Raw genomic sequence first — 144,179 nt, 5'->3', positions numbered from 1 at the left:
AGGGCTAGCTGTCTGGGAGTAAAGTACCTTAAGCGGAGCAGTGCTGGGCAAGGGCAAGGGCAGCCCCAGCCTGGTAAACACCCAAGCTGCAGGCCTTGCTAAAGGCCAGGAAAGGTACTGGGGCTACAGAGGTGTAGCCTGGGAATAGGCAGAGGCAGCAGGTCCTAACCGCTTGTCAATGATGAGTGGCCATTACAGACTGCAGTCTGCCCCAGTGAGCGGGGGCTAGATGATGACTGGCAGTAGCCACTGTGGCAAGGTAGGGTTAGGGGTTCCCCTGGGATGGGAGACCCAGAGTGTGGGGTACTTCTGGGGCAGAACCTTGAAGTTAAAGGGCACCTGAGTCAGGGAGGGACACGGCTGCCAGCAGCAGGTGAGACACCGGCCAGTAGGAGGTGCTCCGTATGCTGGAAAAGAGCTAATTCCCAGATGACCAGCAGGAGGTGCCGCACCAGTGAGTCATCGCGTCACTACAGGTTGGACATTAGGAAAAACGTCCTAACTGTCAGGGTGGTGAAGCACTGGAATAAATTGCCTAGCAAGGTTGTGGAATCTCCATCACTGGAGATTTTTAAGAGCAGGTTAGACAAACACCTGTCAGGAATAGTCTAAATAATACTATGTCCTGCCAGGAGTGCAGAGGACTGGACTAGATGACCTCTCGAGGTCCCTTCCAGTCCTATGAGTCTATCTCACCACAAGGTGTCACTCTTACCCCACACTATGAGTAGCCGGGCCATCTTCCAGGAGTCAGAATCCCACAGTAGCTCTTAGCAGTTCAGGAGCTGCAGACAGATGAGTGACAAGCTGAGCAAGTGGGTCTGGGAGTCCTAGGTGGCAGAAGTCTGCGTTAGACTGTTAAAGCCCCATCCACAAGGGCTGTACATGTGTTGGGGTTAGGGACACAGGAGAAGGCAGCATGCAGGGATTAGGGGCGCAGAAGGGATTTTAGGGGTTGGGGTGCAGGAGAGGGTGCAATGCAATGTTGGATGCAGGAGGGGGTGCAGAGGTTAGGGGCACAGGAGGGGGCAGCGTGCAGGAGTTAGGGGTGCAGGGAGGCTGGGGAGCCCATGGGGGCCAGGGGCACCAAAATGAAAGTTTGCTCAGGGCAGCATTTTCCCTAAGGCCGGCCCTGGGCCTGGGAGAGAGGCTCAGGACCAGGTGGGACGTGGGAGAGAGGCTTGGGCCAGGTTCACATGTGGGGGGTGGAGGGGTTGCCGATTTTGGTTGGATGTATTCCTGGAGATTTCATCACATGAGTCTTTAATTAAAGATTCATATTTAATTCCTGGAGACTCCAGGCCAATCCTGGAGGGTTGGCAACCCAAGTGGAGGACTGAGGCGAGGTGTTTGGGTAAGTGGCTCAGTCAGCTCGAGGCGGGGTGAATATACTCACCCTATTACAGTTGGCCTCCGGCTTCTGGCTTGGCCAGGAGGCAGGGCCTCAGAGGGAAGAGGAGGAGCAGGGCAGGAGTTCTGGGATCCTGTGGGGGGGGGCCCAAATTGGCCAGGGCTCCTGAGCACTGGCCCTGTTGGCCCATGTGGTAACCACCAGGCCTGACTACTGCAAGCCAGCGCCTGACAGAGGGACTGCCACTACTCCCAGTATCTTCCTGCAGTGTCCAGCCCCTCTGTCAGGCGCTGGCTTGCAGTAGTCAGGCCTGGTGGTTGGAGCAGAGGTTGATGGGGAGCATGGATGTTGGTCACTGACTCTCATTAGCACTCTATCTTCCCAGTCTAAGAGGTACGGGAGCTTCCCTCAGAGGATCCTGGAATCAAAGATTTGATTCACAAGGTATTCTTCCCGACCTTGTACCATGACCGGAGGAGGAGGAACTTGCCTTCGTCCCGGCAGGGAGTTGGGAGGTGTGTTTTCAGTATGGAGACAAGGCACACAAGATGTACTCACATCAAGAAGGGTAGCTGGTGTAGGCCTTGCAGGAGCCCTTGGCATAACTAACACTGAACAAAAGGCTGAGAAATAGAGTAAGCTTGGCCTTGGCAAAATAACAACACACTAGGTCTTGGCTAACCAAGTAAGCACGTTCCTGACTGGAGAGGGTGGTAAAAGAACACCCAGAATTCTCAAGTAACTACATAAACGCATTCTTAAGAAATGGTACAGGAACACCCCAACCCCTCATAAGACAAGAGGGCCCAGCACCTGGTAACTCATGTCATCCATGTCCATAGGCTCCCGGAGCGAGTCACAACTGTTTGGGGTCTGCAGTTTGTGTCACTGTTTTGATACAAAACTTTAAGATGGCTTGGGGTCTGCACTTACACATCCACTACTTATCACCTACAAACGAATGGTCAGTCCGAATGAGCAAATCAAGTGTTAGAAAAAATACTTGCACTGCTTCATGAATTTCCACCAGGGCAACTGGGTAAGCCTCCTACCCCACGCAGAGTTTTCTTACAACGCCGACCGTGTCTTCACTGGGCAGAGTCCAATCTATGCCAGCTGTGGCTTCTACCCCCATCTCCACCTGGCCATGCCCATCAACTGCACCAGTCCTGCGGCCATTGACTGGGTGAAGCAGATCCATGAGGTCCAAGAAGAACTCAAGGCTCATCTAGACAAGACCAAGGAAGACTGCAAGTGGTATGCTGACCAACGACACCAGGAAGGCCCAGCATTCACCCTTGGGCAAAAAGCATGGCTTTCAGTCCAAAACCTCTGCACCAACTGGACAGGTCACAAACTGGACCACCAATACCGTGGATCATATTCCATCAGCCAGATAATCAACACGGTGACCATGAAGCTTCAGGTACCCATATCCCCCAGATTACCCCAGTGTTTCATGTATGCTTGTTAAAACCTTACATTGACAACCCTTTCTCCCACCAGGCTCAACCACCCCCCCCCCCCCCAGTACAGGTCTAAGGACATGAGGAGTACAAGGTCAATGAGATACTTGACTCAAAAATCAGATGTGGTCTCTGGTACCTTATTGATTGGGCAGGTTATGGCCCAGGAGAGCAATCCTGGGAGGCTGCATCCCAAATCCATGCCCCTGACATCATGGATGCCTTCCATGCAGCCCATCCTGACAAATCCAAGCTGTCAGGGTGATAATGTAAGGCTCTGCTCATCAAGAGTCCAGACTTGTAGAGCTGCCAGGAAGCTGACATCTCCAGGCTGCCACCTGGAAGTTACTCTAACAAGCTTGCAGTCCACTTCCCACAACCCTCTGCAGACACAGACCATGAAAAGTCCCACCTCCAGGGTTTGACAGACAGCAACCTAATGATGCCTGATTGATGAATGAGTATCTTCTTTCAGAGTAGCAGCCGTGTTAGTCTGTATTCGCAAAAAGAAAAGGAGGACTTGTGGCACCTTAGAGACTAACAAATTTATTTGAGCATAAGCTTTCGTGAGCGACAGCTCACTTCATCGGATGCATTCAGTGGAAAATACAGTGGGGAGATTTATATACATAGAGAACATGAAACAATGGGTGTTACCATACACACTGTAATGAGAGTGATCACTTAAGGTGAGCTATTACCAGCAGGAGAGCGGGGGGGGGGGGACCTTTTGTAGTGATGATTAAGGTGGGGGGGGGGGGACCTTTTGTAGTGATAATCAAGGTGGGCCATTTCCAGCAGTTGACAAGAACGTCTGAGGAACGGTTGTGGGGGAGAATAAACATGGGAAAATAGTTTTACTTTGTGTAATGACCCATGTTGTACCAAGTAGCACAGGTTCCATCTTCTCTCTGTTCGGTCTTCCTAGGCCTGCACCTGGACTCCGGCTAAGCTATTGACTTGGCATACCTCCTGCACCACCCACAAAATGTTTGGGGTTTGGAGGGCGAGCCAGGAGGGGGCACTATGACTCAAAAGTGCAGCAAAAGGATCAGGTCAAATTGCATAGTTTCCTGGGGGTCCTCAATCCTGACCTGTCTCATAGAAAACTGGCCCAGAGGTCAGCATACTGCCATCTGTAGTTTCTACCTGCTCTAGAACAAGCTTCCCCTGGACGGGCAAGTGATTGGCTCAGGTGGGGGCCAGGTCCATAAAGTTGCTGGATTCCCCAGAGTTGGTCAATGCAAGTGAAGTACAGCTTACTTTGTGAATGGCAGGAGCCTTGAGCTGGAGAAGGACATGCGGATGTAGTTGGCGAGGTTCCACCAATGTTGGGGCACCTTTAGGCAGCAGAGGGGATACTTTTGGAGATCTTGCTCTGAGTCATGTCCAGCTGTGACCCCTCTACTGGGGCTGGATAGGGTGGTTTTCTGGCACCGTAGAAGGTCTGAGTTTGTGGGGGCACCTTGAGGCAAAGTGGCCACCCTCTTCACGATACTGGTAAAGGCCATTGTGGTACCGATGTTCCTTCTCTTGGACTGTAAGGCACCTCCTGGTACTGTCAATCTGCATGGGCTCAGGCCCTGAACTAGACAAAGGGCGTATGTGGGGGCCCTTGACACTAGGCTGGGAATGGATAGAAGCCTGTTACCTTTCCAGGTGCTGCTCATGCAGCCAGTTATTGATTCTCAGGGAGAGCTCAGTGTAGGGTAGAAGCTCCACAGGGGGATCAACCCGAGCCAGCTCACCCTTTATGGTGTCATTCACTCCCTGAGAAAAATGGTAGATTTGAGCCGCCTCATTCCAGGTCATGTAGGTTGCCAGGCACCAAATGTGGGCTTCATAGGTGGAGATGGGTTGTGAACCTTGAGTGAGGAATTGTAGGCCTGCTTCAGGGGCATAAGCTTGGTTGGGGTTGTTGAATATCAATGAAAAGGAATGAATGAAGTTCTCAAAGTGGCCAGGCATTGGGTCAGCCCATTCCAGGAGGGGTGAGGCTCACTCTAGGACTTCTCTGGACAGTAGTCCTGTCATAAAAATAAAGGGAAGGGTAACCACCTGTCTGTATACAGTGCTATAAAATCCCTCCTGGCCAGAGGCAAAACCCTTTCACCTATAAAGGGTTAAGAAGCTAGGATAACCTCGCTGGCACCTGACCAAAATGACCAAAGAGGAGACAAGATACTTTCAAATCTGGAGGGTGGGGAACAAAGGGTCTGTCTGTCTGTGTGATGCTTTTGCCGGGAACAGATCAGGAATGCAGTCTCAGAACTTCTGTTAGTTAGTAAGGTTTCAGAAAAAAGAAAAAGAGTACTTGTGGCACCTTAGAGACTAACCAATTTATTTGAGCATGAGCTTTCGTGAGCTACAGCTCACTTGGCCGCTACCACCACCAAACGAATACTGGTTACTGGGGAAGAGCTGTTTGGACACGTCTTTCCCTCCAAAATACTTCCCAAAACCTTGCACCCCACTTTCTGGACAAGGTTTGGTAAAAAGCCTCACCAATTTGCCTAGGTGACTACAGACCCAGATCCTTGGATCTGAGAACAATGAAAAAAAGCATTCAGTTTTCTTACAAGAAGACTTTTAATAGAAGTAAATAGAAATAAAGAAATCCCCCCTGTAAAATCAGGATGGTAGATACCTTACAGGGTAATTAGATTCAAAACATAAGAGAACCCCTCTAGGCAATACCTTAAGTTACAAAAAAGATACACAGACAGAAATAGTTATTCTATTCAGCACAATTCTTTTCTCAGCCATTTAAAGAAATCATAATCTAACACGTACCTAGCTAGATTATTTACTAAAAGTTCTAAGACTCCATTCCTGTAATCTAGTTAGAAATGCGTTAGATTTCCTTTTGTTTAATGGCTGGTAAATAAGCTGTGCTGAATGGAATGTATATTCCTGTTTTTGTGTCTTTTTGTAACTTAAGGTTTTGCCTAGAGGGATTCTCTATGTTTTGAATCTGATTACCCTGTAAGGTATTTACCATCCTGATTTTCCAGAGGTGATTCTTTTACCTTTTCTTTAATTAAAATTCTTCTTTTAAGAACCTGATTGCTTTTTCATTGTTCTTAAGATCCAAGGGTTTGGGTCTGTGTTCATCTGTACAAATTGGTGAGGATTTTTATCAAGCCTTCTCCAGGAAAGGGGATGTAGGGCTTGGGGGGATATCTGGGGGGGAAAGACGTCTCCAAGTGGTCTCTTTCCCTGTTCTTTGTTTAAAAGCTTGGTGGGAGCAGCATGCTGTTCAAGGACAAGGCAAAGTTTGTACCTTGGGGAAGTTTGTAACCTAAACTGGTAAGAATAAGCTTAGGGGGTCTTTCATGCAGGTCCCCAGATCTGTACCCTAGAGTTCAGAGTGGGGAAGGAACCTTGACAAGTCCGATAACCAGTCCCACCTTTGTCTGGTCATCTGGGTACAAGGATGCTTGATACACCCTCAACTTCTGGCACCAATCTCAAACTGTTCCAGTAAGGGGATTTTCAGACCATGCTCCAGGGCTGTTACTATGGGTGAGCCTGAGGGTCTTGGAGGGGTCTGGACCTGTGCTGGGAAGGAGGCATTCTCCAACTTCAGCTGGGCATTTTGATTTTGGAGGCTCTGGAATAGGGATGCATCTCTGGAGCCATAGCACCCAGATGCTCCATCAAGGTCCTGGTGTCCGATACAGTGGAGTCTGTGCAAACTGTCATGTTCTCGCTCCCGGTAGCCATGCCTAGTAGTTGGAGTGGATGTCAAAGCTGGACGTAGGTTCAGGACTGGGCCAGGCTGGAACCAGGGACAGACCAGGATCAGAACCGAGATCAGAGTCCATGGGTAAGCCAAGTCAATACCAGAGCCAGAGTCCAGGTGCAGACCAAAGGTTGAAACTAGGTGGGTCAGGGCCCAGGGGGAGTCAGGAAGTGGAGATAGGGCTGGAGTGGATCAGTGACAGGGCTGGTGCAAACTCAGAGCAGGGCAAGGACAAGGCTAGAACAGGACTTGGGCAAAGGTGGGGCAGGAAAAGGAACCAGATCAAGAGCAGACTGTGAGCATGGACATTGGAATAGGAGGAGCCGGGGAGCTACGGCCCCTCCCACTTTTTACCAGCTGTAAGGGTGAACGACAGGGATGGGGCAGAGAGGAGCGAGTGGGGGGCAGGGCCTTGGGGAGAAGGGGCAGCAATAGCCCCCTCATCTTGAGGGACCTTCTGCGGCTCCTGGCTATGAGTCTAGAGAATCTGTTACACTGCGAGGCAGCAGGAGGGTTCCTGAACAGATCGTGTTGTTGCAGAGACTGGCTCTGGCGAGGCTGGGGGGGAACCCTGAGCCTGGGCGTCATCTGACCCAGGCTTTGCTCAGGATAGGCAGGCTGAATCACTGCAGGCTCTGTTGGAAGGGTAGGTCCCTGCAACCCTTGTTGCTGCATGCCTGTGTAATGACTCACCGCTCCTCCAACAGAGTCGCACCAATTGAGCTCCGCCCACATCTAAAGGCCCCTCCCCCAGCCTAGGGGGAGATGCTACTGAACCCAGACATCAAGAAATTCCAGGGGACAATAAATGATAAAACAGGGATGGGAGTGAGGGTCACAGGGTAAAAGCAGATATCCAGAGGGGGACACCAAGCAGAGAACCCCATACAGCGCCCATTCTGTTAGCAGGACAGCTGAGCGAGCAGCCCTGGTTTGGCTGTGGGTTTGCCTCACACCCTGGTCCACTGGACATTTGCAGTATTCACAGATATGTTGCTACTAAAAAAGCAGTATACCCAAATTTACTAGTTCCACCTCAGACCACTGCTCCACTTAACACACAGCACTTAAATATATTTGTAGTGAAATTAAGCAAAAGTTTATTAAACAAAGAGGAGAGATTCAAATGATTGCAAGTAGAAATATTGGAACAAATGATTACATATAAAATTATAATATGCATTCTAGAACCGAGTCTTATTTAACGATGTCAAAAATTGGAGGGCAAATGAGCACAAACTCTGGCAAGTCTAAGGTAAAAGTATAATTAGGCAGTGTTATCCAGGGTTTTCAGAACCCACAGCAATGGTAACTTAACTGTTTCTCTCCAGGCAGTGCCAGGAATAAATCAATGGGGACACAGTTCCTCTGTCTGACATATGATTCATACAAACCAGAGTGCTTTTACTTAAAATTACTTTTTATTACATCTTAAGGACACGTGCGCATGCACACACATGCTGTCTCACAATGCACAGTCATCCTGTGGAACTTGTTGCCAGGCAGTTTTGTGAAGGCCAAAAGTATATCGGGGTTCAAAAAGGAATTAGCTCTGTTCATGGAGGATAGATCCATCAAAGGCTATTAGAAAAGATGGCCAGGAATGCAGCCCCATGCTCTGGGTGCCCCTAAGCCTCTGACTGCCAGAAGCTGGGACTGGATGACAAAGGGTGGATCACTCAGTAATTGCCCTGTTCTGGTCATTCCCTCTGAAGCATCTTACACCAGCCACTGTCAGAAGACAAGATACTGGGCTAGATGGAACAATGGTCTGACCCAGTATGACCGTTCTGATGTTAAGTAGATACTTTCATGTGTCAGAGCAAAGCTCACCCCTCGTTCTTCCAGTGTTTTTCAGCCACGCCTATAATCTTTTTTTTTTTTTCTCATGAGATGAAACAAACTGCCAGCTTGTGTGACACTCTATGGAATATGTCGAACACTTTGTGATATTATTGATACCAACATTATAAAATTGCGGTGAATCTGACCAAGTATGTGATTTGCCAAGTATGACTATCTTGTTTATAAGTTTGTATCACCTTTGTATTGTAAGTTATAGATATGTATGGAAAATCTGTATATCCAAATTTGTGCTGTGTTTCTGGGTGATACCCCCCAGACAGCTTGGCATCAGCACACTCTAGCCTGTTCAGTTACCCATCAAGGGTCATCAGTGAGACAACTGACCCTCTGAGAGAAGGCAAGGGATATAGTCAGCAAGGCATGTAGGGGCAGGCTGGTGGCAGGGGTGAAAGTAAGTTAGAGGACTTACCGGTACCCCGGAGTCCTGAGCAGGGGGCGTGGCCTCAACTGGAGGAGGCGTGGCCTTAACCGGAAGAGGCAGGGCCTTAAATCCCCAGGCCCTTTAAATCTTGATTTAAAGGGCCAGGGCTCCAGCTGCGGTAGTGGCAGCTGGGAGTCTGGGGCCCTTTAAATCACCCCCGAGCTACCAGCTGCAGAGGCGGCTGGGAACCCCGGAGCTTGGGAGCGATTTAAAGGGCCCAGGGCTCCAGCTGCTGCTACCACAGCGGAGACCCGGGCCCTTTAAATCACTGAGGAGCCCTGGGGGCTCCCGGCTGCCATGGCTACCCCAGGGCTCTGGGCTCTGGCAGAGCTTTAAAGGGCCTGGGGCTCCGCTGTGGTAGCGGCTGCCGGAGCCCCGAGCCTTTTAAATCCCCGGCTGAGCCCTGCTGCCCGAGCCCTGGGGTAGCGGCAGCCGGGCTCCATCGGGGATTTAAAGGGCCCTGGGGCTCTATCCGCTGCTACCGCCCTGGCCCTTTAAATCCCCTCTGGAGCCCAGCCACTGCTACCCCAGGGCTTTGGCAGCAGGGCTCCGGCGGGGATTTAAAGGCCTGGGCGGTAGTGGCGGCTGGAGCTCCGGGGCCCTTTAAATCCCCGCCAGAGCCCCCCGCCCCTACCTCAGGGCTCAGGCAGCAGGGCTCAGGGGGAGATTTAAAGGGCTTGGGGCTCCAGCAGCTGCTACCACCCCGGCCCTTTAAATCCCCTCCAGAGCCCTGCTGCTGCTACCCTAGGGCTTCGGCAGCAGGGCTCAGGCGGGGACTTAAAGGGCCCCGGGGCGGTAGCGGGGGCTGGAGCTCCGGGGCCCTTTAAATCCCCGCTTGACCGAGCCCTGGGGTAGTGGCGGCGGGGATTTAAAGGGCCGGATGGTAGAGGGGGCTGGAGTTCCGGGGCCCTTTAAATCCCCGCCGCAGCCCCGCTGCCGCTACCCCAGGGCTTTAAATTGCCCTCTGGGAAAGCTGGTCCCGGTACGGCGCACCGGCTCTTACGGGTACGCCGTACCGGGGCGTACCGGCTTACTTTCACCTCTGGCTGGTGGACAGAGAACTCTAAGGCTTTTCCATGCCCTGCGTTGTGAAGCCTGTGTTTGGGACTCAGGAAGTACAAACCACATGGCAAAAGGTGTATCTTCTCCATTTTTGTCTTCATTCCTGCTTCTTACCTCTGGAGTAAGTTTTCTATGAACTGAAGCTCTGAATAAAGGACTGAATGACCCATCCAAGCTGTGGATCTGTTCCAGAGGGACTTTCAAGCCAGCAAAGTCACCAATACTGCTCAGAACCTGATATATGGACTTTGAAGTCTCTGTTTGTATGTGATTGCTTTATCATTTAACAACTCTTTTCTTATTCTTTCCTTTTTTTCTTTATAATAAACCTTTAGTTTTAGACACTAAAGGATTGGCTGGCAGTGTGGTATTTTGGGTAAGATCCACACTAATATTGACCTGGTGACATGGCTGACCCTTTGGGTTCAGAAGAACATTTTGTATAGTGAGCAAAGTTTTTCAATAACTTCTCACTGTACTGGACCTAGGTGCTGATTGGGAGCCAGAGAACTGGAATGCAATAAAGGGGGCTGTGTGATTTCTTTTTTAGCTTCTCGATAACCATTGTGGGGGATCAGAAGCACAGTTTGTGACTGGTTGGTGAGTTTAACACCAGTTTGGGGAGTGTCTGCTCTTCCTTTTGGAGCCTACTCTGACCTTGGCATTAATAATCTGGAGGATGGCGTGGATTGCACCCTCAGCAAGTTTGCAGATGACACTAAACTGGGAGGAGAGGTAGATACGCTGGAGGGTAGGGATAGGATACAGAGGGACCTAGACAAATTAGAAGATTGGGCCAAAAGAAATCTGATGAGGTTCAACAAGAACAAGTGCAGAGTCCTGCGCTTAGGACGGAAGAATCCAATGCACCGCTACAGACTAGGGACCAAATGGCTCGGCAGCAGTTCTGCAGAAAAGGACCTAGGGGTTACAGTGGATGAGAAGCTGGATATGAGTCAACAGTGTGCCGTTGTTGCCAAGAAGGCCAGTGGCATTTTGGGCTGTATAAGTAGGGGCATTGCCAGCAGAACAAGGGACGTGATTGTTCCCCTCTATTCGACATTGGTGAGGCCTCATCTGGAGTACTGTGTCCAGTTTTGGGCCCCACACTACAAGAAGGATGTGGAAAAATTGGAGAGAGTCCAGCGGAGGGCAACAAAAATGATTAGGGGACTGGAACACATGACTTATGAGGAGAGGCTGAGGGAACTGGGATTGTTTAGTCTGCAGAAGAGAAGAATGAGGGGGGATTTGATAGCTGCTTTCAAGTACCTGAAAGGGGGTTCCAAAGAGGATGGCTCTAGACTGTTCTCAGTGGTAGCAGATGACAGAACAAGGAGTAATGGTCTTAAGTTGCAGTGGGGGAGATTTAGGTTGGATATTAGGAAAAACTTTTTCACTAGGAGGATGGTGAAACACTGGAATGTGTTACCTAGGGAGGTGGTGGAATCTCCTTCCTTAGAAGTTTTTAAGGTCAGGCTTGACAAAGCCCTGGCTGGGATGATTTAATTGGGGATTGGTCCTGCTTTGAGCAGGGGGTTGGGCTAAATGACCTCCTGAGGTCCCTTTCAACCCTGATATTCTATGATTAAGCTGCCCCAAGGGGTATCAGTGAGGGGAATATTTCCAGCAATTGTGCACAGGGCAAGAGTGGAATAGACATGCAACACATCTCGAAGAACAACAGTTACGTAAGGTTAGTAACCATTTTTTGTGAGGTAAGTACAGTAAAGATTGTGAGGTTCTTACTTGCCCTTATTATAGGGGCTGGATAAGCACAATAAGTAGATAAGCTTCTAGTCACAGCACTTCCAAATTTATCATAATGTAATTTTGGCTTCTGCTGCAGTCTGTGTCATAATGTCATGAAAAGTAATTTTTTCTACACAGTTTTTGGGCAGCAAACCTAGCTAAAGCCCCACCGTGATGCCCTGGAGCCAAGCGAAAATACACTAAAATGCAAGCCTAGAGATTATGAGGTCTAGCCCCAACTCTTCTGCTAAGTACTGTTAATAGTTCTACGCCCTTTACAAGCCAAGGTTTCACACCTTGGGGTAGAAGTAATTATCATCCACCAGTTTTAAAGCTTAGACAATAGAAAGCTTGCAGGCAGAAAAGAGAAGCGAACCCACATTTCCAACATAATTGGGCCCCCTCTCTTCCATTTGGCCACTTAGGATATGGCTACACTGCCATAAACCAGCAACAGTGAATCTCAGACACTATGGCGACAGGACAGCTTCTCCTATCAATATGGGTACCGCCTATCAGGGAGGAGTACCTACGGCAACAGAAGAAGCTCTCCCATCGGCATAGGTAGCATTTTCATAAGTGCTAAAGAGAACAGCTGCAGCACGGCAGCACTGTACGTGTAGACAAGCCCTCAGGCCCAGAATGAAGCTCAGGCTCTGAAGCTCATCCCTCTCCCCAGCTGTTTTTAGCGCCTTCGTGTGAGCCCCTCAAGCCAGAGTCTGTAGACCCAGGCTCTGATACTCACTGCTGCAGGTTTTAAAACCCAGTGTAGACATACCCAAAGAGCACCTTAAATTAGGTACCCACACCATGATGCTGTCTCTCCCTCTGGCATAAGAACATAGGACTGGAAGGGAATTCTTGGCTTATCAAGTCCAGTCCCCTGTAATTGCAGGCAGCCCTGTCATACGATTGTACTCATAAGTTTATCAAGCTCCATCTTAAAACTAGTCAGATTGCTCACCCCCCACTCTGCCTATTGGCAAGCTGTTCAGGAACTTTAGTTATCTGATGGTTAGAAACCTTCTAATTTCCAGCCTGAATTATTTCTTGTATCAACATTGTCCTTTAGCTTTAACAGCTCTTCGTCCTCCCCTATGTTTCAGAGGTGCTGGAACTAGGGGTGCTGAGGATGCTGCTGCAGCCCCTGGTTTGAAATGGTTTCCATCATATACAGGATTTACAGTTTGGTTCAATGGCTCTCAGCGCCCCACTATACACATTGTTCCAGCACCCCTGATGTGTTTATCTCCTGATGTATTTATAGAGAGCAATCAGATCCCCTTGCAGCCTTTGTTTTTTCAAGGCCAAACAAGCCAAGCCATTCCAGTCTCCTCTGGGAAGGTCAGCTCTCCATTCCCCGATCATCTGAGGAGTCCTTCTCTGCACCTGTTCCAGTTTGAATTCATCTTTCTGGAACATGGGTGTGCAGAATTGTACACAGTGTCCCAGATGAAATCTCACCAGTGCCTTGTACAAAGGCATTAATACTTCTCTATCTGTACTGGAAATATCTCGCCTGATGCATCCTAGGATCGCATTTGCCTTTTTCACAGTTCATCCCATTGGTGGCTCCTAATCCTCCTGTGATAGAATAATACACCCAGGTTTCTCTCCTCCTCTGTTTTTTCCAGCTGATGAGCCCCCAGCTTATACCAGAAATTATTTCTATAAATCCATAAATCCTTACATTTTGTAATGTTAAATTTAATCTAATTTCTATTACTCTAGTCCTCAGCGTCATCCAATTCTTTGTGTACTATTCCAATTCTTGACAATGCTTCCCAGCTTTATATCATCAACAAATTTCAATTATCACTCCTACTTTTCGTGTCAAGGTCACTAATAAAAATATTAAATAAAGTCAGTCCCAAGACTGATCCTTGAGCAACTCCACAAGTAACCTCCCTCCAACTCAAGAGTTCCCCTTTCAGAGCAACCTGTTGTCACCTCCCTTTAGCCAGTTCCTTACCCACCTTACAGTTCTTGTATTAACTCTCAGATTTTTCAATGGAAGTAATTATTTCCCATGTGGTACCATATCAAACGCCATACTGAAGTCTAGATAGATTAGATCTACTGCATTTCCCTTGCCTAGACAATTAGTTATCTTAACACCGAAAAATATCAGATTAGTCTGGCATGATCTGCTTTTGGTAAATCCATGTTACATTTTATCCCACTTTCCATTTACTTCCATGTCTTTATTCTTTCCATCAGAATTTCTTCTAAAACCTTGCATACTATTGAGATCAGACTAATAGAGCTGTAGTAGCCTGGATCACTTTTTTGCCCTTTCTTAAATATAGGTACGGCATCTGCTATTCTCTAGTCATACAGTGGAAATGTGCCTTACAGTAAGAGACTTAAACACAATCTGGTTACTTTATCATAAAGAAAATGAGAGGTAATATGAGGAGTGGGTGGGTAAAGTTCTGTGCAGGAGGTCAGACTAGAAGATCATGATGGTCCTTCTGACCTTAAAGCCTATGAGTACCCCCCACCCCCGATTTGATATAAAAGATTCCTTGCTACTGGACTTGCAGTCTCATGTGCCAGTTTTCTGTGATGATTATCCAGTTCTCCTGCATTAGGCTCTATGAGTTTTGCTTCCTCCTCAGATGTGGTGACTTCCATTTCGATACACTCATTCCCATTAGCCTTTGTTCCCATGTTTTACATCATCATCCTTATGGAAAACGGAGCAGCTAATCCACATATTGTTTTTGTCTGTGCTACTGCTTGCCTGTAACAAGGCCTGGTTCTTCAGCTCAAGGCTTATTCTTTTACACACAGAAGTCCCATGTTCAGTCCTCCCAGATGACCCAAACAGGGACAGTGTTACATTTGGCTGGGCTTTCTGTAACCACTAGACCAAAATCTACCTCCCAGAGCCAGGAATAGAAACCAAGTATCTTCATGCTCTACATCCCACTGCTGCCTCACAAATACAGCCTACTGGCCAGGGGTCTGCTGTTTCTTCCAGTATGGGGTGGTCCCAGTGTTGCCAACGTCAAAGCTCAGGTTTTCACCAGTCACTTGTGAAAAGTAGCCCACAGCTGACCAAACAACAGTTTATTTCTAAAAGTCTGAATCCTCACCATTTCAAAAGAAATCACCAACGTTGGCAACATGGTGCAGCAGCCGACATTCGTTTGGATGTGGGCTGCTCCTGGGTTTATACTCCTCCCCGGCCTGCCCACCCAGTTGGATACATGCTGCAGCCAACACCTGCATTGCTGCGGCCAGCTGGCAACAGTGCATCCCCCATGTGGCTTCTGCTGGCTGTGGGAGGCAGATTTGGCCAAGCTATGCGTGCACCCCTGTGCCTGCTCATTCAAAAAGCCACCAGGTGGCAGCAAAGAGACAGGGCTTGAGGAGTCTCAGGACTTCTTAAAATTGCCCACGTTTCACCAAAAGAAAGGAATTTTTAGCCCCAAAAGTCGCATGTTGCTGAGTCAAGATTTTTGTTGCCTCAGCCTTTCAAAAGTAGGCCAGCTGGTGCAAAATTGCCAAGGAGAACAGTCTGCTTTCATTCTGCCACTTGCTCCACTGACAGGAAAGACAAAATCTGTGCCGTTGATTTCAAGGCCTGTGTGTTCAAACCTGGCTGATGATCCATGTGATGGTGAAACAATCTCCATCTGGGTATAAAAGTTAGTGCCGTTGTAACGCCGACAGACCCCAGTTGTCAGCAGGCAGAAGCGAACCTGGGATCTCTGGAGCTTAGTGCATGAGCCTCCACTGCATGAGTGAAAAGCCAACTGCCTGTTAGCTAAGGCTGAGAGCAGACTCATTCATTGCTTTCTAAGTGGTCTTGGTGCCACTAGATGGGACAGAACACCACACCCAGGAGGTGTGTGGATTACACAGTGACCCTGGAGTGACTTGGAATTATCCCGTATTGCAAAGTAAGGTGTTTAGAAGTGAGCTGGGTGGTGGAGCTAGTGTCTGTTGGGTTTTCATGATCTGTATCTGGTTAATGGAAGCTGTTCCTTTAAGAACAGGGCATAAGAACAGAAGATGGACCTTGGGGTGAGTTTGTTGTCAGTTTGTTTGTTGTTGTGAGCTTGCTTGCCTCCCGTGTGCCTGCTTGACTGAAGTTTATAGTGTGATCTGTTTGGGGGGCTGTGCGCTGAGCCTAGCAGCCTGTTAGACAAGGCTGAGTGCTTCCCAAGGTGGCTCTAGCCTGCCATCCTTTGATCCTAGTTCCTTTAGGGACGGGGCGGGGGGCTGGTAAGGGGGGTAGAGAGCAACAGAATGGTGTAACCCTGCACCACCATACTGAGGAACCATCGGTCCGATGTTGTAGACGCCCATGCAGGGAGGAAGGAAGAAAGGCGGTTGGCAAACAGAGGGTTGGAAGGATCCAAGGAACAGTCTGGTAGGTCGCCCTCGGGTGTACCCTCAAAACGGGTGCTTGCTCATCTGCTTACTGCGGGTTGAGACCGACTGGGATGTAGATGGGGGTTGGTGGCCAGGGTGTCTCTTTTAGCCCCTGGATTTTTTGTGGGGAGGCTCCTGGCGAGGGTGGCTCCCCTGGTTCTGAGGCTGCTGTGGCTTAAACCGCTTGCAGGAAGGGCCGGGGATGTACAGGCCCAGTGTTGTCAGGGTCGTGCCAGAATCTTTCAGGCCATGGAGTTTATTGTCTGTCTGTTCTGCGAACCCGTGCCTGTCAAAAGGGAGGTCTTGCATTGACTGCTGAGCCTCTGAGGAAAGATCAGAGAGGAGCAGCCAAGAAGCCCTGAACAGCAAGATGGCTGATGTTATGGTACGGGCGGTGGTGGCCGCCGTGTCTGACGCCACCTGGAGAGTTGCTGTAGCTGCTGTTGAGCCCTCATCCGGGATCTCCCAGAACTCATTCCTCAGGAGGGGCGCTCTCAAACTTGGTCATGGCCTGCCACATATCAAAATCATAGCGGCCTAGTAGGGCCAGATGGTTGGCCACCTGCAACTGTAGACTGGAGGACAAATAAACTTTATGCCCAAACAAGTCTCGTCTCCTTGAGTCTTTATTCTTGGGGATAGCCCCTAGTTGACCCTGTCTCTCCCTGTGGTTGACCGCCTCTACCACTAGGGAATTGGGAGCTGGGTGGGTGTAAAGGTACTCATGACCCTTGGCTGGCACAAAGTACTTGAGCTCCGCCCTCTTGGAGATTGGAGGCAAGGAGGATGGGGGTTCCCAGAACGCATTTGTAATTTCCGCAACGCCTTCATGTAGGGGCATGGGGCTGGCTGGGGCTACAGGGCAGAGAACATCAAAGAGGGAGGCTGCAGGCTCCTCTAACTCCTCCACCTGGAGGCCCAGGTTGGTGGCAACCCTCTTTAACAGCTCCTGATGCACCTTAGCATCATCCTGGGGAACCGGTGGAGGGGGCCCCACTATAGTCTCATCTGGTGATGAGGAGGAGGATGCCAGTACCAAGGGGTCCTCCGCAACCGGAGGTGGTCTGGCGGCTTGCTCGCCCACTTCCTCCTGTGCCTGGGGGGGGCCTGCAGCTGAGGTCTCTTGAACAGGTGGGAGGCGGGAGAGGGCGGTAGCCAGCCTCTCTGAAGCTCCGGATACCGAGCAGGTGGCCTGGGAGGGCTGAGTGAATCCCCATGGGTTCCATGGGTACCATTGTAGCGGCCACGAAGTCTGAGGCCAGGGGGCCAGCTGCGGTGCTGTCGACCTAGTCTGCACTGTAGGTCGTGGAGCTTGTCCCGCAGCTAGGGAACCTCACTCCGAACCTGAGCCACAGCCTGAGCAGTCACTCCCCTGCGACCAAGACAGGGCTGAGTGGCGGCTCTGTCCCAGTCGGTACCGGTCGCTCCTCCTGGAGTTGGAACTGGCTGACCTCAAGGAGCACCTGGATCGGGGCCTCGGCACCTGGCAGCACTCGGCAGATCCGTGACAGCCCCGGGCTGGCAACTGCTATGCCTCACGCTCAGGGCTGGATTACCCAATAGGCAGACTAAGCACATGCTTAGGGCACCAGCAAAGCAGGGGGCACCAAAAAAAGATTTTTTTTGGAAAAAAATTGATATTTGATATTTCAAAAAAAGCAGCGAAGTAGTCATCATGGGAAAAATCAGAACTTTGTTAGACTTCCTTACACTCCACTACACACTCAGAGACTGACCCTTCTTCTATTGGTGAAACAAACACCATTCCATGTGGATGTGTCAGAGACTGTAACTGATCATCCTACTCCTGGTGGTAAAACAGACATTGTTCTAGAAGGTGTGGATGTGTCAGAGACTGAACCTGCTCATGCTGTAAATAATAGGAGAAAAGATCCTGGTATGTGGGTTGATTTCAGTACTGATGATGTAGCTTACTGGATAGATCGTGGACCAAATGACTGTCAACACCACACTGGGCCATTTGAGAAATCACATCGGACTTTTACCAATGGCAAACAAACAAGATATAGTCCACAAAATATTTTTTGGCGTGAAAGCGAATGGTGAGAAATACACTCGAGAATGGCTACTGTATTCACCATCAACAGGGTCTGTGTACTGTTTTGTTTGCAAACTTTTGCATATAAACCTTCAACATCCCGGTTTGCTGCAGATGGATTTAGTGACTGGCAGAATACTGTTTTAATTGAACAACATGAAAATAGCACTACTCACAGAGATTCAATGTTGACATGTTTAAATCGAAGACGGGGCTTTGGATTGACACAAAAATTGGAAGAACAAATTAAAGGGGAGCGTGAATACTGGCAACATGTCTTGCAGCGTGTTATAGCTGTTATTCAAACATTAGCTGAACGTGGTCTGCCTTTCCGGGAATCAAATGACACATTCGGATCATTGCAGAATGGAAATTTCTTGGGATTGTTGGAGCTTGTGGCTCAGTTTGACCTATTTTTAGCAGGCCGTATCTCAAAATATGGGAATGCTGGCAAAGGTAACCCATCATATTTATCCAAGACAATATGTGATGAACTCCTTGGTCTAATGAGTCACAAAGTTCGTTCAGCTATTGTGGATGAAATAAGTACTGCTGGGTACTTCAGTTTATCTGTCGACCCTACACCTGATCTTCCACATATTGATCAATTGAGTATTGTACTAAGATGTGTCTCCCACAGATGGAAAACCAGTTGAATGATTTATAACATTCCTCAATTTGAAAAGCCACACTGGTGAAGAAATGGCAAATCAAGTACTGCGTTATCTGTGCCATGTTTGCAAAATAGATTTCTCAAAGTGCAGAGGTCAGTCTTATGACAATGCTGCCAACATGTCAGGGCGTTAGCAAGGAATGCTGAAGAAGCTTTTAGAACAGAACAAATATGCCATATTCATTCCATGTGCTGCACACTCTCTCAATCTTGTTGGCCGCGGTGCTGTCGATTGTTGTCCGGTGGCAGTAAGTTTTTTCTCAACAGTCCAGTTGCTTTATACATTTTTCTCTGCCTCAACACACCGATGGGCAGTTCTTAAAACATATTTAGGCAATGATCGTGTGTTGAAATCTCTTTCAAGTACTCGCTGGGAGGCACATGCAGTGGCAACAAGTGCAATTCTGGAGTCCTACTCAAAGATTGTGGATGCATTAGAAAGTATAGCTGAAGACCAATCACAAAAAGGAGAAACTAGACGAGAGGCAGAAAACATTGCAAACAAGATGCAAGAACTAGAGTTTGTATTCATGTTGACTATGTGGAATGAAATTCTACAACACTTTTACCACACAAGTCAAGCTCTCCAAGAAAAATCAATCATTAGCAGACCACTTACACACTTTGAGGAATGATTTTGAAAGATTTGAAGACATATCAAAAGGTATCTTGCCTGATACTAACTACAAAGAAGCCCAGTCCTGCAAGCAAATCAGGAAAAAACAAGCAAATGACAGCAGTGCAACAGAAACAGCATTGAATCCTAGAGACAAATTTCGCATATCTACTTACTACGCTATAATTGATACACTTGAAGCTCATATGAAGAGGAGAGGTGACGTGTACAAAGTAGTATCAAGTAGATTTTCTTTTCTAATTGATATGGACTTATCTGATGAACAATATTCACAAGATTCCCAAAAGCTAGTTGACTCATACACTGTTGACTTGAACATGAATCTCTGTGGAGAAGTACGGCAGTTCCACTGTTATATGCACACAAAGTTTAATGAAACAGGAAAAATGAAATTCAGTCACATTGATCTTCATGGCACAATACTGAAAGATGGAATACAATGTGTATTTCCAAATGTAGAGATCACACGACGTATTTTTCTAAGATCGATGATTACTAACTGCTCCTCGGAACGCTCTTTTTCTCAGCTGAAAAGAATAAAAAACCCTCAGAAAACAACGTGTCAGGACAGACTTGATTTACTTTCCCTAGCGTGTATGGAAGCGGACATGCTTCGTCGAGTCCGCTTCGATGAACTTATCCAGAATTTTGCAATCAGAAAATCTAGAAAGAAGCTATTTTAATTTCAGCATACATGTAAGTTTTGTGTCATTTCAAAAAATAAAATTTTATTTTACGGTATAGTATTGTTTTTATTTTTAATTACATATGGAGGGGGCACCATAATCTTTTCAGTGCCTAGGGCCTCTAAAGGTCTTAATCTGGCCCTGCTCACGCTTAATGAACAGTACCAGGATATGGAGTGGAACTGGGAACCAGAGCGGGCTTGGCGTCGTGAAGATGCAGCCGCACACGGTGATGCCACCCTGGGGGATCAGCGATGGTCTGGGGAACAGTACCGTCAGTCCCTCGACCTGTCCCTGGAGTGGTTCCGGTGCTGCGGAGATTCCGGGTGCCAACTCCGAAACTCCAGCCAGGAGGCACGTGCCTCCAGAGGTCTGTGCCTGGTCACCGACAAGCCATGCCTTGAGACCTCTCTGCCCTTGTCCGAGGTCTGGAGACTGGATGGGGCTGCAAAGCTTCTGCCTATCATGGTCAGAAGCATGTTGGCTGCGAGAGGGTGACTGTTGGTGGGACATCCCCCACAATGGGGAGCATTGCCGTAGAGGTGGAGACTGTGGTGGTCCAAACACAGTTTTACACTGGGACCCCACAGGGGCAGGAGGGGGCAGCACCGGTAGGGGCATAATCTCTTGCGTCGCTTTTAGGGCCTCCGGCGTGGACGGCACCTGGAGCTGACAAGGACCTCTGTCGCTATTCGGGGTAGCCAGCAGGGAGCAGGCTGGGCTACACCACTTGACCTGAGCTGGGGCCCAAGATCCTGAAGGGGGTGAAGAGGTGCCCGAGACAGGGCCTTGATCCACCCCAGACTTGTCCTTTCCCTTGCGGGAAGCTGGAGACCTTCCTCACCCCATCTTCCTGGGCTTCTTGGCTGGAGCCACGGAAGCGGACCGGTGCTGCACAGACGGTACCAGCGGAACGCTGCGCAACGAAGTGATGGTGCTCAGCACCAAATCGGAATGCTGCTCTGGTATCGGGGTAAGGGCAGACTCCATAAGGAGCACTTTCAAGTGAATGTCACGCTTCTTCTTCATCCTGGGCCCAAGCACTGTAAACAACTGTTATGTGGATGCCCCGTCCCGAGGCAAAGTCCCATTCGGGACCTACTAAGTCTCTGACTAACAAATAGGGAAACTAAAACTAGAGGGAAACTATATACAATAATATACAAGAGGTAAATGGGTTCGTACGAACGAGAAGCAACAGCGCTAGCTGAAGCAGCAACAGTTCCATGCACTGTCCTGGCAGCAAAAAGGAACTGAGGGTGAAGGGGGCTGGCGGCGCCCTATATGCCACGGCATATGCGTGCCACTCCAGGGGGCACCAGAGCTGGTACCCTACGGATACTACTGAGGGAAAAATTTCTGGCGCCGGTGAATGTGGCGAGCACACACACCTATGTTGAATGGACATGAGCAATCACTCGAAGAAGAAGTGGAAGTTAAATAAATAGAAAGGAGCATAAACTCTGGCAAATGAAGTGTAAAAATATAATTAGGAAGGCAAAAAAGAATTTGAAGAACAGCTAGCCAAAGACTCAAACAAATAGCAAAAAAATTCATCAGAACAGGAAGCCTGCTAAACAATCAGTGGGGCCACTGGAGGATCGAGGTGCTAAAGGAGCACTCAAGGACAATAAGGCCATTGTGGCATAACTAAATGAATTCTTTGCATCGGTCTTCACGGCTGAGGATGTGAGGGAGATTCCCAAACCTGAGCCATTCTTTTTAGGTGACAAATCTGAGGAACTGTCCCAGATTGAGGTGTCATTAGAGGAGGTTTTGGAACAAATTGATAGACTAAACAGTAATAAGTCACCAGGACCAGAGGGTATTCACCCAAGACATCTGAAGGAACTCAAATGTGAAATTGCAGAACTACTAACTGTAGTTTGTAACCTATCATTTAAATCAGCTTCTGTACCCAATGACTGGAGGATAGCTAATGTGACACCAATTTTTAAAAGGGACTCCAGAGACGATCCCAGCAATTACAGGCCAGTAAGCTTGACTTCAGTACTGGCAAACTGGTTGAAACGATAGTAAAGAACACAATTGTCAGACACACAGATGAATATAATTTGTTGGGAAGAGTCAACATGGTTTTTGTAAAGGGAAATCATGCCTCACCAATCTACTAGAATTCTTTGAGGGGTTCAGGAAGCATGTGGACAAGGGGGATCCAGTGGATATAGTGTACTTATATTTTCAGAAAGCCTTTCTTAAGGTCCCTCACCAAAGGTTCTTAAGCAAAGTAAGCTGTCATGGGATAAGAGGGAAGGTCCTCTCATGGATTGGTAACTGGTTAAAAGATAGGAAACAGGATAGGAATAAATGGTCAGTTTTCAGAATCACCTTTGTCACCTTTATCAGGCTTGTCCTCGTCCATCCCTTCACAAACACAAGTCGATGCCATACCATTCTATTTGTTGTGAGCACATTCAGTAAATGATCACGGAGCAATATCTTACATATTCGCCTTTCCATTGCTCTCTGGGTGACAGCTCATTTTTCTTCCTCCGCTTTCGTCTTTGGCCAGCTTTCTGCTCCGTATATCATTGCTGGCAGAACAGTGGAGTTAAACAGTGCTTTCCTTTTCTTCATGGGCAGTTCATCATCCATTAGAGACGTCTTTATTTTGTTGAAACTTGCCCACCTCGCCTTTCGCCTCCTACTGCATTCCCCTTCGCATGAGTTGTCTCTGCTCAGCTGCTGATCCAGGTAAATATATTTGTCGACCTCTCGATTTCTTTCCTGTTTACAGTAATGATTCCTTCTGCACAATGCTCATTCTGCATCCACTTCGTCTTCGACGTGTTCACTTCCAACCCGATATCATGTGAAAGTGTTTGCAGTTGCTGCAATTTGTTCTCATAGACTCATAGATATTAAGGTCAGAAGGGACCATTATGATCATCTAGTCTGACCTCCTGCACAATGCAGGCCACAGAATCTCACCCACCCACTCCTCCAATAAACCTCTCACCTATGTCTGAGCTATTGAAGTCCTCAACTCATGGTTTAAAGACTCCAGCTCTGCTGCGTCCTTTGACAGTATTACACAGTCATCAATGAAGAGAAGATGTGTTAACTGTTCTCCGTCAATTCTGATTCCTTCTTCCTAGTTCAATTTCTTGAACAGCAACTCCTGTACTGCTGCAAACAGCTTTGGTGAGATTGTGTCGCCTTGTCTGACGCCTCTGCATTTAGTAATAATGCAGGGGACACTGAATAATATTATCTCTGTCGAGCAATTTGCAGTTAATTTCTTCCAGCAGGTTGATGTATCTCAGGTCGATTCTGATTTCATTGCGCGCGTTGAGTACAACGTTAATCTCTACCAAGTCAAATGCCTTTTTATAGTTGACAAATGCAATACACAATGGTACTTTGTATTCCTTGCATTTTTCGATGAACTGCCGAACTAAGTGAATGTGATCAATTGTTGAATACCCTGAGTGGAAACCAGCTTGTTCTCTGCTTTCGTGCATTTCAAGATCCTTCTTAATCAGATTGAGTATGACATGGTTGAAGACTTTATACACTTGTGAGAGGAGTGTGATCAAATGGCAGTTGCTCAGTTCTTCTGGATCGCCTTTCTTCATTAATAGTATTGTTTTTGATTTCTTCCATGCATCTTGAACACACTTGCTATTGATATAGATGGTGAACCGTTGCACCAATGCTTTGAAGAGAGTATCTTCCTCTGCTTTGAGATATTCCGGTCAAACATCATCCACTCCCGGACTCTTCCCTGTCTTTATGTTACGAACTGCTTATTCAATATCTTCCCACATAACGTCAGAACTTCTTCTATAACCTGCTGCCTTGATGGTGTATGATGGACATTGACATGTGAGGAGTAGAGGTCATTGTGGAATTTTGTACATATTTTTTTCATCTTGTTCCTTTCTGATGTCCTTTCACCATTTTCATCTTTCAGCACTGCTGGGATAATCTGTTCTTTTCAACCGCCTCTCTGAATTTCATCTTTCTAAAGTCTTTGTAGTCTTTTTTGATCTTCACATGAATTTCTTTGCACAGTGGTCTTATTCTTCACCCATTTTTCCTTCTAATTTCATGTGCGCCCGCCTCACCATCAGATTCACAGTTTCCTCGCTGATCGTCTGCTTGTGTCCCAGCATTTTCAATGCCATTGCCTTCTTAGCTGCTGAGATTATCTGTGAGATGAAACTCTTCGTAGTCCTCATCGATGTCCCTGTTGACCTTATACTCGAGGTCCATTTCACTCACTTCCTGTGCAAATGCCTCTTCGTTGAACAGCCATTTTTGCTTCGGTTTCTGGCTTCTCTTAACTCGGTCTTCGTAGACATTGTCAACGCATAGTTTTGAGCACAACATACGATGGTCTGAGCCTGTGAAAATATCCTATTGTTGCTACATCGTTGAAGATTCTTCTGGTATCTGTCATTACATAATCAATCTGATTCAGTGTGACTCCATGAAGGCTTTTCCATGTCCACTGCCAATGCTGGTCTTTTTGAAATATCATGCTCATTATGTGGAGATGGTTTGCCTCTGTGAATGCAACCAGATGTGCTCCATTAGTAGGTGGAAAGGAGAGTGAAAAAGAAAAGTACATGAGAAAATTTGGTAAAGGTGTATGTTTTCAGAATGCAAAGAGGTAAATAGTGGTGTCCCTGAGGGGTCTGTACGGGGACCAGTCCTATTCAACATATTCATAAATGATCTGGAAAAAGGGATAAAAAGTGAGGTGGCAAAATTTGCAGATGATACAAAACTACTCAAGATAGTTAAGTCCCAGGCAGACTGCAAAGAGCTACAAAAGGATCTCTTAAAACTGGGTGACTGGGCACAAAATGGCAGATGAAATTCACTGTTGATAAATTCAAAGTAATGCACATTGGAAAACATAATCCCAGTTGTACATATAAAATGATGGGGTCTAAATTAGCTGTTACCACTCAAGAAAGAGATCTTGGAGTTATTGTGGATAGTTCTCTGAAAACATCCACTCAATGTGCAACGGCAGTCAAAAGAGCAAACAGAATGTCAGGAATCATTAAGAAAGGGATAGATAATAAGACAGAAAATATCATATTGCCTCTGTATAAATCCATGGTACACCTACGTATTGAATACTGTGTGCAGATGTGGTTGCCCCATCTCAAAAAAGATATATTGGAATTGGAAAAGGTTCAGAAAAGGGCAACAACAACGATTAGGGGTATGGAATGGCTTCCATATTAGGAGAGATTAATAAGACTTGGACTTTTCAGCTTGGAAAAGAGATGACTACGGAGGAATATGATAGAGGTCTATGAAATCATGACTGGTGTGGAGAAAGGAAATAAAGAATTGTTATTTATGGGCATCTGTGACACCCCCTCTACTGTCTCATCGTCACTGCTTGAACCCAGAGCCTTCAGTCCCCTCTACTAGTTGTTGAGCCACAGGACTAGCTGTATTAGCTAGCACTAAGAGAAGTCTGTTATCCCAGATGGGGAATGGGTGCTGAGTTTGTGGAGTGGCTGGGGGCAGGGAGCCCGGCCTGACCCTCTCTTTCTCTCCCACCCCCAGAGTTGAGGGAGCTTCTGCCCCATGAGATGGAAATGGACTCTTGGGGCAACGTGCTGGATTGGAGGTGCCAGGCTAGCTCTCTTTCTTACCCCCCGCCCCCGGCTACACCTGCTCTTCCAGGGCAGAATCTGCTGCTCTTGCTCTAGGTGGTGATGTGAGCTCAGCCTCCGGAGAGTCGTGATTTTGGCAGGCTGCCAACATTCCCCTGACAATACAAGCCGCAGACATGGAATGGCAATTTTTTAATACTTTACACCTTGGCCAAATCTGACTGGAATTTCACGGGACTTCTGTAGCCCGAGGGGATTCCCCCTGCGAATATCAGGGGCCTGTTGCAAACACTGGAGGAGTGAGATCCTCTCAAAGAAAAGTCACAAGAATCCCTTGCAGCAGACAGTGGTTAGTGCCTCTTGTAACAACATGGAGGCAAATCTACAACATATGCTTGATAGCGGTAGTACAAGAAGGGGTAGGTTCCGTTCCCTGCACTGGCCTTACCTTCGGTGTGAATCACTTCCCCTCTAACCCTTTGCCTGGTTAGATCATGGGCTTTCTGAGGCAGGGACTGTCTGTTAGGATGTGTTTATACATCACCTTGCACAATAGGGACCAATCCAGACTGGGGCTTCTAGGTGCTCCCATAATACAAATTCTAAATGATATTAGCCAGGGATACAACACAGCAGCTGTTTGGCTAAACACAGCCCTTGGGGCTTGAGTTCTGCAGACCTTTAATGGAGCAAAGCTCCCCCTGAAATCCAAGAAGTGAGCACGTCACCATGCCAGGAATAATTTGGCCCTTTAGAGTTTATTTCTGGCTGCTGGCCAGACAGATCCACACCTCAGCAAGAAGAGATTGTCTCTGGAAGACCTTAGAGACACTGCAAGCAGGAGTTTATCTCGATCCCCCAAAGAAGCCCCCACCTCTGAGAGGGATGGTTCTGAGCTGGTTTGTGCGGGGGCTGCTGAGGTGACGGGTGTCGCTAGCTGTTTATCAGCTCTGAACGTGTAAAAATTTCATAACTATAGAGGAAGCGTGGGGGGGCGGGGGCCTTCGGCTAGGGGAACAATCGGCTGAAAGAGATAGCTGTCTGGGCTCCAGGGTGGGTCCCCAGGGGAAGGGATGCGGAGGTTTGTCCTAGATTTGTGGGGGGTTTTGCCTGAGATCTGAATGTATAATTGTGGGAGGAGACGAGAGAAAATGAGCTGAAGCCTCCTAACGCAGAGGCTGGTCCTTATGAGTAAAGGGCCACATGTCTCCTTTTATCACTGGCCATAATTCCCTCCTTGGCTCAAAGGCGGCTGTGAAAAGAGCAGGACTGGTTCAAACTTCCTTGTGGTCTCCGTGGCAACCATCCCTGCAGGAGCCTTTTCTTCCTTTCCCCCTTTCCTCTTTTGTTGTTGTTGTTGTGTCATTAAAACTTCCCTCCCCAAAGGCCAGGATTGAATCCCTACCCAGCGGCTTCCCACCCGCTGCCTCAGCCCTTCTGTCTGCCTCCTGCCCAGCTCACTCCTTTCCAGAGCAGCTGCCCTTGCTGAAGTCTCTAGTGGCCACTCCCAGGATAGTGGGGATGGAAGCAAAGACTTGATGGGTTTTTTTTGGGGGGGGGTGTCTTATTTCCAGCCCCCACAGGTCCTTCTTTCTCAGTCTACCCCATAGACTGGCCTCAAGCATTCAGGTCTTTTAAAGTCCCAGGATAAAGTTGTCTGCACACATCCTGCTCCCGCCCAAAAGCCCTGAAAAGCCACTCAGTGCAGCTTGTTACATTTATAACCAGATGGGCCCAACCCAAAACTTGGATGTGTACAATCTAAAGCTGTGATCCTGGCCCAGCGTGGGTCCATCTCTCTCTACAAAGGGCCAAAGCCAGTAGTGAGTCTGTGTTACCTTAAGGGGTCCTAAACTGGCCACCTTCTGGGACCCTCAAGATGTAACCCAGCAATTCTGTCTCCCTTAGACTCACCTTGGAATTTGGCCCAACAGCTTTACAGTGGCCAGCCCAAACATACCCCAGCGCTTGGGACTCCTGAACTGAGATGCAGAGTGTTTTCTCAGAAGAGAAGTCACTGGCAATCACACACATGGCTCATGCTGTTGCCCTCACATGCAGACCAACAGGGCAAAATTTCAAAAGAGCTTATGGCCAAATTTTGAAAATTCTGGCCATAAGGGCCCGATTCCCCACTGTCCTGTAGCTTGGATCATTGCCTATGCTGGTGCAGTGTGTGTGAATTGCTACCAGATCAGAATGGCCACAGTTTCACACCCATTTGCACTCAAGATGGATGTAGATGACAACACAAGATGCAAGGAAGCATAGTCTCTGGTCCATTATCCTTTACATGTGGTATGATCACTAGTACACCAAGTGCCCTTACTGGGAGCCATCTAACAGGGGAAGTTAGTGAAAAGGCTAAATGCGCCTAATCCTGAGCAGTGCTGAGCATCCTGATTTCCCAGAAGAGCACATCCTGAGGAGTGGCAAGGCAAGCTTCTTCTTCACTGTCTCACCAATATGGCACTACCTTGACCTTGAGGGTAAATTCCGTCTTCAGGCTCCTTCGGTCCTTTTCCTCCCTGCTGGGACTGCCAGTGAGAAGCCTTTTTGGATATGTCTACAAAGCCTAGCGAGCCTGGTACTGTGTGACCTGCACCTGCAGATTTGGTGTTTCCAAGCCCATGCTTGAGTGTCCACACTGCATGGGAAACCCAAGCCTTACGACCTTGCTGGCACATCCATATTGCAATACACAAAGCCGAGTCAGAACTTCAGCTTCTCTGAGTGTAACCCACACACTTCCTGGGAGTGGTGTTCTGTCTCACCTCGTGGCACGGAGACCACTTAGAGAGAGAGATTAATGAGTTTGCTCTACAGCCTTAGCTAAGAGCCAGTTGGTTTTTAGCTCATGCAGTAGAGGCTCAGACACTAAGCTCCAGAGATCCCCGGTTCAATCCTGCCCGCCGATGACCGGCGTTACATAAGCACATACCATAATATCCCAGGACTCCTAGCACCCTTCCCAGCTGAAACAATTCCATGGCTTCGTTCACAGTGGGTTGAGGGTGAACTTGTCTGTCTGTCCCATAGGAGTTGATCAGAAGTGTTTTTGGTGGTTTTTGCCTGCCAGTAAATCAAGCTGAACCATTTTGTGTCGGCACACTCCCAGCAGCCTGAGCCTCAACATGGATCCTGACCCAGTGGAAGACTTCCAATTCATGGTGTCAGTCCTATTTCAGGAATCAGAAATAGCACCTGGGAGATGCTGGTGGACATTTTGGTGGCAGTTTGTGATCTGCCAAAAGGGGTTGCTGATATGTCAGTCACAACCCAGCTGATGCCAGTGGTCTTAGCTGTAGATTCCCTATGTGCAGACCAGCACTTCTGGTACAGGGCCACAAACACAGACATGGGATGACCAACTGTGGCTCCAGAACTTTCACATGGAGAAAGCAGATGTTCCTGGTGCTTTGTAATTAGCTTGCTTGTATCCTACAGTGCCAGGATGCCAGGGATGAGGGGTTTGGGGTGCAGGTGTGGGCTCCGCGCTGGGACAGGGGTTGGGATATGGGGGGATGAGGGCTCTGGCTGGGGGTGTGGGCTCTGGGATGGGGCCAGGGATGAGGGGTTTGCAGTGTGGGAGGGGACTCCGGGCTGGGACAGGGGGTTGGGGTGCAGAGGCGGGGGTGAGGGCTCCAGATGGGGGTGGGGCTAGGGATGAGGGGTTTGCAGTGTGGGAGGGGACTCCAGGCTGGGACAGGGGGTTGGGGTGCAGAGGCGGGGGTGAGGGCTCCAGATGGGGGTGGGGCTAGGGATGAGGGGTTTGCAGTGTGGGAGGGGACTCCGGGCTGGGACAGGGGGTTGGGGTGCAGGGGGGGTGCGGGGTCCTGGCGGCACTTACTGCGGCTCTGAGGAAGCGGCTGCCCGGTCCCGGCGGCCTCTAGGCAGAGGCGCAGCCATGAGGCTGTGTGGGCTGCCTTCACCCCAGCAGGCACCATCCCCTGCAGCTCCCATTGGTCATAGTTCCCAGCCATGGGAGCTGCTGTTGTCCCTGTGACATTCTATCGCTTGGGGCAGCATCCTGTAACGCCCGTATTCCTCATCTGTATATAATTGTGATATTACATGTAAAACAGGCCACGTGAGGTAACAGGGAAAGGTTATGAACGGCTGAAACCCACGGTTCTGTCTAGATATGTGTGTCTTTAGTGCATATGAAGTTGTGAGATTGTGTGGTATGGGTGTCATTAAAACATGCTGTGAGTTGGGGAATCAGCCAGATATTGGCTCCCCAGAGACAAGAACAAGGAAAGTCGCCAACGCGTGGGCGGGTGTCAAACAACCATCAACAGCCATTGTCCAGCCAGGGAGCTACGATGCAATGACTCACCTGCATGAGGCCACACCAGGAGAATTGCTCAACCTTGCCCAGAGACTCAGCAATGCCCCCAGACATGCCTGGACTTGTGTTCTCCAAGCACATGGACTAAGGGTATAAAACAGAACACAAAGGCCACATGCTTCACCTTTCTCCTTCACCCACCTATGCTGCAAGCAACAAAGACACTCTGGAGAGTCCAAGAGAGGGGCCTGACACAGGTTTAAGAGACAAACCTGTATATTAAGGACTGCAAAATCCAGTGGGATGAGAAAAACTGCTTAATCTAGATGTTGCCCAGTCTAATAGGGTTGAGAGGTTAGACGGCAAGCTTATATTTTATTTTATTTATCTTTACCAGTGAGTTTGTATGAAGTGTGTGGCAAATGTGCTCAGGTTTGCAAAGGCTGGTGTATATCCACTTTCCATTGATGAAGTGGTGAATCAGTTAATAAATTTGCACTTGAGCAGCACAAGACGGTGTATGCCTGAGGTACAGTGCTGGGAGCTGGGGGGATTTGGCTGGTGCCTTTTTCTGTGTGATTCGTGAGTGGCTCTAGGAGCATTCATGCAATCTAGCTGGGTGTGGGGCTCCACAAGTGCTGAGTGATAACAATGCCGGGAGGGGTTTGCTGCTTGTCACTAGCAAGGCATTATGAGAGACAGCCCAGGCTGGAGAGTAAAGGGGGCACAGTTCCAGGCTGCACCCCAGGGATCCCGTCACAGTCCCCTAATGTGAGATGCTGCCATATCATCTCTGAATAGGAGCTCTTCTCAACTGCTGTGACTCTGCTGTGAGCATAGGCATAGAGCCAATCCCAACTTGGTTTACTCTATCATTGGATCTGTCCATTTGTGGCATCCTCCCATAATTTCCTCTGAGCCCGGTGATCCCAGCAAGCCAGGGTAACAGCTGAGGGATTCGCAAAAAGAAAAGGAGTACTTGTGGCACCTTAGAGACTAACCAATTTATTTGAGCATAAGCTTTCGTGAGCTACAGCTCACTTCATCGGATGCATGCAATAAATTGGTTAGTCTCTAAGGTGCCACAAGTACTCCTTTTCTTTTTGCGAATACAGACTAGCACGGCTGTTACTCTGAAAGCTGAGGGATTGCAACCTCTGCCTGAAGAGCTGTCCCAATGTGTGGCACAAGACTCCAATAAGGGATGCCCAGTGACCAAAAGTAATTACCATTTGGCATCTGTTTGGTGGCCTATGTGAAATGAGTTTCATGGGTCTTAGCCCATTTCCAGTTGCACAGGTGCCCAGGTCATGAAGAGTATGTCTACGCAGCACACTGAGCTGGGCTCAGACTCAGGTTTAAGCCCAAACCCTGCTTCTGTCCATGCAGAAATCAGTCTGACTCAGGCCAGGAACCCCTCTGGACTCAGGCCCATGGGGATGATGGGTCAGAGCCCAAGTCCCACTGTGACACAGGTCAAAGCTGAGGCATTTTGCAATGTGGATGCAACTCAAGTCTGAGTCACCAGACTTAGGTCTGGAGAGTCCACCAACACTATCCCATAATCTCCTGGGACTGTGCTTCCCAGCCTGTCCCTCTCCAAACTTCCCACTTGCCTCACAGACATTGTGCAGAACACAGCAGGCCACAATAATGCTGACTGCACTGATGACTGGCATCCAAACAGTTTTGAAGGCAGTGCCAATGGGATTTCAGTCGGCCAAACGCACATTCCACCACCATCCTAAAACTACTGAAGTGTAGTTGAACCTGCTTTTGCCAGGTCCTCCGAAATCAGGGTACGGTTTCATAAGCCAATGGCAACAGAGGGTAATCGGGTTCCTCTGGAATAAAAATGGGGACAGTGACTCCATTTATAACAATGCCATTTGGTGGGAATAATGTCCCCGCTTGTCCATGAACGTAAAGTCCTGGTATTCAGGACACCCTGACACCACGCATCTTGAAAGTTCATCCCATGCTGGCTCCCAGGAATTTTCCCCGTGGCTGACCAGGGCCTGCATAAAGATGGTTTAGGTACCTTTTGTGGTTTAGGTACTTGTGCTCCTTGCAGAGGGCAAACTGTGGGCACATGAATCCTATCCGTGGCCCTAGCACCATGTGTAAAGCCCATTTTCTGAAACCCAGCAATTATTTCAGGAACTTTTGTAATGCCGATCACTTTTGGGTACACTACACTACTGATTGCCTCACAAACCTTTGCCATAACAACCCCCCCACTTGATTTGCCAGCTTCAAACTGGTTAGCCATGGCCCAAGAGCAGTCTGTAGTACCCAGCTTCCAGATGGCAATAGTGACTGCTGCTTCTGGCCTGGCACGGTCTATCTCATGTGGGTGTCCTGGCACCGCACACTTTGTATTCTGTGTTTTCATTGAAATTGATATATTTGAAAATATAGAAAAACATCCGAAAATATTTAATACATTTCAGTTGGTATTCTATTGTTTAACGGTGCGATTAATTGCAATTCATGTTTTTAATCGGGATTAATTTTTTTTAGTTAATCGCATGACTTTGTACAGCCCTAGTTGGGATTCGGCCTGGGTGAGCTGTGCCTTTACTGCCCTGCAGCTACACTGCGATGTGTACGCACACGGACTCGATGAGAACTCGCAGGGTACGTAACACCCCCCGGGGAATCACACCCCACGCTCAGACTGTAGACCTAGCCGGTCAGCAATGCACAGCTTCTGCAAAGACGGAACAGCGCTCTCATGCTGGGAAAAAGAACTTGTAAAACCACGTGTAAGAGCGCCATCTGGTGACTCCTGCTGTAGCAATGAAGTAGAGCACACTGCTTTCTCTTACACTGGTGTGACTCCACTGAATTCAGTGCGGTTACACTGGTGTAGCTGAGAGCAGAGTGGATCCCCCCATTCTCTGAAAAGTGCTTTGGGATCCTTCTGATGAAAGTTGCTATAAAAAGTGAAGGAATTATTATTAGACAATTAAACCTGAAGAAGAGCTCTGTATCAGCTCAAACGCTTGTCTCTCTTCAGTGGAAGTTGGTCCAGTAAAAGATATTACCTCACCCACCTTGTGTTGCCATTGGACAATCTGACATCTTTTGTAGCATGAGGATTATGGCCCCTATCGTCTGCTAAGAGTAGCAGCTTGTTGTTGCTTTATGTGTTTATATTACTGTAATTAGGAGGGAATTTTCTTAGTAAGTTAGTTTATTTGTTTGACTTCCTATGGTCTCTTCAAGATCTGTCTCTAATTCTCTGTGCTGGAGCAGAAGATCACAAAGCAAACCAGGCTTCAAACTGCTATGGGCTTTTACAATTGGAGCCCGATGGTTCTGAAAGAAGTAAAATAAGTGATGAGGTGAAGCAAGCACCCTGGTGACTCTTTTGGCCAGTGTTTCTGGTAGTTCCAGCTCAGCAGGCAGGCAGGATTTCCGGAGTGCAAGGTGTTTAATGCTTGGTGGTAGTAGCAGCCTCCAGTGTATCCGGTTCAGGTTTCTTCTCACATGACATGAAAGCGGTGGGTCCCTGGCTACAGAACAAGACTTAAATGTTTAAGAGGATCAAAAAGTCTGGAATGAGAGTGATACCAGCCCTCTCCACACCAAACTACACTAGCAAAAGTCATTTTCACAGCAAGAGACACGGAAGGCTCCAGAGCAAAGAGCTTGAAATGGGGCAGGATGCAAAACAAGAGAGAAGCACCTGGGAATTTTACTGAGACTGGCTAGACATGAAAGGTAGTTGGCAGGGATGGTATTAGGTCAGTATCAGTAGCTCCTGAATGTCAGCTGAATGCTACATAGGGCAGGAACTGTCTATTCAGTCTATGACTGTACAGTGCCTTGTGCAACATGGGTCTGATCTCTCACTGGAGCCTCTAAGTATTCCCATCATGTAACTAGTAAATAACAAGGATTGGAGATACCAATCAAGAGCGGGTGTTGCAGAGTCAGCTCCAGAAGCGGGTCTCTCCCTTATAAAGTGGTCCCCAGAATGAACTAGTTGGAGGACCAATCATCATTTGGTTATTTCGTCTGCCCTTGGAATACCCGGGCTGCAATACCAGATTCCACTAGGAACTTCAGTAAGAGGGATTGACATCTATTATTATTATTTGTAAGACAGAAGCACCTGGAGGCTCCAGCTGAGATCAGGGCCCCATTGTGCTGGGCACTGCACAGACCCACAATCAGAGACAGTCTCCGCTCCCAGAACCTCACAGTCTGAAGAGACAAGACAGGCAAAGGAGAGGTTATCATCCCAAAAATGACAGGCAGGGAACAGAAGCACAGAGATGTGATGGGACTTGCCCAAGATCACACAGAGAGAGCGCAGATCTTCTGAGTTGCAGTTTGTGTACAGTAATGTGGGCGTGGCTGCGGAGACCAAAGGGCAACCTCCATTGTGGAAGGGGGCATCGTTTAGACTGGGGAGGGCAGGTAACAGAGGTTGCAGTTCACAGCAGGCTCTGGTTTCAGTGTTATTTAATTCTTAAATAAATATTAAAATAATATAATTTTTAAATAAATCTCTTGTTGCTTTAATACAAAGTACAACAAACAATTAATGCATTGGCCACAAGACCATCTAAGACCTCTCATCCAAAACATGGTAAAAAGGAGCCTCAACCTCTGCACCTTTGAAAGTTGGGCAATGTCCTGGGTGAGTGGGAGTATGAGTGCTGGGAGAGGAGACAGAAGAGTGAGGGAAAAGGTTACTCCTGGGGGGAATTCTGTGCCAAAACATTAAAAATTCTGCACCAAAATATTCAAAATTCTGTGCACAATATTTTAAAATTCTGCAAAATTTTGCATATTTTATTTGTCAAAACAACACAATATAATCACCCCAGTTTCTATTATTTTGGTAATTTATTTCAGAATACCTGTCAAAAAGTATGCCTGTAACTATAGGCAACAAAAAAAGATTCAGGAAATGTTTTAGATAAATCAATTCCTTACTCGACATATTAATACGTATCTTTGAGTAATAATTCATTTAAACTACAATACAGAAATATATTTCCTGCACCTCTCAGAAGCAGTGCAAAAGCTTGGGGGACTCAGGGGTAATGGAGGAGCTGAGAGAGAGGGAAGTAATTGCTGGGAAGGAGCTAGGAGTGAACCTGGAGGGTTGTTGAGCGTGGGTGGGAGAAGTACGGAACAGTTTTTTGGGGGGTGAGAGATGGTTACGGAGTTGGGGAGCATCCACCATGCAGAGCCTGGATGACCCCTACCCTCTCCCATTCAGGCACATCTGTCCCTGTCCCCATGTGTCCCTGCACCCCCACTCAGCCACGCCTCTCCCCCATCCCTGTGTGTCCCTGCACCCCCTCCCCATCCCCATGTACCTCTCTCCCTGTCCCCATGTGTCTCTGCACCCCCCTCAGACATCCCTACCTCCATGCACCCCTTGCCCCCATTGTCCCTGCACCCACACTTAGCCATCCCGTTTGCATGTGGCCCTGCACCCCCACTCCCATTGAGCCCCCACCCCAGTCTGTCCCCCCTCACTAGCCCTTCTGAACCCCAAAATATGTGACCTCCCCAGCCAGCCCCATGTGCCCCACTCTGTCTATCCCTTCCACATCCCCATGCCACCTCACCTGCCGCTGGAGTCAGGCCCCTGAGGAACATAGCCTCTCCTCCTCAATATTGGCTGCTGACTGCTAAAGTCAGTGAGCCACAGCAGCCCCTGGTGGGTGAAAGGCATAATGTGGAGAAAAAACAAAATCTGCAGGGCACATGAATTCTGCACATGCACAGTGGTGCAGAACTCCCCCACGAGTGAAATATGCAGGGGATGGGGGAAGAATATATGTCAAAGGAGAGACCATCCATATTCATCAGAGAGAAAGAACTGATGTTCAGGGTCCATGCTAAGGTCAGGGTTTTCCATCATCATCTTCACAAAGTTCCTCAAATCTCAGACTAAGGCCCAGTTCTCCCCTCATTTACACCAGTGTAACTCAATTACCTTCTGTGGAGTTACTCCTGATTTACACCGGTGTGAGTGACATCAGAATCAGGCTCTCAGCTTTCCAGGAGAGGAAAAGGAAATTGTGCACATGAGCAACAAGGCGAAATAGCCCCAGAACATTCAGCTGACCAAGGTGGGAATGATCTTCCTAACTTGATGAGTATTTGTTACAGAAATTATATACAATAGCCTTCCACATCAGACAGCAGCTTGTGGACCAGGAATATAGATGCAGGCCCCTTGCTGTCTGACCTAACGGAGGTACCCAGGGCCCCATGCAACCTAACACATGGCAGATCAGTAAATATGGGCCCATGCAACCCAGCCCAAGACAGGAACTTATTTGTAGACCCCGCACAACCTTCACTAGAGTAAGGAACATGGGACATGGACTCCATGAACCTAAAACAAGAGAAGAACATGCCAATGGGCATCATGTAACTTGAATGTGAGTCAGAGGCAGCAGAGGCCAATCAAGACAGTCTGCCACCTCAGACAAAACTTCAGTGTGCTGCCCCCTCTCATTGGTCTAGATTTGGCCCAGCTGCCCCTCTGTCATGACAGAGGAGTGGCCCGGCCAAATTGGAGCGAGTGGCGTGATGACCCACTCATGAGGAAGGGGCATGTTCAGCCTGCACCACAACCCCCCTCTGTGGGAGATCAGTGGTGACGTGGCACAGCACTACGGCACACTCAGATCTTACTGTCCTCATGTGACCATGTAGCAGGGTAGCAAATTCTAACACTCTGAACAGGAAGGTCAGATTCCTCTGCTGAGACCCCCTCAGCTCATGTGGTAACACACCGCACTAAAATTCCACTCAGCTGCTGCTGGCTGGTGGGTCCTGTTAACCAACCAGCATATACAATGGAGGGAAAGGGGGTAGGAGAAGAGTTTCTCTGGAAGACAGAGGGAACTAGGAATCTAGGACAGAGGAGGTGCTGCAGGAAAATCCGAGAGACAGCTAAGCCCTGGGTGGAAGCTTAGGTGGAGGTTTATGCTGCTGTGGAAGAAACGCAGTCGTCACTCTTAGGTTGTTTGCAAGAAGTCAGAGACAGTTTATTCTCAAGCAGTTGCAATGGGGAGAGTGCGCACGGACAGGGATCCCCCTTCCTAGGCAGGTCTCTGCCAGATAAACAATTAGGGCAAGCATTTATACCTTTTGTTGCATACAATAATGATCAACAGCCGCATCTTGTTTATACATATTCCTTCCTGATATCTCACTTTTGAAAGCAGTTCCTGCTACAGTCTGCGTTCCATTCTTACCTAACACAAGGTCAAAACAGCATCTCTTACAGTTTTCCACTGGCTTCCCACTCGCTCAGGCCCTGCCTTAAAGTCTCACGTCATTAGAATTAGAAAAAAGAAAAGGAGGACTTGTGGCACCTTAGAGACTAACCAGTTTATTTGAGCATGAGCTTTCGTGAGCTACAGCTCACTTCATCGGATGCATGGGTTTCCACAGCATGCATCCGATGAAGTGAGCTGTAGCTCACGAAAGCTCATGCTCAAATAAACTGGTTAGTCTCTAAGGTGCCACAAGTCCTCCTTTTCTTTTTGCGAATACAGACTAACACGGCTGTTACTCTGAAACCTGTCATTAGAATTAGAGTTAGTCTGATTCTTGCTCTATTCCTAAGAAAACTAAGATGTCTGCGTTCAAATTCCCTTTATGCCTTTTTCCACTTCCACACTGCTGTTGTTTATAAGATAGCAGTAAAGCCATACCCCAGGAAGGGGCAGAGTTTGCTCTGTTGAGGACAGGTTAGGAACTCCGTATGGAGGAGGATCGTTGTGGCTGGTTAGAGATTTCTTGAGTAAGAAATTGCTTAAGGAATAAGGACTAAGATGCTAGCTGATTGGTGCCACAGTTCTGTCCTCTGACAGTGTATAATAGTCACTGCAAGCTCTTCGGCCTTCCCAGTGCAGCAGCCTGAGCATCCACATCTGAACCCCCTTCTCAGTGGTTGGATTCAGGTAACACCGGGCTTTATGGTACCGCTCGCCTCCGACAGACATTCCCAACACAGATGGCAGCCTTGTGTCCCCTGTCTCTCATACAGGCACGCTGGTCCCATGTTACAGAGTGCAGCTGTATGGATGCCATGTCATGCTGGCCTAGCCGCAGGAAGGACACCTGAGGGGAGTCTGTGGCTGTGCCATTCATTAGTGGGATAAGTTTCACAGCTGAGCCCATGTGTCCTCAGACACCTTTCCCCATGCCCTGTCTCCTCTCCCCTGTACCCTGGTGAATGAGAGAGCACAAAGGGGCTTGAGACTCTCTCCTGGTCAGTACAAAGGATATGCCTCAGACTCAGTGTTACTGGATGGAGTATCTCCTTGCACTTGCACCGAGCAGCCCTGCATGCCTGCATGCGAGGCCCTTATGGCACATACCCCTCTCCACTCCTGTCTGGCTACGGAGAGGGAGAGTCTGCTGAGAGGCTATTCCTTTGCTAGTTTCATCTTCCTCATGCTCTGATCTGCCTGGTTTGAGTCATTTGCACTGGCATTCAGTCAGCGTGCTCAAGCCGGATCAGTCCTTGGGGTAATTGCACTTCGGATAGTTTTAGCCCCTGGTGTCTAATGTTCAACTGGTTGACTGAGAAACTTCAAAACTGGAACAAGTCCAGGCAGACTCCAAAACTTCATCACCCTACCCAGGCAAATCCAGTGGCTGTTTCCACTTTGTCTCTCTCTGCCAGTAGGACTCTAAAGTATGAAAAAGAACCTAAAAGAAGGGAAGGAAAAGGACAGGAGGTTACCAGGGCTGCCAAACCTCTCAAGGTGAATGCATACATGTCCCTGTGATTGAAACTTCACTAATCCTTTGCTGGGCTGATGTTGGTATAAATTAGAGAGAAGCCCCAGGTGAATGCCAGGATCTACAAAGCCCTGATTTAAGGATGTTGAGCTGGATTCTCACCCAAAATTCTCAGTTCTAGAGATACACATTTATATGGACACTGCAAAGGTGAAACAGGGTTTTGAAACAATGAAACCCACTAGCTTCCTCAAATCACCCACTGGCTGGGCTGAATCAGCCAAACTGGAATGTGAGAGTCAATGCTTCCAAACTACAGTGCGCCATTTCATTCAAAAGACTGTTAATAAATATGACTGACAGCTTCTGACTGTTCTTGGGGTACCCTGGAGTCACCCTGTTACTCCCCTTGCCTCCAGCACGAGGGAGTCTTCCTTGTAGTAGCTGGATGTCAGCTCCCTAACACAACCAGACTTTCAGCCAATCAAGCACTTTCCTCCAGACTATGTCAACCTGTCTTTGCCTTGCAGGTCAACCATAGGTACAGCCCAATCCCCAAATCCCTCTGTGGTGTCCTCTGTGATATCTAGCCCCTAACATTAGCTACTCACAGAAATCCCAGATCCTTTGCCCCCATAGGAGCAGAGTACTCCAGTTTGCTATTAAATCACCATTCCTGTAAACTGCACAGCACTTGTGAGCATTTATAATTAAACAGAAGTAAGTTTATTTAAGAACAGGTTTCAGAGTAACAGCCGTGTTAGTCTGTATTCGTAAAAAGAAAAGGAGTACTTGTGGCACCTTAGAGACTAACCAGTTTATTTGAGCATGAGCTTTCGTGAGCTACAGCTCACTTCATCGGATGCATAGCAATGCTATGCATCCGATGAAGTGAGCTGTAGCTCACGAAAGCTCATGCTCAAATAAACTGGTTAGTCTCTAAGGTACCACAAGTACTCCTTTTCTTTTTATTTAAGAAGGAATAGAGATTGAACTAGAAACAAGAGAGAGTGGTGGAAACAAATTGCTGCAATGCAAAACAAAATCATAAAAAGCAAACTTGGGCTTATCAATTGTTACCTTTCCTATGTGATAAAGTAGGGTTTCCCCCTCAAAGTTCTGTCTCTTGCAGAGCTAGCTGGTTCCTGGATCCTGGTTCCTGTGAAGACATCCCTGTTCCCCAAGATATTTCCCCAGTGAATGGATACAGAGTGCTTCACCCCACTCTGAAACATTCTTTTGTCTCTATTTATAGATGGGGCGAACCCCTGTCTGGTAAGCCTTAATACATTATGAGTTTTCTGTAGATACCTTACGTGTTACCCCACATGGATAAATACCCTGCAAGACATGTGTTTGGAGTAGTGAGTTTGTCAGGTCTGAGACAAGAGTTGTTTGCAAAGAACAGGGACCTTTTGCCAAGGGTCCGTGTGTCCCACAGCCCATGGCACCAATCCACATGGCACCTTCAGTTGTGTTTTGAATGCCCTCCTGCCTTCTGACAACTTTCATTCACTCTTAGGCCCCAAATTGTAACAGTGGGATCCTCATTAGGACATCTACATCCTACTTTTGGTTGCTCAGGTTGTCATGCAGATGTCTTTGGGATGATAGCAAGAGCTAAGAGCCAGATTCTGATCTCACTTACACAAGGCAAAATTCAGGAGTTACTCTACTGGTTTCAGCAGAGGTCCCATAGATTAATAGAATTTTCAATAGATTCTAAGACTAAATATGGAATTTGGATGTTCTATTTAGGTACCTACCACTGAAGATGGACACGTTTTCAATGGGCCTCCTTAGCTACATGTCCAAACAGGTGACTACAAAAAACCCAGACCCCACTAGAAACATGCCCCCTGGATGATCACCCTCTCTGTGGTGCTGTGGGTATTGGTAAAAGAATGTAATACCACACTCAGTGTCAACTAAAGGTAAAAATTCTTAATCTCACTCAACTACAAATCAAAGTATATTCCAAGCTTTCTGGTGAGACCTGTCTGCCCTGCTGGGGGAATTCCTCTGAACACTTGATTTCCTGCAAAAAAGCTAAGACACAGCTCTCCTGCGTTCCTTCAGGACAGGTAGAATTTTAAAACCCAACGGGCCTAATCCTACACCACTGAACTCAGTGGAAGTTTTGCTGTTGACTTCAATAGGTGAGCATCTCGCCACGCTGAGTGTGATTCTAGTGTTTAAAGATACGTATTTTTTGTACAACATGGCCCCTAAATGCAAGCCAACTACTTCATCTGGTGCTCAACTGAAGAAACAGCGATCTGTTCCGATGCTGGAGGAGAAACTGGCTGTGTTGGACTTACTGAGAGACAGTATGTCGGTCTCCAACGTGGCATGTAAATATGGCTGCAATGAATCTAGCATCCGTGCCATCAAGATTCGAGAGAGAGAAATTCGTCAAGCCATGGCATCAAGTGCTCCAATAACTGCTAAGTTGACGAGCCAGGTGCGTGATAAGACCTTAGTGAAGACTGAAAAGGCATTAAACTTATGGCTGGAAGACATGAACCGTAAACCTGTCAATGGCAACACGTTGTGAGAAAAGACTCTTAGCCTCTACGCGCTGTTCAAACTTCCTGCCAAAGAGGGACAGCCTTCTGAGGAGAAGGAATTCAAAGCCAGCCAAGGTTGGCTTAACAGTTTTAGGAACCGCTTCAACCTCAAAAACGTGCAGACTACTGGTGAAGCTGCATCTGCCAATGAAGAGGCAGCAAAAGCCTACCCCGAACAATTAAAGAAAATCCTAGAAGAAAAGGGCTACCTTCCGGAACCAGTTTTGAATGCTGACGAGACTGGGCTCTTCTGGAAAAAAAAGCCCAACCGCACTTACTTTTTGAAATCAGAAGGACAAGCCCCGGCTTCAAAGCAGCTAACGACCATGTAGCTGTGTTGTTTGGTGGCAATGCGGCTGGGCATTCAATAAAGCCGGGCTTACTCTATGGGGCTGCAAATCCCCGTGCCTTAAAAGGCAAGAACAAAAATCTCCTGCCTGTGTTCTGGCAATCAAATAAAAAGGCTTGGGTGAGGGCAGCATTATTTCTGGATTGGTTTCACACGTGTTTCATTCCGGAGGTCAAGGGGTACCTCAAAGAGAAAGGACTTGACTTTAAAGTGCTGCTGATCGTAGACAATGCTCCTGGCCACCCTGCGGCACTCCGGTTTGCGCATAACGACGCTGAAGTCGTCTTTCTCCCCCCCCAGTACCACCTCCAACCTCCAACCTCTCGACCAAGGCGTGATTCGCTGTTTCAAGGCCACGTACACGAGGCTTACGTTCTCATGGATACATAGCGCTATGGATGCTGATCCCAATCTTAATGTGATGGAGTGTTGGAAGTCCTTCAACATTGCCGATTGCATCATTTATATTAAACAGGCAATGGATGCAATCAAGCCTGAAACAGTCAATGCATGTTGGCGAAATCTATGGAAAGAACATGTGAATGATTTTAAGGGTTTCCCAACCATTGACGAAGCAGTGAAACGCATTGTTCAGGTGGCCAGGCAAGTGGGTGGTGATGGCTTCATCGACATCCTTGAGAAAGAAATTGAAGAATTAATTGAGAGCCATAGAGAAACATTGACTAACGAAGAGTTAGAGGAACTGATAAAATCGTCTACAGAAGACGAAGATGATGACGACGCACAGGAAGAGCCAGCAAGTTGGAATCTTCATAAATTTGCTGAAGTGTTCCAAGCAGCAAAACACTTGAATGGTTTAATTTCTGAATACGATCCCTCTATGGAACGAAGCCTCAAAATCACACGTCGTATTACGGACGATTTGAGACCACCTCAAGAAATGTTTGAGCTGCTCAAGAGACAACAGCAACAGTTACCGATCACCATGTTTTTCAAGGAAAAACAACCAGCAGCAGATGAGCCTACGCAAACAACTTCTTGAGCTGAACCAGAGCCAACCACTTCGTCAATGACTCGCTCTCCGTCACCCAAGCTCTCTGTCACCTCTGTCTCCTGGATCGAAATCAAGCCCTGATGACCCCCCTGTAATTACCCTCCTGTAATTACCCCCTGTAATTAAAAATACAGTACTGTAAAATTATATTTTGCATACGTACTTTTTATTATATACTGTACATTACTGCATACATTATACATTTATAACAGGGGGAGGGATAGCTCAGTGGTTTGAGCATTGGCCTGCTAAACCCAGGGTTATGAGTTCAATCCCTGAGGGGGCCATTTAGGGATCTGGGGCAAAAATTGGGGATTGGTCCTGCTTTGAGCAGGGGGTTGGACTAGATGACCTCCTGAGGTCCCTTCCAACCCTGATATTCTATATTACTGTACAGGGTTGTAGACACAAAACCATGTACAGTATACTGTACTCTATGGGTGATTTAAGGGATTTTCAAGGGTAATTTTGACTATATGCGATTTTTGCCTTACACGCTGACTTTAGAACCTAACCCCTGCATAAGATGCATCTCCACTGTAGTACCTCAGAGCCCCCCCCCCATCTAGTCCCATCACTGACTGTTGGAGATATTTGATGCTAACAGTCACAGACTGGATACGTGGGCAGTCCCATTAGACCATCCCTCCATAAATTTATCAAGCTCAGTCTTGAAGCCAATTAGGGTTTTTGCTCCACTGCTCCCTTTGGAAGGTTGCTCCAGAACTTCACGCCTCTGATGGTTAGTAACCTTCATCTAATTTCAAGTCTAAACTTGTTGATGGCCAGTTTATATCCATTTGTGCTTGTGTCCACACTGGCGCTTAACTTAAATAGTGTTGCACATTAATTGGTCCATTTAGTCCCTGCTGGTGCACTTTACCCTAGTGCTCTTTGAAACAGCTATGTTAAAGCACACTAGGGAACCTTTAGCGTGCACCAGCAGGGTCTACAGAGTCCAATTAAAGCACAACATGTTGGTGAGCTTTAGAAATCAACCCCCAACACAGAGCGCATCATTCCACAAGCCCTAAGAAAACACATTGAAAATGTGAGCCTTCAGATACCAAATTCGGGCTGTGACAAGGTTCCTCCTCTACCTTGGTGGGTCTTGAGCTTATTGGCGGATTTGCTTGCCTTGGAGCTTCACGGCAGCCCTCAGTTTGGCCGTTTTCGTGAACCTACAGTCCAGGTCAATTCCTCCTGTGTCTGACCAGGAGTTGGGAGGATTTGGGGGGAACCCGGGCCCGCCCTCCACTCCGGGTCCCAGCCCAGGGCCCTGTGGAATGCAGCTGTCTAGAGTGCCTCCTGGAACAGCTGTGCAACAGCTACAACTCCCTGGGCTACTTCCCCTTGGCCTCCTCCCAACACCTTCTTTATCCTCACCATAGGATCTTCCTCCTGGTGTCTGATAATGCTTGTACTCCTCAGTCCTCCAACATCCACATTCTCACTCACAGCTCCTAATGCCTCTTGCTCCTAGCTCCTTACACGCGCACCACAAACTGAAGTGAGCTCCTTTTTAAACCCAGGTGCTCTGATTAGCCTGCCTTAATTGATTCTAGCAGCTTCTTGAGGTGTTCTAATCAGCCTGTCTGTCTTAATTGTCTCCAGAAGGTTCCTGATTGTTCTGGAACCTTCCCTGTTACCTTACCCAGGGAAAAGGGACCTACTTAACCTGGGGCTAATATATCTACCTTCTATTACTCTCCTGTAGCCTTCTGGCCCGCCCCTGTCACAGGACCTTAAAAATCTTCCCAAATAATTCCATCTGAATGATAGAGGAATGCAAACAATACAGCCACTGACTACATGAACTAGAGCAGTGGTTCTTAAATTGTGGGTTGGGACCCCAAAGTGGGTCCCAACTCTGTTTTAATGGGGTTACCAGGGCTGGTGTTGGACTTGCTGAGGCCCAGCTTTGGCTCCCCCACCCAGGGCAGTGGGGCTCAGGCTTTGGCTTTGGCCCCTGCAGCCCGGGGTGGCAGGCCTGGGTGAGCTCAGGCTTTGGCCCATACTCCTGGGGTCTTGCAGTAATTTTTGTTGTCAGAAGCGGGTCATGGCACAATGAAGTTTGAGAACCCCTGAACTAGAGGAATCCACTGGCAGCTCCATGACAAGGAACCCATATATTTCAGGCAGACGGGCACAGAGAACTCTGTGCTGGTGAAATTCAGGAGCGGAATGGGTACAAGGAACTCACATGGAACCTAATCAAAAGCCCAACAAAATCAGTGGAAAGACTTCCATTGACTTCAATAGGCTTTGGACCAGATTCCATGGTCTTCACATATATGCTTGTTATTCATCTTTTAAAAACTGCCCATGGCACAGTGTGATGCCAGGCAGTGGCAGATTCGAGTCTGGTTAAGTACCTCAAAGGCTCCACTTCCTGTGTATCATGGCCTCTTTCTCCACAATACAGCGATGATGAAACCTGCCAGTCTTCATGGCTAGTCAGTTTATAACACGTGGACTGTTCCAGGAGAAAGTTTTGCCTTGATACCAAACACCCCCTCTCTCTTCCTGATCCTTTCATACCAGTCCCTCCCCACCTGCCTAAATGTTCCTGGGCCAGATCTTGATATCTCTGTTCAGTGACAGACTGTCCTAAGTAAACAATGGGTAAGGTCGTCAGGATTTGGCTCTACATTTGCGGTTAAACTTAATGCACTCATCACCATTGTATGCGTATTTTGGAATAGCATCAAGTCCCCCTAACTCCACCATTTATATTCCTTTCTTAAGCTGGGTTGTTCATGCTTGGTTGTCTCCAAGAGAGACATTTCCAGGCATACCAAAGGCTTCATTAATGAGCCCTAATCCTAACCCTAATGAAAAGCTAAAGAGATGCATGTTGTTTTGCCCCCTGAGGATGGCAGAACATTAGAACCACCGACCTGGCAGCAGAGCAGAAATGGGTGAAGAGCCAGTGTACAGTGCGTAGCCTGGGGAGGAATGTCCTCTCACTGACGCATGATGCCTGGTAAACTGGCCAGAGAGAGAGGGAGTTTGGTATCAAGATCAAGTAAGTTGGTCATGGAGATATTAGACCAAATGAAGATTGCAGGTGGTGAAACACTATCTCTGGGCCAAAGCCTGCATTCTTACTCATTGAACTCGTGGAAATGAATAAAGACCGCAGCATCTGGCCCAGTGCATTTCAGTAGTTATCCATGTACAGAAATGAGTTTGGCGCCCACAGCCTTGTGTTCTGGGGAGACGTCTTACAGCTTTTAAAAGCAAGCCCACACATTAGGCTGCCTGAGACCAGACCCCATATTTCATTCATTTCCACTTCCCCATGATCACTTGTTTGGATATCTGGTTATAAGGAGCCAGATCTTCAGCTGGTATAAGCTGGCATAGCTCCATTTGAAGTCAGTGGAGCGAAGCATACTTACATGAGTTGAGGACATTAGTCTTGGAGGAAATCCATTCCTGACTGTTCCTAGGTGTTGTTTGTGCTGAATCACCCTGTCACCTTATTCTGCTGACACACAGGTAACTGTAAATAAAGCACCTCCACCGTCACGAATGAGGTGTCCTTATTGGCCTTTCACTGTGTCTGTTCAGAACATGGGCTCCATACGTTGGAACTGGGCTAGCTGGTGAGGAGTTGTGTTTTCTCATTATAGTAACTTATTACTTTAATGATACTTTACCCTACTACAGCACCTTTCATCCAAAAATCTTTGAGGCATCACTGACACTCCCATGTGGTAGTTGTTGTTGTACCCATTTTACAGGTGGATAATCAGGGATACAGAGACAGGAAGTGACTTTTCCTACGCTCACACTGTGGCTCAGTGGCAAAGTCAGGAAAACAGCTCAAAAGTCCTGAGTTCCAATTGCCCAGCTCTAAGCATTGCATCCCATGCACTCCCACTTAGGAGCCCTGGCTCCCAGTCCCCCCTGCTTTGACCACTAGGCACTGATTCCTTGATTTAAGGTTTAACTACTTTGGGCCATGCAGTTATTTATCTTTAAAAAATAGATTGATTGCAAAGCAGCAAAACTAATTCTTGAAACCTTCCCTTCCTGAAGTTCTGCATCCCCACTGTGAGGGGTTTAGATTTACCTCCATCACCAACTAACTAAGTCATTTTTCCCTTCCCCACCCTGAGACTGACAGAAAGCAGAAATATCCTTCTTCCTTACCTTGCAGAGTCTCATCATGGCAAGCCACATGCAGGAGCAGTGCACCCGGGTTCCTAAGTGAACTTAAAAAAAAAAAAGAAAAAGAAAAGAAAAAAAAGAAATCTCATTATCCCAGCAATGTCTCTTGCAAAAGGGTTTCTCTGTGCCCTTCCCCAGTGAGGGCTAGGAACAAAGTTGTGGGGCCGGGGGGGGGGGGGGGGGGGAAATGACTGACAGCCCTGAACTATAGAATCATCCCTTACCTTAGGCCATGCAATCTGATTGGCTGCCTGCTGACATCCCCAAGCCCTGCACTTTTTAATAGAAGCTTTTGGATGATCTACAGGGGGAAAGGCTTGGAGAGGTGCGTTTCTGACAAGAGAGAAAGTCATTCTGCACTTCAAGGGACTTTGTTTGACTGTTTGGGGTGGGGGGATACTTCATTTTTGCCCTTAATGTTTTTCTGAAAACTTCACTGAGGTTTTCCCTTGCACCAGTCTGGACTAATGGATTACCACCTGCTTGGATTAATTTTATCTTTTCTCTTCAGTGGCACAAAGGTCTTAGCCGGGTACCCAATCTGGTGGTAAGATTTCCCCCCCAGTTTTTATGATTAATTAATGAGTTCATTAATTATTAGAGATGGGGTTTGTGTGTGTGCATGTTCCTTCCTTCCCACCCTTAGTTCTTCAGAGCTAGGCACAATTGCGTGTTTGGTTCTAAACACAATTTCTGCAGCTTTGCCTGGTAATTCATTAAACATTTCAGGGTTATTTTTAAAGGACAATGTATAGGTTTATCCCTGAACTAATGAAGATTTCTCCAACCCCCTTAATTCTCCAATTTCAGCCATTGTAGTTGTGTTTAAAATAAATATACGAGGATGTATTTTTATTCACTGTGCAATATAATTTTCATCTGTCACAGGACTCTGGCTTTTGTTCGTAGGTAGATTTCTCCTCCCCTTCGTATTACATACTGCTCAATCCATTATTATTTTTTCATTCTATTTTCTTTTGGGCTGCTGCAGTTTTGGGTCTTCTTTCTCTCCTTTTGTTTTATTCAGTCATTTGTGTGAATTTAGTCCAGGAAATATGCAGAGGACACAAATGGCACCGAGAGAAATTTTTTATTGCAGATGTGTTCCTTATTTTCTCCTACCAAAAAATAAAAGAAATCCGTTTTATTTTAGAATGTGGCTGATAATTGACCTGTATTATTCTACCTTTTAAAAATAAATACATTAACAAAATTTAATCAAAGGTTAGATCCCTCCTTGAAGAACAGAGATGCAAAACAAAACAATCATGAGTCACTTGGAGATAGAAGATGGTTTGTAGTATAGTACAATATTTCAGTCCATTTCTCAGTTTATCACATAGGATTTCTCATTGGAATGAGTCTCCTATGTCTCTATACAATGTAGGTAGGGGACTCTGTATGTATGGAGCCATGAGGCAGAAACTAGTTATGTCAAAATACTTTAATTATTTTTCCCCCTTCCAGAAAAGCTTTTTTTATTAATTAATCAAATCCCTTCTGTGCAGAGTTGGAGATGCAAAGAAGTAGGCTGGAGTGAACTTGGAAATGGGCTGCCATGTCTGGGGAAAGGGAAAAGGGAGCAATTATTAAACAAATCTGTTAATTATCATGGGGACTAAGAATGAAAATTTCAATTATTGCAGTCAAAGCATGTCTAATAATGTTACTATGAGTATATAATTTCTAATCCTTTAAAAGCTACACAGACTCCTTAAAATGGCTAAATCTCAGCGTTTGCATTTTTTTTTCTGCAAAATAAAATTTTCCACCCTGATCACGAATGCTGAACTTGAGGGCCTAAGCCGGGTGTAGGAGGTCCACCAAAATGAAGACCTTGTCAGATTCCTTTAGACCCTTCTCCTCCTCATTCAATAATCAAGACTGTGAAGCATTGCAGTGTGGAGAGGGGGCTGCCTGCTGGGGGGCACCGATCAGAGTGGCTGTATCTAAAGAGAAAAAATGCCTTTGGAGCTGCACAGGATGATTGGACTTTGTTGTGCAGCCAACTGTTCGAGAATCCAATTGGGTTCGCACCCTGAATGAGAATCTGACATAACTCCGTGAGGGTTAAATGACTGAGTCAGGAGGCATCTGCTGAGACTTTCATACTGAGGAATGAAAATCCCCTGGAAGAGATAGATCTGTTTTCCTTCTCAAGTAGAGGGTTCTCCCTTAGAATGAGTCTTCTCCCTGTTGGCAGAGAAACACACCACAGAGAGTGCATTCCCCAGGCCCTTGGCACAAGTAATACAAACAACGTGCATGTTTTCTGGTCACTTACACAAACAGGTTGTGCTGGGCAAGCAGTGACAGTGGGAGAGGAGAGGGTTAAATCAATCAGTGTAGAACTTGCCTACAGTTCAGTAATCTGTACCCTGCACAGCTGAGCAGAGCCCTGTTCCCTGGCAGTGCTCAGAGTGCACAAGGAAGCTCTGCCATACCGATATGATGAGGTGACTGAGTCTTAAAATGGGGGAGGGGAGACAGAGAAAGTGGCTAAAGCTTTTGAGAGACTTTTCCCACGTTGAGTAGCCGCAGGCAATGAGTATCTGGAGCCAGGGCTCCCCGGCACTTTGAGAATTCTCACTGCTAAGATCATGCATTCCAAAGCAGAGGAAATAAATGAGGGTCCCAGTTCAGCAAGACACTTAACCACACTCTTAATGTTCAGCACGTCCTTAAGTCCCACTGAAGTCAAGTGCTTAAACGCTTTGCGGAACTGCGTCCTAATTTCCTGTGCAATAGCGCCTGCTCTGAGAAGCACCTTCAAAAGGCAGCTGCCTCATTTTAAGCACTTCCTCTAAAATACCCTCATGCAGTACCCAGTGACCTTTAACTACAGAGCAACCTCTGCGAGATGAATAATTGCTAGACCTTCAGGGAGACGCTTGATTTGGGTTTTACCGGCCCTCAAGGCTGAGGGTGTACTATGCTCAGCTATCCTAGTGCAACCCCATTAGGCATTTTCCTAGCCCGTGTTACAATCTTTGCCTCTAGACTACATTGGCAGTAGGCCAACCCCTCTGAAGTCAATGGGGTTGAGCCAGTATAAATGGGGGCCAAACTGGATCCTATTGTGTGCACAGAGTGTGTCAATGTAAGCTAGGAAAATACAACAGGAAATGTGGAATAAGAAACAGTGAATAGTAGGCTGAATCCAAGGTCTCTAGAATAATTCTGATTCTTCAGTAACTCAACTAAAGGGTTCAGTTTAGGTTGGAAATAAACTGATATAATGTCTTCCAAACAAGGAATAAGAATTAAAAAAAAAAAATCCACTGAGGGACTCACATGTCCCAAAGTTTTGTAACACCTAGGCCTGGTGGTAGCAGCTGGATAGACATGATAGACAGGGTCTGTCCAGGTTTTCCCAAGATTGTCCCTTCTTTTAATGCGTCTGTCCTGAGAAATCTGTAAGGTGCTCAGTACACACTGCCAGCTGTCTAGTTTTGTGGGCTCAGGATCATCCTGGATGTTCTGTTTTTTTGTACCTCAGAGATGGCAACCCTAGATGTAGAAGATACCGTCCAATATCTGGAGCTGTTACAGTTGAACGATGGAGTATTCCCAAAACCAGTCTATTGGGTCAATAAAGCACATACTAAAATTGAGTCCAGTATCCATGTCTGATGAATGAATCTTCAAAGGCTTGATCCTATAGTTCTTACTACAGCAAATCTTCCCTTGCAGTTGATGGTCACTTTCTTGCACTAAGGGCTTCAGGACTGAGCTGTTGGCCTCTCTTTCTAGAAATTAACATGAGAGACAGGGCAGGGAAACTGGGATGATTTTTCAGTCTGCAAAGTCAAACCCAGATCAAATGTTGGTTGGGATCCAGGTTCCATTTTATCTGTAGTTCTCTGGGATTGAGGTAAATGGTTGCAGCCCATATGCATATAACATGCATTTTATATATAAACTTTTCTGAAAAAGTCCCTGATTCACCAAGGTTCTTAAGCATGCATGAAACATTGGAGAGAATGGGAAGTAAATGGGACTACGTTCATGCTAAAGTACCTTGCTGGGTCTCCTTCCCACCCACCCACAACAACCATTTAATAAAAAGAGACAGTCCTGCCCACAAAAGCTTACATTCTAAATAAACAAAACAAATTGGTTGAAAGAATAATTAGAAACAGAATAACAAAACACCTGGATCATGTTCTGATGGGAACTTTAAAGGAAAATTGTGTCTCACTAATCTCTTATAATTCTTTGAACATGTCAATAAAATAGTGGAAAAAGGAGAACCCATTGGAGTTTACCAGTTGAATTTCTTACACTTCCAAAAGGCATTCAACTAGGTCCTACAAAAAAGGCTACTAAAGACGCTAAGTAGTTACAGCATGAGAGGCAAAGTATTATCATGGATCAAAAAATGGCCAGAGACAGAAAGCAAAGAGTAGGATGAAATAGTTAATTTTCAGCATGGAAGAAGTTAACAATGGGGGTCTCAAGCTTCCATACTAGTTCCTGTGTTGTTTAATACATTGATTAAAAATCTGGAAAGAGGATTGAGCTGGAAGAGGGCAAAATTTGCAGATGATTTGAAGTTATTTAGGTTAGTCACCACCAGAGAGGAGTGTGAGGAACTTCAGAGAAACTGGACCATGCTTGGTGAATGGGCAACATCTTGGCAAATGAACGTCAGTGTTGATAAATGCAGAGTAATGCATGCTGGAGGGAAAAATAATCTACTCACATATTTTACAGAGTTATAAATTAAGTGTATCAACTCAAGAAAGAGACTTAGGTATCATTGTAGGCAGCTCAGTGAAACCTGTGCTCAATGTGCCGTTGTGGTCAAAAATACAAACGAGATGTTAGGATGCATAAGGAATGAGATGGAGAATAATACAGAATATTTTAATGCCATCCTATAAAGCAATGTTGCAGACTCACCTTTGAACTGTGTGCAGCCCAGGATCTCCAAAAGGCTATTGCAGAATGAAAGGGGATTCAAAGACGAGTGATGAGATGATGAAGAGCCAGGAAAAACTTTTATATGAAGAGAGATTGAAACAATTAGGATTGTTGCCTTAGAAAGGGAACAAATAAGATATAAAAAATATATAAAATACTGAAGGGTCTAGAGAAGATAGATCAGGGTGTTCTGCTGTCCTTGTTTCATAACACAAGAGCAAGGGACATACTGTGAAATTAAAAGGTTGATTAAAATTAAATTAAATTAAATTACATTAAAAGAGCCACAGATGCTGGCTTTCCTGACACAAACAAGCACCCACTCTCCGGCCGCTCCAGCTAGGCCTGCGAGAGCACTCAGGAGAGGGAGCCTCCTTTACTCCCAGCTTGGGTCTATTGCAGAGCCTTTCAGCAGGGTTGTCAGAAGCAGACCGACTCCGCAGCTGAGCTGATATGGAATCACTGAGGGAGTGACATCGGGAATCCCACAATGGTGCTTAGAGTACGGCTACCCTTGGAGCTGGGGGGTGATTCTCAGTGCGAGGAGACATACTCACACTAGCTCTAGTCGAGCCAGTAAGCTAAAATCAGAATGTAGGTGGAGGAAGGAGCTAGTTGCCGCAAGTGCTTATGTAACGCCGACAGACCCCGGTCATTGGTGGGCAGGACTGAACCAGGGACCTCGGGAGCTTAGTGCATGAGCTAAAAGCCATCTAGCTGTTAGCTAAGGTTGTGGAGCAGACTTATTTTATCTCTCTCTGTAAGTGGTCTTGGTGCCACTAGATGGGACAGAGCACCACAGCCAGGAGGTGTGTGGGTTACACTTACCCATCCGAGACCCTCGGCATGTACTTGGACAGTTGGCACTGCCATAGCTGTCCGATGTGAGGATATGAGACTGATGAGTGCTAGCTGGGAATCCCACACCAGCTCTCAGTGCAAATGTGCCCTTCCAGTTCTGTAAGTCTGGCCAAGTTATGGAAAGATTTCATGCACATTTGCAAAAGTAGACACTGATTTTGGGTACCTGATCTTCATGGGTGCTGAGCCCCGGCAGCTTTTCCCGAAATCAGGTGGAGCTGTGGATGCTCAGTCCTCTGAAAATCAGGCCCAAGTTATCTCAAGTTGGGCTCCCAAAAATCAGGAACCACTTCTGAAACTGTTGCCTTAATGTGTTAACGGACTGGCAGATTCTCCAATATCTATATCACCGACTCTCGGCTAGTATAGGTCTTTTTCCCCCTCTAGTGGCTAGTCTACTACTCTAGTGGACAAGAGCCTACTTCAGGAGCCAGCTACAGGTATTAAGCCTTCATTTCAAGTAAGGCACTTGCTCTTAGCTCTGAAGGTCTCTGGTTGAAGCCCTGTTATAGGGTTACGATGATGTAAAAAAGCAGAATGTCTATCAAAATTATACCTTTTTTATAACTGATATTCCATTAACATGCTCCAATGGCTGCAACTAGATTTTGCTCAGTGTTAATTCCCTGCTTTATGGCTTATTAAGCAGTTCAGTGATGAATATTCATTCCTACTGGTGACCGTGCCTTGGCTGTGGTGAACTGAGTGGGGCCGGCCTCAGGATAGTATTTAGTGGACAGGCCTGGAAATATGCTGGCAGTCTATTTTCCTTGTTGTTGCTACCACCATCTGTGCAGTCCCCATCCTGTGGTTAAACAGAAGGCTCCAGAGCTGTCAGGCCTTGACCCGTCCCAAGGCTAACCACTTAACTGGTCTTGAGGTTCCGTATCTGTATTGCAACATACAAACTACGACCTGAAAAGAATGTTGTGTTTGCAAAGTCAAGCACCCAGAAGTTAGAACTGCCAGACTTACAGTTCCCAGTGCCACCATAATTCATCCCTCTTGTGCGTACACTTTACGAGAGTCTTTAATTAGAGGATCACCTGCTGCTTTTCCCACAGGACCCCTGCCTCTGTCAGTGCTCAGGAGGGAAGGTGCCCACTAATTGGGGAGCTAGTCGATATTTCTTTTTAGCTCATTCAATCAGGCCTTATTTACTGTCCATCATGCAAACCCTGCTCTGCATACGAAGTCATTCCCTCCTCAGGGGTGTTCTGTAGTGCCATCACCATCCCACTGGAGAGCGGTGAGATGGTACCATTGTCCTCTTTGCACAGGAGGAACTGAGGCATAGTGAGCTAGATTCCCACAAGGACTCAGGCACCCAACTGCCACTTTAGGTGCATAAATCCCAGAATCAGGCCCCACTGGGAATCCCAGAACTCCTGTGTAGCTGCTGCCGAATCCTGTGAGCATCTAAACTCACTCAGAGCCTATATTTTTGCAGTAAAAGCTCCCTGCACACCTAAGTTGCTGTCTCTGGTTATGCACAATACTGCTCCTCACCAGACATCCAGACGCCCAAGCCCCAGAGCGATGCACGAATGGGGGAGGATAGGACCAATCCACTAAGCATGCTCAGAGCTCACCTGCTGGATCACCCCCGATAGGGAAGCTTACATATGGCAGCAGCAGACACCTGGGAAGTGGGAGACCTCTGGCTCAAGTCCCCCCTCTACCTGAAGTGGAGAAATTATTTGAAGTAGGGCCCCCATCTCTCAGGTGAGTGTCCTAATCACTGAGCTATGGGAAAGTCTGATACGGGGCTGCCTCAGTCTCTCCTGTTGAAGCTGTTCCATTATGGAGAACTAGTGGCCTGTGATGTGCAGGAGGTCGGACTAGATGATCACGATGGTCCCTTCTGGCCTTAAAGCCGCTGAGTCTCTGACAGTGTCACTGGGGGAGCGTGAGGGGGAGTGCAAGCATGGGGGACTATGGTTAGAGCATTCAGAGCCCTCTTCAAATCCTTTCTCCCCATCAGCTGGTGCAGGGAGTTGAACCGGAGTTTCCCACATCCGAGGTGAGTACTCCAGCCATTGGGCTAAAAGCTAGGAGGGATGGTTTGCAGCTCAGAATCGCAAGCAGAGAGGGGCAGGGCTGAGGATGTACCCTGCCTGTTGGCATCTCCCACTGGCTAGCTTAGGCAGCTCCCTACGTACATGCTGGCTTTTGTGAATGGCTGTCTACAGTATTAATTTGATAGGGAGCCTGGCTGCAAACACAGGCTTTGTGACTCACCGTGATTTTCTAGTTGCCTAAAAGTTACAGACATTAAGGCCAAAACTGTCAAGTGTCCACTAACTTCAGCCAAACTTGAGACACCACAGACTTGAGTTTTTAGAGCCCCTTGCATTATGCAGCACTTCCTGTGTTCAAAGCACAGCTCTCAGTGAATATCTCGGGCAGCCGTGGTGCTCAGCACGTCTGCAAATCTGTGTAGCTCGGTGTGCGGCCGCTGGAGCCAGGAGTCGGGGCCACCTGGGAAAAGTTTGCGGCAAGTGACTTGGCCAGCACCACACAGGGGCTCTGTGGTAGCAGCAGGGACAGGCTCCACGTCTCCAAGGTGTTAGTCAGCTGCCCGAACCACAAGACGTTCCTTACTCCTCTGGTAATCCCCTGCCTCATTCACCCCGCTCCTTCCAACTTCTACAACAAACGAGGCAGGATCCTTCACTACACAGCCCTGACTCATTCCCAGAGCACCCAACTGCCGCTTTAGACATCTAAATCCCAGAATCGGGCCCCACTGGGATTCCCAAAACCCACACTCAGTCGCTGCTGAACCCTGTAGTTGGCTAAACTTGCTCGGTGCCTGCTTTTTTGCAGTGAAAGTTCCCTGCATGCCTCTTTCTGCCTCTGGCACCCCATGCCAGGCACGTGGACACCAAAGGGCCAGAGCGATGCATGAGGTGGGGGACGATAGGCATTCCTCCACCTAACTCACCTGCAGGGCCCAATCCAATACACGTGCTCAGAGCTCACCTCCTGGCTTAGCCCCTGTAGGCAAGTGTACGTGCTGCAGCAGTGGCCTCCCTCCTGTCAGCCCAGAGGTTAGGGTGATGTCAAGAACTGTGGGTCTTGCCCCGGAGCCACAGGGCTCTGAGGAGCTAGTAAGCTCGAACCAGCCACTGTGACCCAGTGACCTGCTAACAGTCGCTAGGGCGGAAGCTGAACCCCAACTGAGCACTCCAGTGCTGGAACTTGACTGAAAGGATGCAGGGGGGTCTGACTGGTTCACAGCTTCTCTATAAACCCAGCACAGGACCAGGAAGTTGTCCAGGGAACTGGGACCACGCTGCTCCTGTGGCTTGACTCCTCCGGTCCAACTTGTGGTTCCAATCTCTGGTTTGACTCCTGCATCTGACCTTTTGGTCTCCTGAGCCAGCTCGACTCTGGTCACCAATCGGTGGTTCTGGTCTCGGTTTGTCTCCCCCTTCTGATCTGGTAACCTGACCCAGCTGACTCTTGTCCTGTGACTGCAGAGCCTAGCTCTGACTGCTAGGGCTGGCTGCCTATGACCTGGCCATGAAAGGTACTCACCTGGGAGGTGGGAAACCCCTGGCTCAGGTTCCCCTCTGCCTGAAAGGGAGAAAGGCTTTGAACAGAGACCTGCCACTTCTCCCATGAGTGCCCTAGCCACTGAGCTGTGGGATAGTCTGATGCAGGGCTCCTTTCAGCTCTCCTGCTGAAGCTGTTCCAGTGTGAATAACCAAGGGAAGAACAATTGACAGAGTGTGAGCATGAGACTCTCCAGCCTGGTGGTCAGAGCGTGCACCTGGGAGGTGAGAGACATGGGATCGCTCCCCTGCTCCGATCATGTGGATGATTTATTCACAGTGGAACAGATTCAACAGGAGAGACTGAGGAGCCCCACCCCGAGCACTCTGGAGCCCAGTGGAGAGGGCGCTCACCTGAGAGGGCAAACCCCTGCTCAAAGCCTTTCACCTCCTCCCCAGTTACTCCTAAGGGCATTCTGTGCCAAAAACCAGAAGATTCTAAGCACAATATTTTAAAATTCTGCAAAATTTATTTGTCAAAATAGCACTACATAATCATGCCAGTTTCAATTATTTTGGTAACTTATTTCAAAGTACCTGTCAGCAAGTATGACCGTAACAATACAGACACACGCAAAAATTCCCCCAGGAACATAGAGTTAAAGAAACCCCTATGACAACCCGGTTCCTGTTTCTCTGCCCCCTTCCCCCACCCCAGAGCCCAGCCGGGGGGCCAGAGACTCACAACCCCTCTCCCCAGAGAGCCCACCTCCAGCCCCCCCCCAGCCAATACACCCAAAGCCCTCCTCCCTGGAGCCCAACCACAGGGCCCCCTCCAGCCCAGATACCTGCAGCCCCTCCCTCCCCAGAGCCCAGGGATCCAGAGGGAGAAAGAGCCTGATGCTGGGTCCCAGGCTTGCATGGGGTTTCCTGCCTGCTGCCCTCTCCTTCCCTCAGGGCGTGGAGCCCGCTAGCCCCCTCTCCCGCCCCCCAAGCAGTGTCTTCTATGTGGAAGTGGGGCTCTGCAGGGTCCAGTGGCCCCTAGTGGCGGCTAGCAGCATTGCAGCCCACTTCTGTGGGGGGAAATTATGCATGCACATTAATTTCTGAAAAATTCTGCATGGCACAGTGGTGCAGAATTCCCCCAGGAGTACCCAGTGAGTACCTAACACTGGGCTATCGGCTAGGAAGGAGGTGTCTTTCTTCTCCCCTGCATCTTGTCAACAGTGTAGTTCCTGATCCCAGGAGATGGTTCACAGGTGGGAAGCCCAAGCAGAGGGAGGCAGCCTGGACTTCCAGATCTTTCTCTGTGAGAGGAGTGGGGCTTGACATCTCCCATTGGCTAGCTTAGGCAGGGAGCTGCCTAGCGTGCTGGCCTTTGTGGATCCCATTCTGAGGCACTTCTCTTCCCGTTCCTTGGATAGGGAGCCGGGACACCTAACTTGGCTCTGGGAATTCCCTGTGATTTTTCTAGATGCCTAAAAGTTAGTTGTGGTGACATTCAGTGTCACTTCTCCAACGTTCCTTTGTGAATCTAGCCCTGAGAGCCTAAAGCCCATTGGCTAAGTCCCTTTTGCAAATGAGGTTGAGGCTCCTGGAGCAGTCAGGCAGTGCACCGCTTAGCACAACTGGATACCTTGAAAAGCTGGGCCTGGATACTAGCTTCTAGCCACTGAAAGTAAGGGCTAAAGTTATCCTCCATTTTGCAGGTGCATCTTTGGTTATGGATGCAAATCAGGTCGGTAAAAGCACTTGGCTAGATCCACAAAGTGACCTTAGACTCAATCTTGCAACACCTAACATTTAGGCACCCTGCCAGCTAGCAGACTCCACAGCCCTGAGGTTGGCACCCAGGCTCTCTGTATGATGCAGAATGGCCCAGAAAGGGAAAGGATTAAAACTTTCTAAATTCCCTGCTTCCTTAACCTGCCCTCTCCTCCCAACAATGAGAGTCCCTCATTCAATTAGGGGACAGAAACAATGCCATGTGACTAATTACAGCTTCCAAACATACAGTGAGTATCAAATCCTTATATTGAACTGTTGGGATCATTCTGTGAAGCTAAAATCTCAACTTTACTATAGTTAGCTAACCAAAGAGAGGAAGCCGTGATCTGCTCTCAGAGAGAGGTGGGGTTTGTCAAACTATCCAGCCTGCATATAAACCCCAAACACCTGCCTAGCACTTCGTGTTCAAAGCATTTTACGAATACTGGGCCTTCACCTTACTTCTGGGAGAAATGGTAGCATTTTACAGTGGAGGAAATTGCAGCAGAGAGGTGAAGTGACTCACACAGGGCCACATGCCATGTCAGAACCCAGATGAGAACTTAGAAACTAACTTTTATTAGTCACAGAGGAACCCCATTTTTCAAAGGTGGCCTCTCGTTTTCCAATGTGTTTTGACTAGAGGTGCAATGCAGGTAGGTGGACTTTCAGGTCTGCACTCTGCAATTCGCTTTGGGGGTGTGGTGAGGCAGTGTTGCCTAGTGGGCTGGGCACTGCAGTGGGGCTTGGGAGATCTGGGCTCTGTACCCTGCTCTGCTATCTACTTGCTGTATAATGTTGGACAAGTCACTTCACCTCTTTGTGCCTCGGTTTCCCCTCCCACCCTTTATCTGCCTTGGCTATGTCAGCTGTAAGCTCCTTATGGAGAGGCTATTTCCTATCTTGCATGTGCAGAGCCCTACGGAGTCCGGATCTCAGTCAGAGCCTCTAGCTGCTACTGGAATACAAATAATCAATAACAATAAGAAATCATAGAATCCTAGAATCATAGAATATCAGGGTTGGAAGGGACCTCAGGAGGTCATCTAGTCCAACCCCCTGCTCAAAGCAGGACCAATCCCCAACTAAATCATCCCAGCCAGGGCTTTCTCAAGCCTGACCTTAAAAATATCTAAGGAAGGAGATTCCACCACCTCCCTAGGTAACGCATTCCAGTGCTTCACCACCCTCCTAGTGAAAAAGTTGTTCCTAATATCCAACCTAAACCTCCCCCACTGCAACTTGAGACCATTACTCCTTGTTCTGTCATCTATTACCACTGAGAACAGTCTAGATCCATCCTCTTTGGAACCCCCTTTCAGGTAGTTGAAAGCAGCTATCAAATCCCCCCTCATTCTTCTCTTCCATGGACTAAACAATCCCAGTTCCCTCAGCCTCTCCTCATAAGTCACGTGTTCTAGTCCCCTAATCATTTTTGTTGCCCTCCGCTGGATGTTTTCCAATTTTTCCACATCCTTCTTGTAGTGTGGGGCCCAAAACTGGACACAGTACTCCAGATGAGGCCTCACCAATGTCGAATAGAGGGGAACGATCACGTCCCTCAATCTGCTGGCAACGCCCCTACTTATACAGCCCAAAGTGCCATTGGCCTTCTTGGCAACAATGGCACACTGTTGACTCATATCCAGCTTCTCGTCCACTGTAACCCCTAGGTCCTTTTCTGCAGAACTGCTGCTGAGCCATTCGGTCCCTAGTCTGTAGCAGTGCATGGGATTCTTCCGTCAGAAGTGCAGGACTCTGCACTTGTCCTTGTTGAACCTCATCAGGTTTCTTTTGGCCCAATCCTCTCATTTGTCTAGGGCCCTTGTATCCTATCCCTACCCTCCAGTATATCTACCTCTCCTCCCAGTTTAGTGTCATCTGCAAACTTGCTGAGGGTGCAATCCACGCCATCCTCCAGATCATTAATGAAGATATTGAACAAAACCGGTCTGAGGACCGACCCTTGGGCACTCCACTTGATACTGGCTGCCAACTAGACATGGAGCCATTGATCACTACCCGTTGAGCCCGACAATCTAGCCAGCTTTCTATCCACCTTATAGTCCATTCATCCAGCTTATACTTCTTTAACTTGCTGGCAAGAATACTGTGGGAGACTGTGTCAAATGCTTTGCTAAAGTGTGAACAAATTTCACCCACATTTGGGAAAGCTTGAAAACGTACCCTCTTTTAGAACCCAGGGATTAATTTGTCTAAGGCCAAGACCTGCTCTCTGCTAAAGACACGCAACTTCCATGGCTCTTAACTGAAAGTGCTGGAAGAAATATTTGCCCTGCACAATTCTGCTACGAGTCTGAAGGGGAGCATAGCTGCAGGGGTAGTTCACACATCTTTATCAAACACACACAGGGGCCAGAGTCTCTGGTGTTTTGCCCCTGTGGAGTCCTTTATACCAGTGCAAAGTGGCTGTGAAATGACTTCACAGGTTGCAGAGCAAAAGAGCCTCTGTCCCAAGTTATCAATTCATGCTCCACTAATCCCAGAGGCAGGAAGGAAATGGCGAGAGATCCCAGCGCTGCATACATTGTGGCCAACTACCGTAATTACAGGCAGGTCATGGATTCTCCTGCATTTCCTCTTTGCGGCTCCTCATCCCTAGTGCCATGGTGAGGGCTGCATGATGCCTGTAGATAGGTTTCAGAGGGCCTTCTGTATTTTTCACTCCATGCATCTGATGAAGCGGGTTTTAGCCCACAAAAGCTTGTGCCCAAATAATTTGTCAGTCTCTAAGGGGCCACAAGGACTCCTCATTGTTTTTCATGCCTGTAGAGTGTCTGAGGGGGGGCAGGCATGCTCAGGCAAGATTCAATGTAACTATACGCTCCCCTTCCCCCTGCACCTCAGCCTCACACTCTGCTGAAGAACAGGCTAAAGTCCAGGCTTTCCAGAAGCGTTACCCAGAGTTAATCCGCGGGGTTACTGTATGTAACCCCCTGACAAAAGAATGGCAAGAGACCCCAGCCAATTTCAGAGAGCACCAGGCACCCTCCTAGTCAAACAAACATTAAAGCACAGAAGACACCCTGCAAACAGCACCAAATAGTGTAACTAGTGTTTGGAATAGTAGGACTCAAACTTGTGAACAGAAGGGATGAGACAGGAGATCTCCTGGTGTTCCTTACACAGACTCTCTCCCCTTTGGTTTCACAAAAGCAAGCAAGCAAGGTTTCAACATGACATTTTCTAGGCTGTAACACACATCAAAACACATTCCCTCTCTGAGGTGATTTCTCCCTGTGTCCGCACTGTATGATGTGTGCCACGTGGGCTCTTCCAAGCAAGTGTGAGCCATGGCAGGTCTCAGTCCTTTCCAACAGTTCAGAGCCCAGCCAGCAAGCAGATAGTCTGGGGATGGCCACAGCCAGCAGCATGCCCGCCCTGGGGTTCACAGATGACTGGTCCTTTCAGTTGCTGATGAAACAGAATCTATAGCCTGTATCCAAAGTGGCACTGGGATTGCAAGCAGCACATAAAATATCTATGCCCAGAATCTCTGTAAGGCTCTCAGCCAAGTCAGGCAAGAATTCACAAAGCCTCCCCTCTCTAAGTGCTGCTCCAGTCTCTCTCCTGAGACACAAACCCAGCTGAGAGCAGTTCGCTGATAGCTTAGTATAAATTCCACAAGCTCTGTAGCCTCTAGATCCATAGAACTCACCGTTATCCTAGTGGAGAGCGTCCCAAGTAAGTAATGCTGGAATCGCTCACTGATTTGTATCCCAGTGGTGCAGGGACTGTGACACAGCCCTGGCAGCAGACCACCTCTTAGCCCTGTCAATCAGCCACCGAGGCCACAGAGGTGTCTGTAAATCCTTTCCCCCTTGCTTTCTGATTGACTCAGCTCTCCGAGGCGAATGGGTGGGATCTGCCAAGTGGGTTGCCCACAATGAAAACTTCCTACACAGCCTCAGAAACAACTGAGCCCATCACGTGACTGTCACACCCTGTTCTGGAAGTCTCTGGGCATTTCTAGCTGAGTTTCCTGCCCTGCTCTCTTCTGCACCAACCTGAGCAGGGACACAGCATATCCAGCTGAGATCCACATCTCCTCCCCACAGCTTCTCTCCCCCTCCCTGGGAGAAACAAGATCAAATGCTGCAGTATGAAGCATGTGGGTTACATGCACCTCTGCTAGGAGTGGAAGCAGGTGCCTGATTTACACATGTAAAATACTTGAAAGTGTGAATATGAATTAATTTTGCAGGAGACTGAGCAAGATACAGGCCTCTGCAGGAGTTCACTGGAGCTGTTAGGATGGGCCTGTATGTGATGGGAATGGGTTACCTAGGGAGGTGTTGGAATCTCCTTCCTTAGAGGTTTTTAAGGTCAGGCTTGACAAAGCCCTGGCTGGGATGATTTAGTTGGGATCGGTCCTGCTTTGAGCAGGGGGTTGGACTAGATGACCTCCTGAGGTCCCTTCCAACCCTGATATTCTATGATTCTATGATCAAGTAGGAAAGACAGGGGGACCTGTACTGATCTGGTCAGGGCTTCCAAAGCTCACACATACCCTGGCATATTACAAACAGATACCTGGCACCGCTCTATGGGGGAGCTGGGTTGATGGCAGATGCCATAATGAGTTTTTAGTCCCTGTCTTCCTGGGATTTCCAAGCTTTCTCCTTGTATCATTGTTCCATTCTCCCCACCATCCTTCTTGGGGTCACATAATGGTCCCAACAGACATCAGTGGATTTTTTACAAAATCTGGTCTGGAGTCACAGCTACCATTGTCTGACCCAACAGCCACAAACAGGTTCCTCAGGGTGGAGAATTTTTTCCAGGATCTTAGCATCTGAATGAGTTGATCATACAACGCAGAACAAATGTCATTAACATGTTCTCTGATAGTGTCTGTATGTATTCAAACCACTGAGAAAAGCCAAACTCTTTAATCCTACTGAGAACTTTTTCCAGCAGACTCTTTCTTGCTGATAAATAGCCAATTCTGCTTGCCATAGCAATGTGACGGAGGCAAAATTGTGTAACTATATACAACCTGGCCTGCTCCCAAAAAATAATTGGATGAAATGAAAAACAAGGACATCTCAGGGCCCCTGAAAAAACTTCCTGCCATCAGACTGGCAGAGGGGGGGGGACGATGTGATATGTGCTCAAATTCTACTGCAGGTGAAAACTGGGCAAATAGCTGACAGGCAAACTCAGGCCCATTAGGTGTAATAACAGTGTCTGGCTTCCATGCCAGCAAACTGAGCTTTGCAGCGTTCGGTGAGAGAGGCTGGCTAGCTTGCCCCATAGTTGATCAGGTATTTCAAGCATCATGAGTGGTTCTCTTTGTTGATTTGCTAGGAATTTGTTGTATATGCTGCACTTGCTTATGAAGTCTTAGACTTCACTGCTCATGTTTGGTCAAAACAGGACACCTTGGACCTTGCTTCAGCACCAGTCTGGCTTGAGTATTTTCAGGTTAGCATTTCCAGAAACGTGATCTGGAAGAAAATATAAAACCTCTGCTGGTAAACTCTGATGATGAAATGAATTGGAGGAGTCTTTGATTTTATGACCTTACTGCTTGAAAAGAGAACACCATTTTGCACATCCAGTTTTCTGTATGTCTAACATTCATGAATAATAAGTGGCTCCTCTTCCTTCCTGTCTGGCTTTCATGACATAATGACTGTTCTGGGTGCTTGAAGGACCATTTCTGTTCAGGTAGGTCTCTGTATCTGCAGCAGGCACCTGTCACATAAAGGGAATTCTGCTTGTCAAGTTCCTGATGAAACTTCTCCTCCTGGCACATGCGAGGATTCCATCATCAAGGGCCCCTGCAGTCACTGCTGCTCTGGGCAAAGTCTGCAGTGAACATCAGTGACCCCTGTTGGCATTGTGCAGCCAAGCAATATTTTTTATTTTTAACATCCTTTGAAGACACTCTGGAGCTGACCACAAAGGCTTTTTAAAGATGGATTCCAAAGATTTGTGTCTGTGCTGATATGATCACAGCTCAGGAGAGATTGATCAAATTTGGTGCACAAATCTAATGGTTTGGCATGCCTCCTCTGTTTGAGTACAGCCTTGCTCGAGAGTGCCAGGGTCTATAGGTCTTGAACCCTAGTCCACAGGACACACAGGCACTAGCAAGTTCTAACCTACTGCCCTGCGGTGCCCTGCTAACAGCTGGTCAAATAGAAGCTGAACTCTGACAGAGATCTGGGATCTAAGAGGCAGGATGCCAGGGGTCCTGATTTGTTCACAGCTTCTATTTAAACAGGAACAGGAAGTTGTCCATGCAACTGACTTCTTGCTGCTTAGGACGGCTTCTCCGGCAACTCCTGCTCCTACTGTCTGCCCCTGATCTCCTGGTAACCTGACCCTGCCTGACACATGATTCTTGGTTTTGCCCTCTGGCCTGCCTTGGACTCTGACCTCTTAGTATCTTGCCTGGCCTGACTCCTGCTCTGACTGCTAGGTCAGACTACCCACATTGCAATCATGACATAGAGTGTCCTAGAGGCAAATGTTACAGGCTGATCATTTTGTAATCACATGGCTCCAAACCCACATTCTGTGGCATCACATCGAATAAGGACATTTTCCTTTACCTCGTGCTAATTAGGCCCAGTCACTAACTTTTGGATCCATTTGAAAGCACCTTGCTGTTGGGTTTCCCAACACCATCCAGCATCTCTGTCAATCATCAAACATTGACTGAAGTGGGGAGATGTGGCGGGAACTTGAACAGATAATTAACAAGACCAAAATGTGGGCAGGGAATGTCCAAAATTGCTTCAAACCTGATTAGGGTCTGTTTTTACACCTTCTGCTGTTAAAAGGTGTCTGATATGCAGTACAGCTAACGGATACAGTCTCCTTTATTTCCCATTCGGTTTGAACCACGTGATGTGCTCTGTTGAGCAGAGCTATCAGATTATAATCATAATCATTCTTAGCCTCTTCATGGGCATCTCCACAACCAAACACTAAGATGTCATTATAAATAGCAATTCAAAAACTCAGAAAGTGTTGCCACCAACATGGGGGAATTCCCTATTAGACCTTGTCCTCACAGATAAAGGGGAAGTGATTATAGAACTAAAAATGGTAGTTTAGGTACATGATCATGACTTGATCATATTTATAATGTGCAAGCAGAGTAAAGTCCAGAACAGCAATATAGGTACTTGGTGTCTAATAGGGCCAATTTCATAAACCTGAAAATTATTATGAGCTAAATCAGATAAGAGAAAGAATTTAATTAGAAAAATGTGAATGTTAATTGGGAATCATTAAAAAACACCTTACTAGATGCCCAAAAAGCCATAATTCCACAACTGAGGAAGAAGGCTATGCTGGTTACAAGACTAGCCTGGTTCAGAGAGGAAGTGAAGGCAGCTATAAATAAATAAAACAAATGGAAGAAAGGGGAAGTTGATAGTAATGAATTTAAATCAGAAGTTAGGAATTGTAGAAAATTGATAAGGGAAGCAAAGGGACACAAAGCGAACTCTATGGCCTGCAGAGTTAAGGGCAATAAGGAGTATTTTAAATACTTTAGGAATAACAAAAATCCTGACAATGGTCCATTACCAGATGGAAATGGTAGTATTATCAATAATAATGCAGAAAAGGCAGAATGTTCAATAAATATTTCTGTTCTGTGTTTGGGCGAAAACAGAACTCTTTCCATCCTACTAGGATGTTAAACAGAAGTTATTAAAGTCAGACATTTGTAAAATCAGCAGGTCCAGATAACTTGCAGCCAAGAGTTGGTTGAAGAGCTCACTGAACTGTTAATGTTGATTTTCAGTAAGCCTTGGAGCATTGAGGAAGTTCCAGAAGACTGGGAGAAAGCTAGTGTTGTGCCAGCTTTTAAAAAGGTTAAACAGGATGGCTCATCATAGGCCTGTCAGCCTGACATCAATCCTGGGCAAGATAACAGAGTGGCTGATATGAGACTCTATTAATAAAGAATTAAAGGAGGGCAATGTAATTAGTGCAAATCAACATGGGTTTATGGAAAATACATCTTGTCAAATTAACTTGATTTGATGAGAAGTTTGACTGATAAATATAATAGTGTTGACGTAATATACTTGGACTTCTCTAAGGCATTTGACTTAGTACTGCAGAACATTTTGATTAAAAATCTAGACTGACATAAAATGAACATGGCACATATTAAATGGATTAAAAAGTGATAGGTCTCAATGTAATTATAAATGGGGAATCATAAGCAAACTGGTGTGTTTCCAGTGGCCTCCACAGAGATCAGTTCTTGGCTCTATGCTATTTAACATTTTTATCAGTGACCTGGAAGTAAACATGAAATCATAGAATCATAGAATCATAGAATATCAGGGTTGGAAGGGACCCCAGAAGGTCATCTAGTCCAACCCCCTGCTCAAAGCAGGACCAAGTCCCAGTTAAATCATCCCAGCCAGGGCTTTGTCAAGCCTGACCTTAAAAACCTGTAAGGAAGGAGATTCTACCACCTCCCTAGGTAACGCATTCCAGTGTTTCACCACCCTCTTAGTGAAAAAGTTTTTCCTAATATCCAATCTAAACCTCCCCCATTGCAACTTGAGACCATTACTCCTCGTTCTGTCATCTGCTACCATTGAGAACAGTCTAGAGCCATCCTCTTTGGAACCCCCTTTCAGGTAGTTGAAAGCAGCTATCAAATCCCCCCTCATTCTTCTCTTCTGCAGACTAAACAATCCCAGCTCCCTCAGCCTCTCCTCATAAGTCATGTGCTCTAGACCCCTAATCATTTTTGTTGCCCTTCGCTGGACTCTCTCCAATTTATCCACATCCTTCTTGTAGTGTGGGGCCCAAAACTGGACACAGTACTCCAGATGAGGCCTCACCAGTGTCGAATAGAGGGGAACGATCACGTCCCTCGATCTGCTCGCTATGCCCCTACTTATACATCCCAAAATGCCATTGGCCTTCTTGGCAACAAGGGCACACTGCTGACTCATATCCAGCTTCTCGTCCACTGTCACCCCTAGGTCCTTTTCCGCAGAACTGCTGCCTAGCCATTCGGTCCCTAGTCTGTAGCGGTGCATTGGGTTCTTCCGTCCTAAGTGCAGGACCCTGCACTTATCCTTATTGAACCTCATCAGATTTCTTTTGGCCCAATCCTCCAATTTGTCTAGGTCCCTCTGTATCCTATCCCTCCCCTCCAGCGTATCTACCACTCCTCCCAGTTTAGTATCATCCGCAAATTTGCTGAGAGTGCAATCCACACCATCCTCCAGATCATTTATGAAGATATTGAACAAAACCGGCCCCAGGACCGACCCCTGGGGCACTCCACTTGACACCGGCTGCCAACTAGACATGGAGCCATTGATCACTACCCGTTGAGCCCGACAATCTAGCCAGCTTTCTACCCACCTTATAGTGCATTCATCCAGCCCATACTTCCTTAACTTGCTGACAAGAATGCTGTGGGAGACCGTGTCAAAAGCTTTGCTAAAGTCAAGAAACAATACATCCACTGCTTTCCCTTCATCCACAGAACCAGTAATCTCATCATAAAAGGCGATTAGATTAGTCAGGCATGACCTTCCCTTGGTGAATCCATGCTGACTGTTCCTGATCACTTTCCTCTCCTCTAAGTGCTTCAGGATTGATTCTTTGAGGACCTGCTCCATGATTTTTCCAGGGACTGAGGTGAGGCTGACTGGCCTGTAGTTCCCAGGATCCTCCTTCTTCCCTTTTTTAAAGATGGGCACTACATTAGCCTTTTTCCAGTCATCCGGGACTTCCCCCGTTCGCCACGAGTTTTCAAAGATAATGGCCAAGGGCTCTGCAATCACAGCCGCCAATTCCTTCAGCACTCTCGGATGCAATTCGTCCGGCCCCATGGACTTGTGCACGTCCAGCTTTTCTAAGTAGTCCCTAACCACCTCTATCTCTACAGAGGGCTGGCCATCTCTTCCCCATTTTGTGATGCCCAGCGCAGCAGTCTGGGAGCTGACCTTGTTAGTGAAAACAGAGGCAAAAAAAGCATTGAGTACATTAGCTTTTTCCACATCCTCTGTCACTAGGTTGCCTCCCTCATTCAGTAAGGGGCCCACACTTTCCTTGGCTTTCTTCTTGTTGCCAACATACCTGAAGAAACCCTTCTTGTTACTCTTGACATCTCTTGCTAGCTGCAGCTCCAGGTGCGATTTGGCCCTCCTGATATCTTTCCTACATGCCCGAGCAATATTTTTATACTCTTCCCTGGTCATATGTCCAACCTTCCACTTCTTGTAAGCTTCTTTTTTATGTTTAAGATCCGCTAGGATTTCACCATTAAGCCAAGCTGGTCGCCTGCCATATTTACTATTCTTTCGACTCATCGGGATGGTTTGTCCCTGTAACCTCAACAGGGATTCCTTGAAATACAGCCAGCTCTCCTGGACTCCCTTCCCCTTCATGTTAGTCCCCCAGGGGATCCTGGCCATCTGTTCCCTGAGGGAGTCGAAGTCTGCTTTCCTGAAGTCCAGGGTCCGTATCCTGCTGCTTACCTTTCTTCCCTGCGTCAGGATCCTGAACTCAACCAACTCATGGTCACTGCCTCCCAGATTCCCATCCACTTTTGCTTCCCCCACTAATTCTACCTGGTTTGTGAGCAGCAGGTCAAGAAAAGCGCCCCCCCTAGTTGGCTCCCCTAGCACTTGCACCAGGAAATTGTCCCCTACGCTTTCCAAAAACTTCCTGGATTGTCTATGCACCGCTGTATTGCTCTCCCAGCAGATATCAGGAAAATTAAAGTCACCCATGAGAATCAGGGCATGCGATCTAGTAGCTTCCGTGAGTTGCCGGAAGAAAGCCTCATCCACCTCATCCCCCTGGTCCGGTGGTCTATAGCAGACTCCCACCACTACATCACTCTTGTTGCTCACACTTCTAAACTTAATCCAGAGACACTCAGGTTTTTCCACAGTTTCGTACCGGAGCTCTGAGCAGTCATACTGCTCCTTTACATACAGTGCTACTCCCCCACCTTTTCTGCCCTGCCTGTCCTTCCTAAACAGTTTATAACCATCCATGACTGTACTCCAGTCATGTGAGTTATCCCACCAAGTCTCTGTTACTCCAATCACGTCATAGTTCCTTGACATCACCAGGACCTCCAGTTCTCCCTGCTTGTTTCCAAGGCTTTGTGCATTTGTATATAAGCACTTGAGATAACCTGTTGATCGCCCCTCATTCCCAGTATGAGGCAGGAGCCCTCCCCTCACAGACATTCCTGCCATCATCACTGACAAAGTTTGCAGATGACACAAATTGGGAGACTGGTAAATAATGAAGAGGAGAGGTCACTGATTCTGAGCAATCTGGATCACTTGGGAAACTGGGCGCAAGCAAACAGTATGCATTTTAATACAGCTAAATGTCTAGGAACAAGGAATGTTAGCCATACTTACAGGATGGGGGACTCTATCCTGGGAAGCAGCAATTCTGAAAAAGATTTTGGGGTCATGGTAGATAATCAGAGGACCATGAACTCCCGGTGTGACGCTGTGGCCAAAAGGGCTAATGCGATCCTTGGATGAATAAACAGGGATAGGATTAGAGAGGTTATTTTACCTCTGTATTTGGCACTGGTGCAGCTGCTGCTGAAATCCTGTCTCCAGTTCTGGTGCCCACGATTCAGGAAGGAAGTTGATAAATTGGAGAGGATTCAGAGAAGAGCCATGAGAATGATTAAAGGATTAGAAAACCTGCCTTATAGTGATAGACTCAAAAAGCTCAATCTATGTAGCTTAGCAAAGAGAAGGTAAGGGGTGACTCGTTTACACTCTGGCGAGCAAATATGGAATAAGGGGCTCTTCTATCTAGCAGGAAAAATATAACACAACCCGATGGTTAGAAACTGAAGCTAGCCAAATTCAGACAGGAAATAAGGCACACATTTTTAACAGTGAGAGTAATTAACCATTGAAACAATTTGCCAAGGTTCATGGTGGATTCTCATTCACTGACAATGTTTAAATCCAGACTGGATGTTTTTCTAAAAGATCTACTCTAGGGATTACTTTGAGGAAGTACTCTGCCTTGTATTATACAGGAGGTCAGACTACTTGGTCACAATGATCCCTACTAGCCTTGGAAGCTATGAATCTATGAACGTCATCTGCAATTACATCACCCCCTGGATTCCCTCTAACACTGCATGGTAACTCTCTGCAGTTCTCTGGCACCAGAAGAGTACCAAATGGCATTCTCAGCCATCTATATCTGCCAAATGGAGTGCAGAAGATCATCAAAGAGCTGCTTTTTTCCTCCATTTTCACCTGGCAGAAACCATATTTGGCATCTCTCAATTGTTACTAAAACATTTTAGAGCTTTACTGAGGTGCGAGGGGTTGATACATATGTGAAGTTTCCTGTTTCTTTTTTAAATGACTACTCTACTGTGGATCCAATGTATTTGTCCTGTAACTTTCTTTTAAGACTCCATCTCCACAAAGTTGTCCAACTAGTTTTTAGATTCCTCCTCCAAAGGAACTGCTACTCTGCATGGAGCTCATCTTCAGGATTTCACCTCTAGGTTGATTTCCTAGTGATGTTCTCCAGGAAGACAACCCAGGCATTTAAAAACATGGAGTTGAGTATTTGTGCCTTTGAGGCCTATGACTATGACTGTCTATTGCATTGTATAGCACTGCATCATCTGCCACCTGCAAAAGCCTACCTTTCTCTCAGTTCCGCTGAGAGTGGAGGCATGAGGTGTTTCAATTATTTCAAAGTCTAGTTTGTGGTGCTTGCCCTTGCACGGACATGTCAGCGTGCCCTGTCCCACGCCGGGCACTAAGTGGCCGCTGTTGAAGTTTAGCTGGGAGTTGCTTCAGCAGTTTGGGGAATTTATCTTGTACAATTTTGCCATGATCAGTGCAGCTCAGTATGGTGCAGGCAGAGCCCCTGTCTTAGCCGGGGGCCTGGGTGATGCTAGAGGATTTAGTTGTGCAAACCACTTTTTCCCTTTGGTCTTCACAGCCGCAGCACAGTGCGTGGTGCCTCAGACAATCTCCTGTGCCATTGTCACGCCCCATCCAGTGTACGTTATAGGGCCGTTTCCACTGCTCGTTAAAAAATGATTTATCTTCTTGCAATAAGCTCCTGTGGCATCATGAACTGGACAGTTGCCTTTTTCCTGTTTTTTATTTTCCCTACAATAGAGGTATTACTTGCCCTTCTTTGCAGCCCACTGCTCTGTTTCTTTGTTTACACTGTGTTTGCCTTTATTTTCTGTATGGTGAATATCTTCTGTTTCTACGGCTTTCCGTTTCCGTAGCTGTTCCTTTGTTCACTGCTGCAGTGGATATCAACTGCCTGATTAAGTTCCAGCAGTAACATTTGCAAAGTATATGCCCCAGTTTCAGTATATTTGGCATCTAAAATTATACAGTGTCTAACTGGTTTGTCAGCAAGTGTGTCAGAGTTGCATGCTGAGGGTAACCGATGCAGCCTAATTACATATGATTACTCAGTTCCTATTAGCCAGACTGGACAGGGATGGTGTCCCTAGCCTCTGTTTGCCAGAAGCTGGGAATGGGCGACAGGGGATGGGTCACTTGATGATTCCCTGTTCTGTTCATTCCCCCTAGGTCACCTGGCATTCGCCATTGTTGGAAGACAGGATACTGGGCTAGATGGACCTTTGGTCTGCCCAGTATGGCCGTTCTTATGTTCTTATGTTCATAGTAGTCTATTGTTTGTTTAATTTTGAACTGATGTACAAAGTAGACCTCTGATTGATTATATTTCTTTTAGGCATATTATCGTACAGCATCTAAGATTTTAATTAGTTCTTGCCTTCTCTGCTAGCTGTAAATGTTGTTGTTTTGCAAGTAGTCATAGAATCATAGAATCAGAGAAGATTCGGGTTGGAAGAAACCTCAGGAGGTCATCTAGTCCCACCCCCCCTGCTCAAAGCAGAACCAACACCAACTAAATCATCCCAGCCAGGGCTTTGTCAAGCTGGGCCTTAAAAACCTCTAAGGATGGAGAGTCCACCACCTCCCTAGGTAACCCATTCCAGTGCTTCACCACCCTCCAAGTGAAATAGTTTTTCCTAATATCCAACCTAGACCTGCCCCACTGCAACTTGAGACCATTACTCCTCGTTCTGCCATCTGCCAAACACTGAGAACAGCCGAGCTCCATCCTCTCTGGAACCCCCTTTCAGGTAGTTGAAGGCTGCTATCAAATCCCCCCTCACTCTTCTCTTCTGCAGACTAAATAAGCCCAGTTCCCTCAGCCTCTCCTCATAAATCATGTGCCCTAGCCCCTAATTATTTTCATTGCCCTCCTCTGGACTCTCTCCAATTTGTCCACATCCTTTCTGTTGGGGGGGGGACAAAACTGGATGCAATACTCCAGATCTGGCCTCACCAGTGCGATCAGAGGGAAATAATCACTTCCCTCGATCTGCTGGCAATGCTCCTACTAATGCAGCGCAATATGCGATTAGCCTTCTTGGCAACAAGGGCACACTGTTGACTCATATCCAGTTTCTCGTCCACTGTAATCCCCAGGTCCTTTTCTGCAGAACTGCCGCTTAGCCAGTCGGCCCCCAGCCTGTAGCAGTGCATGGGATTCTTCCATCCTAAGTGCAGGACTTGGCACTTGTCCTTGTTGAACCACATTAGATTTTTTTTTGGCCCAATCCTCCAGTTTGTCTAGGTCACTCTAGACCCTATCCCTACCCTCCAGCATATCTACCTCTCCCGCCAGCTTAGTGTCATCAGTGAACTTGCTGAGGGTGCAATCCATCCTCCCATCACCCAGATCATTAATGAAGATGTTGAACAAAACTGTCCCCTGGGGCACTCCGCTTGATACCAGCTGCCAACTGGACATCGAACCATTGATCACTACCTGTTGAGCCTGACAATCTAACCAGCTTTCTATCCACCTTATCCAATCCATACTTCTTTAACTTACTGGCAACAATACTGTGGGAGACCATATCAAAAGCTTTGCTAAAGTAAAGGTATATCATATCCACCACTTTCCCTATATCCATAGAGCCAGTTATCTCAGCATAGAAGGCAGTTAGGTTGGTCAGGCATGACTTGCCCTTGGTCAATCCATGTTGACTGTTCCTGATCATCTTCCTCTCTTCCAAGTGCTTCAAAATGGATTCCTTGAGGACCTGCTCCATGATTTTTCAGTGGACTGAGGTGAGGCTGACAGGTCTGTAGTTCTCCGGATTTTCCTTCTTCTCTTATTTAAAGATGGGCACGATATTTGCCTTTTTCCAATCGTCCGGGACCTCCCCCGATCGCCACGAGTTTTCAGAGATAATGGCCAATGGCTCTACAATCACATCAGCCCACTCCCTCAGCACCCTCGAATGCAGCGCATCCGGTCCCATGGACTTGTGCATGTCCAGCTTTTCTAAATAGTCCGTAACCTGTTCTTTCACCACTGAGGGCTGCTCACCTTCTTCCCATACTGTGCTGCCCAGTGCAGCAGTCTGGGAGCTGCCCTTGTCTGTGAAGACCAAGGTAAAAAAGCATGGAGTACTTCATCTTTGCCCACATCAACTGTCAGTAGGTTGCCTCCCCCATTCAGTAAGAGTTCCACACTTTTCCTGACCTTCTTCTTGTTGCTAACATACCTGTAGAAACACTTCTTGATACCCTTCACATCCCTTGCCAGCTGCAACTCCAATTGTGCTTTGGCCTTCCTGCTTACACCCCTGCATGGTTGAGCAATATATTTATACTCCTCCCTTGTCATCTGTCCAAGTTTCCACTTCTTGTAAGCTTCCTTTTTGTGTTTAAGCTCACCGAAGATTTCTCTGTCCAGCCAAGCTGGTCGCCTGCCATATTTGCTATTCTTTCTGCACATCGGGATGTGCAGAATATAAACAGCTACACCAAGGAAACCACTAGGAGCACACAGTGAGTTTTTTTGGCTCTACAACACCAAGGAACTGTGCTACATATTATTGAGAGCCATGTGCTGGCATTTTATCTATTTAATGCACTTCTGTAATAAGCTGTGTTGATCCCCTTAAGCAATAATCACTTCAGGGCGAGTCCTTGTTTACTGCTAAGCACCACGACACCATGCAGTGTTGCAGCTCTTGTGATTTTTTGGCCCTTGCTGCAGGCAGTCTCATGGAGACCCAGTTGCAGCCTTGACATGCTCTTGGGGAAGTGGAGGGAGCCAGCTTGGAAACCATGAATTTTAGGCCCAGCTCTTCCCCTGACTACTGTTAATATTTCTGTGGCCTTCACAATCCTATTCTAAACTAAGGACTCATACTTTGGGCATAACATACCCCTACCCGTCGCAGTAGGGTTATGAGGAGGGTTTTCCCGGACATGACCTCTTTTTTGGTCCTCCGATCTCCGTCAGGGTGGATTTTTGCAATATGAAAGAATGTCCGTGATTTTTCCTTTTTCAACATTGATTCTGGTAGAACCGCAATTGCCAGCGTGCCTTAGCTGCGGCGTGCATGTTTACTGGTCTGCCACCCTTGCCTTCAGAACCTGGCGGCCGGAAAGCAGTGGCTGCTGGCCGACTGCCCAGCTCTGAAGTCAGTGCCACTGCCAGCATCAGGGCCGAAGTACGGGTAGCATGGTATTGACGGCTGAGATGCTGACAGGGAACCTGTTTGTACAATACAACGTCAGGCACACAACTTGCAAAGACTTTCATGGCTACTTGATGAGCAACCAACAAGTGCCGAGAAAGATAAGCTGGGCATGGTCACAAGGGGAAGAAGCGCAGAAGGAAAGGACTGACTGCATGTAAAAAGGTGCTATTTTCCCACTGAGTGCTCTGGCTCTTTGGTTCAAGTGGTTGAGGCCACAGGCCCTGTGTTCAGTCCTCTCAGGTGACCCAACAGGGGGCGCTGTTATTTTTGGTTGTGCTACCTGCAAACAGTAGACCACCATCTGCTCCCAGCCCGAGGAACAGAAACCAAGAGACTGAGCGTGCGGCTGCCGGCTCCCAAGCATTAGTGCTAATCAGGGCATGTCTGCTCTGCAACAGTCAGCTTGAGTTATTCCAGCGGAGAAAGCCTAGCTCAAGTGAGAGACGCCACGCTGCAAAACAGCACTCGAACTACAAAGCGTGACTGGATTAGTGCCTGATGAGTTGTGCGAACGAGAGTGTTAGCCTGCAGCTGCATCCTTATTGCATTACTATGCTTATGCATCAGTTGCAGCTGAGCTTCACACCCTATCCCATGACAGGTCTGTTGGCTTGAGTTTAAACCCAAGATAAGGATTTTTGTGTGTGGATGGGAGTCAGGTGAGGGGCAGCACTCAAGTTATGCCAAGAGCTAACAGTGCGATGCGGGCAGGCCTTAAGTGGTAACGCATATGTTGTGTTTCCCTATACGAGCTGGTCCCCATGCAGCAGAGCAGCCTGTTTTCTTTCTGCTGGTTACTTATAGCTGAAGGACAAGAATTAGGCTGTAGGTGTGAAAACTGCAGGTTCGAGCCCTGCTGGTGATCCGTGTTCAGTCAAACAAGAGGTGTAAGGACTCTGGATTAATTGTTGCACTGATTATTTATTAGAAAATGTTTTTTTGAGCTATGAATTTGGATGCTTGTTAGCATTTGTTTTCCCCTTGTAGTTTTAGGGTTTGTATTTTGGTGAACTTAAGGGGGCGGGTTAGATGCTCTGAGATATGGAGGCAAGTTCCCTGGAAATTTTTCAACAAAACATATTTTCATCAGAAAATGCTGATTCGTTGCAACTGAAACTTTTAATGGGAACATACAAAACTTTGCTCAGGAAAGGTTTCTTTGGCCCAGAGTGGAATTTCTGGTCTCACACACAGCTACCTGTGTACAGCTCCAATAGTCTGGTGGCTAGGCCGTGCCTTGCACTGGGGAAGGTCGAAGTTCAAGTCCCTGCTCTGCCTGATTCAAAAGAGGCTGTCCAACATCTCAGGTGAGTGTGCTAGCTTTTCTGGGGCAGCTCTTTCTCTGCATTTTAATGAAACATGTCAAATAGTCTCAGTTTTGCTCCCAAGCAGATTGTGTAAATTGTTTGAAATCTTGCAAAGTTTCAAGGGATGGGAAAACCATTTCCCACCCATCTCAGTCTTTCACCTGTAAGTCATCAGCTTGCATACTGTCCAGCTCAGCTGGGATTAAAAGTCGTTCCCACCTAATGGATCTTTGGGTCCCAGTTCCAGCTCCCACATCACAAAATTACCATGATGCTTTGCTCTCAATTGTGAACTCAGTGTAGTCAATCCCAAATGTTCAAAAATCAGGCCCAACAATGATGATTAAAAAAAAATTGCATAATTTAACCCAAATAAATGTATTTCCCTTCTGTTTTTTGAGCCATAATCACAAGACTCCAAGAGCTGGGTTTTTTAAAAAAACACTGAATAGCATGAGCTTTGGGAAAACTGTGTCCCTGCCAGGCTGGCAGCTGTGGGGAGAGGATGTCCTGCCCGATAAAAAGCCTTCATGGACTGAGCAATAGAGATTTCGCCTTAAATACCTCTAAAGGCCAGTGCGAGTCCCTCCCGCCCCACCATTGACAGAGGCAGATTAAGGCCCAGCAATGTTTCTCTCACAAAACAGCTGTCAAGATTCATCCTAGAGCATTTCAAATGGGTCCATTTTCCCATGGAATTAATTGTGACCCTTTAATTAGGTACATGGATGAATTCACTTGGATACCACAGACAAGGGTGCAACAAATCCAGATCCATAGTGCCTAGAAATTGAAGTTGGAGATGGAAGTTTAGTGCCAGCCCATAACACACACCCGGCCTCCGACTGCTTCCCTGTGCCACAGAAGGGGTCTTCCCTCAGGTATATTTGCTTGTGTATTGTCCAGGCTGCCTTTAAATGACTGGAGTGTGCTGGTTTATGCCCAGGTCTAATCTAATGCTCCCATCACCGTAGGATCACCATACGCCAAGATTTCTCTAGGCTACTGATTGTGGGTGCCCGATTGGACACTTTATAGAGGCTTGATTTTCAGCAAGAGGGTGCTCAGCACTTTCTGAAATCAGGCACCTTCAAGGAGTCTCCAGCTCGGCACCCAAAAAGGGAGGCACCCACTCATCACTCTTGAGACCCTTGGCCTATAGAAGCGAGCTGGAGCCTGTCCAGCACTCCTGACCTCACCATGAGCAAGCTCTTGCTGTTTCGGAGAGACAAGGACTGAGGAGGGGAGAGTGGGTTGGTCCTTAGAACCTTCCCTTCCCTTCGTTTCCACAATAGCCAGGTCTGTTCCCATTCCCTGGTCAGAGAAACTTTGTTTTTCCACTTCAACTCTGTTTTTGGGGGGGTGTTCTGGGGGGAGGATGTGATGTTTAAGTTTTCCAATTCCTGGGAAAGCCTGGCAGAGATGCCTGCCAGTCAGTGTGGGGCGGGAGCTGGCGCTGACCCGTGGGGTGGATACAGTTGCACTCTGTGACTATGCAAATCCCCTGTTAGCTGCTCTGCCAAGTCGCACTAGTTTGGGGAAAGCAAGACTCTGCGTGAATTCTGGAGGCAGCATCTCACTCTTCCAAGGAAAGTTACTGCTGCGCTGAAAATCTCACTGTGCTTATAATGGGCACAGCCTGGGAGCCCTGGTTTATGTATGCAAATCATATGCATTTATGTAAATTCCACAGAGAATAATATTATCACGGGCCCTGTAGAATAGGTTCCCTCCCAGAGCAAATCACTCAATTGTGTTTTCTAAACACAGAGTGACATTGCTTTGAACTGGCCATCTGAACATAACATTTATATTTTGATACCTTTAGCACAAAAGAGGCCTAATTCCCGCCCCCGCCCCCCCCACACACATACATCCTTGTCAGTAACTTTATTCAGCTTGCTTTCCTGATGAAGTGAAACAGACTCCATAGCCCAGGCCCTCCCCCAGCTGGCGAATATGGAGGAACCTACCCGTGTAAAGTGCCCAGACAAAGGGACTCAGGCAGATGCCAAATCACTTCAACCCCACGATCGAGCCCTGAGGCACCCAAACGTCAGCAACCCTCCAAGCTGGGCTCATCTGAGCAAAATGGTGCGGCTGCAGCAACCCTGATCCACTCACGAGTGGGCAGCAGGATAACGTCCTGGACGCAACAGCAGATTCGTGCCAGGCTCAGACACTGAGGCATTGCATTCATCTACAGCGACAGACTGTCACTGAGTTCGCTGTCATCCTGCCCAACCTTCGGGAGCTTTCCTCAGGCAAACTGCCGCTGGGTTCCAGCTTGAGTCAGACCCTCAGGGTCTGGCCCACTCTTGCGTACGCGCAGTTACTAAGCACACGCTGCCTATGGCCCCCACACCACCTCAGTGATAAACCCCTGCTGAGAGACATGCTCCAAGCAACCTGGAAGAACATGCTACTCCTGAGTCTGTCGTGGGCCCCCAGTGGCTGAACTGTTTGGGGTTTGGTGGGAATTGTGCAAAGCTCTCTGTACTTCCAATGGAGCAGAGTTAGGCCAATCCCACGCTGGCCACACAGCAGCCAGGAGGGTGCTTTCCACCACACTTAGACAGGTACATGCCAGCTCTGCGCGAGGCAGTGCATTAAAAATAGCACAGTGGCTGCAGGAACACAGGTGCTTTAATAAAACCAAGTGCCAAGCGACGCATCGAGGAACAAGGAATGCCGGTCAGACCTACAGAGTGGGGCACTGTACCCCGAGAAGCAGGGACTGGAAAGGATTCCAGGGTCACAGTGGGCAAGCAACTAAACATGAGGGCAATGGTGTGGCAAAAGGGGCTAATATGATTTTTGGCTGTGTAAATAGGGGAGTAGGGAGGTGATTTTGCCTCTGTTCATGGCAGTGCTGAGACCCGTACCAGAATACTGTGTCCCATGCTGGTGTCCACATTTTAAAATGGAAGTTGAAAAACTGGAGAGGGTGCAGAAAAGAACCACAAAAATTATTCAAGAGCTGGAAAAAAATGCCTTACAGTAAGAGACTTAAAGAGCTCAATTCGTTTAGCTTGTCAAAAATAAGATTGAAGGTGCTTATACACTGTTGCCTCTCAAAGGGAGAAAACACCAGGCACTAAAGGGCTCTTCAAGCTAGCAGACACAGGTATGACAAGAACCACTGGCTGGAAGTGAAACCAGACAAATTCAAATTAGGTTTAGGCAAAAAATAAAATTAAGTCAGGCTTATTAACCATTGGAACTAACTCCCAAGGGAAGTGGAGAATTCTCCGTCTCTTGGTGTCTTCAGAGCCAGACAGGAGCCTTTCTGGAAGATGCTTTAGCCAAGCACAAGTTATTGGGCTCAGTGCAGGGCTAAGTGAGTGAAGTGTCATGGCCTGCAATACCGATGATCTAGTGCTCCTTTCTGACCTTAATCTATGAATGTTTTGGCATCGTGCTACACTTAGCATTCCACAACTACTTTTATGACACCATAAAGTTCAGCGGAGCAGTACAGGCCTTGTTGACACTAGGAAAAAAGGTGTGTTAGCTAACACATGTTAAAAACACACCTTTTTTTACTAGTGTAGTTCTGGTTCAAGAGTCCAGAAGGCATGAGACTGACCCTGAAAAAGCCATGAGATATTATTAAATGACATTTTGCTTTTTTGATCTGTCTTCTGATTGTCTTTTCCCGTAATGTGTGTGTGAAACGGGGTTGCCAACTCACACGCAGTGCAAGTTTTGGCCTCTGCTGCAGGAGCTGTCCCTAGAGGAGCCCTAGAAAAGAAGGTCTCCATGCTCCTGGACACTGCACAAAGATAGAGTGAGAGTCAGGGCCTGCCCAAAGAGCTCACAGGGTTTGCAGCTCTTGTGGCTTTTATTGAGAGTCTTGCAATATTTGGCAATTTTCTTGGTTTTATTAGAGCCACAGCTCCTGGAGTCACAGGAGTATGTTAGAGCAGTGCTTCTCAAAAGTATTTGATCAGGCCCCCCTTCTTTGCGCCTGTAGTCGTTTACATGCCCCTCCCCCCCCGTGAAAGTACATATATCACCATCCAGATAGCGAGACCAACAGCTGCTGGCCGGGCACCAGCTCTGAGGGCAGAGCGGAGAGCAGCGGCTGCTGGCCGGGCACCAGCTCTGAAGGCAGAGCGGAGAGCAGCGGCTGCTGGCCGGGCGCCCGGCTCTGAAGGCAGAGCGGAGAGCAGCGGCTGCTGGGCGGGCACCAGCTCTGAAGGCAGAGCGGAGAGCAGCGGCTGCTGGCCGGGCACCAGCTCTGAGGGCAGAGCGGAGAGCAGCGGCTGCTGGCCGGGCACCAGCTCTGAGGGCAGAGCGGAGAGCAGCGGCTGCGGGCCGGGCACCAGCTCTGAGGGCAGAGCGGAGAGCAGCGGCTGCTGGCCGGGCACCAGCTCTGAGGGCAGAGCGGAGAGCAGCGGCTGCTGGCCGGGCACCAGCTCTGAGGGCAGAGCGGAGAGCAGCGGCTGCTGGCCGGGCACCAGCTCTGAAGGCAGAGCGGAGAGCTGCGGCTGTTAGCCGGGCACCAGCTCTGAAGGCAGAGCGGAGAGCAGCGGCTGCTGGCTGGGCACCAGCTCTGAGGGCAGAGCGGAGAGCAGCGGCTGCTGGCCGGGCACCAGCTCTGAAGGCAGAGCGGAGAGCAGCGGCTGTTAGCCGGGCACCAGCTCTGAGGGCAGAGCGGAGAGCAGCGGCTGCTGGCCGGGCACCAGCTCTGAAGGCAGAGCGGAGAGCAGCGGCTGCTGACCGGGCACCAGCTCTGAGGGCAGAGCAGAGAGCAGCGGCTGCTGGCCGGGCACCAGCTCTGAAGGCAGAGCGGAGAGCAGCGGCTGCGGGCCGGGCACCAGCTCTGAGGGCAGAGCGGAGAGCAGCGGCTGTTAGCCGGGCACCAGCTCTGAAGGCAGAGCGGAGAGCAGCGGCTGCTGACCGGGCACCAGCTCTGAGGGCAGAGCAGAGAGCAGCGGCTGCTGGCCGGGCACCAGCTCTGAAGGCAGAGCGGAGAGCAGCGGCTGCGGGCCGGGCACCAGCTCTGAAGGCAGAGCGGAGAGCAGCGGCTGCTGGCCGGGCACCAGCTCTGAAGGCAGAGCGGAGAGCAGCGGCTGCTGGCCGGGCACCAGCTCTGAAGGCAGAGCGGAGAGCAGCGGCTGCTGGCCGGGCACCAGCTCTGAAGACAGAGCGGAGAGCAGCGGCTGCTGGCCGGGCACCAGCTCTGAGGGCAGAGCGGAGAGCAGCGGCTGCTGGCCGGGCACCAGCTCTGAAGGCAGAGCGGAGAGCAGCGGCTGCTGGCCGGGCACCAGCTCTGAAGGCAGAGCGGAGAGCAGCGGCTGTTAGCCAGGCACCAGCTCTGAAGGCAGAGCGGAGAGCAGCGGCTGCTGGCCGGGCACCAGCTCTGAAGGCAGAGCGGAGAGCAGCGGCTGTTAGCCAGGCACCAGCTCTGAAGGCAGAGCGGAGAGCAGCGGCTGCTGGCTGGGCACCAGCTCTGAGGGCAGAGCGGAGAGCAGCGGCTGCTGGCCGGGCACCAGCTCTGAAGGCAGAGCGGAGAGCAGCGGCTGTTAGCCAGGCACCAGCTCTGAAGGCAGAGCGGAGAGCAGCGGCTGCTGGCTGGGCACCAGCTCTGAAGGCAGAGCGGAGAGCAGCGGCTGCTGGGTGGGCACCAGCTCTGAGGGCAGAGCGGAGAAAAGCGGCTGCTGGCCGGGCACCAGCTCTGAAGGCAGAGCGGAGAGCAGCGGCTGCTGGCCGGGCACCAGCTCTGAAGGCAGAGCGGAGAGCAGCGGCTGCTGGCTGGGCACCAGCTCTGAGGGCAGAGCGGAGAGCAGCGGCTGCTGGCCGGGCACCAGCTCTGAAGGCAGAGCGGAGAGCAGCGGCTGCTGGCTGGGCACCAGCTCTGAAGGCAGAGCGGAGAGCAGCGGCTGCTGGGCGGGCACCAGCTCTGAGGGCAGAGCGGAGAGCAGCGGCTGCTGGCTGGGCACCAGCTCTGAAGGCAGAGCGGAGAGCAGCGGCTGCTGGCCGGGTACCAGCTCTGAAGGCAGAGCGGAGAGCAGCGGCTGTTAGCCAGGCACCAGCTCTGAAGGCAGAGCGGAGAGCAGCGGCTGCTGGCCGGGCACCAGCTCTGAAGGCAGAGCGGAGAGCAGCGGCTGCTGGCCGGGCACCAGCTCTGAGGGCAGAGCGGAGAGCAGCGGCTGCTGGCCGGGCACCAGCTCTGAGGGCAGAGCGGAGAGCAGCGGCTGCTGGCCGGGCACCAGCTCTGAAGGCAGAGCGGAGAGCAGCGGCTGCTGGCCGGGCACCAGCTCTGAAGGCAGAGCGGAGAGCAGCGGCTGCTGGCCGGGCACCAGCTCTGAAGGCAGAGCGGAGAGCAGCGGCTGCTGGCCGGGCACCAGCTCTGAGGGCAGAGCGGAGAGCAGCGGCTGCTGGCTGGGCACCAGCTCTGAGGGCAGAGCGGAGAGCAGCGGCTGCTGGCCGGGCACCAGCTCTGAAGGCAGAGCGGAGAGCAGCGGCTGCTGGCCGGGCACCAGCTCTGAAGGCAGAGCGGAGAGCAGCGGCTGCTGGCCGGGCACCAGCTCTGAAGGCAGAGCTGCACCAGCAGCTGCACAGAAGTAAGGGTGGCAATGTGAAAAGTGACATTTCTCAATATCACTTTTCACAGCAGACTTAGCGCTCCAATGCCACGCTTACTTCTGCGCTGCTGCTGCCACCCAGGGGCTGAACAGCCAGTGCCCTGCCGCTTTCCAGTGAGGGATATGGGATGGTGAGTAGAGGCCAAGCCTGGGTGGTGGGGCTCTAGCTGTTCCCTATATTCCTACTTCCCAGGTGTGCACAGCCCTTCTGCAGGAGCCCCAGACATCCAGGGCTGACAGGCAGAGCTCTTAAAAAAAAATGCACAGCTCGCACCTCCCTTGGCACATTTCCGTGCCTCCCTAGGGAGGCCTGCCCCATAGTTTGAGAACTGCTGTTGGAGAGAATATCAGCTTTCGTTGTTTAAAAGTTTGTTTTCTTGGCCTCAGGTGGTCCAAAAATCTTGAAAATATGACTAGAACAAGAACCCGCAGAACAAGACCAGATGACAAATGAAAAGAACCCAAATTTGTGCGTTTTAAAGATTTTTAAGCCAGTGATTTTGGGGGACTTGACTTATGATTTGTGAACAGTTGAGGGTTGGAAGTACTGGTTTCTGTGCTATGGTAGTATTTGGTCCGTGGCTTGGTTAATGGAGCTGTCTCTTCAAGAAGAGAGTGGGATACTCACTGGTAATGATTGTTTGTTTGCAGAAGAGTGAGAGCAGTGTGTGTGGGACCCCGATGTGTGGGCTCCACTCCAAAGGTCAGAACTTGATTTAATGAACTTTTCCACAAAACAGGCCTCATTCTCACAGATATCACATTAGTACTTATGGGACAAGATGCCTTTGGGACATGGCTGATGAGCTACAGAGACTTTTACCTACTGGCACCAGTTTCACCGATTCTAAAGCCAGAAGGGACCATTGTGATTATCTGACCTCCTGTGTGACACAGGTCCGAGAACTTCCCCACAATAATTCCTAGAGCAGAGCTTTTAGGAAAACATCCATTCTGGATTTGAAAATTGACAGTGGTGGAGAATCCAGCATGACCCATTGTAAGCTGTTCTAATGGTTAATTATTCTCAATGTTAAAATTTTTCACCTTATTTCCTGTCTGAATTTGGCTAGATTTAGCTTCCAGCCATTGGATCATGTTTTACCTGTCTCTGCTAGGTTGAAGAAACCATTAATAAATAGTTGTTCCCCATGTAGGTACGTATAGACTGCAATCAAGTCACCCTTTAACCTTCTCTTTGTTATCTAAATAGATTGAACCTTTGAGTCTATCACTACAAGGTATGTTTTCTAAACCTTTAATCATTCTCATGGCTTTTCTCTGGGCCCTTTCCAATTAATCAGCATCCTTCTTGAATTGTGGGCGCCAGAACTGGACACAGGATTCCAGCAGTGGCTGCTCCAGGGCCAAATACAGAGGTAAAATCACCTCTCTGCTCCTCCTTGAGATTCCCCTCTTTAAGGCTCCAACGATGGCATTAGCCCTTTTGGCCACAGCGTCACTCTGGGAGCTCGTGTTCAACTGATTGTTTACCATGACTTACAACTGGTTTTCAGAGTCGCTGCTTCCCAGAATAGAGTCCCCCATCCTGTATGTAGGCCGACAGTCTTCGTTCCTAGACACATACATTTTCATGTAGCCACATTGAAACGCACATTGTTTGCTTGCGCCCAGTTTACCAAGCAATCCAGATCACTCTGTATCAACGACCTGTCCTCTTCATTATTTAACACTCCCCCAATTTTTGTGTCATCTGCAAACTTCATCAATGATGGTTTTATGTTTTTTTTCCAGGTCATTGATAAAAATGTGAACTAGCATAGGGCCAAGAACCAATCCCACCAGGACTCCACTGGAAACACACCTGCTTGATGCCCATTCCCTGTTTACAGTTACATTTTGAGACCAATCAGTTAGCCAGTTTTTATTCCATTTAATGTGTGCCATGTTATTTTATATCATTCTAGTTGTATAATCAAAATATCATTTGGTACCAAGTCAAATGCCTTACAGAAGTCTAAATATAGTACATCAACACTGTCTTTATCAGCCAAATTTGTAATCTCATCAGAAAAAGATTTCAGGTTAATTTGACAGGATCTATTTTCCATAAACCCTGTTGGTTTGCATTAATGACATTACTCTCCATTATTACTTTATTAATTGAGTCATAGAATCATAGAATATTAGGGTTGGAAGAGACCTCAAGAGGTCATGTAGTCCAACCCCCTGCTCAAAGCAGGACCAACACCAACTAAATCATCCCAGCCAGGACTTTGTCAAGCCAGGCCTTAAAAACCTCTATGGATGGAGATTCCACCACCTCCCTAGGGAACCCATTCCAGTGCTTCACCACCCTCCTAGTGAAATAATGTTTCCTAATATCCAACCTAGACCTCCCCCACTGCAACTTGAGACCATTGCTCCTTGTTCTATCATCTGCCACCACTGAGAACAGCCGAGCTCCATCCTCTTTGGAAACCCCGCTTCAGGGAGGTGAAGGCTGCTATCAAATCTCCCCCCACTCTTCTCTTCTGTAGACTAAATAACCCCAGTTCCTTCAGCCTCTCCTTGTAAGTCATGTGCCCGAGCCCCTAATTATTTTTGTTGCCCTCCGCTGGACTCTCTCCAATTTGTCCACATCCCTTCTGTAGTTGGGGGACCAAAACTGGATGCAATACTCCAAGTTTCAGAGTAGCAGCCGTGTTAGCCGTGTTTTTCTTTCCGCAAAAAGAAAAGGAGGACTTGTGGCACTTTAGAGACTAACAAATTTATTTGAGCATAAGCTTTCGTGAGCTACAGCTCACTTCATAGGATGCATTCAGTGGAAAATACAGTGGGGAGATTTATATACATAGAGAACATGAAACAATGGGTGTTACCATACACCCTGTAACGAGAGTGATCACTTAAGGTGAGCTATTACCAGCAGGAGAGCCGGGGGGGGGAAAAACCTTTTGTAGTGATAATCAAGTTGGGCCATTTCCAGCAGTTGACAAGAACGTCTGAGGAACAGTGTGGGGTGGGGATTCACAAAAAGAAAAGGAGTACTTGTGGCACCTTAAAGACTAACAAATTTATTTGAGCATAAGGTTTCGTGAGCTACAGCTCACTCCAGGTGTGGCCTCACCAATGCCGAGTAGAGGGGAATAATCACTTCCCTCAATCTGTTGGCAATGCTCCTACTAATGCAGCCCAATATGCCGTCGGCCTTCTTGGCAACAAGGGCACACTGCTGTCTCATATCCAGCTTCTCGTCCACTGTAATCCCCAGGTCCTTTTCTGCAGAACTGCTGCTTAGATAGTCAGTTCCCAGCCTGCAGCGGTGCATAAGATTCTTCCGTCCTACATGCAGGACTCTGCACTTCTCCTTGTTGAACCTCATCAGATTTCTTTTGGCCCTATCCTCTAATTTGTCAAGGTCACTCTGGACCCTATCCCAACCCTCCAGCATATCTACCTCTCCCCCCATTTTAGTGTCATCTGCAAACTTGCTGAGGGTTCAATTAATCCCATCATCCAGATCATTAATGAAGATGTTGAACAAAACCAGAACCGATCCCTGGGGCACTCCGCTTGATACCGGCTGCCAACTAGACATCAAGCCGTTGATCACTACCCGTTGAGCCCGACAATCTAGCCAGCTTTCTATCCACCTTATGTTTCATTCATCCAATCCATACTTTTTTAACAAGCGAGACCATATCAAAAGCTTTGCTAAAGTCAAGATGTATCACATCCACCACTTTCCCCATATCCACAGAGCCAGTTATCTCATCATAGAAGGCAATCAGGTTGGTCAGGCATGACTTGCCCTTCGTGAATCCATGTTGACTGTTCCTGATCACCTTCCTCTCCTCCAAGGGCTTCAAAATGGATTCCTTGAGGACCTTGAGGACCCCCCATGATTTTGCTGGGGACTGAAGTGAGGCCGACTGGTCTGTAGTTCCCCGGGTTCTCCTTCTTCCCTTTTTTAAATATGGGCACTTTATTTGCCTTTTTCCAATCATCTGGGACCTCCCCAATCATCACGAATTTTCAAAGATAATGGCCAAAGGCTCTGCAATCACATCAGCCAACTCCCTCAGCACCCTGGGATGGATTAGATCTGGACCCATGGACTTGTGCACGTCCAGTTTTTCTAAATAGTCCTTAAACTGTTCTTTCACCACAGAGGGCTGCTCACCTCCTCCCCATACTGTGCTGCCCAGTGCAGCAGTCTGGGAGCTTTCCTTGTCTGTGAAGACCAAGGCAAAAAAAGCATTGGGTACCTTAGCTTTTTTCACAGCATATGCCACTAGGTTGCCTCCCCCATTCAGTAAAGGTCCCACACTTTCCCTGACCTTCTTCTTGTTACTAACATACCTATAGAAACCCTTCTTGTTACTCTTCCCATCACTTGCTAGTTGCAACTCCAATTGTGCCTTGGCCTTCCTGATTACACCCCTGCATGCTCGAGCAATATTTTTATACTCCTCCCTAGTCATCTGTCCAAATTTCCACTTCTTGTAAGTTTCTATAGTATTTACTCCATTATCTTGTCCAGGATCGATGTCAAACTGACAGGCCTATAATTACCGGCGCCATCCTGTTTACGTTTTATAAAAATTGGCATAACACTAGCTTTCTTCAGTCTTCTGGATCTTCCCTAGTGTTCCAAGACTTATTGGACCCTGGACTTCAGGAAAGCAGACTTCGACTCCCTCAGGGAACAGATGGCCAGGATCCCCTGGGGGACTAACATGAAGGGGAAGGGAGTCCAGGAGAGCTGGCTGTATTTCAAGGAATCCCTGTTGAGGTTACAGGGACAAACCATCCCGATGAGTCGAAAGAATAGTAAATATGGCAGGCGACCAGCTTGGCTTAATGGTGAAATCCTAGCGGATCTTAAACATAAAAAAGAAGCTTACAAGAAGTGGAAGGTTGGACATATGACCAGGGAAGAGTATAAAAATATTGCTCGGGCATGTAGGAAAGATATCAGGAGGGCCAAATCGCACCTGGAGCTGCAGCTAGCAAGAGATGTCAAGAGTAACAAGAAGGGTTTCTTCAGGTATGTTGGCAACAAGAAGAAAGCCAAGGAAAGTGTGGGCCCCTTACTGAATGAGGGAGGCAACCTAGTGACAGAGGATGTGGAAAAAGCTAATGTACTCAATGCTTTTTTTTGCCTCTGTTTTCACTAACAAGGTCAGCTCCCAGACTGCTGCGCTGGGCATCACAAAATGGGGAAGAGATGGCCAGCCCTCTGTGGAGATAGAGGTGGTTAGGGACTATTTAGAAAAGCTGGACGTGCACAAGTCCATGGGGCGGACGAGTTGCATCCGAGAGTGCTGAAGGAATTGGCTGCTGTGATTGCAGAGCCCTTGGCCATTATCTTTGAAAACTCGTGGCGAACGGGGGAAGTCCCGGATGATTGGAAAAAGGCTAATGTAGTGCCCATCTTTAAAAAAGGGAAGAAGGAGGATCCTGGGAACTACAGGCCAGTCAGCCTCACCTCAGTCCCTGGAAAAATCATGGAGCAGGTCCTCAAAGAATCAATCCTGAAGCACTTACATGAGAGGAAAGTGATCAGGAACAGTCAGCATGGATTCACCAAGGGAAGGTCATGCCTGACTAATCTAATCGCCTTTTATGATGAGATTACTGGTTCTGTGGATGAAGGGAAAGCAGTGGATGTATTGTTTCTTGACTTTAGCAAAGCTTTTGACACAGTCTCCCACAGTATTCTTGTCAGCAAGTTAAGGAAGTATGGGCTGGATGAATGCACTATAAGGTGGGTAGAAAGCTGGCTAGATTGTCGGGCTCAACGGGTAGTGATCAATGGCTCCATGTCTAGTTGGCAGCCGGTGTCAAGTGGAGTGCCCCAGGGGTCGGTCCTGGGGCCGGTTTTGTTCAATATCTTCATAAATGATCTGGAGGATGGTGTGGATTGCACTCTCAGCAAATTTGCGGATGATACTAAACTGGGAGGAGTGGTAGATACGCTGGAGGGGAGGGATAGGATACAGAAGGACCTAGACAAATTGGAGGTTTGGGCCAAAAGAAATCTGATGAGGTTCAATAAGGATAAGTGCAGGGTCCTGCACTTAGGATGGAAGAATCCAATGCACCGCTACAGACTAGGGACCGAATGGCTAGGCAGCAGTTCTGCGGAAAAGGACCTAGGGGTGACAGTGGACGAGAAGCTGGATATGAGTCAGCAGTGTGCCCTTGTTGCCAAGAAGGCCAATGGCATTTTGGGATGTATAAGTAGGGGCATAGCGAGCAGATCGAGGGACGTGATCGTTCCCCTCTATTCGACACTGGTGAGGCCTCATCTGGAGTACTGTGTCCAGTTTTGGGCCCCACACTACAGGAAGGATGTGGATAAATTGGAGAGAGTCCAGCGAAGGGCAACAAAAATGATTAGGGGTCTAGAGCACATGACTTATGAGGAGAGGCTGAGGGAGCTGGGATTGTTTAGTCTGCAGAAGAGAAGAATGAGGGGGGATTTGATAGCTGCTTTCAACTACCTGAAAGGGGGTTCCAAAGAGGATGGATCTAGACTGTTCTCAGTGGTAGCAGATGACAGAACGAGGAGTAATGGTCTCAAGTTGCAGTGGGGGAGGTTTAGATTGGATATTAGGAAAAACTTTTTCACTAAGAGGGTGGTGAAACACTGGAATGCGTTACCTAGGGAGGTGGTAGAATCTCCTTCCTTAGAGGTTTTTAAGGTCAGGCTTGACAAAGCCCTGGCTGGGATGATTTAACTGGGACTTGGTCCTGCTTCGAGCAGGGGGTTGGACTAGATGACCTTCTGGGGTCCCTTCCAACCCTGATATTCTATGATTCTATGATTCTATGATTGAAAGTTAACATGAACGGTCCAGCCAGCTCATTTTAAAAACTATTGGATGCAAGTTATCTGGACCTGCTGATTTAAAAACGTTAATAACTTCTGTTTGACATCCTCAAGAGATACTAGTGGAATGGAAAGAGTGTTATCCTCATGATGTAGAGTATATCATCTGTTTTTCCCCAAATACAAAATAGAAATATGTACTTAATACTTCTTCCTTTTCTGTATTATTATTGCTAATACTACCATTTCCATCTAGTAATGGACAAATACCATTGTCAGGTTTCTTTTTCTTCTTAATATATTTAAAAACTCCTTCTTACTATCCTTAACTCTGCTGGCCATAGAGTTCTCCTTGTGTTCCTTTGCTTCCCTTATCAATTTTCTACAATTGCTACTTTCTGATTCATAGTCATAACTACCAACTTCCCCTTTATTCCATTTGTTATATTTTTTTTAAATTTGTATATAGTTGCCTTCACTTTCCCTCTAAACTAGGTCTGTTTTCTAACCAGCATAGTCTTCTTCCTCAGTTGTGGAAAGGTGGCTTTTGGGGCATCTAGTAATGTGTTCTTAAATGATTCCCAATTATCATTCACACGTCTCTGATTAAATTCTTCCGCCCAGCTGATTTGGCTCATAATTGTTTTTAGCTTTGTGAAACTGGCCCTATTAAAGCACCAAGTATATCTATTACTGGTCTGGATTTTATTGTACTTGCACATTATAAATGGGAGCAAGTCATGATCAGTTGTACGTAAGCTACCATTAATTTTTAGTTCTGTGATCAGTTCCCCTTTACCTGTTAGGACGAGGTCTAACATAGCATTCCGCCATGTTGGCTGCAACACTTTTTGAGTTAGGAAATTGTCATCTATTATATTTAGAAATTCCAAGGATGTTTTAGTCCTGGCAGCATGAGACCTCAGATGGATGTCCCCCGTGATCACATACGTTTTTTCCCTACGTGTTTTAGACAGGTGCGTAAGGAAGTGGTCGTCCTGTTCCCTAGTGTGATTTGGTGGTCTGTAGCAGACACCACCTAATATTCCCTCCTGTGCTTTATCTGTTAGGACGTTGTTAAAAATGTCATTACCTGTTTCTGAGTCATGGACAGCTTGGAGGAAAAATACCTTCAATGCTTATGGATCAGAGTGCCACTGCCCCCTCCTTTTGCCCACTCAGTCCTTCCTAAATGTATTATAACCATTGATTTTAACATTCAGTTCATGTGACTCATCCCAGCAGGCGTCAGTAATACCAACTAGATCATATTTATGCTCATAAATGCACAATTCCAATTCCTCTTATATGTTACCCAGGCTCCTAGCACTGGTGTATCAGCAATTTAAGAATTTCTTCTCTTCATGTCCTTTGGAACCTTGATTCATTTTGTACTCAACATCTTGATTTGTGCTCAGTGCTCATATCTTCCCTCTTTTTACGCTCCCCATTTGTTATTAATTAAACGCCCTCCTGACTTCTCTAGCCAGCCTGTCCCCAAGGAGATCGGTACCCCTTCTACTGACGTGAACACCGTCCAAACGATACCGGCCCCTCTCCTCACAGAAGGTGGACCAGTACTCTACAAAACCAAAACCTTTCACCGCTTACCTAGCCAGTTCTGTCGTCCTCGGCCCATGGGACAGGAAAGAAGATCTCCTAGAAAATTGCTTGGACATTTTTAGTTCCAAGTTCCGTGAATTCATCGGCTAGCTGTGAGATAGCCCACAATGCAGCGTCATTCATGCTGATGTCTACTACGGACGCCTATCCAATCTTAGAGGTTCATCTCGGGTCTTGGCTCCAGTCCCTGGACTGGTTTGAATCCAGACCATTTGAGAAGGCATTAGAAATTGTTCTCATCTGTGGATATATGGTGGCCACTAACATTAGAGGAGTTTTGGCCTCACTTTGAGCAACTGACCATTTGTGTTATCAGCAGAGAGGCCAGGAACATCATAGGCCACGGAGACTGACCGGCCACTCCCCCATGTTAACCACCCACAGCAGGGTTGGGGCACGTTGGCCAGCCATTGGTGTGGGGGACCAGGCACTGGAGCTGCCCAGCAGACAAGCAGAGAGATTCTACAAGCAGGGCAGTCAGGGCAATACCTGCTATAGCAATAAATCCACACAACTCCCTTTAAGCAGGAAGATATGGTTATATGTAAATTAGTTGTAAATATGCACATTGGCTCATTATGTAATTTGCATAAAATAACACATGGAGCAGCGCAAAACTTGGCAGCTCTGTAGTAGCTGCTCCCCCCAGTTAAATGGGTAGGAGAGTGCTCCAACTGGGGCTGGGGCTGCACCACCTCCCAGCTGGGCAGCAGAAGATGGCAGCCGTGGTGTCTGCTTTCAGCTTCTTCCTTGCCTGGGCTCCTCCCCTCCCGGCGCCAAGCAGCTCTAGAGCAGGATGAGTAGGGCCCTACCAAATTCACGGTCCATTTTGGTCAATTTCGTGGTCATAGGATTTAAAAAATAGTGAATGTCCTGATTTCAGCTATTTAAATCTGAAATGTTGCAGCGTTTTAGTTGTGGGGATCCTGACCCAGAAAGGAGTTGTGGGGTGGTTGCAAGGGGTTATTGTAGGGGGGTGGCGGGGCAGCGGTGCTAGAGAGCGACGGCTGCTGGCCTGGAGCCCAGCTCTGAAGGCAGCAGCGCAGAAGTGATCATGGCCTGGTAGGGTGTTGCCACCCTTACTTCTGCGCTGCTGCCTGCAGAGCTGGGCCCTCCGTCAGCAGCTGCCACCCTCCGGCCGCCCAGCTCTGAAGGCAGTGCAGAAGTAAGGGTGGCATGGTCTGGTTTTCCCACCCTTACTTCTGCGCTGATGCTGGCCGGGTGCTGCCTTCAGAACTGGGTGCCTGGCCAACAGCCGCCGCTCTCCGGCCACCCAGCTCTGCAGGCAGCACAGAAATAAGGGTGGCAATACTGCAACTCCCCTAAAATAACCTTGCGACCCCCACGCGACTACCTTTTGGGTCAGGACCCCCAGTTTGAGAAACGCTGCTCTGCCCTGTGAAATCTGTATAGTAGAGCATAAAACCACACAAAAGACCAGATTTCATTGGGGGAGACCGGATTTCATGAGGGGAATCCGGATTTCACGGTCCGTGATGCGTTTTTCACGGCCAAGAAGTTGGTAGGGCCCTAAGGAGGAGCCAAGCCCAGAAGAGAGCCCAGCTCTGAGTGGGGAGGGCAGGTCCCAGGAAGAGGCAGCTTATGGTGTGTGAGTGGGGCAGGCACAAGGGAGGACAGGTACAGGGCGGGACACTAGCTGTTGTGGTTGCCCTGACACGTGTGCACACCACAGCACAATTCTGCATGGTGCAGTGTGGCTGGGGATCCTAGGTCCCTTGCACTGCCTTCTGAGAAATGGGCACAACGGACTGGGGGATACCCACTAGCGTGTGGGAATTGCAGGAGTAGGGGGCAAACATGCATCCTCCTTTCACCGCCTCCTGGAAGGCAGCACTGTGACATTTTGGACCTGTGCGTGGATGAGGGCCAGAGGAACACAGCGTCCTGTCCATTGTTATGACAGGAAAGCAGCCTCTGTTGTACAGGACAGGACCCTGAAGGTGGCTGGACTCACCAGAGGAGAACCCTGGGATTGAGACCCTTGCGTGATTCCTTTCGGATCCGTTCTCAGAGCAGTGACAATTTGGGGCGGCCTGGCTAACAGGCACCGAACAGTGGGACCGGATTGTTATGCAGCTTGGGATGAGCAGCAAGAGCTGAAGAGCTCCCAGATGCAGAAGACGATGTACCTGGAGCTTACCCCGATGAGGGCTGCCCTCAGCACAGAGAAGTGAGTGGCAATTGCAGTATGGAAACCTGACACCTAGATTGTTAGGGAGCTGTGGGGAGCCGATGTGGTGAGGGGAAATCCGCTGGCCTTGCCAGAAAGGGCTGCAAGGCAATTCAGCCTATCCGACCACACCAGGTGGCCAGGCTGGGCAACGTGCAGCAAAGAGCAGACGGATTCAAGCAGTTGGGGTTCCCCTCAGCAGCATCCTGGGGCAGTGAGTTCTGCTGTCTAAGGCTGCACTCTGTGGAAAGTATTTCCTTTTATTGATTTTGCACTTGCTGCCTTTTCAGAGTCATTGAATGTCATCTTGTTCTTACGTTATAGGGCAGAACTTCCAACCTGCCTCCTCTAGACTGTTCATGAGTGAGGCTAAGTCCCCGAGTGACTTCAGGGCAAGTTGTTGCATGGTTTGCCCAGGAGGCTTCTCCTGTGTCCTGCTGCAGTCGCACTGCCTTATTCTGAGCTGTCCTCTCCAGTTGTGCAGGTTTGGGCTGGGTCAGTCCTTGGCAGGAGACCCTCAGGGAACAACTAGCAGGGAAGCAGGCCTCCTTGGCGGGCACTGACTGAGCTGGTGCCCCAGCAGGGTGCTGGGGGCGTTGAGCTGCGGGAGCTGCCAGCCTTCAGAGGAGACACAGCAAAGAGGTTGTTGTAACACAGGATTTTCTCCAAGAGCTCGGACTAGGAAACAGAAGCCTTGCTCTGCCCATGGACAATGCAAACGAGCTCATCTGGAAGGGACTCGGCCACAGAGGGAAGCTGGGTGTGGGAGACGGCAGTTCTGAGTGAGTCCCAAAGGGTTCCTCTCGTGACCTGGAGGGCAGCATCTGAGCTCCTCACAGTCTCTAACATATTCCTCCTCCCCCCGGCCTCCCCCGCAGTGAAGAAGGGTGGAACTGTGATAGCCATTGTACAGCCAGGGACTGAGGCCCAGAGACCTATTTCACAGAGGGACCAAGGTGCCTTAGTCTGGGCTTTAGGCTCCTAAGTCCCAGTTTTAGGCTGCACTGTGATTCCCAGAACTCCCCCTGGACCAGGAGGCCCCTAAGCTCCCTCGGTGCCTGAGGGTTCGCAGCACAATGTCCCCTGGGTGCCTCAGGCTCTGCCTCTGGGCCTGCGCGCTGCAGTTTGCAAAACGCAGGCTGAAGCCCAGAACTCCAAAAAGGGTTCCCGGCTGCGCTCGCTGGCAGCGCTGAGTGCCTCCCTGCAGCCAACCCCTGTCTACACTGCAAACAGCAGAGTCTCAGAGCCCAGGTCAGCTGGCAGTCTCACGGGGCTCAGGCTGTCGGGTTAAAAACGGCCATGTAGCCATTTGGGCTTGGACTGGAGTCTGGGCTCTGAGCCCTTCTCCTTACCAGGGTCTCAGAACCCAGGCTCCAGCCTGAGCATCTACACTGCGATTTTCTAGCCAGCAGCCTGAGCCCCACAAGCTAGAGTCAGCTGACCTGTGCCAGCCACAGCTGTGCCATGGGTCTGGTATTGCTGTGTGGACGTACCCTTCGGCACCTACCCTCCACATCTGTATCTCTCACTGGCCAGCTTAAACAGCTCCCCGCTGGCAGATTGCAGCCTAAGCCACATCTCTCCCCAGTCATTGTGCAGGGAGCCTGGGCATCCAATTGAGGGTTTGTTAGTTCCAGGGTGTTCCTGTGATTTGCTAGGCACCTCGAAGGTCTGTGTCATGACACTGAGCATCACAGCAGCTAAGTCTCTTTGTGGATCTAGGCCAGAGGGACCAAGGGCACACAGAAAATCTGGGGGGGAGCAGGGAACGAAGCCCAGACCTTGTGAGTCTCACACCAGCCCCCTAACACCAAACCCTCTTTCCCATTGCAGGGGACAGCTACCTTCTGGACAGTGAGCAAAAGGCAGGCCACTGTCTCCTTGGCCTGTGACTGGCCATGGTGCGGGGCTGTCCTCTGGTGTGATGCCCCACAGTGGGGAAAAAGCAGCCACAAGCAGGAGACAAGCTGCTGGGGAAGGGAACAGGCCGGCATAGCTTTGGGGTGGCAGGGAGGGCGAGGTTTCCACTGGAGTCTGTGGAATGTGGAGCTCCAGGCTGATCTGATAAGAGATGACAGGGCTCCTGACAAATGTGTACGCTGGTTTTCTTTGTACCATTTGAACCATTTCTTGGCTCAGGCAGAAAATGGGGAAGGTAACTAGCAAAGGAGACGAGGCAAAGGGGAAGAGATGGGGGAGAGAAAGCTTTCCTTTCCGAAACAGTGTTCCTCTCTCAGTGTAGGGTCACAGCTTTTAGTGCCCCCTCCCCTCACACGCACACAAAATGGGCACATGCTAAATGGATGGTAGCTCAGTCTGGAGGAAGCCGGAGGCAACCGCTACCCCATAGCACCAGGGCTGGAGCCTTCCGGAACCAGCTCTCGCTCTCTGCTGTTCACAACGCTATTTTAAACAATGACACTGATTTAAAAACAGAACCTCCTGGCACTCCTGCATTAAAGATGGACAAACCGAGGCAGTTCCTTGCCCACAGCATCTTTCTTAAACTAGTGCTAGCAACCTCTCTTTTGCATCCCATTCAAATACGGAGCCCGTGTAGGACTGGCACTCATGTTATGTAGAAACTGGGAGCAGTGAAGTAGGAGCAGAGAGGTGATTTTACCTCTTTATATGGCATTGGCAAGACCAATCCTGGATCCTGCATCCGAGGTCTGGTGTCCCCTTTTTTAAAAGGATGCTGTAAAATTGGAGGGTGCAGAAAAGAGGCAATGATTTGAGGGCTGGAGAAAATGCCTTACAGTGAGAGACTGAAAGATCTTCAAGTTGCAGTGGGGGAGGTTTAGGTTGGATATTAGGAAAAACTTTTTCACTAGGATGGTGGTGAAACACTGGAATGCGTTATCTAGGGAGGTGGTGGAATCCCCTTCCTTAGAAGTTTTTAAGGTCAGGCTTGACAAAGCCGTGGCTGGGATGATTTAGTTGGGATTGGTCCTGCTCTGGGCAGGGGGTTGGACTAGATGGCCTCCAGAGGTCCCTTCCAACTCTGTTATTCTATGATTCTATGATCTTAATCTGTTTATCTTAGCAAACAAAAGATGAGGTGACTTGATGACAGTGTGCCGGTACCTTCCTGGGGAGAAAATTCTGGGTACCAAAGGTGCTTTAAGCTAGTGAAGAAAGGTGTAATAGGTATCAGTGGCTGGAAGTAAAAGCCGTGTAAATTCAGCTTAGAAACACAGCACAGACTTTTAACACTGAGGCTGCTTAACCACTGGAACCAACCGTCAAAGGACGTGGTGGATTCTCCATCTCCAAGACATCAAGACTTTCTGGAGCCAAATATAACTTACTGAGTAAATACAGGGCTCAATGGATGAAATGCTCTGGCCTACGCTAGGTGATCTAATGGTACCTTCTGCCCCTAAAATTTGTGAATTTCACTCTGTGCCCTTGATTAACAGATGTCCAGTTTGGCTGCTGGTAACTATTGTGGAGGCGATTTGTCCCCCTGGCAATTATTGATGATGGCTACACTGGTACAGGAGGTGAGAAGAGGAGGGTGGACTTGGGGTTATAGCTCAAGCTGGGGAGTCAGAAGAACTTGGCTCCATTTCTGGCTGGCTGTGGGGCCCTGGACGCTGGAATGTGCTGTTCAGCCACCGAACAGGCAGAGTACGTGCGGGGGAGCACCTCCGGGGTGAGCAGAGAGTTTGTATTGCATGTATTGCAAAGAAATGGCACCAAAGGGGGACAATAGTGGAGATTTTTTTGAAGCCTTGTACTGGAGTTGAGTCTAAATTGGCCTCAATGTCTGTTCAATTCAGCTACCCTTGCAGCAGGAGTACTCCCTATACTGCTGAAGTATGACTGGCTTGCCAGACCCTACATTACATGTGAATATGAAGTGATGGTTTCCACATCTCCTGGGCAACGCTTGTAAATAACAAACCATTTCTGGGTGCAGAGAGCAGTGAGCGGGATTGTTGGCTAGTGGTTTGACACAGGCATTGTTGTCAGGATTCCAGAGTTCTGTTCTTGATACGGTCACGGACTCACTATGTGACTTTGGGTAAGTCACTTCCCCTCTGCCTCAGCTTCCCCAGCTTCAAAAACATGATAGCCTGCTCTGAGTTCAAACACAAGAAATGATCACGGGTACTACAGTGCTCTGACTGTTGCTTATGGCCTATTAAAGGAAGAGCAGAGGTCAGCTGGGTAGGTATAGATGTCCAGTATGATCACTGGTTCAGAGTCTCGTGGAGAATTTCTTGGTGACCTTCATGTCTGGCACCCTTGACAATCTTTCCTCTTCACTGGATACTCCTTTGTCTGTACTAGTAGAAACAGGGTTGAGGTAGCTAATGGATGAACATTGAAGGGTTTTGAGGTTCAATGCAGATCTTCTCCAAATCTTTCAAATGTTTTTGGACACATTCAACTGACTGGTCCCCTAGCTGGTACATAAGTTACTATGGTGAGGCAATGAGGTTATGTCAGAACTTTGCTCCTTGACTCCAGAAAAATGGGCTGGAAATCTTATGCATATGGGTTCTGTCCCGTGCTTCCCAAATACCTGCTGCCTGAAAATAGCATCACTCTTGCAGTAATTTGCTACCAGCAGGAAGTGCAGAGGTGGCAGCAGAAATGGAGGGAAAAAATCAACAAGTTAATTGAACTCTGTCAATCGGGCTAAAAGCTCAAACCAAGATTTTTTGGAGAAAAGCTATAGCTAGGCTCGTCATCTGCTCCTCCTCCTCCTGCGTCTTCGCTCACCCTATATATACTTGGCTCTCAGAGTGCTTTTTGCCCATACAGCTCCAAAGGCTTTACCAAGTCAAGAAAGCATTATTGCTGTTTTTACAGATAAGGGGAACTGATGTGACTTGCTCAAAGTCACCCAGGGACAGAGTTGGAAGTAAAATTTGGGATTCCTGAAGCTCAGTCCAGTTTCCTAGACATTGGACCATGAATCATAGAATCATAGAATATCAGGGTTGGAAGGGACCTCAGGAGGTCATTTAGTCCAACCCCCTGCTCAAAGCAGGACCAATCCCCAACTAAATCATCTCAGCCAGGGTTTTGTCAAGCCGGGCCTTAAAAACCTCTATGTTTTTAGAGAACAATTTAATCTCTAATACCCAGAATCTGCGGCGCTTCTCATAGCATGTTTGGGTTCTGGCATCCATCTGTCTTGAGGCTTGTTCAGTCACTTCTTTTAAGTCAGTGTATATTCTTGTTCTGGATACATTTTTACTGTTGCTCATGTTTGCACTTCACCATAGTGTCTTTCACCCCCAAAGAACCTCAAACCGCTCTGCAAACTAGGGGGTCAGTTCTGCAAGGTACTGAGGACTCACAGCTCCCACGGAACTTAAGGCACCCCGCAGGATCAGACCCTCTATAATGTAGAGACTGCATCTCTGGGGTGGAAGCTCTTTGGGGCTGGGACAGTCTTCAGTTATGTGTGCTGTGTCTAGCGCAACAGGAACTGGAGTCTAGAGAGATGAACATAATTTATTGGGGAAGAGTCAACACGGTTTTTGTAAAGGGAAATCATGCCTCACCAATCTACTAGAATTCTTTGAGGGGGTGAACAAGCATGTGGACAAGGGCGATACAGTGGATATAGTGTACTTAGCTTTTCAGAAAACCTTTGACAAGATCTTTCACTAAAGGCTCTTAAGCAAAGTAAATTGTCATGGGATAAGAGGGAAGGTCCTCTCCTGCATCAGTAACTGGTTAAAAGACAGGAAACAAAGGGTAGGAATGAATGGTCAGTTTTCAGAATGAAGAGAGGTAAATAGCAGAGTCCCCCAGGGGTCTGTACTGGGACCAGTGCTGTTCAACATATTCATAAATGATCTGGAACAGTGATGTGGCAAAATTGGCAGACGATACAAAGCTACTCAAGATAGTTAAGTCCAAAGCAGACAGCAAAGAGTTACAAAGGGAATCTCACAAAACTGGGTGACTGGGCAACAAAATGGCAGATGACATTCAATGCTGATAAATGCAAAGTAATGCACGTTGGAAACCATAATCCCAACCATACATATACAATGATGGGGTCTAAATTAGCTGTTACCACTCAAGAAAGAGATCTTGGAGTCATTGTGGATAGTTCTCTGAAATCATCCACTCAATGTGTAGCGGCAGTCAACAAAGTGAACAGAATGTTGAGAATCATTAAGAAAGGGATAGATAATAAAACAGAAAATATCATCTTAGCTCTATTTAAATCCATGGTATGCCCTCATCTTGAATACTGTTTCCAGATGTAGTCGCCCCACCTCAAAAAAGATATATTGGAATTGGAAAAGGTTCAGAAAAGGGCAACAAAAATGATTAGGGGGTATGGAACAGCTTCCATATGAGGAGAGATTAATAAGACTGGGACTTTTCAGCTTGGAAAAGAGACGACTAAGAGGGGATATGATAGAGGTCTATAAAATCATGACTGGTGTGGAGAAAGTAAATAAGGAAGTGTTATTTACGCCTTCTCATAACACAAGAACTAGGGGTCACCAAATGAAATTAATAGGCAGCAGGTTTAAAACAAACAAAAGGAATTATTTCTTCACACAATGCACAGTCAACCTGTGGAACTCCTTGCCAGAGGATGTTGTGAAGGCCAAGACTATAACAGGGTTCAAAAAAGAACTAGATAAGTTCATGGAGGATAGGTCCATCAATGGCTATTAGCTAGGATGGGCAGGGAGGGTGTCCCAAGCCTCTGTTTGCCAAAAGCTGGGAATGGGCAACATGGACGGATCACTTGATGATTACCTGTTCCGTTCATTCCCTCTGGGGCACCTGGCATCTGCCACTGTTGGAAGACAGGATACTGGGCTAGATGGACCTTTCGTCTGACCCAGTGTGGCCTGGGGTTTCTAGATGCTACAACAATACAGATAGTAAACAATAATACACAACATTGAAGGGAGAAGAGATTTGGATAAAGACATGGGGGCAAGCTCTTACGTGTCGCCCAGCAGAGGCTGTTGCTGGGCTTTTAAGGTCTCATACCCCAAACCATGACACACTTGAAAAAGAAATTGAAATGGGTCGTTTTGATTTTTTTCATTTTGAAATTACTTTCGTGTAGAAATTCATTTAATTTTATATTATATCATATCATAAACTAGAATATAATATTAAAATGTCAAAAATGTGAATGAAACATTTCAATTTTGAAATGTTGAAATGCAACATTTTGACTGACCCAAAAAAAAATTGTTTGAAAATTTTGTTTCTTGCGAAATTTCAAAATTTTTGAATTGCCCACAGATTAGAAATTCCGAGTTTTAACCAACTACAAACATGTGAATACATCCTCTGAGGCCTAACTCCCTGTGTGCAGTGTTGGCTGCTGTAGTGTGAGAGACTCTGTGAGCTTTGGCAGTGAGCTAGAGAATCCCTTCCTGCACAGAGTTTCTTGCTTCGTTAAGTTCCGCCTACAGCCTATCCTGGTCCACTCTGGGAACTGGAGGACCAAGAACTCTGAGTTCAACTCAACTCCATAGCTGTAATATCTATGGCTGCGTAACTTGCATTGTTTGGAAAGCTCCATTAAAGTTTCTGCAGTCTTTGTTGGGACATAAGGTCTATGTGTGAATCCAGAAACAAAAGTAGACAGAAATCAGGAGTGGGAAGGGGCAGCACTTGAAGAGGAAGGCTGCTTCTCGCAGAAGAAAATGGCCATCTCTAGTCCATCTTAGTCTAGCTGTTGAGGTGTGTGATTACACTGGTGGGGTTGGGATTCCTAGATTCCAAAGCCAGAAGGGGACCATTGTGATCATCAAGTCTGACCTCCTGTATAGCACAGGCCAGAGACGTGCCCCACAATAATCCTTAGAGCAGATCTTTTAGAAAAACATCCAGTCTTGATTTAAAAATTGTCAGTGATGGAGAATCCACCACAACTTTTGGTAAATAAATCCAGTGGTTAATTACGCTCAGCATTAAAACTGTATAACTTATTTCTAGACTGAACTTGGCTAGCTTCAGCTTCCTGCCTGTGGATCATGTATTATAACCTTTCTCTGCCAGATTGAAGAGGCCATTGTCAAATATTTGTTCCCCATATAGGCGACTTATAGAGAGACTTATAGATCACTTATACATCCCTTAACCTTTTCTTTGTTAACCTAAATAGATTGATCTCCTTTAGTCTAAATCAGTATATGTAGGTTTCTAATCCTTTAATCATTCTTGTGGTTCTTCTCTGAACCCTCGCCAATTTATCAACATCTTTCTTGAACTGTGGACACCAGAACTGGACACAGTATTCCCACAGCGATTGCACCAGTGCCATGGATGATTTGGGTGGCATGGATTAGAAGACATTGAAAGGAGAAAATTATGAGATAATGTTTATTTCCCTCTCCTGTGGAAACAGTATGGTTATTTCAACTAGCTCCTGTTAACCAAGATGATAAGCCTGAAAATCAAAGTCAGAGGAAGGTGAAAAATTTTTAGGAAATTCTCAGTGTGATTTCAGGTGCTCAAAAGTTGGGAACTAACTGACCAGAGCCATGAATGATGGAGGCAGGCAGTATATAAGCCTCTCACCATTCTGGAAATGTTCCCACCTGGGCCATGCCTGATTTGCAGACCCTCATCACTCCCTGCTATTTGAGCTGTAGGCCTCGATCCCAGAATTCTTGCTATTCACTTCAGTCCTGACCCACGGGTCCTAGCTCACCCTCAAGCAGAGGCTGTCAGTTGCATGGTAGCTCTGAAGTGATACATCCCTTGTGCTTTAAAATCTATAACTCTCCCAAAGATCAGGTGTCTTTGGAACCAGTGGTTTGACTCAGCCTGTTTTCAGTGCAGGAGCTGTGTGTCAGACCCAAAGGGCCCCAATGTTTGTACAAATTTTGGATCCAGGAGCTGGGACCTTTCCGTCCTGGCAGGATCTGAACGCTGATCTCCAGTCGTGAGAAGGCAATGCTCCAGGTCATCCTGAGGCACCAAAACTCCTTTGGTTAACATGCAGTGTACCTTGCTGTCACAGGCAAAGAGTAAGAACCAACAGAGCTGTGTGAAAGGCTATCATAACCCCCCTGGTCACACTCAGGTCTTGATTGTATCTTGGGATTCACTGTGGCAACGGGGATGGTCTTAGGAAGAGAGACAGAGGTAAACAGGTTGTTAATAAATCTGTGGTTGGCCTCCAGTCAGTCTCCTGCCTTACTTGCCTGTGAGCTGTGGAAGCATTTGAATGGGCTAGCAAACATCCCACAAGGATGGGCTCTCACTGAAGACATCTTGTCTTGGCTGAGGAGCCACACCTTCCTCAAGTGTTAACAAAACACCTCACCCTGCTGCCCAAGTCAACTTTCCTGTCCTGCCAACAATCAAGTGGCAGTAGCCAGGAAAGAGTGGTTATCCAGAAATAATTACTGGGCAGGGGAGTGGTGCAGGGCCTAACCAAGCACTTTCCAGAGCCCCACAGACACAATTCTTCAATAGGAACCCCATCTCTTGTCATAGTTTGTTGTGTAAGGAAAGGCCTTCCATGCCCCAAACACTGCATCCGTGCCTCGCTCTGAGCAGGTCAGGCTTGGACTTCGGGACCCAGCTTCCCTTCAGCCCCACACGAGATCATCCTGCTTCTGGACTGTGTCCACAAGTCAGCAGTAGAGGGGTTTTCCAAGAGATGTGCAGGGTCCTGTGGAGAAACACAGCGGCTCAGTGAAGGCTCAAGCCCTGCAACAGTGAGCTTAGCTCTGGATCACCACCCCCAAGCTCAAGCAGCGCGAATCAGACCCAAACAATCCTGAGACTGCCCCCACATTCATGTCTTTTCTGGAAAAAGGATTGTGGTTTTTGCTCTGAGTTGTGATCGTCCCTGGCCCCCAGGCGGCACCAGAATGAGCACGCCAGCTCTCGCACAGCCCTGGCAGGCCAGGCCATTCTGGCCCCTGCTGCAGGAGCTGGCACGAGAGAACCCACCGAGATTCTGCCTGATGGTGCAGAGCTTCCAGCTTCCGCCCCAAATGCCATTTCATCAATTTGTTCTGTGCCCCCCAACCCCACATCGGTTCTGTGCCCCACTCAAGCCCCACTTCTGCCCCTTGTCCCCCACCATGCCTGCTCCTCCTGCAGCCGTGAAGGTTTTTCACCCCTCTCTCCTAGGCATGGGATGGGGAGGGGGCCGCGCCAGCAGGGATCCTGTTCTCCTCCTTCCCAGGTCTAGTGTCGCAGGAAGGATGAGGAGGGGGAGGAAGTAGGAGCAAGGAGGACCTGAGCCATTGCGTGGACAGGGAGGAGTGAGGAGGAATAGGCCCACTCTGAGCTGCTGGGCTCCTTCTGCTCCATCCCCCCTGTGAAAATGGTATCTGCCCCTCCCCCTACCCAAAAACTTCTTTTGGCTCCTGAGGTGGGGCGGGGGAGGGGAGAGAATCTCTGCTTTCCCCCGCTCTCCCTGGGTGTTCTTCCCCCAGAAGGTGGGGTCAGGAAGGCAGCCCATCAGAAGGGGTTTTTCCCCCTTGGCAGATCTGAAAATTGCTTGAAGGCTGCAGTTTCTTGCCTCCTGGTGCCACTGCTCGTAGCAAGGGCCAAAATCCCGTTATTCGCAGGAGCTGGCAGCATTGCCAGCAGTCACACCACCCGGCTCGGGACCTCCCGGGTGTGGGAGTGCACCGGAGGCTGTAGTCAATACACAGCAGCTGTAGGTGGCTGCCAAGCGCCCGCCCTGCGTTGGAAACCACTCGGCTCAACAGGCAAAACTGGCACAAAGAGATGCTCTTGGAAGCAGCCTTCAGCACCAGGTAGCAAGTCCTGCCTCAGACTGGGGTAGGCGAAGACCAGCCTGCACCACCGCGAGGTGTCCCACTGCCGTATTCTGGAGCGGAGACCCCGGGATCCTGAAATCAGGGAACTGAACGTGCAAAAATGCTTCCACCGCCCTTGGTGCAGAATTATTTTCCAAGTGCAACTCATGTTTTTATGAACAAGGCCCTGGCTGCAGCCTGATGTGCTCACCTGCCCTCTGCCCCCCAGATTACAGCTCCCAGATGGTCTCTAGCAAGCAGCAGAGAGGCTGAAAGGCCAGCGGCAGGAACTCTTCAACGGGCATGGATAACCGCGTTAAGTTTTCAATTAGCAACAGCCAGGCCTCAGTTTAACCTCCTGGCCTATGAAACTGCCACTAACCCCCTAATGCTGTGACACGGCAAATGCCTCAATGGTTACTAAAGATTACATTTTCACTAACCCAACGCATACCTGCTCTGCAGACTACCTAGCAACCTTGAGACGTGCACATTTACAGTCAAAGTTCCCAGGTGGCTACAGTATTCCCTCTCGTCTGCAGCAGAGACAAATTAAAGGGGTTGCTATGACTTATTCCCGCTTTCTTACCTACCTGCAGTAGTACCCCCTAGGGGTGAGGGGGTTCCCAAACAGTTCAGAGGATTGTCCTTGCTCTGAGGAGCTCCAATGGGGGAGTAGCAAATAATGAAGAGGACACATCACTGCTACAGAGCGATCTGGACTGCAATATATGTTTTAATACAGCTAAATGTGAATGTACACATCTAGGAACAAGGACTGTCGGCTGTATGTACAGGGTGGGGGACTCTATCCTGCGAAGCAGCGACTCTGAACAAGATTTGGGAGTCATGGTGGATAATCAGCTGAACATGAGCTCCCAGTGCGACGCTGTGGCCAAAAGGGCTAATGCCATCCTGGGAAACATGAACAAGGGAATCAAGTAGGAGCAGAGCGGTGATTTTATCTCTGTATCTGGCACTGGTGCGACCACGGCTGGAATCCTGGGTCCAGTTCTGGTGCCCACAGTTCAAGGGAGATGTTGATAAATTGGAGAGGGTTCAGAGAAGAGCCACAAGAATGATTAAAGGATTAGAAAACCTGCCTCCTCGTGATCGATGCAGGGAGCTCAATCTATTTAGCTTAACAAAGAGAAAGTTAAGGGGGGACTTGTTTACAGTCTGTAAGTACATACATGGGGAACATAGATTTAATAATGGGCTCTTCGATCTAGCAGAGACAGGTGTAACACCATCCAATGGCTGGAAGTTGAAGCTAAACAAATTCAGACTGGAAATAAGGTGTAAATTTTTAACAGTGAGAGTAATTAACCATTGGGACAATTTATCAAGGGTCGTGGTGGATTCTCCATCAGTGACAATTTTAAAATCAAGACTGGATGTTTTTCCGGGGAGAGGGATAGCTCAGTGGTTTGAGCATTGGCTGGCAAAACCCAGGGTTTTGAGTACAATCCTTGAGGGGGCCATTTAGGGAGTTGGGGTAAAAATTGAGGAATGGTCCTGCTTTGAGCAGGGGGTTGGACTAGATGACTTCCTGAGATCCCTTCCAACCCTGATATTCTATGATTCTAAAGATCTACTCTAGGTATTATTTCAGGGCAGTTCTCTCTCTAGATGATCACAATTGTCCCTTCTGATATTGGAGCCTGTGAATCTAAGCTCATAAATCTGTCATGTGGTCTTGTCCAGCAGCTCTAAATGGACAGCAACACACACTTGTTTAATGGACATTACTGCTCTTAAATTTCAGATTTTGTTAAACGCGTCGTAGTATTGAACCGGTGACTAAAGGGTTAATAAGCCGATAATCTATATGAATGCACTAATGCTGAGGTTTTTCTATTGGGCAGCAGTGCTTGAGGCCAGAAAAAAAACCGCAATCAGTGTCTCGTTTACCCTGTGTCTATATGTCCAGAGACAATGCCGATGAGGAATGCAGTTTGGGAACTCCTGAGAAAAGCAGATTGGTATCTTGACCATAGCTCTGTGAATATTTGATCTCAAAGTTTGTTGGCCATACTGGAAAATAACAATTTTTTTTTGTTTTCTCAGCAAAATGAAAAACTGGAAAATATTTAATTTCAGGTCAACCAAAATGTTTTAATCAATCTGAAACAAAACATTCTTATTCTGCTCAGTCTCTGTATGTGTTTTCTCTTTCAGTCTGAGAACCTCTTCCCAGCTCAAAACAGCATCCACTCTGTTGCTATTAATACTTTGTATCCATAAATACAATTATTACACTGTACTTCTGTCCACAGGATCTCAAAGCACTTTAGAAACGTAACTTAAGGAAGCTCAACATTTCAGTGCATCAGTAGATTTATCCCCATTTTATATGGGGGAGGGTAGCAAGCTAAAATAGAAATTGCGGCTCAAATTCTTATCAGTGGCCATTAATTTTGCTTCCATGATCAGGAGCTTTTTAATTCCACTGTTTACCTTGGCAGCTTCATAGAACCATTGAACGCACAGCTGGAAAATACAGCCTGGGTCACTGATATCCTTGTGTGCTTTAAACGTCCCACGCAAGGGAGACTCCAGGATAGAGACTCCGGTGGCCTCACAGCGCTCATTGCCAGGAAATCTTCTGCCCTAAATTTTCCTTTGTTCAATTTCATTCCATTGGTACCAGCTCTCCCCCCTTGGCACACACTAAACTCCTATCCGCTGTTTGCCTTCTTCAACTTCTTGTACACAAGTCTCACAGCTTTCTTGAAGTGTCCTTAGATGCCACCTAGTCAGTTCTCCGAATATCCGCTCCACTCCATCCCGTCAGCCATCTGCTCACATTGAATCCTTTCCCGTTTGTTGCTGGCTTCCTGGCATTAGGTTGATCAGGATATTAACCCTATTCATCTGTGATCCTGCCACTGCCAAGGGGCTGTTAGAGCATGTTCCCGCATGCTCCGGCCATGTCCTTACACAAATTAGATTCCCTTCCACCCAGTCCCTGGCATGTAATTTACATCACCTTCCACATCACCTTCTGAACTTGGGCTTGGCGCTCATCCTAATCTGTACCCTTAATATTTTCCTAATGCAATTTAACTGCCTCCCTCCCATCCTGCCTTGTGTCACCCTCCCATGAGGAGAGTCCCTGCCCATAGCTCTGTATGGTGACAGCTATCCCTCGACATGTGAGCTACGTTTGAGGAGCAAGCAGGGTGTGCAGCCCCTACTCCCTTGGCTAGGGGATGGGCAGAGAGAAGGAGCTGGCTTCTCCATCCCCCAGAGCCCTGCTTGGCAGGAAATGGCATCCCTATTTCCCGCTGCCTTTGGGGGAAGGGCACGCCATTCCGGAGAAGGCTGCCAGAGAGCGGAGGCTGCTGTTGCCCTGCTGGGACACAGTAGGCCCAGAGCCTGCATTCAGGCCAAGGGATGAGCCCAGGATGTGTGAGTCCTGAGCTGTCACTTGGGGGGGAGGGATAGCTCAGTGGTTTGAGCATTGGCCTGTAAACCCAGGGTTGTGAGTTCAATCCTTGAGGGGGCCATTTAGGGATCTGGGGCAAAAAATGGGGATTGGTCCTGCTTTGAGCAGGGGGTTGGACTAGATGACCTCCTGAGGTCCCTTCCAACCCTTGTATTCTACAATTCGACAATTCTATGACTGATGTTGGAGGAGCAGTAGGACTGGTCCTTTGCTGATTGGGGTATTGGAGTAATTCCTGGGTGAATTCCTGCCCCGCAAAGCTTGTAGGAGGCTCCTCTAGCCTGACACAAGGAGGGAAATGAAGATTTCAGTAGGAGCCTGACCACTGACTTCACTGGGAGTCGACCTGAGCACCTGCAGAGAGGAGGCGCTTTGCACGTGGCTGACAATTTTTTGCACCTCCATGTGCCATTTCATGCAAATTGTTTAGCTAATTTGCATATAACAAACTGACTTTAAAAATGTTCTGTGGCTCTCATGCTAATGTAGCCCTCGTGCGGGAAGCCCTCTGTTTATCTACCTCGTGGCAGCAGGGCGAGTGTCCCATGGACGTGCACACCCACTGTCCTGCTTGCACGACTCAACCCTGAGCCTGGGGGGACATCCTCTCGCTGGAGGGGGAAATGTTTTGGTCAAATAGTTTATTCACCAAAAAATGCAGCTTTGGGATGACCAAAACTACTCACAAATTCAGGCTGAATTTGGTGAATAGTTTCAGCCGAATAAAAAATGGAAAAAAAATATTTTGAAAAAAATCTAAATGTATCATTTCAGCATTTCCAAAACTATATTTTGTTTCAAAATTTAGCTAGATTTGTTTAGATTTTTTTTTAAAGGGTAGAAACTAAACACATTTTGTCACTGGGTTACACATCTATTTGTGAAGTAGCCCTAGAACGTTGGCTGTCAGCATTCCCGGGTTCTGTTCCTGGTCCTGGCAGCAGAGTATGGTCTAGTGATTAGAGATGGTATAGCCAAGTGTAACAATGCCCATGTTTGAGTCATCTGTGGGTTTCATACCCAGGATCTCTGAATCTTAAAACCATGAACTTCTACTATTTGAGCTGAAAGACCACGCATGTTAACATGGAGGCCATTACAAATTCATAATCACAAACCTCTGTATGTGGTCTAGCCAGAAGAGAGGAACAAAGTGCCACATTGTGCTAACATGGGTCAGACAAGCACGTAATTTAGCCCTTTTCATCGGAAAGGCAGTGTGGCAAAATAGACCAGACTTGGCTCGCTCTCGTATGACAGACTTGCATTCTGTTCCCAGCTCTGCCTCCAGTGCCCTTGTCCAGCCCCTCAGTTATCTTATCTGTAAACGAAGTGAGTGGTCGTTACCTCCCCCTATGCCTCCCGGGTTAATAGGAGTTGTGATGGACACACACAACATGAAGAACAGTAAGTAGGAATGACAGGACTGAAATCCATAGGCTCTGGCTTGTGGCTCAGTACTACTAAATTTGCCAAAAATATTTTTGGGGGATCCCAACACTATTTGTGAATTCAGGTTGAATGTGGTGAACAGCTAAAGCTGAAAAAACCCAACTATTTCAGAAGTAAGCATTTCAACTTTTCATTTAAAACAACATTTCATTTAAAAATTTAGCCATATTTATTAAAAAAAAAAACCACCTGAAACACCTGACAATGAAACTATATGGAAAACTGACAAAAATTGTTTCAGCTCAAACAACACTTTGACAATCAAAAACAAAACAAAAAGTTGTTTTAGACTGGTTTTGTGTTTTGTTTTGTTCATTTTGATCTGGGTGGGGTTTTGATTTTTTATCCAAAACTAATTTTTCCCCTAGTTTTTTGTTTTGGGTGAGAAAACAAAGAAAAATTAAGTTTTAGTGGGAAATTTCTTTTTCAATTCAGGCCCCAAACAGAAAAATCGATTATTCACTCAGATCTTCTCAGTGCCCCTTCCCCTAGACTACCAGGTATTGTATAGAACAGGGTTGGTTGGTTGTGGCAATTTACCTGTTATGGGGGAATGCATGCCAAAAATGCAAAATGTGTGAGTGTCATGTGACACCTGGCAGTTGTTTGTGAGGCCACTAGCCAGTGATACTGTAGGACAAGAGCGATGTGTATATAATATTACTTCAGCATGTATTTCACCATCAACATGCTTCCTGAATATTTACTAATTAATCCTCACAGCCCTTCTCACCCCTCTGGGTAGTCCACATTAACATTCCTGTTAGGGAAACTGAGGCACAGCCAGATTACAGAGATGGTTGGTGGCAGGTGAGAGTGTAGAACTCTGGCCCTCTATAGACTGTACCACTCCATCGATGTGGACTGTACTAGCCATCGATGCAATGGCTGCACTGATGCCCCAATATTAATTATTGAGGCATCAACAAGGCCCCCAAAGTGTTCAGGCAGAGACAGAGTCTGCCCTGCACTGACAGACTGTGGTGCTGAGGTTCAGATTTTCAAATTCGACTGTACACCCACAATTGGAAAGCATGGCTGCCGTTATGCACCGAATAATAAAAATGCCTGGCACTTTTCATCAGCAGAGTACAAAGGAGATCAGTGTCATTATCCCCATTTTACAGATGGGGAAACTGAGGCAAAGAGCAGCCTAGCAACTTGCCCAAGATCACCCAGCAGGGTAGTGGCAGAGCCAGGAATTGACATTGGCCTCCTGCACCTTAGGCCAGTGCTGTTGGCAAATCAATCCTCATGCTTCTGGGCATGAGTTGATTGCGAGCTGGTGGGTAGGACTACATAAGTCTCCTCCTCTGAAGCACTCAGCATGAACTCTGTCAGATGCAGGACACTGGACTAGACGGCCCATAGGCCTGTCCCTTCCAGCATGGCAATTAGCCTGTGTGCCCTCCTTGACTAAACGGGAGGAGGTGAAGTCTGACCCTACCATACTCAGCTGCAGTCTCCAGGCTCTACCTGATGCACATGTCCCTGGCTGGATTGGACGCTGGGCTGAGCCCTATTGGAGCTGAGCCTGGGGGCTCCTGGGCTGAGACTATAAACGCTTTCTAAGGAGGTAGTGAGGGAAACCGCACAGCAGGGTTAAAGGGGCATGTGACATAGCTGTATTTGCGCTTTAGATGAGGAGCTTCTTCAGAGGAGGAAAGGAAAAGCAACCATGTGAGGAATGCAAGACAGCCCCAAGGGACAAGGCGCTGCTATTGTGCAGAGACGGCATCCACAGCCTCCTGCACTGGCTGGCCTAGAGACCACCCCGATTCCCGGCAGAGCAGAACGGGGGAGGGAGATTAATCTGCTCGGAGCTGAACAGTCTGGGGTTACACAGTCTCTCTTCTACCCCCTCCTGCAGACGCTGCCATGGCACGCCCCCGGCCCTCGCTCTCACACAGCCGGTTCCCTCACTTCGTTCTGGAGCCAGGTCTAGAGCTGTTCGGAAAACTGTCAGAGCAATCAGCAAGTCTTCTGGAAAGAAACAAAAATCTTCCATTTCTTTTCAAAATGTTTTATGGACATTTTCCAGTTTCATGGCAGAAAATCCAGTTTTCGTTTCTTCCATCCAAAAAATGGAAAAGTAAAAAAACTTCCAAACCTTTCGTTGAAAAGGTTTTTAAATCAAGGGTTTGTTGGAAGACACTTTGGCTCTAGTCAAGTGCCAGCTGGACAGCCGAGGGCCAGCAGTTCTCCTCCACCAGCCTTGTGCAGTACACTGACACCCAGGGAAGGCCAAGCCTGCCTCAGAAGGAACCATCTCTCCTCATGTGGTGTTTATCTTCCCAAACAGGGCATCACACATGAACTAAAATAATGAAACCAGACCCACCAAAGACTGTCTGCCCCCCCCCGGTTGTGTATGAAGAGGCTCAGTGTTCAGAGCGTTATCATACTCCCATCTCATGGTCAGGGTCTGACTTTCCTTCCAGTTCCTGACTTCACAAACCAGGCTTCTCCTCACGCTGGGCCTACCCAGTCTAAGGGCTTGTCTACATGGCAAGCCAGAATCACCAGTACCCCAGCTTGCAGTGCACTGCCATCCCATGTCAACACTGGGCGTGCCATCCCATGGTGCACTGCAGGACATTCCCTGGCTGTAGCAGTGTCCACACAGGACATAACTGCACTGCAGGCTGGTGTGCTGTAGCTTCACCGGGCTGGCCGTATAGACATGGCCTTAGCCTGCATCTTGGGAAGCACTCTAGCCCGTGAAACCAGTGCTCTTAGGCTAATGCAATGACTGTTCTTCCCCACTCTGGTCAAGGAGCAGGCCAGATGGTGCCTGTGGATTTGTGCTGTAGCCCTGCAACTCCCTGGCAAGGGCACTGATGGGGACACCAAAACAGGTGTAGGTGGGACCCCCAACACCTCTGCCCCAGGCGGAGAATGGTTCCTGCCTTGAAGTCTTTCTGCCTGTGATGGCAGTGGGAGAGTCTGGGTGTGATGATTTCCTGTGAGGTTTTGGAAACTTGGCCCCAGCTGGATACCCTGTCGGGTGCAGGGCACCCAGCCCACCGTCATCCTGCCTCATCACCCCAAAACAGTATTGGGACTGACTTCCTGATCCTGTGCGACTAGCTCGCTAGGATCGGACCAAAGGGAGTCACGGGCTCGCCGGAGAGTGTCAGCTCTTCCAAAGTGGATTAAGAAGATTTTCTCTGGTCTGTGTTACCATCCCTTACATGCCCGTGAACTCTCTGTCTCTCCTCCATACACACACTTTCCGTGCCCACCTCCATGCAACCAAAGCCCTCATCTCTCACCCACACCTTGCATGCCCATATTTTCACGCACAGGCACTCAAAGGTGAAAGTGATTCCCCCAGCCAGCTTGGCTGAGCCATTTTGAGGCTGTGACGGCCAACCACACATGGGAGTGCTGAGTAAGGCCCAGGTGAGAGTGCAGCTGTCAGCCTCCGGCAAGGACGCTGGAATGGCTGGCTTCGGGATAAGCTCTGAAGCCAAGGCAGGTGAGCTGGTGTTTGGAAGTGCCCCCGGCAGGCACCAGACCCAGATGCCAGCCCAGATGAGTGCCCCCGCCGTGGGCTATGTTAACTACCCTTGGGCCCTGAGAGAGAGACTGAGAAGGACTCTGTGACTTGGAGGGGTGGGGAATCCAAGATCAATGAACACTTATACACAGTGGAACAACTTCAACAGGAGAGCTTGCGAGACACACACACACCCGTGCAGGTGGCGCTAGATGAAGGCTAGCTTCCCAAAGGTGGGAAGGTAAACAATGAAAGAAACACTGGGCCAGAGTCAGTGAGCATGAGAATGGCTCTAGCCTGGCGATGTCTCTGTGTGGATCTAGCCCTAGATTTCCCATGCAATGGGCTTGAGGACAGTGGAGGGCCTCTGCTTTGACGAGTCCCAGGACAGAAATATTGAGGTGCTGCAGTGCAGGAGTGAGGTGCGCTGATGGAGGAAGCAGCCAGTACTTCACATTTCTTCCACTAAAAGAGCATGGGCCAGAGTTAAACAACTGTGTGTGCCCTTGTACGGGTGTGCAACTCTTGATGCACATAAACCTGGAGTTGCATATGCACACACCTGTCACACATCAGCAAATCAAGAGCAGTACGTCTGTAAACTGGGCACATTCGTTTCTGCTTGTGCCCGTCTGTAAAGCTGGTCCTAATGTTATAAAATGTGTAATTCTGAAAGAGAAAAAATAATTCTGGCTCTGCCAGAGACCCTCACTGACAGTCCCCTGCTCCCTCTGAATGTCCCCTTCTCTGGAGCCGCTTTAGTCCTCTCAGCTTGACGCCGTTTCCATCCTGACCTGGAAAGAGCAGGGCCTGAACTCATAGGTCTGACATTCATGCTCCTCACACATGTGCTTCCGCATTGCTCTTACATTTAGAAACCTTGTCTTTCACCAAGAGGCTCCAGCAGAGTCAGGCCCTGTTGCATCAGGGACTGGACAAAACGCACAGCGCCTGCCCCAAAGAGCTCGCGGTCTAACAGACAGGCGAGATGAAAGCAGGCACAGCGAGGGAATGTGTGTGCTCTAGACAACACAGCAGATCAGTGGCAAAACTGGGACTAACACTCAGGCCCACTGAATACCAATCCTTACACTGGAAAAGGCCCCAGCCCTAAAATCCTATGGCTCTGCTTTCAGCTCATGGCAAGCCTCTGCTTCTTCCACAGTAGAGCAGAACATACAGGAAACAGGCCCAGATGCTGGGCTGGAAGCCAAGGCACAAGAAGAGCTGCCCACCAGAAGCCATTTGCCATATATACTAGAACCTGAATGAATCTACTGACTTAGACAATGCCGTATGTATTCTTATAACCCGGAGCATGCTACACTTTGTGTAACCCATTTACATGTGTGCAGACATGTCTCTGCTAGAACTCTTGTAACAACTCCCTTCCTATAACGGAAACGGAATAATTTCATTTCGTAGTCTTTTAGGTTCATGAATGAAGTTTCATTTAATAGTCTTTTAAGTCACTTGCTCATGTGTCTGCTTTGTGTGGTTTTATTTTGAGTCCCTCACGTTGCTCTTTGGCTCGGGAGATTTCTGTGCTGCTAGAGTCCAAGGCCAGAAGGGACCATTAGGATCAGCTCGTCAGAGAAGTTCCGACAATTAGCTCCATAGTCAGCCCCTTCTTTGGCATTGCCTTTAACAGGGCGCGAGGGTTGCGACAAAGTGAACTCATTTCATAGTTATTGCCACACAACTGCATGGGTTTATGGAAAATTGGTCTTGTCAAACAAACCTGATTTCATTCTCTGATAAGATTCCAGGTTTGGTTGCTAAAGGTAACTGAGGAGATGTAATATAATTAGACTTTTGTAAGGCATCAGGGTTTGATTAAGAACTAGCACTACACAATATCAGTAAAGCACATTTTAAGTGGATTAGGAACTGGCTAATTGACAGCACTCACAATGTAGCTGTCCATGGGGAATCATCATCAAATGGGCCTAACACTAGTCAACATTTTTACCAGTGACCTGGAAGTAAATATAAAGAAATCACGGCTGATAAATATTGTGAATAATGCAAAGATTGGCTGAGCGAGTGGTAAATAATGGTGAGAACAGGGCAGTCACATAGACCTATCTCAGTTGCTTGGTTAGCTGGGCTCATTTAAACAAAATGCATTTTAATACAGCCAAATGCAAAGTTATAATCCAGCAAAAGGAATGGAGGTCAGCCCTATAGATTGGTAGGCCTGTATCCCAGAACCCAGGGACTCTGAGAAGGACAGAGGGTTCACGGCAGACAAATAATTGAACATGAGCTCCCAGTGCAAGGCTGGGGGAAACACGGCTAATGCCATTCTTGGATGGATATACAGGGGGTGGTGAGCAGGAGTGGGGAGGTGATTTGTCTTTCCGAGGAACTGCTACTCTGTATGGTGCTTGTGGTGGTGATGTCACCTCCAGGTTGATGTCCAGATAGGCCATTTTGAGTATTTGTGCCTTTGAGGCCTATGACTGGGGCTGTCTATTGCATTGTATAGCACTGCATCACCTGCCACCTGCAAAAGCCTACCTTTCTCTCAGTTCCGCTGAGAGTGGAGGCACGAGGTGTTTCAATTATTTCAAAGTCTAGTTTGTGGTGCTTGCCCTTACACGGACATGTCAGCGTGCCCCGTCCCACGCCGGGCACTAAGTGGCCACTGTTGAATTTTAGCTGGGAGTTGCTTCAGCAGTTTGGGGAATTTATCTTGTACAATTTTGCCGTGATCAGTGCAGCTCAGTATGGTGCAGGCAGAGCCCCTGTCTTAGCCGGGGGCCTGGGTAATGCTAGAGGATTTAGTTGTGCAAACCACTTTTTCCCTTTGGTCTTCACAGCCGCAGCACAGTGAGTGGTGCCTCAGACAATCTCCTGTGCCATTGTCACTCCCCATCCAGTGTACGTTATAGGGCTGTTTCCACTGCTCTTTACAAAACGATTTATCTTCTTGCAATAAGCACTAGTGGCATCATGAACTGGACATTTGCCTTTTTCCTGTTTTGGTTGTCCCCATAATACAGGCTTTGTTTGCTCTTCCTTGCAGACCACTTCACTGTGCTTGCCTTTATTTTGTGTGCGGTGAATAGCTTCCTTTCTTTCTACTGCTTTCCAATTCCGTAGCTGTTCCTTTGCTTGCACTGCTGCAGTGGATATCAACATCTTGATCAAGTTCCAACTCTGACTGCTGCAACATATCCCACAGATACGTACGGCTCTTTTAATGAAAGCTGAGCTTTTCGTAACAACACCAGATCTTGTGAGATACACTAAAGCTGGCAACACCGTAAATCAGTCCACACGCTTTCTCTTCTGCCTTATGTTAGGAGCTGTGTGTTATGAGTTGCACACTGGACTCTATGCAGCGTTCATAACAAGTACTATGTTATTGCACCCTCTAATGTATCGACTTTGCAACATCTTCCATAGGGTCAGTGGTGACCGGGTCTGGGGGTCACCCAAGGAAGTGGTTGCAGGGACATTGTGTGCATGCAATAGGTTGGCATCTTGCTCATCCTGCACCAGCAGGTCAGCTCATCCCTCCCACAGCGACACTTTCTGACCCAGCCACACGGTGTGCCTGACAACAAGGGGCTCGGGGATGCCTGGAGCAGCCCTTTGTGCCCAGCACTGTTACCGGGACCAGGGATTATGGATGATTTCCAAGCTAGAAACACTGTGCTGTGGGGTGGAATTGGCGGAGAGAGCAGCCAGCAATACCTGGGGCTTCTCAACCACAGTGGGGAGAAACAGGGGCACCAGCCAGCTGGTCAGCCTGACCCGGAGCCAAGAGTTGCACCCAGCTGTTAGACTCAGGGCTTGTAAAATGCTTGGGGTGGCTGGTGTGCATGGGGGTGGCATGCAATAGGCCCAGCAGCTCCATCTGCAACAGCTCTTTGGTCTCTCATTGGCAGGGGAGGGCTTAGAACATGAGAAGCAGTAGAAAGAGGCCCTCTGACTGCTGAGTGAATACGGAGCATTAAAGTGGCTCCTTGCCCCCCCCCCCCCCCCGTAGTCCAGCACTCGTGCTGCACGGCTCAGCCACATCTGCTCGTGGCACCCAGTGATGCAGTTAATGCACAGGACGGGGGTGGCTGGGGCTTACAGGGTGGCGTGCACTATCTGGGCACTGCGTATGTAAGAATGGGGTGTTCGACATGTCCACCCGGTGCTTCTGGCCTCACACTCTGCCCAAGGCTGCAGAATCAGCTGTGGACTTTGGGGCTCTGCCCTGCCCGAGTGTCAGCCCTAGTCTGTGGTGCCTCTGTTCAAGGCTCGGCCCTGGTGGTGCCAAAAGATGCTCCCTGCTGCAGCAACAGCCTCGTGCTGTGAGCGCTGCCTGGGCCCTGAACACAGACCCTCATGGCTCTGCCACGCCCTGCAACATCCCGCCCCAGTGAGGCCAGGCCTGCAGCAGGAAGGCAGCTCCGGGGCAGGGTTTGGGCATTCTGGGGAGACTATAGTGCTGCTGCCCGCTCCATGTCTGGCTCTGACCAGCAGGAGAATACTGGTCTTCCCCAGTGTCTGGGTGTGGACGCAGGTTCCAGCAGTGGCAGCCAGGGTCCTTTTCCATGGCCCATGCCCAGCTAGCAGCATACTTGGAAAGACCCTGTCTCATCCATCTGCGTCACAAAAATTCAACCCACTGGCCCCAGTTGTTCTCATCTCTAATCTCTTCCTGAGACCTGCAGCCCTTCAATTCCCGTTTAATCCATCCAGCATCCACTGATGGTCACACATTTGATCCTTAGTAGGGCCAGCTGCTGCCCTCCTGCCAGAGGTGGATGCTTTGCAGTAGTGGGTGAAGTGACTGCTATGTGCGCATTGGGATGACAGCTGCCCTCCCTCCCTATTCCCACCCATAAAATGATTCCAGACGGAGGCGCCTGCTTCACTCTGCACCTTTCCCAAAAGCGTTCCTCTCTACCCAACGCCCAACCCAAAAGGGAACAAGGGCAATGCTGCTCCGCCAGGCCCGGAGCCCCCCTTCCCAACACGTAGAACCGATCTCGGGTGGGGGCTGCTCCACTGGGAGTTCTCCGGGAGGTCCAGCTCTGTTGGTGCAAACAGACAGATCCCATTGGGAAATCCCAGCTCGCTGGGTTGCTGACTGAATCAAATCAATGGGGCCAGGTTGTTAGCACATGGAGTGAGGGCTCCTGGGCCTATCCCAGCTCTGGCATGGATTTGTATTGTTTGCATCCCAGCAGCACCTCAACCCCGCCAGCCAGGCTCACAACCCACTTGCACTGGGCGCCTCGTAAGACACGGTCTGTGGCAAAGCTCACTGTCAAACTGGGCAAGGCAGGGGAGGGGGGTCGGCCTCAGCCCAGGTACATGGTGAAGCAATAGCAGAGCTGGGGAGGAGAGTGCTCAGCCAGCACCCTGGCCACGGAGCCAGGCTGCTTCTGCTAACACTTGTGACAGCGTGCGAGTGACTTCACCTTTCTCTGCCGTCCTGGCAATTCATTGCACCTGGCCCAGGTCAGCCTTGGGGGCTCCCAGCACTTCTCAGAGCAGGGCTATTACCCAGGACACCAGTCCTGTTTGCCTAGTTAACCCTGGCTGGATATTTGCTACCTCTCAAAAACGTAGTGAGTTTAATGAAAGTTTGGTGAGGCCCTGGGGAAGCTCTGTCTGGGCCGGGGAGGGGGATTCCAGCTGGCTTTCTCCCTGTGGTGGCACAAATTCACAAGTGCCGGTACATGTTCTCTGTTTCCCCTCCTAGGTCCCTCGCGTTAGGCCAGCAGTACACCTCGCTGGGGTCCCAGCCCATCCTGTGTGGCTCCATCCCCGGGCTGGTCCCCAAGCAGCTCCGCTTCTGCCGGAACTATATTGAAATCATGCCCAGCGTGGCCGAGGGGGTGAAGCTGGGGATCCAGGAGTGTCAGCACCAGTTCCGAGGCCGGCGCTGGAACTGCACCACCATTGACGACAGCCTGGCCATCTTCGGGCCAGTCCTGGACAAAGGTAAGGGAACCACGTGGCCGCTGAGGCTGGGGCGGGGGGTTCTTCCATTTAGCTGCCTTCCAGGACCATGCAGAGGCGCAAGCTGAGATCAGGGCCTGTCGTGCCGGGTGCGGGACAGACACGGTGAGAGAGAGGCCCTGCCCAAGGAGCTCAAAGGGGTGGGAGGGGAGACAGAGGCACAGAGACGGGATGGGACATGCCCATGGTCACCCAGCCCCTGCATGGTCTGGCTGGGCTGGGTAGAGGGAAGGTCTGCTCATGACAGTGGCTCTCACCAGACAAGTCCCTGCTGCGAGGGAGAGTTTGCCTTGGTGACAGATTGCAGCTAGGATCAGAAATCCCACCCCCCCCCGCCCATGTGTGAGTCTCGGGGGCAGGGTGTCCTCTGCCTTGCCAAGGGAGCCAGTGAACACGGTCCAGCTCTTCCCACACAGGCCCACGGCGCCCGTGTCAGCCCAGCCCTCTATCCCCAGGCACAACAGGACAGCGGGAGGCTCAGCTGGGCTTGGCCGAAGGCTTGGGCAGCAGTGCCCTGACCGTGCCCTGGGGAGTGCACCACCCTCTGTGAAAGCGGCTTTGGGGGAGGAGGAGGAACGCCTACACCCCCTCCTCACCCCCCTGGGCCTGCAGACCGGGCCCGTGGGCTGGAGTGACCGCAAGGGGAAGCTGCAGCCTGGCCAGAGCCATGGGGGTCCTACAGCTGCTGCCTTATTTTGCCCAGAGGTGCAGATCCTAACACTATATGCCTCAGTCCCTCTGGTTTGGACTCCCAGCCCTGGCCTCCAGGGCAGGGTCTGCCCCAGCCACACACAGGTGCTGCCTGGTACTGCCCGCCAGAGCCCCTGGCCACAGCCCGCAAGGTCTGCCTGACCCCTTCGTGGAAGCTGCTTATTTAGTCTCCGCTCCCTGTTCCAAGACTCCATCTGGGCTAAACTGGGTCCTCTTCAGGCCTCTGTTAATAGCAGGGATCTGAGGCACCCCCGTACCCACGAAGACTAGAACCCCTCATCTGGTCGCTTCTGAGAAGACAACGGATCAAGGCATTGAAACAGAGGACTAAGGAGGCAGAGCTCCTGCAACCCATTCCCAGATCTGCCACTGAGTTGTTGCTTAGCCTTTGAATAAGTCATTGCCCCTTCGGTGCCTCAGTTTCCCCATCTGTGAAATGGGGACAGTTAATGCTTCCTGACCTCACAGAGAGGCTGGAAGGCATCAGTAATGTTGCTAAGGGAGGCTGATGCCTGTGCCAGGGAAGGCCAAAGGATTATTTGAACCAGCTGAGACTGTAGCTGGAGAGCAACCTCACCCATTGTCTGTGGGCCCCGGCCTTTGACACACCGTGGGTCAGCCTTTCGCAAAAGCTCAGCACCCCAGCATGGTCCCCAGCACCTCTGCTGCCCAATGTGGAAACCCTGGCTGCTCTTCTCCCAGCCACCCCTTGCCAGGGGCTGGATTTGCTCCCTGTCCCCTCTGTGCACCCAGTGACCAAGGGTCCCACTTACCCCAGGCAGCCCCAGACCCCGTGCTAGCAAAGCCAGGCTCCTGGCCGCAGAAAGGGAACCATGGGGCCAGATGCAGTGGAAGGGAGCTGGAGTCAGGGCACCGTGGCGTCCTGGTGCTTTTGGCTGAGTGGGGGGAAGCACAGAGCCCACGACACCAGCTGCGAAAAGGCCAACAGCACCAAGATAACCCTGCGGCTTTTCTCAGCAATGCCACTCGCAGTCATTTGCATCTAAACAGGGGTGTATGGGATGGGATCAGGGGGCCCGGGGCCATCTCAATATCAACTCAAGAGACTTAAGAGGCAGGGGAGAGAAAAGAGAGAGGGAGAGAGCAAAATAAGCTTATACTGATGAGAAAGAGCTAAGCTTCCTCCCCTACTGTGAGGCAGGGTGAGTGAGTCGTTTCAAAGTGCTACACCATTCACACGCCCTTTAGCCACTGGGATCTGGGGGTGGGGGATGGGGAGAGCCATCAATAGGGCTTTCCCAGCCGGGCTGGCAGGATTGGACGGGGACGGCAGGCCGGGGACACTGTCCCGTTGCTACGCGGGGCTCTCGGGGAATGCCAGCTCTCTGTGCTGGGGGGACGTTGGACGGCGGAAACTTTCCGCATTATGCTGGTAATACAGTGTGACACCGAGGGAACAATGGCAAATTGAGTGGCCCAGCAGGTAACGGGCCTGGCGGGGAGACAGTCGCAGTGGTGCACTGTCAAGCACTCGCTAATCCTCCCTCCCGGCCCCTCCCTGGTTCTGGGAACTTCGCTTGCTCATTTCACTGCTGGGAACTTTCTCCCCAACGCCTTGTGCAGACCTAGTGGAGATTTTCAAGTGATTCATTTATAGTGCCAGGCCTTCCCTGCCCCGGAGCCTCTTCTCACTCCCCCATTGACCTGCTGGGTTTGAACATGGCTCCTGCCAAACTGGCTCTGGGGCTGCAGGACAAAAACCACCCGGAGTAAACACGGCTGTGGTCGAGCATGGCTTAGTCCTGCCTGTATATACAGAAAGTGTGTTCTGACCGGGGTTAACGTGCTCTCCCCTGCATGGCTCTGACACTCCCAAGTTTAAAGCATTTACTTTTTTGGCAGGAGGTTATTGTAGCTGGGGGTGTTGCACTGATTAAAACCTGACCTGAAAAGTAAACAACATTGATCAGGCTTGTGCTCTCCACTTTTTCCCCTTGGGGCGGCTAGAGCCAGCCTTTAAGTAGAGCTGACGCTTTCCGGCTTCCTGTTCCCTTCGGAATAGCGGGAATGCCAAGTTTGTTCTTCCTTGTTCCAAGGGGAGGGCTTCGGGGATGATTCATGTGCCCAGGGGCCGGCAAGTGGAATCTTTAACCCCACGGAGCTTTTCTCCCAAGGGTTTCCCTCTCAGAACTGACATGGCCCCATCACTGTAGGCCGAGCCCCTCTCAGCACACCTGGGACAGGGCTCAGTACTATTATCTCCATGTGAAGCACAGCCACCTGTGGGCTTCGAAGCACGTACTAAGTGACTCGCCCAGGGTCATGCAGGAAGACTGTAGCAGGGGCAGAAAATGACCCTGTCTCCTGAATCCCATTCCAGACAGACCAGCTTCTTTCCTCAGCTGGTGAGTTACAGTTACAAATCATCTAAATACAAATTCTTGCCCCCTCACTCAGCTTGCACGGTCAGATCTGGTGCAATAAACCTACTGATGCTGGTCATCCATAGAGGTGGGGGTTTCAGAGATGGCGGAGAGCCATCAATAGGGATTTCCCAGCCTGACCGGGAGAATTGTATTTAGCAAACACAGGTTAGACAAGAGCTGACTGGGATGGGGGGAAGTGTAGAGCAAACCCTTCTCTCTCTCTCTCTCTCTCTCTCTCTCTCTCTCTCTGAACCAAAGGTTTCAGACATCAGTCCCCCTGAGAAGGCACAAGGCAGGTTCCCCTTTTGCTGGTCACCATAAGGTCATGTCTACATTTAAATAAAAAGTAACCCAGCTGAGTTCTACCACATCTCCTTTGTCTCCTTCCTAGCCACACATGCAAGAAAAAATGTTAAGGAATCATTTTAGGTCCCATCGAGACTAGGTAAATGGGTCGGAGGATCCAGCGACAACCCAGGTATCCCTGACTTGGTTACTTAGACTGGTAGACTGTAAGGCCAGAGGAGACCACTGTGATCATCCAGTCCCACCTCCTGCATGTCACAGGCCACAGAACCTCACCCACCCGCCCACCCCTGTGGCCATAACTTAAAGGCTTCAAGTTATGGAGAATCCACCATTTACACTAGTTTAAACCTGCAAGTGACCTGTGCCCCATGCTGCACAGGAAGGCAAAACAAAAAGCAAAATAAAAAATGCCAAGGGTCTCTGCTAATCTGATCTAAAGGAAGATTCCTTCCCGACCCCAAATATAGCAACCAGTTAGATCCTGAGCATGTGGGCGAGACCCACCAGCCAGACACGCGGGAAAGAATTCTCTGTAGTAACTCAGAGCTCTCTCCATCTATTGTCTCATCACCAGCCGTCAGAGATATTTACTATGAGAAGTTGCAGACAACCTCATCAGACCATCCCCTCCATAAATTTATCAAGCTCACTCTTGAAACCAGTTGGGGTTTTTGACCCCACTGCTACCCTTGGGAGGCTGTTCCAGAACTTCACTACTCTGATGGTTAGAAACCTTTGTCTAGTTTCAAGCCTAAACTTATTGATGGCCAGTTTATATCCACATTGGCACTTAACTTAAATAACTCCTCTCCCTGCCTGGTATTTGTCCCTCTGATGTATTTATAGAGAACAATCAGATCTCCCCTCAGCCTTTGTTTGGTTAGGCTAAACATGCCAAACTCCTTGAGGTAGGTTTTCCATTCCTCGGATCATCCTAGTGGCCCTTCTCTGCACCTGTTCCAGTCTGAATTCCTTTTTCTTAAACGTGCGAGACCAGAACTGCACACAGTGTTCCAGATAAGGTCTCACCAGTGCCTTGTACAATAGAAATAACACTTTCCTATCTCTACCAGAAATACCTCGCCTGGTACATCCTAGGATTGCATTAACCTTTTCATGGCCACATCACATAGTCATCCTGCGATCAACCAATATACCCAAATCTTTCTCCTCCTCTGTCACTTCCAACTGATAAGTTCCCAGTTTATAGCAAAAATTCTTGTTGTTAGTCTCTACGTGCATGACCCTGCACTCTGCACTATTAAATTTCATCCCATTTCTATAAACTCCAGTTTTCAAGGTCATCCAGCTTTTTTGTATGGTATTCCAGTCCCCCTCTGTACTGGCAATACCTCCCAACTTTGTGTCATCTGCAAACTTTATTAGCACATTCCTGCTTTCTGTGCAAAGGTCATTAATGAAAATGTTAAATAAGGCTGGTCCCAAGAACAGTCCCTGAGGAACTCCACTAGTAAGAGCCCTCCCACCTGACAGTTCACCTGTCAGTGTGACCCATTGTAGTTTCTCTTTTAACTAGTTCCTTATCCACTTCTTAATTCTCATATTAATCCCCATCTTCTCCAATTTAATAATTCCCCATGTGGAATAGATCTAATCTACCTGCATTACTGAAATCCAGGTAGATTAGACCTTTAGACATTCCCTTTGTCTAAAAAATCAGTTATCTTCTCAAAGGCCGCAATCAGGTTGGTCTGGCGCAATCTAGCTTTTATAAATCCAGGGGGAATTTTACTCCAATTACCATTTATCTCTCTGTCCTTAACTACTTTCGCTTTCAAAATTTGTTCCAAGACCTTGCATACAATTGAGATCAAACTAATGGGCTTGTAGTTTCCCTGATCACTTTTTTCTCTTTCTTAATAATAGGTTCTATATTAGCAATTCTCCAGTCACAGGGTACAACTCCCAAGTTTAAAAAAAACCAATGAGGAGTCCGGCGGTGGCACCTTAAAGACTAACAGATGTATTTGGGCATAAGCTTTCGTGGGTAAAAAACCCACTTCTTCGGATGCCTCATTTTTTACCCACGAAAGCTTATGCCCAAATACATCTGTTAGTCTTTTAGGTGCCACCGGACTCCTCGTTGGTTTTGTGGATACAGACTAACACGGCTACCCCCGATACTTGACTCCCAACTTTATGGATTCATTAAAAATCCTTGCTATTGGGCCAGCAATTTCATGAGTCAGTTCCTTTAATATTTTTGAATGGAGATTATCTTGCCCCCCGCTCCCTGCTTTAGCCCCATTAAGCTGTTTGAGTCTGACTTCCACCTCTGATGTGGTAATTTCTACTTCCATGTCGTCATAGCCACCCTGCTACTATCCCTAAGCTCCTCATTGCCCTTATTAAAAACTGAAGCAAAATATTTGTTGAGGTGTTGGGCCAGGCCTAGATTATCTTTACTCTTCACCCCATCCTCAGTGCTTAGCGGTCCCACTTCTTCTTTCCTTGTTTTCTTTGTATTTATATGGCTCTAGAGCAGAACTAGAGCAAAGCTGACCACTTCGAAAATACCACCCTGAGACTTTCAGACTGGATTGGAAAGAATACTAGACAATGAACTGAATTGCTGGAGCACAGTCTAGACCCACAGCATAAGCTAGAATCTGACTTCTATGAACCACAGGAGCAAAGTGACTTTTATTAATACTGGTGCCCCTCTGCCGAGAGCTAGTACAAATCTGGGGCCTTGCTGGTTGGCTTCCCAATGGCGGACAGATCAGGGACATGGAGTTTGGGAATATCCTTAGTGTAAATTGCTTTATTTATTCATATGTACCAGTCTTGGGACAGAAACGGTCCCAAACAGCACGTAGTACACCCCCTCTTCCAGAAATCCCAGACTGCATATCAATGCCCAGTCCCCATGAAGCTACTCTGTGCCAGGAATTGCCCCCAAATATAGAGAATAAAGCAGAGAACAAACTCTGCTGTCTGCCAGAGTTTCTCCCAAAGGTCAACTACAGAACAAAACTTAAAACACAACAGCATTTCTTTAAAGACTACACACTTGCTCACAAACCAAGAAAAAGAACTAGAAGTAAGACTAGGTATAACAGTGACATCTATTGACTGACTCTTGTCATAACAGCACTATGGTTCGAGCCCCGCTGTTCACTAGGATTAAAACATGGTTTGATAAAAAGTTTTTTTGTTCTGTGTAATCAGCAAGCTTTCCACAATGCTATACAAATAATCTTATCGGTTCTCACTGCCCCACCACAAAGTGAGTCACTATCATCCCCCCTTCACTGTGAGGAAAACTGAGGCAAAGGTGGGTGGCATGACTTGCCTAAGGCTAGAGGAGGCATCCGCTTCACGGTTAGGATTAGAATTTAAGAGCTGAACACCTAAAATCCAGGGCTCAATCCACAAGGGCCAAGGTTCCCAACAGTGACCAGCCAGTTCTTTGCAAATCACGCAGTTCTGCCACCACCTCCTTGCTTCCCTCTGCTACGTTTTATTGAAATGTGAACTAACATACTCTCGGCACGTTGTTAGTGTCACTTTCCCACTTAATAACTGCTGTAGTGCCCACGGGCATACTGAGCAATTGTGATTTTGAGAGGAGGGGTCTGCCTCACAATCTCTATTAAACTGTGATAGACACGATGAAAAACTGAGCAGTTTTGCCCTGGAACGTGCCTCATGAGCGCCCTGACGCCAGGCCTGCCCTGGAACACGCCCCAGGAGCATCCTGACGCCAGGCCCAGGTCTGGAACTTGCTACGTGAGCATCCTGACGCCAGGCCTGCCCTGGAACACGCCCCAGGAGCATCCTGATGCCAGGCCCAGGCCTGGAACTTGCTACGTGAGCGCCCTGACGCCAGGCCTGCCCTGGAACACGCCCCACTGTCTATTTGGGTGCTGCTGACTTTTCTTTGCATCTGGTGCTTGTCTGACTTTTACAAGCCATTTATTTTTTCTGTTTTGTGCTGCATAGTGTCACACATGCAAAATCTCAACCTCTGAGTCACGGCCCGGTTCCTTGCCATGGTGCATTTTTCCTGCATTCTTTGCAGCTGCAAGCACAGTGTGGAGAGCCCTGGTGGGGAGGCACTAGAGAGGGGCCACGTAGGATAACGCATTGGTTAAGCGTTAGTGGGCTGTCGTCACTGCCCTCGTCGGCTGCATAGGATCCAGCAGCGGCCAGTGGCCCCAACCCAGCCCAGGGCACTGTGGTGCTAGGTGCTGTGCCATGGAGTGAGAGTCCCTGCCCAGAAGAGCTTACAGTCTAGCTGGAGAAGGAGGAAAAGGGATGGGAGGGGACAGCGGCACAGGGAGGAAAAGCAACTTGCCTAAGGTTACGCAGCAGATCAGTGGCAGAGCTGGAAGTAAATCCCAGATCTCTTGATTCTTAGTCCCTTGATCTATCACCTAGAGCATGTTGCCTGTACTCCTGGTGAAGTCTACTCCTTTAGTGCAAGTGGTGATTCTGCAGCAAGGACATCAAAAGTCTGGGAAGGGCTATAATCCCTCATGCTTCAGAGCCAGAACCTCTAACTGTTGGAGGCTGAAGAGGAAGCTTTTCCCGGAGGCAGGTTAGACCATAACTGCTTTGAACCTTTCTCGGGGCAACTGGTGCTAGCCACTGTCAATGGCAGGATACTTGGCTCGCTGGACTATTGGTCTGATCTATAGCAACCCAATAACCTGCCAAGCTTGTCACTACTGGGACAGCATCAATCGTCTAGACGGGAGGATTTTACACTAGTTGGGCTGGGGCATGAGAACTGAGCCCCAGATGGGTTTGGAGCAAAATCTCCATGCAACAGGAAGCATGTCAGATTGCCCTGGCCTGCTCAGCATCAGCCTCAAGGTGACATTGGAAAGGGATTTCTCTTGGGCTGGGTATGGTGCGCACTGTACACGGAGACCCCAGCAGCACACAACGGAAAGCCTGACACGGGATGCAGTGAGTACAGAACTAAAGGATGGCAGATGAGATTACAATTTTGGTTACTAAGAGTAACCGTGGTGATGTTATATCAAACTTCTGTGTGACATTTGATTTAAACAGGCATGACATTAGAATTACAACAGTAGCACCATCAAAATCAGTAGAGCACATATTAAAAACTGGCTAAATGACAGACCTTGAAAAGGGCTTGTAAATGGGGAATCATCATCCAGTGCGGGAGTTTTTAGCCGGGTTCCACAGAGATCTGTTCTTGGCCCAATAGTATTCAATATCTTTATCGAGCGTCTGGAATATTTTTTTTAAATCCTTGCAGGTAAATTTTGCTGCTGAGACAAAACCAGGAGGCGTGATAAATAGACAGGAGACTAGCATGTAAACTAAAGAGGCTGTTCAACACCTACGCCCCTTTCTGGACTTTGTCTGTCCCATTTCTGTGCCTGTTTCTCTTCCACCTTTGTGTGCCGGGTCTGTGAAGCCTTCTCTCGCGATGGGTTCGTCCTAGGGTGGTGCAAAGGGCACTGCTCTCAGTGGGGAGTGCTGGGGTACAGAACTCCAGCGAGATAAGTAGCAACGGAGCTCAGCACCGGCTCCATTCTCGGTAAGGCTGACCGGCACCCTCCAGCGAAGACTCTAAAATCTGCAGGCTTCCTTGGATGGTCTTGTCATTTGCTGTGTGTCCTGGGGGTGCTGGACAGTGTGAGTGACCCAGAAATGGGGTCAGTTGAACAGGGAGTTCCCGAGAGACAGCTCCCCTGAAACGCCCCACTCAGCATTTTTCAAAATCAATAGGGTCTTATACCTTTGGTCCACCCACACCTGGAGCTCAAACCCTGGCTCTGTCATTGCCCCCCACATGATCTCAGTTGCTCAACATTTCTTTCAAGTAGTGCATAACACCCATGAGCCTTTGGGGCAGCAATACTGAAAACGGCGTTAAAGCAGGATTTGAGCGCTCTAGAATGGGGTGTGCCAAACCCTCCCGTGACGAAGAGTGAAACGGGACGTGCAGCAAGACCAGGCGGGAGCGCTTGGAGGCAGCCCCTCGTCATAGCGATTTGGTGGCTCAAGGGGCCATGCCCTGGAAACTGGAACCCTCCCCTTGGCAGAAACGTGCAGTTGATCTGCAGGCATGTTTGTCATGGGCGTGTTTGGCACATCCCAGGGCTAGAGCCACAGAGGTGGTGAGGGGATGAACTGCCTCTCTACACGCCTATGGCCAACTTCTGACTTACTCTGCTCCTCTTTGTCCCGCCAAGGATCACGTTTGCTCTCCTAGCCACTGCATCACCGTGGGAGCTCATGTTCTTTCATTTCTACTCTAGATCCTTTCTGAGTCGCTGCCTTCCAAATTACACGCCCCTCATCCTGTCAGGGTGACCTGCAGCCCTGGGTCGTAGACAGAGGAGCTTGTATTTGGCTCTGTAGGACGGACCTGTCAGCATTATTTATCGCATAAGCACAGCTGCCTTCCCACCTGTCTGGGGGAAAACCTGTTTCTCTCTGTGTTTGGTCACAATGTCACTGAGTAGCCACCCTTCCTCGTACAGACCTGTCACAAAGATAGTCAGCTCCAGTGGGTCAATCAGCTTTCAGAAAAGACCTTACGTGGTACACTTTTATAATACAGTAATGCTGGATACAATTAGTTGACTCAATGGCTTATCATTTGAGGTTCAGACCCTCACAAGAGTCTATCTCGGCCACTCGCGAGGTTGATGGCTTTGTTTATGTGCCTTCCTTGTCTCTGCTGCCAGCCCGGCTGGTCAGCCAAGCAAATGCACATTCCTTTAGCTAAGGCAGCCGGTCCTTGTGCACCACTTGCAAACACATTTTAAGAACATAATTCTAGCATAACTTTGTACACAGCCCATACATGAATAGTACTGATCAGTGACTTACTAGTTTTCCAGTGATATCTTAAATGCCACTGTTTGGGTATATATCATGACAACAGTGTGTTAGGTGTAGTGAGTGCATCAGGCCAGACAAGAATGGCTGACAAAGAACAGTGAACCACCAATGGGCCTCTGTGTCAAAGCAGGGTAGTGCACATCAGCATGGGTTTATGGATCTTGTCAAACTAATGGTATATTTTTTGGATGAGATTACAGTTTTGGTTGATCACCGTAACAGCGTTGATGTAATATATTTAGACGTCTCTAAGGCATTTGACTTGGTATCGTACATTTCAATTAAAAAACTAGAACAATATAAAATAAACATGGCGCACATTAAATGCATTATAAATTGAGTAACTGATAGGTCTCAAAATGTAATTTTAAATGAGGAGTTGTCATCACGTGGGTCTGTTTCAGTGGGGTCTTGCAGAGATAGGTTTTTGGCCCTACACTATTTAACACTTTTATCAATGATCTGGAAGAAAAGATAAAATCATCACTGCTAACGTTTGCAGATGACACAAAAATTGGAGGAGTGGTAAATAATGAAGAGGACAGGTCGTTGATAGAGAGCGATCTGGATCACATGGTAAGCAGGGCCCAAGCAAACTTTATGTTTTAATATGGCCAAATGTAAATGTACACATCTAGGAACAAAGACTTACAGGCTGGGGGACGCTATCCTAGGAAGCAGGGACTCTCAAACTATTTGGGGGTCGTGCTGGATAATCAGCTGAACATGAGCTCCCAGTGTGACGCTGTGGCAAAAAGAGTAAATGTGATCCTGGGCTGCATAAACAGAGGAATCTTGAGTAGGAACAGAGAGGTAATTTTACCTCTGGATTTGGTACTGGTGAGACTACTGCTGGAATCCTGTGTCCAGTTTTAATACCCAAAACTCAAGAAGGATGTTGATAAATTGGAGATGGTTCAGAGAAGAGCCACAAGAATGATTAAAGGATTGGAAAACCTGCCTTATAGTGATAGACTCAGAGAGTTCAGTCTATTTAGCTTAACAAAGAGAAGGTTAAGGGCTGACTTGATTGCAGTGTATGAGTACCCACAAGGGGAACACATATATAATAATGGGCTCTTCCATCTAGCAGAGAAAGGTATAACATGATCCAATGGCTTGTTGAAAGTAGCCAAATTCAAATTGGAAATAAGGCATAGGCTTTTAACAATGAGAGTAATTAACCTTTGCGATGTTTTATCAAGGGCCATGGTGGATTCTCCATCACTAAGAATTTTAAAATCAAGAATGATAGTTTTCTAGAAGTTCTACTCTAGGAATGATTGTGGAGACATTCTCTGGCCCGAATTATACAGGAGATCAGACTAGATGATCACAAACGCCTTCTGGCCTGAGAATCAAGTCCTCTGTGAGCAACGACCCAATATTCCTGTAACACACACACTCACACTCTGCCTTAATGCACAGTACGCAGGGAACAGGCACATGACTGCTGTAGGTCAGAATCGAATATCTTCTCTTTGCTAATTGAAACCTTGTGTTCAGGTGAGCTGTAATGGACACACCACCTACCCAGTGGGTTCTGCCTCATTGTCTGACTCAGGTCCCTCTGATAGGGCCGCACCTGAATCTGCTATAGTAGGGCCTTGCCGATGAGACACACACAGTGCTTGCCCTGGCCTGGTTCTCGTTGATGCCCCTGGACTTGACACCTTTGCTGACCAGGGTTTTCTCAACCATTCCCTGGGTCCTGCTGCAGCAAGTGGGTCAGATCTCCAGTTGGGTTGGGACTCCAGTAGGGTTTGAGCCTGTCGTCGTGTAGGATGAAGCAGCTCTCACACCCAGGACAGGGGTTAGTTCATAGAGCACCTCTGGCACCTGTAACTTGGCACTCAACCCCCTCTTCCTTCTCTGATCCATGACCCAAACCAGCTCACCTTCCGGTATCTCTCAGCAGGCACCCTTACATCGTAGTGGTCTCTCTGTTTCTGGGTGACCCTGCTCTGGTGGTGTTTTACTGCTGGGCCGACAGTGGGGAGGATGCGTGCCAGCTGGGTCAGATAGGCCATGGCATTAGCAAACACTTCTGTCTGCCCCATCCAGCAATTCCACCAGGAGAGCAGTCCCATCCCCAAACATCTCCCTAGCTGGTGTGTGCACCCTGTGGACGATTGCACAGGCCTAGGCTGTTCTGACATAGGAAAGGAAGCTATCACAGCTCTGTTGGTTTTCAGTGACAAAGTGTATGGCTCAGATGCTGACTGTGGGTGGTAAGGGGCAGTGGGTCTGTCTTACCCCAAGCAGCTCACACGCCTCTCAGAATAACCGTGACTCAAAGTTTTGCCCTTGGTCAGCGTGCAAGGAGTGAGACGTGCCGAACTGGCAGACAAACACCTCGAGCAACCATCTGTTCCTCTTGCTCAGGTAGTGGCTGGGCCTGTGCCCAGTTGGAGAAGGAGTCTGCAATAGTGACAGTGGAGTCCCAGAACAGCCATAGCTACCCTCCCTAGAGACTGGCTCAGCTGGGTGGGAACCATAGGTGTTGTGTGTGTAGGATGTGCTGTCTTATGGGCCCCCCAGATATCGGAAAATTTACCCAGCCCCTAACAGACTGTGCGATCGAGGTCTGTAGGCCTGACTTCAAACCCTTTGGGTAAGCTCCCCCAATCTTGCTGCTATGTAACACCTTCAGAATCTCAGGCACCAGTCCCCTGGGGACCACTAGTTGAATGGTCTGCACTTCCCGTCGATGCCTAACCAGTCGCCTTGCTCTAGGTCCAAGTCAGGCCAGGCTTCTCTGTATGTATGTACACCTGGGCCTGCCAAGACCTCTTCTGGAAGATCTAACAGCCTTGCTTCCTTCCAGCACCTTCGCTGGGAAACTACTGGGTCTGTGGTTTGTCCCTCCTTCATCATTGTGGCTCTGCATTGGAGCCTCTGCCCCATTGCAGTGACCCTTCCTGCTGGTGTCACGGCTGCTGCTAGGCTGGCAGGTTTTCATTTCTCCATCCTGACCGCTTGGCTGGCCCTGTCCAGGCTTGGTCTCTTGGCCAGGGCATCAGCATTCGTGTGCTCTTTCCTTGGACAGTGTTGGTACTGAGCTAGCTGCTCAAACTACGAGGCCAGTTGTCCTTGGGGTTCATGGAAATTACAGAATCTCTTGAGTGAAGGGTGATTCTGATTTAAGACCTTTCCCCAGGGGGAAGTGCTGGAAATGGTTGGTGCCAGCCGTTCATAATTGTGGAGTATTCTGTTTTTCCTTGTTCAGGGTCCTGCTGATGCCTGCAATTACTCCTTCCTTGTCTCCATATGGTTGAGCCAAAACAGCACCAATGCTAACCTCACTAGCATCGGTGTCTAGGACAAACCGTAGCTGGGGATCTGGGTAGGCCAGTACTGTTGAAGACATGAGTCTCTACTTTAGTTCCAGAATGGCTTCTTGGCCTGGGGTAGTCCACCCAAACATCTACCCCTTCTCTGCCAGCTTGGGTAGTGGCTGTGCAATTGTGGCAAAGTCAGCAATGAATCTCTGGTCGTATAAAGCCAAGCTAATGAACTCTGCATCTCAGTGACGGAACGTGGCACTGGCTAGGTTCAGATGGATTCTCCCTTTTCCAGGTCTCTCTCTCTGCCATTCTTTGAGTCACACGCCTCCAGTAATCTACTTTATCATAGAAAAGTTGCATTTTCCTGGTTTCACTTTTAAGCTGGTTTCGCATAGCCTCTCCAGCACAGCTCGCAGCTTCTGCAGATGCTCCTCAAGCCACCTCATAGTGACCACATCATCCAGTTACACTAGGCAGGCCATGCCCTGCAGCCTCCCAGCATGACACCCATCAGCCTTTGGAACAGTCCAGGCGCAATACAGATGCCAAAAGGCAGAGTCCAAACTCAAAGAGGCCCTGTCTGGTGGTGCCATTTTCTGTCGGTCATCTTGGTGCACCTCTACTTGCCAGTAGTCACCGGCCGGGTCCAGCATGCAGAACCAACAGGCCTTTGACAGCCAGTAGAGTGACAGTTGTTTGCCCTATTCCCATGATCTTAAACTGAGCTTGGTTTGCAACCTGGAGTACCACACTGAAAGGTCTTAACTTCCTCCATTTCCTTGGGTGGCTCTTTGGCATAATTGGAAACCTGTCCCTGGAACCTACCAGAATTGTAAGTGGGTGTCCATTGATCTCACTAGTGATGTAGCATTTGGGCCTGATCTCACTGGCAGCTGTTGTCTCTCATTGTGACCCTACAGGTCTGCAGATGGGGCCTGTCCCTTGGCTCCTGTCCTAGGTAGATGTCTTGCCTGCAGGTGTTACCTTGCTGTGGGCATTCCCACAGGAAGTGCCTGTGGTGCCAACCTCCAGCATCGTAGATCTGCCAAGGACCTCCTATGGGTACTTTCAGGGTCTTGCAAAGTTCTGTTGCTCCCTGCTTCCCTCCCTCTCTCTCCCTCCACCCCCTACTGGTTCGTGCTGGATTACAGGGCTCCCTTTCTGTTAACGGCACGTGGCTTCATGCTCATGGCCTCAGTTAGTTCTTGGAGGGCTGAGTCCCATATCTTTCCTCTAGCTGTGCTGTCTTCTAGTTCCGCCTTGCACACCGGTGCCCTCGGGGCTAGGCCCTGCTCTTCTGCAGCCCCTACGGCTAGTTCTAGCTGCACAGCAATCCTGATGGCCTCTTCCAGCCCATTCGGTTTCTCCTTACAAAGAACTATCCAGATTTCTCCCCCAGCTGCATGTCATAAGTTGGTCCCTGTCCAGTAAATCCTGCATTTGGTTGTCATAGTCCAGGATCGCCTTGGTGGCCAGGTGCCAGAGGAAATAGCCAAAATTGCTGACAGATTCCCCTTTTTCTTGTCACCAGTTGTTGAAGGCTGCTCGGTTCCACTCAGGTCTGTGGTCCGATGCAGAGGCCACTGTGGAACATCCTTGACAGAGGCACATTCCCCTGGGGTGTCACAGGCCAGTCCTTCAAACACTCCTGGGTTTTACTTTGGAGCAGCAGGCCAAGAAAATCCAGCTTGGCAACCTCTTCCCAGCTAGTTATTCGAGCAGCTTGTTCATAATGATTGAGCCAGCTGGCCCAGCACTGACCATGCCTAGTATACGCTCTGGGGAAGAAGATGGGGCACCGCATCTCCCACTTGCACTGACCTTCCACTCTTGGGGCTCAGGGGAACATTTCAGTCATCAGGAGTGTTCATTTCTACTCACTAAGGAGATCTCATACCGAGGGCAACTGTCTCTTAACTCCTTGCCAACCAGATTCATAGATTCCAAGGCCAGAAGGGACCAGTGTGATCATCTCATCTGAACTCCTGTATAGCACAGGCCAGAGAACTCCCCCCAGATAATTCCTATTCGAACTAGAGTTTGTCTTTTAAAACAAATCCAATACTGATTTTAAAATCGCCGGTGATGGAGCCTCTACCACAGCCCTTGGTAAGTTGTCCAAATGGTTAATTATCCTTAAAAATTTACACATTTCCAGTTTGCATTTGTCTAGCTTCAGCTTCCAGCAATTGGATCATGTTAGACCTGTCTCTGCTAGATTGAAAAGCCCCTTATGAAATCTTTGTTCCCTATGTAGATACTTATAGTCTGAATCATAGAATATCAGGGTTGGAAGGGACCTCAGGAGGTCATCTAGTTCAACCCCCTGCTCGAAGCAGGACCAATCCCCAGTTAAATCATCCCAGCCAGGACTTTGTCAAGCCTGACCTTAAAAACTTCTAAGGAAGGAGATTCTACCACCTCCCTAGGTAACGCATTCCAGTGTTTCACCACCCTCCTAGTGAAAAAGTTTTTCCTAATATCCAACCTAAACCTCCCCCACTGCAACTTGAGACCATTACTCCTCGTTCTGTCATCTTCTACCACTGAGAATAGTCTAGAACCATCCTCTTTGGAACCACCTCTCAGGTAGTTGAAAGCAGCTATCAAATCCCCCCTCATTCTTCTCTTCTGCAGACTAAACAATCCCAGTTCCCTCAGCCTCTCCTCATAAGTCATGTGTTCCAGACCCCTAATCATTTTTGTTGCCCTTCGCTGGACTCTCTCCAATTTTTCCACATCCTTCTTGTAGTGCGGGGCCCAAAACTGGACACAGTACTCCAGATGAGGCCTCACCAATGTCGAATAGAGGGGAACGATCACGTCCCTCGATCTGCTGGCTATGCCCCTACTTATACATCCCAAAATGCCATTGGCCTTCTTGGCAACAAGGGCACACTGTTGACTCATATCCAGCTTCTCGTCCACTGTCACCCCTAGGTCCTTTTCCGCAGAAAAGGATCAAGTCACCCCTTAACCGTCTCTTTGCTGAGCTAAAGATTGCGCTCCTTATCACTATAAGGCACGGGACCTTTAATAATTCTTCTCTGAACCCTCTCCAATTTATCAACATCCATCTTGAACTGTGGGCACCAGGACTGGACGCAGTATCCCAGCAGCCATCAACAGAACCAAATAGAGGTAAAATAACCTCTCTAGCCCTCAGAATTCCCATATATACATCCAACGGCTGGCAACAGCTTCACTGGCTAACTGATAGGTCTCAAAATGTAAGTGGCCACTACAACCCCCAACCCTTTTCAGAGTCGCTGCTTCCCAGGATAGCATCCCCCACCTGTAAGTATGGCTGACAGTCTTTGTTCCTGGAAGTGTAAATTTAGATCTATTAAAATGCATATGTTTTGCTTATGCCCAAGCTTATCAAGTGTTCAGATCACTCTGAATCAGTGACCAGTCCTCTTCAGTATTTACCACTTCCCCATTTGTTGTGTCCTCCGCAAACCTTATCAGTGGTGATTTTTGTTTTCTTCCAGGTCATGGATAAAAATGTTAAATCGCATAGGGCCAAAGAATCGATCCCCGTGGGACCCCCACTAGAAACACACCTGCTGGAAGATGATTCTCTCTTTCCAATTACACTTTGAGACCCTTCAGTTAACCGGTTTATAATTCATTCAATATGTGCCATGTTCATTTTGTATTCTAGTGTTTTTAATCAAAATGTTGGGTGGTACCAAGTGAAACATCTTACTGAGTCTAATTTTGTTACATCAGCACTATTACCTTCATCAACCAAACTTGTAATTTCATCAGAAAGTATATCAAATTAGGGTGACAGGATCTATTTTCCATAAACTCATTAATTGGCTTTAATTATACTACCCTCCTTTACTTCTTTATTAATCAAGTCTCATATCAGCCACTCCATTACCTTACTTGGGATAGGTGTCAGAGTGATAAGCCTATAATTACCCTGGTCATCAGGTTTCACCTTTTTAAATATTGGTGTATTATTAGCTTTCTTCCAGTCTTCTGGAAGTTCCCCACTGTTTCAAGACTTATCAAAAATCAACATTAACAGTCCAGCGAGGGTTGCCCTCTGCACTCCATTGCTCTGGGCGCAGGCAGGGTTCCAGGCCAGGATCGGTCAGTGACGTATCTTGCTGGGGCCTCTCTGCACTGGCTCCCTGCCCAATCTCCGTTGCTTCCCCAGAAGTCCTGCCTCGACCTGCTCCTGGCTGCAATGTCCATCAGTCACAGTCTGCTCTGAGCCCTCTCCCTGACGGTCACCAAGCGCCTTGCCTCCTGGCTGTTCCCGGCTTCCAAGCTACCACCACGTCCCCGACTGCAATGTTTCTTTTTGGATCAAGGCCTTCCACAGAATTTCTGCTCCCTCACCTGGGACAGGGATGTGCCTCCATGTCTCTCCCCCACCCCAAGTGGGTTGATGGGAATGGTAGGCCCCTGCTTAGCAGACTCATTGCACCTATATTCTCCCTTGGTTTAACCCATCCCTCCTTGCTGTGCCATGACTAATTCCTCTCCATTCTTGCAGATGTTTAGACTCACCCCCTCAATCTCCTAGCTCAGCTAGAGCTTTTCATTCTTCCCTCGGAAATCAAGCCCTCCAGCTCGTCTCTAAGTTCCCTCCATGTGCCTGACACAACTTAGCCAAATGAATTTTGTTTCTAATAAACTGGCTGATTCATAAATTACTGTCTGGGCAGGACACCTCTATAATTACAGAAGCAAATGGCATGTTCTTGTCCAGTCTGAAGGCAGCATGCTTTGGTTTCTCTTTAAAGGGCTCGATTGTGCACTAGTGAAAGATGACCCCGTGTATTTTCAGCACTCTGCAGTGCTTGCCGAGTTAGACACAAGAAAACAGACATTCAGCCTGAATTCAAAATAAACCCAAACAGTAAAATCCCCACGGGCTGGAGAGCATGCATCGAGCTCCTCCTACCAACCTGCGAAGAACAGAGCACAACACGGCTGCCGGTCTCTGCAGGCGGCAGGGTCTGAGCACTTTCAAGGTGCGGTGCACGGAAAAGAAGCCAGTCACTGAGAACTGCGGAAGGGTGAAGAACGGCGACTCGCTGGAGCTCCTGTGCTGCGGCTGAGGTTCAGGGAATGAGAACGAACAGCTCAGCAATGACCTGACAGGCTTGCAGCGAACTGGTCCCCCCGCCCCGTACCCGCTACGCTGGGGCAAGATGAGCCAGAGAGGGTCACACACTGAGGCAGAGGCAGCTGGGCCTGACTTCCCCATCCTGTGCGGTGGTCCCTGCAGCCATCACTGCCTCATCCGCGTTATCTTTCTTCCAGAGTGCTGCCATCGGACCTTTTCTTGCCATTGATCCCTTCGAGGGGGGCCAGAGGTCGATTTTTCCTGCCTTGTTCAACTCTTCGCTATCAGTCTCTGGGAGCATTCATGGAAGCAAAGCCAGGGGAGTTCTACTTTTGACACCCAGTGGAATGCCCAGAATATGAAGATTGCTTCTCTTTGGCTTGTTTTCCAGGCCCTCCGGTTTCTCCCATGCTCTGATTCGGGGAAGCGGTTTCCCGTGTAGCTCCTTTGTTGCAGTAATTCATTTCCCTGAATGTGAGGTTTGAGATTTGAATCAAACCCAAGGAGGGACTGGCTGGTGAGGAGCTGTTCTGCCAGGAAGCCCCTCAGCCATGTTCCCTTTCTCCGATTCAGAGATTTTAAGGCTGGAAGGGACCATTCTCCATCCCTGACCATTTTTAAATCCAGACTGGCTGTTTTTCTAACCGATCTGCTCTAGGGGTTATTTGGGAGCAGTTCTCCGGCCTGTGCTATGCAGGTCAGACTAGATGAGCACAATGGACCTTTTTGGCCTCGGACTCTACCCACCTATGATCTAGTTTCACTTTCTGCATCATCCCAGCCAGAGAATGTCACCAAGTGACCCCTGCATGGAGCCCGGACCATCTGGTTGAGTTAGAGAGCATCTTGTAAGACAAGCAGGCTGGGTTTAAAAACTGCAAGAGATGGGGAAAACTGCACTCTAGGGAAGCTGTTTCAATGATTACTCACTCTCACCATTAAAAAAAACCTGAACTTTATTTCTGGTCTGGATGTTTAGATTCAGCTTCCAGCCATTAGATCTTGTTATACCTTTGTCCCCATCATCAGACAGCTTTTCCCTGGTTAGAAATATACATAGACCATGATAAAGGCAACTTTTAACCCTTTCTTGGCTTAATTAGAGAGGCTGAGCACCTTTAGTGTCTCCCTGAAAGGCACCTGTTCCAGCCCCTGAATCATTCTTGTTGCTCTTTCCTGAACCCTTTCCAGTTTGACTTTTATCTTTTTGAAGTGTGGACACCATAACCAGACAGTGTTCCAGTATCAGTCTCACCAATGCCATACGCAGCAGGAATAGAATCGCCCGACTCCAGCACAATGTCCCGCTTGCCCGGTGTGCATCCAGAACTGTGTCTATGCCCCGGCTCTAGGTCTTGCTCTCAGGTTTTGGGATTTTTTTTTTTTGGAAAAATTAATCAATAACCTTTTTAAAAAGATTCACAGAAGTTGGTGGGTACCTGGGGAAGGGAAGCGGCTAAACATTAACCTAGCACATAATCCCATGGACATGAACATAAAAGCGACCGTACTGGGTCAGACCAAAGGCCCATCTAGCCCAGTAGCCTGTCTTCCGACAGTGGCCAGCGCCAGGTGCCCCAGAGGGAATGAACAGAACAGGGAACGATCTAGTGATCCATCCCCTGTCGCCCATGCCCGGTCTCTGGCAAACAGAAATCCTGTCTCTTCACAGCTACGCGAGAGTCCGCCTTTGTCCACGCCATTGCTTCAGCCGGCGTGGCCTTCGCTGTCACCCGCTCCTGTGCTGAGGGCACCTCCACCATCTGCGGCTGCGACTCACACCACAAGGGACCCCCAGGCGATGGCTGGAAATGGGGGGGCTGCAGTGAGGACGCTGACTTTGGCGTTCTGGTTTCCCGGGAGTTTGCAGATGCCCGAGAGAACCGTCCGGATGCCCGATCAGCCATGAACAGACACAATAATGAAGCAGGCAGAACGGTGAGTGCCTTCCCCACCCCACCCTCCTCTGCCACAAAACTGGCACACACTGTAGTCCCCTGGCATTTGCAGATGGCCTGATTCAGCTCCCACTAAGGCAATGGAAAGACTCTTATTGATTTTAGCAGAAGGCGGATCAGGCCCTGGCTGCACTTACAGCCACGAATGAACCCTGCCAGGCACGCAGCCCTAGGGTAACAGCCAAGCCTCTCCACGTACTGACCCAGCGGCTCTCTTTGTTCAGGCTGGGGCAGATTAAAACCAGGGGGGTAACACAGCTCGCCACCCGAAACCCATTCCCTACTCCACTGACGCACCCATGCTCCTAGATGACAGCCTTCCACTAAGTGTTGGCCACAGTAGCAGATAAGATGCAAGGGACCTTATTAACTCCTAAGATAGCAACTGAAAGACTAACATGTGAAGCACAGTGATCTCCAGCTTGTGTACTTTCCAGGCTCCCCATTTTGGCAGGGGGTTGTGGTGTAGGGCGTGGGAGGGGGAAGCCAGCCAGGGTTTGCAGCTCTTCACTTGCAGGAGAAATCCAGATTAAGATATAACTTGCTACAAACGAAGAATTCTAAACAGATATTTTGTGAGTATCTTCAACTAGCGAATAACTGCACTCTCCTCACAGGCCCTTTTCAAATAGGCAACATGACTCAAATAGGTTATTTATTATGGGTTGGGGTGTTTTGGGTTTTTTTGCCCAGCTGTAGTCTACACCATTAAACACACAAAATTAAGGAGTAGCTCTCCCTGCCTGCATGGGGAATGCTTGGTTCTCTTTAACTCCTCTCTCTAACTCTCAAATCTTTTACTCTCAAGAAACTGGCAATACATCCCCAAATCAAAGGCCTAGTGATTTTAACAGATAACCAGGATTTTCTGCTTCACGCTGAGGTGATTTCTTTGCAGCTGGTCTTGCCCAGTGAAAGTTTCTTGCAGAGACCAAGCCTTAGAATGACAAGCCCCCATCCCTTTCTGTGCCAGGCTGACAGACTGAGGGCACAAGAACAAAGGATTGTCATGTTAGTTAAGATGTGGCACACGGAATCAGGACTAGTCTATTCCCAGCTCTCCCAGAGACTCACTACTTGGCATTGAGCCAGTCAGTTACCTGCTCTGTGCCTCAGTTTCCCCAAGTGTATTAGAGGGTTAATAGGAGGGGCATGAGTCTAAATCCCTGAGTGTTTGTAAAGCACTTGGGTGGAAGGCCCCAGATAAGTGCAGATTAGAATTGTGCTACTTTCTCTCTAGGCGGGGTTGGATTTTTAGCCAGCAGAGAGGCATTCAGGAATCATCACTTAACAGTCTCTATTCTGCCAAACATCGCTGATGTACAGAATCTTCAATGTTCATATTTGGCCAGATATTTAATGTGGTTACTTCCGCTTCTCCGATAGAAAATATTTTTGTTCCCTCAGCCTTCAAATGTCAAAAGCAAAGCTGGCTGGTCTAGGATAGTCCAGATAAATCTAAACCAGGATTTTGTGATAGTGGGATTTAATCCTGGGCTTTAAAGACTACATTTTACATGTCTCAGAATCGAGGATTGATGTTATCTACATCTTATGGCTGAGGAAACAGAGAGGCTTAAGCAAGATTTTTCAAGTAGGTCCCAATTTTCAGAGGTTGAGTACCTGCAACTCCAGTTGAAGTCAAGGGGAGGTGCTGGTGCTTGAGGCTTCTGGAAAGCAGGGCGTGAGCCATCTCAAGCTGGGCAGCCCAGACTGGGGTCAGCTGGAGAGTTTTATCCTACATGACTTGTCTGAGGACATGCAGCAAGTCTGTTGGGCTCACAGAGGAGAGAGGCTCTGGAACAGCCACCTAACAAGTGTAGCGGGGGCAAGAAACCTACCTGGTTTTAGGGTGGATCTTGGTACATTTATGAACGAGATCATATGATGGGGTTACCTGTAGTAGCAGGGAACTGGACTTGATGACCCAAGTCCTATGTTCCTATTGCAAAGCTGTGATTAGAATTCATGCTTCCTGCCTCCCACTCTGTGCCTTAAGTCCAAACCCTTGCTCCTTGATGCAGCCATTGTGCAGTGATGGTTCCATGGTCTCGGCAATATTGCAGAGGGCATTTAGAAATCAGAAAATTAGAAAGCTGGGAGGTATTGCTAATTTAGAGAAGGACAGGGATATCCTACAGGAGGATCTGGATGACCTTGTAAACTGGAGTAATAGGAATAGGATGAAATTTAATAGTGAGAAGTGTAAAGTCATGCATTTAGGGATTAATAACAAGAATTTTAGTTATAAGCTGGGGACGCATCAATTAGAAGTAACGGAGGAGGAGAAGGACCTTGGAGTATTGGTTGATCACAGGATGACTATGAGCCGCCAATGTGATGTGGCCGTGAAAAAAGCTAATGCGGTCTTGGGATGCATCAGGAGAGGTATTTCCAGTAGAGATAAGGAGATGTTAGTAGCGTTATACAAGGCACTGGTGAGACCTCACCTGCAATACTGTGTGCAGTTCTGGTCTCCCATGTTTAAGAAGGATGAATTCAAACTGGAACAGGTACAGAGAAGGGCTACTAGGATGATCCGAGGAATGGAAAACTTGTCTTAGGAAAGGAGACTCAAGGAGCTTGGCTTGTTTAGCCTAACTAAAAGAAGGTGAGGGGAGATATGATTGCTCTCTATAAATATATCAGAGGGATAAATACCGGAGAGGGAGAGGAATTATTTAAGCTCAGTACCAATGTGGACACAAGAACAAATGGATATAAACTGGCCACGAAGACGTTTAGACTTGAAATTAGATGAAGGTTTCTAAGCATCAGAGGAGTGAAGTTTTGGAATAGCCTTCCCAGGGAAGCAGTGGGGGCAAAAGATCTATCTGGCTTTAAGATTAAACTCGATAAGTTTATGGAAGAGATGGTATGATGGGATAACATGATTTTGGTAGTTAAATATCCATGGTAAATAGGCCCAATGGCCTGTGATGGGATATTAGATGGGGTGGGATCTGAATTACTCAGGAAAGAATTTTCTGTAATATCTGGCTGGTGAATCTTGCCCATATGCTCAGGGTTTAGCTGATCGCCATATGTGGGGTCAGGAAGGAATTTTACTCCAGGGCAGATTGGAAGAGGCCCTGGAGGTTTTTCGCCTTCCTCTGTAGCATGGGGCACGGGTCACTTGCTGGAGGATTCTCTGCTCCTTGAAGTCTTTAAACCACGATTTGAGGACTTCAATAGCTCAGACATAGGTGAGAGGTTTATCGCAGGAGTAGGTGGGTGAAATTCTGTGGCCTGCATTGTGCAGGAAGTCAGACTAGATGATCATAATGGTCCCTTCTGACCTTAGTATCTATGAATCTATGAATCAGACGTGTGCAGGTTTCAGTCCAGGCTCAGATGAGAGTTGGGCTAAATCCATGCAACCTCAAAAGAGCAATCTGAAACCAAGCAGGTGGGGCTTGAGCTTCCAGGCTGACTGTCTACTTATTGTCTTCTGGACAGACGATTCTGGATCACATGCACCTGAAGTGTAAGTGTCACGGCCTCTCAGGAAGCTGTGAGGTGAAGACCTGCTGGTGGGCACAGCCAGACTTTCGGGCAATTGGTGACTACCTGAAGGACAAGTACGACAGCGCCTCTGAGATGGTGGTGGAGAAGCACCGTGAGTCCCGGGGCTGGGTGGAAACCCTAAGGGCCAAGTATGCCCTCTTCAAGCCCCCAACCGAGCGAGACCTGGTGTACTATGAGAATTCCCCCAATTTCTGCGAGCCCAACCCCGAGACCGGCTCCTTCGGGACCAGGGACAGAACATGCAATGTCACCTCCCACGGGATCGACGGATGCGCCTTGCTGTGCTGTGGGCGCGGCCACAACACCAGGACGGAGAAGCGGAAGGAGAAATGCCACTGCCTCTTCCACTGGTGCTGCTACGTGCGCTGCCAGGAATGCCTCCGCGCCTACGACGTCCACACCTGCAAGTAGCGACCGGAGGGGGTGGTAGGCCAGAGCAGGGGGCCAGTGTCTCCTTGAACCTGGGAGCATCGTTCCTCACACAGCGGCCTCATGCATCACAGGATGGCGCCCAAGACCACAATGTACCCGATAAGCTGTGCCGTGAGGTATATCAAGGCAGGAGTTCCCTTCGTGAATCCCACCGCCAAATGGAGCAAGCTGGAGCCTAGCTCCTGTACGAGACTCCGCCGTGGGCTCTCCACACCTCATCTACGTCTCCCAGGCGAGAACCAGGCAGCTCAATGGCAGAGACATTCCACACCCACTTTAGGTCACATAGTTACTGATTTTTTGCTAGTTCCACTCTGTTTGACCAGCGTCAGCATGGCAGGCAATCTGCTCTGGCAAGGGAGGGGGACACAGGTCAGGACTGAGGTGTATTGGAAGAGGGGTGTAACGGACTCACACCTGGGAACACATGGGGTGTGTCAGATCGAGATAGAAGTGCATTGGCACAGCAGCTGTGCAGGGTTGGTTTAACTTTTAACACCGGGTTTAAGCAGAAATGGATTTAACAGTGTGAAACACAGGAACTGTAGACTTCCTCCTTTCCCCCTTAAGGAACTCCTGCCCTGCTGCCACTCTCAGAGCCGAGCATGGCCAGCAATGGTTTCATCACAACCACGCCTTCCCCAGCAAGTCTCTAGCTCTCGCTTGGTCTGGTGGGTTTTCCAGCTATTTCCCTAGCAGCTGCTTCTCCGGCTGGCCACTACCACAGCCCCTGGTGCCATTCCTGTCTCCACTGCTAGTGTATGCAAACACCGGCGGGCTTTCCCTTACCACACCCAGCCTCGCCGCTCCCCACCCGACTCAACCACCTGTAGGGACGTTCCTAATACGTCAAGTACCTGACTTGAAACAAAATTCCTTGCTTTTTTAATCAAGAAAAAAAGGTATTTAATAAATAAATAGCACATTTATTGCCTTGTAATTATTTTTTCTGTAGCCCAGTATTCTAGCACTGACTGGAAAATCCTTCCCATCAACCTGCTGTATCCAAAGTTTGTACAAAGTTGTAGAGGTTGTTGATTTTTTAAATTTTATATTCAGAAAATTCTCTTTTTATAAGCATTATTTATTATACAATGTATATATCTTTGAGTTAACTAAGATTATATATTATATAAATATATACATATATATATATATTTGGAGATAAATATATTTCAACTTGCTTTTTGTTGTTGTCCTGTTAAGACATTAAAGAGAAAGTAAATGAACTTAAACTGATACACTCGAGAGCCCATGTTGTTCACTTGTTATGGAGCCTGGTGAGATCAGTGGCACCCACAGGAATGGTCAGTGCTCTTGATGGACAGGTGAGTGCATTCAGACACCGCCACCTCAATTAACACCAGCAACTGAGACTAAAAACTAACCACTTGCCATATGGTGATAGTGCTGATCACAAGCAGCTTTCTACAGTGAAATATCACAATGAACAAACATTAAGACAGCGTCTGATGGTGTCCAGCGT

The 144,179-nt window shown here is 48.3% G+C and overlaps 1 protein-coding gene and 1 pseudogene across 1 annotated transcript; one reads left to right on the top strand and one right to left on the bottom strand.

Annotated features, from left to right (window-relative positions):
- Positions 1-16,521: 16,521 nt before the first annotated feature.
- LOC114021465 lies at positions 16,522-24,430 on the bottom strand (annotated as a pseudogene).
- Positions 24,431-47,083: 22,653 nt separating this feature from the next.
- Positions 47,084-143,933, top strand: WNT3 (Wnt family member 3). Its single transcript, XM_007068644.3, has 4 exons — positions 47,084-47,400; positions 117,875-118,116; positions 138,448-138,713; positions 142,193-143,933. Exons 1-4 carry the CDS (start codon positions 47,321-47,323, stop codon positions 142,670-142,672), a joined length of 1,068 nt encoding a protein of 355 aa, XP_007068706.2. The 5' UTR covers positions 47,084-47,320; the 3' UTR covers positions 142,673-143,933.
- The last annotated feature ends 246 nt before the right edge of the window (positions 143,934-144,179 follow it).

The sequence above is a fragment of the Chelonia mydas genome, chromosome 27 (genome assembly GCF_015237465.2).
Source record: "Chelonia mydas isolate rCheMyd1 chromosome 27, rCheMyd1.pri.v2, whole genome shotgun sequence".
In the NCBI taxonomy this organism is placed as follows: Eukaryota; Metazoa; Chordata; order Testudines; family Cheloniidae; genus Chelonia; species Chelonia mydas.
This window is presented reverse-complemented; position numbering and strand designations above follow the sequence as displayed.

Coding starts and splice junctions, on each gene's coding strand:
- WNT3 (XM_007068644.3), top strand. CDS start 47,321: ATGGATTACCACCTGCTTGGATTAATTTTATCTTTTCTCTTCAGTGGC. Junction 47,401..117,874: donor GCCGGGTACCCAATCTGGTG/GTAAGATTTCCC, acceptor TTCCCCTCCTAG/GTCCCTCGCGTTAGGCCAGC. Junction 118,117..138,447: donor CGGGCCAGTCCTGGACAAAG/GTAAGGGAACCA, acceptor GTCTCTTCACAG/CTACGCGAGAGTCCGCCTTT.